Below are 144,179 nucleotides of genomic sequence, written 5' to 3'. Positions count from 1 at the left end.
GCACATCCAGACACAGCCCACTGCAACAGCTCTGAACCCTGAGAAGGTTTTCTCTTCCCTAAATCGTGTCCATTGTGTGGGCATGGAGCCCATCTACGTCAGAGTATGTGTCAGCGCGCGCGCATGCGCGCGCGCACACACACACACACACACACACACACACACACACACACACACACACACACACGAGAGCTGTGATTTATTCTTCTGGATACATAAAATCAAACACACATCACTGATAACGACTTCACACTTCACCACCATGGGCACAAGAGGGCAGCAGCTTCCCACTTGAGTGCTCCATTACCTACTCCTCATGCCAGAGTACACTCCCTCTTGTGTTTCTGAGTGGCTGTCAGTCAAAGGAACATCAGCCCTTTGATCAAACTGACTTGCTAGTGCGGTTCAGGCTGCGTGTGTCTGTGAACATTGGCAGGTCGAGGTAGAGTGAAGGATAGACAGTGGGGTGAGTCACTGAGGGTTTGGATGTTGGTTATGTAAACAGAAACAGAAGGAGAGGGGCAGACTGAGACAGAGAGGTGAAGGCATGTATGAGTCCCATTCCACTATTGGACCTTTCCCTGGGGAAGGGGAAGTTTTTTGGGGAAACCTGATTCAATGCACACACACACACACACACACACACACACACACACACACACACACACACAAAATACAATTACCTAAATTTTTTTTTACCTACACTGCAGACATGCTGTTTTGCTTGTAGACTGCGAGAGCTCTAGAGATTATATGCCCAGCGTGAGCTGGAGGTCTTGTGAGGCCGAAGCTGTGAAATCTGGGAGTGCAATCATTTTTTCATTGTTTGCAACAACTGTGTACAGTAGCACAACCAGACTGTCTTTTCAGATTTCTAAAGCAGTCTTTTATGTATGGTGTTTATGGTTAGTCTTTTATTTCTTCATGTTTTTTTTTAAAATTTTAATAGTTTTTAAGATTCAAAAGAAAACCTTTTCAGTAAACAAGCGGATGGTTAAAGAAGGATACAAGCTATTTAAGTAATTGGTGAAATAGCTCGGTTTGCTGTTCCGGGACATGCTGACCCCTGAATATGCATTTGTTAGGAGGCATGAAGTGGAGAAAGAAGTAGCAAGAATCAGCACAGAATAGAACAGGCAGGGACAAAAGATATAACGCTGCTTCCAGTCACAGAGGTCCAGATACCTGTCAGTGACTGATAACCACCTGGGTGTGTTCTTTGCATCCATCTAGTCAATGTGTGAAACTAGTTAGCAACAGGTATATGGTGCTGCACCAAAATGTCCTTGGGATTGCTTTGGTCACAGATTGCAGTAGTTGCCAGTAATTTTTCCTGAAGATCCTGGCTTGTCTGCAAACACTTGCTAACTACTCAGTAAAGACATAATGACACTGTGATGCAAACTGGAAATGGAGACAGTTTTTATTCTGAAGACAAATGTTTTTGGGTTTTGGGTTGTGTCACAGTCTGAGAGCACTTCACTCTCTGGTTTCTAGAGTATTTAAAAGTAGAATGGGAGGCAGAGCCTTCAGTTTTCAGGCTCCTCTTCTGTGGAACCAGCTGCTAATTTGGATTTGGGAGACAGACACTATCTCTACTTTCAACATTAGCCTTAAAACTTTCCTTTTTGCTAAAGCATATAGTTCTGGCTGGACCAGGTGACCCTGAATCCTCCCTTAGTTATGCTGCAATAGGTATATGTTGCTGGGGGATTCCCATGATGCATCTTCAGTCACTTTTCTCACTCAGTATTTCTTAATACACTCTCTCTGCACTGAATCACACTTGTTATTAATCTCTGGCTCTGTTCCCCAGCATGTCTTTTGTCTTGTCTTCCTTCTCTCACCCCAACCGCTTACGGCAGATGGCCGCCCCTCCCTGAGCCTGGTTCTGCTGGAGGTTTCTTCCTGTTAAAAAGGAGTTTTTCCTTTCCAACGTTGCCAAAGTGCCTGTCTCATAGGGGGTCATATAATTGTAGCAATCTGCTAACGGTCAAAGCAATCACCATTAGGTTTTTGGTGCAGCAAGCTCGTGACCGATTTTGTTCAGGGACAGCCTTTAACCTTCAGTAATCACTCACCACCCAAGCAACTCGGGTTGCCAGGGGCTTACCAGCTGATCTCTAGGCCTGTGTGACTGAAGCTTAAGTCTGTCATGGTCCTGGGTCGGTGACCCAGTGTTTTGAGTTTCTTGTGTCTCTGAGTTTTTGTATTATGCTCTTAGTTCTTTGTTGCCCCAGTTTATTCTATAGTCTAGTGTCTTAGTTTGGCCTTCTTGTATTCTGTTTAGTTCTCTGAGTATTTAGTAGCTGCCCTCTGTGTCTCTTTGTTGTTGTTCTCTGTGTTTCTTAGTTGCTCTGTCTCCCCTAGTCTAGTTTGCGCCTGTGCTACTTCCTGTTTTACTTTGAAGGTCCGTGTCTCATGTGAGTGTATCCTACTTTGCTTCCTTGTCTCGTCAGTCCTGATTTCTCCCAGCTGCGCCTTCCTTCTGTGTCTCATTCCCCTCGTTACTTCCCAGTGTATTTAAACCCTGTGTTTCTCTGAGTTAGTGTCGTGTTGTCCCTCATGCTGTGTGTTTCTCCCTGTGTGTGTGTTTTGTTAGATTCTTCTCAGATTAGGTTTTGTAGACGTTCTTTGTTCAGCAATTAAAGCTGCCATTTTAAGTTCAATCCTGTTTGTAGTCCGTTTGCGTTTGGGTCCGATTCCTGCCTGCACACAGCCGAAACATGACAAAGTCAGAAGCAGCTGCTTTACAGTTGCAAAAGTGAAGTTTTGCAACTGTGAGTGGACTAAGCCCTCTTTTGTTAAAATCTAACACAATTAAAATTCACACAATTTTTACATGTGTGAAAAATTGATGTTGGTCAGATAAGAGATTTTATGTAGTCTGTAGTCTTAAACGCTTCCTAAGAGACACAGAAAAACACTAAAGTAATTTACAAATAAACAGAATTTCCAACTTGGGAATTGTCCGGCCTTTTTACAGCTGAAAGGGATGCAGGCAGTCAGTGTACTGAATTGTGAAAACGCTTTAAAGTAATGATTAAAATACAGCTCACACAGCTTGTTTCATTAGAAGTAGCTGCGGAACTGTGGAAAGTACTAATAATAACCTTGGTTGAAGACAAATGTCATTAATGTATTTTATAGATTCAGTGACATCCATGAGCACCAAAAACCATCAGATCAAATCAGAACACAAATCCACAAACTGATAGTAAGGGGAGAGGAAAGAAATAGAGAAAAACTGTTAGAAAAATGAGCACTGAGAAGTGATAAATCAGATGAAATGTCAAAGGGGAGGGAAGGAAGGAAAAAGGAGCAAAAGACTGGATAGAGAAGGACGGATGGATGAATGGAAAAAGGTGACGTAGAAGAAAAAAATAGGGGTAAAAATTAAAATGAATGATGTGCACTCTCCAGTCAGAAGTGCAGCTGGCAGCAGAGTGGTGTCGTCAAGCCAGCGTAACAAACTGACTGATGTTGGCACTAATACAACTCAACAGAAAGCCAGCCGCTGAAGGAGAGACAGGGATGGGCAAGTACATTTGACTTTTTCCCTTCTTTATAAAATCCATCCACAATCTGCCCCTCAAATAACCCCGTCTCCAAAACATCCAACCGCTGCTCTTTGCTGTTTTATCAAATATGTTTTGGAGGAATCATCGTCCTGATCATACTCACTGGTGGCATTGGAAGGATTCAGGTTATAATGTGTTTGATTTTTATGGCATTAAAGAAGTCGCACGGAGGTCTTAGTTGCAACAAACAACTCAGTTTTGCTAATCCAAAAATCTGTGCTGGTGTAAATTAATATCTTATGTCCTTCTTTTATCTGCAACATGAATGCAGCGAGGATCAAGAAGAGCTTTGGCTGTGGTATGTCTGTAGCTTTCATACATGACGATCAACTATCATAGCATACTCCAACGAGCGATAAAACTCAAGATGTTGTGTAATCGATAAAAACTTGTTACATATTGCTCTTTTTCACTTAGCCCTAGTTTGAATTTTAAACAAACTGGATTTTTTTACATGTGAATGTTGCACACATATTCTATCTTGAATTTTAAGCTTGTTTTCTCAGTGCTGAATTGCTTCTCTAAATTACATTTAAAAGTGAATGAACAAAAGGAAATTGAGCTAGAGACCAGTCAGCTACTCCTTGGCAACCACCAGTCATCATGGAATAGCATGTATTCCCTGACTGGTTGTGAGAAGATGCTGGCTGTCACTGTGAAACTGATTGCTCAAGCTTCATTCATTGTGTTCAATGTTCTGGGACTTCCTGGTGCTTCCAAGCACATATGAAGAACTCATAATGTAGAGAGAGCAACAGCAAGAGCCAACACAGAGCAGAACCGGCTGGGATGAAAGACACTTCTTAAAGCCTCAATGACACAGACGTAGAGATCTGTCAGTGACCTCCTGGCATCCTACAATCAACCAACCTCAGCTCAGCAGCCAGACCCTGAACTTCAGCAGGAGCAGTCAGGTTTGTAGTCAGGCTTTCATATTGTATGTGTTTCCTCATTACGATAGAGATTCGTTATAGTATGTGGGACTGCAGCCTATAGGTTTATATTGTTTCAGGTAATTTGATAGAATACAGCAAGAATAATCTAATGAGTAGTGTAATGAATTTCTTTTTCTGGCAAATAATTAAGTAATGTACTGCATTACTTTTAAGAATAGCCAGTAATGTGATATTTAATACATTTCTTATGTAACAACTGCAAAACTGGCCAAGAGGTGCTCCAAAAAAGTTGTGTCATTGCCTTGGTTGCTAGCAGGTTTCCACAGTCCTTCCTCATTTGTGTGCACATGGCAAATTATCTACAAACTAATCATTAAGCAGGTGGCGTATCTGTGAAAGGTGAGGATGCCAAACCGTTGATTTTCAAAGTACAAGTTACGCCTTAGCGCTGCAGCTATCACATTTCAAAAGGCTTTTACATTGAAAGTGAATGTTGTCCATTTCCAGGAGAAGCAACTTCCAAGTGATTGGACCAATGGCAAGAAGGTTTTTAGTGCAGCATCCTCTTTGTGACCAATTTTCATCCAGTTACAACCAGCAACCTCCAGCAACCATTTGCCAATGGTGAATACACGTTTTCCCTAGCGACTGCAGAGTGCCAGGAGTCTCTAGGCCTGTGTGACCGAGGCCTCAGCTACATCGAAATGCAGGCAGATTATTAGTATGCTCCTGAAAGAAGAGTGTTCCGCCTGAGCACACCATCTCACACACACACACACACATACACGAAATGATTTATGAGTATGTGTTTGTGGTGTTGGGGTGACAGATTTTGGCATGGTGTTGCAGCTTTGGCGTGAGGGCACTGCAAATAGCTGCCACTAAGGAAAAGGCAGAGAAGAGAAATAAGAAGAAATCTAGGAGGAGAGAGACGGGGCTGGAAACATCTCTGTGCTTAATTATACTTTAATTTTGGTGCTTTGAGCTTCACTGTTAAATCACTTGGATTAGCTCTCCCATTTGTTGTCATTTCCTTTTAAACACAAACTCACTAGAAAAATCACAGAATCTGGCAAAGCTAAGTATTGGCAAATGACAAATGGATACAAACACCGTAGCCATGGTTACATGGCTACAGAGAGACTTATCTGTTCTAAACTGATGCTTCACATAATCAAGATAATCTAAGTTAAAGTTGTCTATGGAGATAAAACTCATTGCATTATTAACGTACCCTATGTTGATTTATAGGTGATAGACGTTTCACTGTATCCGATTTTGGGACAAGTCTCTCGTGTTATCCTCGAACGGTCTGCTGTCTTTACACAGCAGCAGGCAGATGATTTTAATTAGCCATAATTAATGTCACCTACAGAAAATGCAGCACCACAGGTATCTGGTTACAGAATTGCTAAAAATATTATTTTCATGTTGAGATGTGCTGCTGCAATGAACTTTCCTGGGCTGAATGCCTGTTTGATTAATCGATTAAACGACTGCTTCTTAAGAGATAAACAAACATGATATTCCTACATGGAATTAAAACAAACAGAGTTGTGTGTGTAAAGGATGTTTTTCAAAGATATAATAATCTGTATAAGTAAGTTTCTAGACTTTGTTTTCAAAGTTAACAAAACAGCAGAAATGGACTGAAAAGGTTATACAATGCTATAAGTCTAATGTTGAGGTCTTTTCTAATAATTAGTTTACATATTCATCTAAATGTTTTCTTTCCTATTTATTGATTAATGCATGTGAACCAAACAACAGTGCGGATACTTTTGCTTAGATGTCTGCTTTTTATGATGGTCAAAGCAAAAACTCACTCCTTATCAAACACTGATCATGATCATGATAGCCAGAAATCCTGTCTCCTATACTAATGAGGAACACTACAGACTACTCTTCGTCACGTCCCTCTCATCCTGTTGGAAGGACCAACAAGGAGTGCTTGAAGATGTAGAAATTCTGAATAACAACAGTTTTCTGATTAATAGACAGAGAGCTAATCAGAGCAAATTATGATTGTTCTGAGTAATGATTATTGGTGTAGTGGTTAAAACTCTGGATTCCTGTGACCTGAATTCCAATTCACTGTCGCATATCCATCAGCTATGAAAAGGAAACACTCGTGATATGTGGTCTGATCTTCACCTAGGTCACAGTTGTAGACTAAAAACTCACAAACTGCCTGCTGAGTAATCATTCATTGTGTACCGTTTCTCATGAAACAGTAATAAACTGTAATTCAAATTTCTTTCTACACATAATCTTAACTCTAAATGTCCCACATCTTTATAATCTCCATCTTGGTCGGTTCTGATTTTGGAAGTCCATGTCTCAGTGCCTTTGTGCCGAAAGCAGTCATTTTGGGGGTCATCATAGTGGATGTATCCTCCTCCATCTCACCCTATATCTAGCACCCTTTTCTGTCACACTGATCTTCTGCATGTCCTTGTCCGTGGTTCCTCTTTTTCTCCTGCTTGAAAGCTGTATATTCATCCAGGATATACACTATCAATATGGTGGCCCTGAGAGGCCAAATGGACTGCAACTTAAGAAAACACCAGCAATAAGAAAAACCCTGCAAAAGCACACAAAACACAACGGAAATAAGAAAAAATACATTTTTTTAAATTCCAAAAATAAAAGCTTATCTGATGTTTTAGTTTTTCTTGATAGGTCAGAATATACAACTGTCAACTCTTCCTTTGGGCCCTGCCCTTGTGTCTTTTTGCCTTGTGTTTTCAAACCACAGACATTCTCAACAAGCCGTGACCTTAAACAATGTCAGAGCCTAAAAAACATGTACAGTAACTGAGTGCTAGTGACAGCAAACAGTAAGAGGGGTCTGGCCAGGGCAGTGTCTCAGCTGACGTTCAAAGCTGGCTTTGGAGAAAAAACAATCCTTTATTATGCTGGAAAAATTTAATTAAACTAGCATATCATGAAATATAATGGATAATTAGCTAAACTTAGCCATATGAATAACTTTAAGGCCTCATGATTTGTCTTTACCCTCTGTTTTGTTGACCCACTAAGTTTTTCCTTAGTCACCATAATATAGGTCAGGATTTAGCTCATTTAGCTCATCAATGTCCACTAAACATTTGATAAAATTGCAAATTAAGACCAAAAAATACAAATATGTGGCATATATATAAACCTTACATGGGTAAAATAGCTTGGTTGGTAAAATTGGTTAGATGTATTACTTATCAATAATTATAATAACTATCCATAGAGATCAAAAGTGTATCAGGCTCTAAATGTGGTTTTTAACATTGTAAAGCTGGACATTTTAACATGGGAGTCTATTGGGACTGACCCCTACAGTTTTTGCCTGAATGTTGAATTCATCTTTCAGCCCCTTGGGATCAATAGGCTTTTGGGGCCAGGCCCAAGTGACTATTCCAGGAATTGCAGTTTCTGCTCTGTGTGTGTGACACAGCTGTAGACTGACACAGCTGTGTTAAAATTCAACCATGTCTGTTTCTATTCAGAGCTCACATCTATTTTTCTGTCTATTTCTCTGGTTCTCTTGCTGTTGCTGGTTTTTATTCAGTTGAGGAGTGTCATTTGAATGACTTTATCTTTTTTTGGCAACACATGGAACTCGGTATTGTGCCAATAATGAACTCACTTAACTGAACTGATGCCAAAGACAGCGAGCCAGCAGACAGGTGATGCACCAGAAGCAGTAAACATGCTCTCAGTCACAATTAGAGGGGAGTAATGGCAGAGGATAGACGAGATGATACAGCTGTTGCATTACTTGCCATTTGGGTGTGATCAGCTAGTAGACGTGCGCTACCTCTGAGACTGGCATTAAAAGAGATGGAGTGACAGACACACAGCACCAGAGGGTAACAAAATCTATCCTGCCCATCGGCAATCTTTCCATCCACAGATCTACTGCGTGACAGGGTAAGTGGGGCTTTAACCTGTCATGTCTAATAAAAATCAGCTTCGCCCCCTCAGGCTTCGCTGACACACCTGGTCTGATCTGCAACTGGGTCAGCAGCTGTCTGCCTGCCCATCGTTCTGCCTGTTTGTCTGTCAAAAAAACAAAAAAAAACAAAAAGGCAGAATAAGACCCTGTCTGTCACCGCTCTCTGCCTCTATTACAGATCTCAGTACTTGGTTGGCTCAAGGACATGTGATGGAAAAAGGAAACTTTTGCCTTATGGGTGGTAAGAAGGTCAGGTCAGGTAATGATTAGAGTAACTGCTTTGAATTATTATCTGCCATGTGGTACTGCGAGTAAAGATCTTTGTAATTTTGCTACTTGTATGATCTTTGGTTTGTGTTATATTTTTAGCTCTTCCTTTGTCCTGGCGATCATGGGTATTTGGTGTTTTCACTTCACTCCCTTGTTCCTTTTCCCATCCGTGTAATTATCTTGATTGAGCTCACTTGTGCCTTGTTACTCCTGTCGTTCCTCAGACGTTTTTAGGTGTCTTTCCCCATGTTTCCCTCGTATTGAGATTAATTTCATGTTACAGCTGGGCAGTACTTTTTGTTACCTCTAAATTCTCATTAAAGATCTTTTTTTCTGATTTGAGTGTCATCCTTTCACCAATCCATAAACACGTTCTAACCATTGTGACGAAAGAGTCTGCACTCGCTTTCATTTCACTGATTGCTTCTTCTCTGAAGGTGTTACTCAGTCAAATCAGCTGCTGCAGGATTTGATTGCAAGTAAAACCTGCAGACTCTTTTTTTTTTTGCCAGTGACTGCAAGTGAGAGATACGGCACAAGTAGCAAAATTGTAGTGCCAAAGTGCCAGATTTAGCGTAACCCTGAAAATCATATAACTGGTTTCTATTTCTATTTTAAAAGGATGAATAAAATAAACATAAACCTCTTAATTTATTTCTAGAAAGAAATGCAAAAATTAATATGCACAACTTTGTAAAGAATATGAAATAAACATTTAGATGTTTTGGTACATGGTCAGGCTATACTGGGACAGACAAGATATTCTTCATATCTTGCTTAAGACTTTCCTTTCAAACTGTAGACATTTTTATATAAACAGTAAAAACAATCCCCTCAGCTTGTATGTTGGACTAAGAGCTATGTGTCCATCTGGTAACAGATGTTTACATTCTTTCTTGTTGGCCGAATGACCATTTAATGCATTCCCAGGTTTACTAGTCTTCTCTATCCTTAGTGTAAAATATCTCAATTCTAAGGTTTTACACGTCTTTTTTATTATAGTATTGTCAGTGCTAATCGCATTAATAGAATCATGTGTTTTAAAATGAAAAGTGTAAATACAACCTCATGATTACTTCAAGTTATTGCTGCTAAAGGTGGTTTCTACAATCTGCTGAGACGTGAGGTGTACTCAGTATTTCCACATCCTGCTTTTGCATTTGATTAAGTTCCCAATAAATAAACAATGATAATATCCAGTCCTTATACCTGACCAGAAATCTTTGGTTGTTTCTTTGTTTGTTTAGTCATTTAACACTGACACATGAATCATTCAAGCATTAAATAGCCTCCTAGCCCAAAGGATGATTTGGTGTTGTGGCAGACATGACAGACAATTTAGGAAAGAACACATTTTAAACTGTATCGTTAGGAAGTTTGTTTTTAGCAGTCTGTTGCAAAAACAGATAGTTTGTTCACATTTCTTTAGTTGAGTCTACAACAACTACCAAAGATCAGACAGTCTGACAGGCATGAATAGTATTTTTTCACCAACAAGATGATTTCCAAAGTGCTGGCGTAGCTCACCATGGTGGCAGCATACATCATTAGAAATTTGAGGAATCTGGACAAGTGGACAACAAAAGAAGTGGGAGGTCTGAAAGAAACTACCTACATGTCCTTAAGAAATGGGAAGACAGATCCACTAAAGACCTGACACAGGACCTTTATTGATGTCTCTGACCATTCAGTTGATCACTGTTCATTGAAGCCTGATTTTTAATGGTATCAGTGGAAGGAAAACGTCAAGAAGCCTTTTTTTAAGGAAGAGAAAAAGGAAGAAAAGGCTAATGTATTCCAAATTACACAAGAGCTGGACTAAAAATCGGTGGCAACAAGTCTTATGGAGTGATGAATCCTAATGTGGAATTTCTGGTTCAAATCTTAGTCGACGTGTACAGTGGAGGTCAGGAGAGAGGTACAACAGTGAGTGTTTACAGATCAGCTTCATTTTCACTATGACAGTGATCTCAACTAAACCATATCTGGACTGAAAAACACACAGTGGAAAACTATCAGTCATGGACTGAACTCCCCATAGCCAAGACACGAATATCATTGAACTACTGTGGGATCATTTTGACAGAGAACAGCACAGAAGGTAGCCAACATCAAAAGAAGCACGAAGAACTGAAGATTACTTAAAGAAATTACAAGAAAACTTGTCTAATTGAGCTCAGACTGTGTTAAAGAATAAAGGTGGTCCTATTAAGGTCAAGGTCAAAGGTCAAATTTATTTATATAGCACATATCAAACAGCCGATGCTGCACGAAGTGCTTAACAATATAGAAATGGCATTAAAAGCAACAATGTAATACAATAATAACAATATAGAACAATAATAGGCCAATAAAAGAATTAAAACAATAACTAAAACTATTTAAAATAAGACCAAACCAGATGAATATTGACGTTCAAACTCATTAGAATTGTGCAAACTGTTGTTGCCTTGCATGTTGTTTCCATCTATGATTGCACATATTTCAATAAATCGCTGGAACTATTTCCAATTTTCCCAGCAAAATATAAAGAAATGAGGAAAGAATCAGGACTGATACACAATATCGTGTGTTGTTGTTCATCTGAGCTCATATTTACCCAATTTTATGACCTATTAATGACCTGATGATTTTTTATTATGTCCAGATATATGAAACCTTAGAACTGAAAGAGATTGAAGGATTGTATGAATGCTAATCTCATGGTGAAAAACTAATTAAAGTGCCTCACCACCCAGAAGTTATTAACCACACACATAATTATAAATAATTATAGAACTGGGACCTTCATAAGACAGATCCTCAATATGATTAATGCAGTCAGCACTGAGAATAGTAAATATGTATTCTGGATTTTCCATCTCTCTAGATAACATGTGCAGAGTTCTGTGTTAGGCAGGTAATAGATAAGCTGTGTTTTTCACGTGCAGGTGTGCAGAATATTAAAAAAATGTCTCTATGGAAAGCAGGATGAGGGTGGCAGGAAGGCATGGAAAGACATGAACAGAGGGAAACCATACTAATGTTGACTGAAGCTGATTAACTGATTCCACACCTCAGTTACCATCAGTGTTATTAGCTACATTATGTTTTAAGCTTTACATTTGTTCCCGGAAACAGGACATAAAACACTGGGCTCTTAAATTAATGCTTTAGTCAGTCAACATAATAAATTATGGCATATTAACTTACGGTTTGACAGCGTGAACAGCAGGATACTCGGATAGAATACTCTAATTATGGCTGAAACATTAGTGCCAAATGCAAAAAACAAGGTGTATTTTCAATCAAAAGTCAAAGGTCTTAACCTTTGGACACTAAAAAAGTAAATAATATAAGTCCCAAAAAGCAATTTTAGTTACTATTCTTAAAATGTTCTTTTTAACAGAACCCGCAGCTCTGAGTTCAGTGTTGTCATATTTGAGTTTGTAATTCAGTGAAACACAGGCCAGCCAAGACTGATGGGTAAAGTGGTTTTTAAAGCTTGTCACACCAGAATGACAGAAAAAATGATTATTTTTAGACACATAAGAAAATTACTTATATATGGAAAAATATAGTGTAATTGTTTTCCCAGGAGGAACCCTGAGAAAAGTTCAAGATTAACTTAAACGAAGAAAAATGTCCTCCCAGTTCACAACCTATTTTGATCTCAGAACACAAGCTTTACTCACTCCCATTGTTTCCTCCTGGCCTGTGGTGTGTTGTGCAGCTTGTGCGCCTGGTGTGCCAAGATAACATCCCGGTGATCCACCAGTCCTCCCCTCCGCCGAATCAGTGGAACTGTGGGATCATTGTTGCTGGTAACGAGGGACATGGAGTCCCGGCTGGAGAGACGCCCGTAGCTGTCACCTCCACCACTGAAGGGCACTTCGCTGTAATGCTCCACCTGAACGTCATACACAGTATGATAGTATGTGGGGTTGGGGCCCACGCTGCTCCCGCTGATTGGTGGCGGGTGGCAGCGTAGTGGCCGGTGAAGGCCCTGAGAGGAAGAGGAACAGGATGAAGTCTGAGGCCACAACCCCGAACCGCCATGGTCCTGATAGAGGGGGGACAGCATGGAGCTGGAGGAAAAGGGTCGAAAGAAAAGGAAAAGAGAGACAGAAGAGAGACATTCAATAATCAAAAGAACCTTCACTATAAAGCTGCAACAGTCAACCCAGAAAATTGAATGCAATATATTTATTCCATCATTTTTCATTGTTCAAAGAAAAATTCAAATCTTTCCAAAAATGCCAAATTAGAGGAGAAACTCCATTGATCAGAAAATCTTGTATGGGCAAGCCTGACCCTGGTGCTGTCACAAACTACAGACAACAAATGCAGTGGAGGGGAGTGGAGGAGAAATGCACAGTGCATCTGAGGAGATCTCGTCCCACAGCAGCTGGAGTCCACAGCAGCATAACTAAGGCATGGCTCAGGGCCACTTGATCCAGCCTTACCTGTAACCTGCATCAAAAAGGGAAGCCAAATTTAAAACCAGAAATGTGTCTGTGTCCCAAACCCAACTGCTGGTTCCAATTGAGGACCCCAATACCTTGAAGGCTTTATCCTCCCATTCACTCTAGTAAATACAAGTAGACCTTCAGTCTGAACTCTACTGGGACAGGATGTTGCTATGAGATTAAAGAGATGAGGGAGAAGATATGAAAGGTCCTTAGAGTTCAAGATTTTACATATAAATAGAAGAATTTATGTGTGTTGTGGAGCCAACAAAGAGAAGCTAATGTGGGAGAAATATGGTCTTTATTGTCACTGATGGTAATCTAGTTACTCTGTTTTTAGGGTAACCTGATAATAAGGCAGTCCATCTTAAAAGTAACAAGCAATGAACTTTGTGGAGGTTAAAAAAATCTATTATATATATTATATATCTATAAGGTACATAAGCAATAGCAGAACAATAAACAATAAATGAAACAATATCAAAACAAATGATTTTTTGATTATTTAAGGAAACAAACATAATTACCACTAATTATCACGCACTACATTCCTGACCTGCACTGAGTTCAGTAAGAGTACGAGATTAAGAGATTGCTCAAAACAAAGAGTCTCAAGAGAATTATGATGTCTGTGAATGTAGGCATCTGGCACTATGAGAATATACTGTGAACACTTAAAAAGGAGTAGTAAAAGCTGATTAACAGCATTGCTAAGTAACTGTTTCACTTTCAACAAATACGTGTGATTTGCAGCTATTACGTGATTTGAATATCACAGGAAACTGTTTGGGGTTTTTGTTTTGCTACTTTTCAAAACCAATAATTAGACAAGCAAAAGCACTTCATGCAGAGACTGGCCAGCTGTGTGGAGGCGTGAAAGTAGGCAGTATACTACTTGTCATTATCACTGTCACTTACCATGAACAAAACTGATTGCAAAATCATGAACCCTTCAAGGACAAAAAAACGTCCGCTGTTTGTACCTGCTATGCAATTCACTGTGCAGAGAGAACAAAGACGCACACACAATCGACTACTGGGATATGATCACTTTCTTTTTTTAAATCTTGCTTTTCATGTAGCCATTCAAAATGGGTAGAAACTTGTATTTCTTGGTCAGACAACATGTCACATGTCCAGGCATTTTTCAAACAAAGGCTAAATTTGATAGAATTAATAGAAAACAGAAGAACTAGCAGTTGTGGCCTTTTTAAATATTGCTTGTGGTACAGCCTTCTTATCTTCAGAGCCATAAAAAGAATTAATTAAGAAAGCAACATCAAAATCAAACATTGAATATTTCTTGATATCTTTTTCTAAGTCAAGTTAGTTCTTCTTTAGCTGACTCTACGAGCTGTAACAAAGCTCTACAATCATTCTTTAAATCATGATAAACAATCTGCTGCTCTGCTGCAGGCTCCACCGAATACATTTGCAGCTGCTTTTTTTGTAACTGTGCTCATCAGCTTACATTAGTCCTGAACCCAGAGGTGTAAGGGAACAGTTAAGAGGGTACAGCTCTAACAGCAAAAATGAGGAAAACAATTTCAGAGGTTTGAGAAAAGAACACTTGGGTTGGAGAGTACTTTGCACAACAACTATGAAGCATGAGGGCAACAACAGAGTAGAACGCAGTCAGTAATTTAGAAACAGAACGTTTTTATTTAATGACAAATACAAAAGTTGTATTGTTTAGTCTGCGGACAGCAGTTACGACACCTACATTAAGGCCCAATAGCAATTAGCAGGTTGTAAAGATGAGCTGGGCACCTAATGATGACGTCTGTATCCCAAAGTATTCTAGAGTCAAATGTGAGGACATCTGCCTATCAGCTACGGCTTGACCCAAACTTGGTCATACGTTAAGACAATGATCCCGAACACATTAGCAAATCTACAACAGAATGGCTGAAAAAACATGCAGGTGTTGTTCAACTTGACTGAAAAACTGTGCAAGGACCTTGCACAGTTTTATAAATGAGTATAAATGAGCCAAAGCTCCTTTGCAATGAACTGAGAGTCTGACAAAGTGACACAGAAAAGGATTGTGTGAAGTTATTGCTGCTAGGTGGTTTTGCAAGATGCTGAATCATTACATGTACTTAATTTTTGACAGTACTGCAAAAAGTCCTGGGACTCCACATTTTCAGATGACTGTTTGTGATTGGACTTCATTTCTGTGTTCCAGTGTGCTTGGCAAAACTGCAACTGGCTTTGGTTTTGCAGCTCTGTTCTTCACACTCTAGTGCTTGTTTCTAATATTAAGGTTCAGCCAGGGGGAAGTAAAATAATGTTTGTTACCCTCAGCAAAGAAGAAAGGAAAAAGGAAAAAAAGTGAGGAAAAAATGAAGAATACAAATCTACAGAGTTAGAGGAGAGCATTAATAAAGCAGGTGATCAATAAAAGTGCAGAGGCCAAACCAAAAGTGAGAGGGATGAAGGGATGGGGAGCAATAAGGGTGGGTGAGCGGTTTAAGCAGAAACTCTCTTAATGCAACGCCTGCAATGGCGCTAATTTGGCATTTTCATTTTTTACTACACAGTTGCAAAAAAGAGAAAAAAATCCCCCTGTTTTTGTGTTTATGTGAGTCTATAACTGTGTGGATAATGGAAACAGCGTTTTCCCTTACCCATTACCTGCTGACAGTGCATTACGCATTATTTCTCCCTGACATGGTGTAAAGCGAAAACTAATTCACAGAGACAGCAACACACACACACAGATTTACGTTCACACGCTGCAGGTACAAAGATGAGACATACTGCAATGGTAAGGAGTTTGTTTGGTGATTGAGGACGGGTGTGTTTCTCTCTCTCTCTCTGTGTGTGTGTGTGTGTGTGTGTGTGTGTGTGTGTGTGTGTGTGTGTGTGTGTGTGTGTGTGTGTATGCTGCAGGGCTTGAATAACACAGGTCTAGTAATATTAGGGGCAGCAGCAGAGAACACACAAAACTGAGGACCATGCACATACCACAGAGCAAGGGCAACCTAGAACTAACAAGGACACTGAGGATTCACAAAGACATGAGGTACAAGAAGCCATTATAGAGGGAGACAGAGAGGGTGATGGACAGGTAAAGAAGGGGGAAGATGAGAAACAAAGTGTGTGTGTGTGTGTGTGTGTTGGGGGGAGGGGGGCAAAAAAGGACAGAAAACAGTGTGACAGAAGCGAAAACAGGAAACCAGAAGTCACCCAAAGGCACTGTGGTGACTGTGGTGGAGAGTGCGCTTTAATGAAAGGTACAGAGGCAGCAAAACAGAGTGGGGAGTGGGAGAGATTAGTGGACATGACAGACGAGTGGAGGAATGACTAATTGCTGAGAGGGAAAGACAGAGCCATGCAGATGAAGCAAAACTCTTTCTCACTTTCACTCGCCGTGTCCCTCTCTTCCTCCCTCAGGGATTGACAAGCAAAGAGTCGGAAGGTTTTGCATTTCTGGTCTTAGCGGGGAACTACTCCAACTCTCCATACTGTACATATCTAGTACAGAGGGCCAGTCTACACTGCCTAACAGTTACAAGCCGTTTACCCACATGGGAAAAATAACATTGCTAAAGGACTTCTAGAAGGAGCTGGAAGCTACAACCGCACTCAACTGATGTGATCTTTTACAGATAGCCTTTAATGTGGTAAAGATGTGGTAAAAATCAAAGAAGTGCAGGTCTTATACTCTAAAGCTACAATCCTGGCACTTAACTCCGAATCAGACTGGGGACCAGTTATCTAAGATTAGGCATTTTTCTGCAAAACGGACCTCCTTTTTCTTTAGGCAAAAGGCATCTTTGGTTGATTGTGGTAATTTGGGCAACCTTTTCTACCATTTGAGTGAATTTCAGTGAAAGCTTAGGCTGGATTGCAAGAAATCAGCTCCCACTCTCACCTGAGTATAATAACCAGGTCTAACAATAGCCTCGAATCTCACAATCAGCACAATGACAAGCGAGGACCTCCAGATCAAATGTCATTTGAGAGTATTATAACTACCTTCTTTCACTGTGCAGATTAATTATCACTTATGCATAAAAAACAAAACAAAACATGGAGATTTGAAATATGTCTGATAAATGTGACTTCTATAAAGTAAACACCATCTTTTCTATTACATGGTTTGTTGCAGTCTGAGCAAAGCCTCCTCATGTGACAGTCCACTGTCGTGTGAACACGCACAGTGACTTTTCTGAATGCCTAATAAATTAAATAATGAAGCTGTTCAGTTTCTCAGAAATGAAACGGTTCGTTTGGATGAAGGTATTCAGCTAGCTGTTATCACACAGCTAACTGAATACGTTCATCCATCCTGCTCACTGCTGATATGCTGACGTTAGAACTTTAGTTTCCAACAAAAAGCAACAGTCAAATGAGCAGCAAGACTTATCTCACTCAATTAAACATGACTCACCCTGCAAACAACTTGTTTACGTGGTTTAATTCAAAGTCAGCTGTCATGTTTTTCAGTATTTTGTCTCCTCCTTTAGGGAGCGAAAGTATTACTGATTAGAACACAGTTTGCTTTGCCTTGCCACGTAAGCAGGCACAAAGCTCCTGCAGAAACTGAGTAAAACTTAAAGAGGCATAGATTTGGTGGATTTGAGAAGAATAGAGGAGAAAACAATGCCTCAGAGTCTTGGGAAAGCTGTTTACCTGAATCTCAGGACTGTCTCTGGCTCTGGAAAGGCAAAGTACAGCATTTGTGTGAATACTTTACATCTGGTTTAAATCTATAAACATGGTGCAGATTTTCAACCAGATTTATATCCACATTTTTAGAGACTTAGATGAAGAACAGTTTATCTAGTGTGTAAAGTGATATTTACAACATGGGGGTGTTTATTTCACAACAGGACCAATGTCTATTCATTCTACTCTTATTCACTTCAGGGTTGCAGGAGCCTATCCAGTCTTTTATAATGTAGGGGGGGAGGTGAGGTGCATCCAACCAATTCACACCTACAGCCAAACAGAAAGGCCACAGCCTGGATTTGAACCCTTCTTGCTTTGAGCTAAAAGTGCAAACTATAGAACCACCATGCTTTTATATTATCATTGTACATAAAACAGATAATCTCTGCATGGGATGCATTCAGTCTACTGACATTAGTGAGTGTCAGTAACAGTGCATGTATATATTTATATTACACACCCTCCATAGAAACTTAAAAAAAAAACATGACGTCAGAGCAGCTAAATAAACCCCAAGTGATTAATTATTGCAAAATTAAATTGTCCCACCACAGGAAATTAAATAACAGCAAGAAGGTAGAGTCACATTGAATTGAAAGGCCATTCAGTTTAACAAAGGCTAGGGCAGGGCAATAATTTAATATCATCATTTATCATATGCCCATAAAAATGTATGACAAAATTCTTATTTGGTTAACAACATTTGTCAGTCATAAATAGACCAGAAAGCCCCATTGTTCAGTCCATCACTCATTCAGTGGGGATAAAAGTGATGCAACTTGCCATTTAGCAGCCTAACACAGCTTACAGAGCCTGACTGCTGCTGACCTGCTTCTGCTCCCCCATCAAAAAAACAAAAAACAAAACAAAAAACTGACCTCTGAGGTCACAGCTTCCTGACTGTTGCATCCATTAAGGCGCAGGTGAATGCTAACACGCCCGACTCTTCCTCCTCTCGCATCAGCTATATGAGGCTATTACAAATCGGAAACTGAGCATACACATTCAGTTCCTTTAACTAAGATTAATTACCCGAATGGTGACTCTGACTGTAGCCTTGCTGAGTCTGCGTTAAAACAAAACACCACAAAACAAAAAATTAGAATCATTAATACTGACATGTTGGTTATTTGGGAAAGAAACTTAAAAAACAAAAGGAACTGTGTTCTCAACTTAGCTAACTATGTGTTTCAGAGGAAGAACGGACACGTTACCCAACAACAAACACACACCGTCATCTCAGAGCATTACAAATATCATTTATCTCTCCCCAGTGTTTGCATTTCAAACCCATTAAGTTGTTTTGTTTATTCTATCAAAATTTCTCTTGCTAGAAAAGTCTGACAAAGATATCTCGAAGACAGTGAAGACGTACATCAAACCAGCATTGTAGTAACATTTGTGATGTTGGTTCAACTTTTATTTTGAAATTCTTTTTAACCATGATTCAATGTCAAGAAAAGGTACTACTACTGATATATGAATTGTGGCAATTGCATCTGTATGTGAGCCTCTGCAGAGGTAACGGTCGCCATGCATGCAATATGGTTATAATAGTGTACCAAGACAAAACAAAACAATTCACTGTGAAATAGCATTTTAGTCAACTGAAATAAAAAGAAAAAAAGTCATGAAAATGCAAACAAACAACTCTGGTGTGCAATAAAATTCTGTCTTCTCAGCTGCAGAAATCTCCCAGGTGGAAACGCAGAGAAGTAAAAGCGCCGAGCTGAATGAAGTTTGGCTATTTCTTTTTGGTCGCTGGACTGTTAAAGAGTCAGTGTACATTCACAGAGCATGCGTCTCTTATCCAGACACCTGGATAACAGAAGGGGGTGGGGGTTTGCCTAAGTGCCAAACACACCGGGCATACAAAAATGACATTAGCAATATTCTATGGTAGTTATACAAGGAAACAAATATCTTTCATCAACTGTGTTTTATTTAGAAACCAAATCCTATGATGCCCCCATTTTTTTGGATTGAATACATCACACTGACTTGCATGCCAATCAGCCCACCAGCATGGCGCTACAGAAAACAAAAGCTTAGATGGAATCATTTGGCTAGAGAAAGCTCAATTAAGTTGTAAACTGTCCCAGTGAGTCACCACACTAGTTCTGGACATGAATAAAACCCCCTGGCAACGTGCTGAGAGCCATTATTCTGGTGGTGGAGGTTTTAGTTCAGCTTATAAATTTGAATAGTTGAATTCATATAAAGACAAACAGAAAATACATTAAAGTAAATATTTTTTTTAATCAAAATACAGATATGGAATATGGTTGCTTTTCACAACTGCTCCTCTGAAACCTGCCCATATTTACTTTGGGTTTAATTTCAGCTGTCATACGAACTACTACATAAGATCCAGAGCATAGTATCTTGTTTGCTTTCCTGAAACCCAGCACACCCATGACAACAGCATTTTATTTACGTCATACTATTATTAAGAGGACCTACCTGGAAGGGAGAACATGCAGACAAATTAAATCCCAAACAATCACTGGGCATTTTGCATTGAATTGTGAGCATTATGGAGATAATTGTGAACCTGTACTTGTATGGTAATACAGCTTACAGATAAGCGTGACATTGTCAAACAAATAACACATGCAATCAACCCTTTCTAGCTGTTAGTCAAATCTTATTCAGCCACTAACAGACCTCTAGGATCAGGTGTTTTCTTTGATAATTAAGTGTAGTGTCACAGTGAGATCTAAAGACCTCTTCAAGGCTTTCAAGAAAAAAAGGTTGTGGATGCATAAACATGCATTATTTGAAATTAATAATTTAAACCAGTGTCCACCAATTTCAGCAAAAGATGTCTCTAAGAATCCTTGAACACTTTAGTGCATAAGTGAGCAAAGTTGCCCTGCAACAGGGATACACTACCAGTCAAACACTTGGACACACCTTCTTATATTATGGTTTTCTTTATCATGACTATTTACATTGTAGATTCTTACAGAAGCATCAAAACTACGAATGAGCACATATGTTCCCATATGGAAAAGATATATATAAATCTTATAAAGTTTGTATCTGTCTTGTGTGAAACTTGTATGAAAAGCATACAAGAGTGAAAACAGATATAAGAAAAATTATATAATGAAACTTGTATGTTTTGGATACTTACTAAAACAATATATGAAAGTAATGAGAAAGTGGCCACTTTCATGAGTAAATCATATAAGTTTTTACTATTTCTTTTCCATATGGGTAATTATGTAGTAAACAAAAAAGTGGGAAATAAAACACGTTTTATATTTTAGATTCTTTTAAATAGCTTTGATTACTGCTTTGCACACTTTTGGCATTCTCTCAATATGTGCTGGTCGGCACCTGAAATGGTTTTCCAACGGTCCATCTCATCCCAAACCATCTCCACTGGGTTTAGGTCAGGTGACGGTGGAGGCCAGGCCATCTGGTGCAGCACTCCATCACTCTCCTTGTTATTCAAGTAGCCCTTACACAGCCTGGATGTGGCTGCAGGATGCTGTGGTAGCCATGCTGGTTCAGTGTGCCTTCAATTTTGAATAAATCCCCAACAGTGTCACCAGCAAAGCACCCCCACAGCATCACACCTCCTCTGCCATGCTTCACAGTGAGAACCATGCATGTAGAGACCATCCATTCACCTTTTCTGCATCGCACAAAGACACGGCAGGTGGACCAGAGATCTCAAATTTGGGCTCATCAGACCAAAGCACAGATTTCCACTGGTCTAATGTCCACTCTTTGTGTTTCATGGCCCAAACAAATCTCTTCTGTTTGTTGCGTTTCCTTAGTCATGGTTTCTTAGCAGCTGTTTGACCATAAAGGCCTGATTCACACAGTCTACTCTGAACAGTTGATGTAGAGATGAGTCTGCTACTGGAACTCTGTGTGGCATTTATCTGACCTTTAACCTCATTAAGAAGGCGAGAAATTCCACAAGTGAACAAGCGCACTTGTGACGTGAAAACAATTTCAGGTGACGACATCATGAAGCTCAGTGAGAGAAGGCCAAGGGTTTGCAGCGCTGTCAACAACGCAGAGGGTGGCTACTTTCAGGAATCTAAACTATAAGAGATATTTAGAGTTATTTATCAATATTTTGTTTGCTGCATAATTCCAAATATCTTTCTTCATATATTTGATGTCTTCAGAATGTATCTACAATGTAGAAAATTATAAAAATAAAGAAAAAACATGAATGAGAAGGTGTGTCCAAACTTTTGACTGGTGTGTATGTCAGAAAAAGTCTGCTGTCCACCCCAAAAAACCTGTTTGACAATTAACATACAAGCAAAGATCAAGCCTTTTGGAACAATGTTCTCCGGACAAACAAGGACAGTAGACATGTTTGAGCACAAAAAGAAAAAAAATGCATCCATCCATTTCTCATCCATTGAGAACATTTACTTGAAAGAGGGGTTGAAACCATTGTCAAACTAATATCAGGGTTGTTTCTACTCAAGTTGTTTCTCCTAAATACTTGTCCAATACTTCCCGCTAAAGCAAATATGAGGTCAATATGTGTGCACTTACACCATATAAATAAAAGTACTGGGCTACCTACATCACATCTACAGTAGCTGCTCAGACATAGAAACTGAAGCTCCAGTTCAACAACACTGTAACTTCACATGGTCTGCAACCTCATGGCAGAGTTGCAGTGGTCCTTAAACACATCCACTTTGCAATAATACCACTTTCTAAGAAATTTAATGAGCTGACTTGCCTCAACAGTGGCATCCTGCAGACTGCAAAGGTTTTACACACCTTTGGCAATGGGATGAAAACAACTGAATTCAAAGATTAAGCATTTCCCCAATTCTTGTATCCATATAATGTACTTTTACCACTGTAGACGACTACAGCCATGGAATCTTTTGTTCATCATCCATACGAACTGTTTTGAAGCGGATGAGATGTTTATTGGTTGAAATACGTATGACCTTTCTATCTGGTTTGGGAACAGCACCAAGCAGGACAGACAAGATCTGCAAAGGGTGGTGCGCTCAGCCGAACGCATCATTCAATCAGAGCTCCCTGACCTGCTGTCCATCTACACCAAGCGGTGCAAGTCCAAAGCCAGGAAGATTATGATGGATCTCTCCCATCCCAACAATGGACTCTTCTCACTGTTGAGGTCTGGGAAGCGCTTCTGCTCCCTTAAGGCCAAAACAGAGAGAATGAGGAGGAGCTTCTTCCCCCAGGCTATTCGGGGCCTGAACCAGGTGTAGGACTGGACTCTCCCAAACACGTCACTATAAGGCTGGACTCTCACACACGTCACCACACGCACCACCACACATTTCCTATAATCCTATAATCCTATAATTTATAATCCTTATCTTTATAATCTCTTCTGCTATTTGCACATTCTTTACTGTAAATTCCTAAGTTAATTTGTAAATTTTTGTAGTAAACTGTAAATTGTAAATATTGTAAAACTTTTCTTCTGTCATTTAATGGTCAGGCATTGTACAGCTACAAGCATTTCACCCCCGTGTCATACTGTGTATGGTTGTGTGTGTGTGACAAATAAAATTTGAATTTGAATTTGAATTTGAATTTGAATACACCAGTTCATATTTTGTACATTCTTGTTTATCTTCGTTTACTGCATAAACTGCATATTCATTATGTGGTGTGTTACCAATGTTGCCTTTTCTGCCTGGCCAGCTTCTGTTTATTGTTACTTTAATTTGACAGCAACAGACTCTAACATCACCCCAGTTTTGTCTAATGGTAATAAAGCAATAAAGCTCCATTCAGTTAAATAAAACTGACAGACAGACAGATGGAAAACACTGAGATGGACTGATAGCTAAAGAGACAGAGGGTCAAGCAGACATGACCCAGAAGCAACAGGCAGGTGTGCAGGTGTGGCATTAGATCTGGTAAACAAGAATGCAAAAATCACACATTCACACATCTGTCAGAATCCATTTCATTACTACAAAAACAACTTCCATATCTGTGAGCGCTGAGAAGCCCTGCTCTGTGTGAATGTTCAATAACACTTAAATCTGATTATGTTACTCTGATGTAAAGTTTGAGCCAACACATGCCAAAATAGTAAGGAAAAGCAGAGAAGAGGGACTATGTTTGGCTACAGTAGTACTTTGGAGTGATCCGAAAGTAGAGATTTTACATAACTCACTCAAGCGGAAGCAGATTTGACTCAGTATGTTCAATAATAGCCTGGAAAGAAAAAGTCAATGTCTATCATGAGCTCGACTCCTTTAGATAGAGGACTGAGGAATCTGTAGGTTGTAATTTTTTTCTTCAGCATCAGTAAGTGAGCTGTTTGTTCTCCGTATATTGCTGCGAAAGGCTTCCAGCCCCTTCTGGTGCTTTGTTTGTGTGAAATCTTGAAATAATAATAATAATGGATTGCATTTATATAGCACTTTTTGGGGCCCTCAAAGCGCTGTACAATTCCACACACTGGTGGAGGCAGCTACAGTTGTAGCCACTGCTGCCCTGGGGCAGACTGACAGAAGTGAGGCTGCCATATTGCGCCATCGGCCCCTCTGGCTATCACCAGTAGGCGGTAGGTGAAGTGTCTTGCCCAAGGACACAACGACCGAGACTGTCCGAGCCGGAGTTTTTCCTTCCCACTGTCGCCAAAGTGCTTGCTCATAGGGGGTCATATGATTGTTGGGTTTTTCTCTGTATGTATTATTGTGGGGTCTACCTTACAATATAAAGCACCTTGAGGCGAATGTTGTTGTGATTTGGCGCTGTATAAATAAAACTGAATTAAATTGAATTGACTTGAATTAGTGTTTACTCTGTCATGAGCAGCTTACCCATAAAACAGGCTTTATTAAGTACGATCCATGGAACTCAGAAGCAATGAAAAATGCAAGGGTGTCAGCCACAGCGGACTGTAAATAAACTGCTTTCCCTCCTCTGTGTGTCTTTTATCAACAGTGAGTGAGCAAAAGGCAAACAGTTATTATTGCAGTGAGATGAAGATGCTCCCGGGCCGGTGCAGCTCTCCTCGCTGCCCTCCTTTGAGCCTTGTCTGCCAATCACTTGTCATATCTCATGTGGGACTCTGACAGACATCTGCAGGTTGGATTTTAGCCAAAAGTGGTGGAGTGATTGTGAGGAGAGAAAAAAAAACATGGAATCTTTCACACCTATATCTTTTTATGATTTGAAAATTATCTTAGTACATTTTGATATTATTACCCTTATGCTTAAAAATTTGCTCAGTAGTCTTTAAAAGCTGGTCCTGATTTCTTTTAACTCACACTGCAGTGTCTCACACAGAATCTAAACAAAGGGAAGCATTGTTCTGTGTGAAGGATATATTCAATCTTAGTTTTTTAATACTATATGAAGCTTTATTTGGAAAATATTACTGACATAATTTGAATCTAATTTTAGATGCTGTCATTTCACCAAATTACTTATGTGTAAGGAGATATGCTTGACATATAGAAGTCAATAAATCAAAAAATACACGCAGAAACCTTCCAAAGGCTGAACTGTCACTTAATAATTTACATGAAATTTTAACACTGTAGGCTATTAATCACTCAGCCCACATTTTCAGCAATTACTATTCATTGTTCAGTTAAATGAAACATTCTCCAATTAAAACATGGAACAGAAACAAACTCGTCCAAACAGGGCAGATTTTATACTATTCTAATTAATTTATGCTAATTAATATTCTAGATTTCGGTATAATTGAAATATGTCAACTTTCATTTAAGATGTTTTTTTGTTCTGGCAAGTGATGCGTGAACTTAATCACACGCATCATTTACTCGATGTTTAAAGTGACCTGATTTTCCCGGAATCAAAATGTTTTGTTAATGTCCACCCTGAGTTAATGCAGCTGTTCAGCGCGAGTGTAAAGCGGCTGACCTACCTGTCAGGTGCTCTGCTCTCCAGGGAATACTAAACCTGCGGACTTCTGGGACTCCAGACCCTCCCACCGGGTGTCCGGTGGTCCCGACCTGTTCACCTCTCGGGCGGAGGCGGCTGGAAACCAGTCGGCGGTGCTGGGAGCGGTGGACCGGGGGAAAAGAAGCAGTAACGTATCCACCAACGGAGGGGAGGAAAACTCCATGTTCACATCCAGAACATCCCGACTAAAGTGACGTCCGCCGGGCAGTGAAAGTCAGTGCAACGCGCACTAAAGAGCCCAGATGCGATAATGTTGTTTGAGGACGAACAGTCACCAGGGAAACTGGAGAGCTATGGAGGATATGTTTTTCCAGTCAGTTGTGGTCTGCTCTTCTTAAAAGGACGTTTCGGTCAGTGGGTTGATGCTCCTCATCCACTACTCCCCCCCCTTCTCTCTCTCTGTCCTCTCTCCTACTATTCAGATCGACTTCATTTATAGGTTGTAGTGTTTTGACGCACTGAGCATGGCTATAATAGCCTGTGATCTGTAAGTACAGACACTTTATTTGTCTTGCATGATCTTCAAATCTGATTGACTTTTACTTATTTTTTTATTTTAATTTGTCTATTTAAATTAAATTACTTTTTTATTGTATTTTTTTCTAACCAGGACTGTCGTTGTGTAATTTGATGTTATAAATTCTTTCATTTTCTTCATCCACACTCTTCAGACTATCCCCTTGATGCTCTGATCGAGGTGTTTATGTAATTCCCCCATCAGCTTTTTCTCATATTTGCTTTGCTGAGAGTCGAAGCAGATAGAGTATCTGTGCACAGGGCTGTACATGGTTAAAACCTATGAGGAACTGGCTTTATTTCATTTTATGATTGTTTATGATTATAGGCTATAAAGATACAAATTTCAGATATATGAAAACTATTATTTGCCATGTTAGATTATTTCACCTCTGTCTCTATTTTTATGTTTTATGGTCCATTCCCCAGTGTGTCTCCTTAAAATAGAGACAACGGAGATCACAAAGGAGATCATTTTCAGGCAGATTTATAGGTTAAAGCTACAGGACCTATGTTGACTTAGTTTCTCTTTTTTTAGAATTCGGTGTCAAACTGTGCTGCACATGGAAAACCCGTGCCATTGCACCGGTAACACTGTGCAGCCTACCATTTGAGTTTTCTGTGCATGCTTGCCCCCCGAGTCTTGGCATTATTCCATGCACAAAGAGTGAGTGCGTGACAGGCTGGTGACGCAGAATACCAACTCAGCATCTTCTCACCCACTGTGCTGGTGTTCCCATCTAACAGCCATAAATGCAGTTTAACCTCATTTGAGGACGCAGAAAGCTGCCAGAGTAACAGAGACTCGGTGGGGTTTCAATGAGCTTTACACGCGTTAACACACATGCACTTTAATGCCTGATCACAGCTCACATGGGCTGTGGTACAGAGACTGCTGCACTATAGAATCTGCAAAGGATGCGATCTAATACAGTAAATAAATATATACCGGGCAAATAGGGACACAGTCTGACAGCCAGGGGTAAAACTCCAGGTTGGAATGTTAGAATTACCCTTACAATAAAAATTTTAGTCTTTGATGGCTTCATAGTACTTAACTTTATCACCCCATGTTATCACTGTAATCATATCATTCAACATATGAAAATAATGACCAATTTTAAATGTAGCCCCTCATTACGTGTCATTAAGAGAGTGTGCACTGTTCAAACTTCATAATCTTTCTTATTTATTGGTTTATATACAGTCGTAAACTGTTGATAAATTTTAACCATTATCCCATTTGAAAATCAAGTCTTTAACCTTGTTAACATGTCAGTATTATCTTTTATGTGCTGGAAGACGTATCAGTGACGTATGGAGTCTATGTCTTGGCTCAGCATGGCACGTTGGAACTGCAGCATGCAAATGACGGGCTCAAAAACCACATTCAGTTGGGACTTGTCAACATGCAGCAGCAGCACATAATTAACTGGCTCATACTGTAGTCAAACATAAGACACTTTACCATCTCTTGCCTGCTGCATTTTGCTGTCACTCACAGCAAGTGCAGAAAAACTGCACTTGCTGTGCAGTTTCAAAAATGATCACATTTTTTGCTTAGCTGTAACAGCTGCATCCATGCGTTGTTCAGCATATTCCAGGTAGTGCTAATATTTCAACAAAATTCACAAAAATTTTCTCTTCACTCTATTTGTTTTACCAGCAACCTCTCTGTGTTCAGGACAAATTAAGCACTGGGTTTTCTTCAGCTGATTAAGGAAATACTTACTTTGGCAGAGCGGACTGGTTCCACATCTCCCTATAATCGTTAAAATTTGCCCTTCAGTAACAGAGAAAAGAAATGCAGGCAAAGTATATTCAAGTAATAACTTCAGAGCTGTTTATAATTTTGGAAGTCATCCAATCTTTTCCCTGCAATTTACTTCACATTCTTCATTCTTGAAAGCAAACAGTTATTGGAAATGACCTGCTTTATGACACAGGTTTCTAAGGTGGAATGCAGGATTAGCCCATGTCTTCCTGTGTTTGTCAGGGGAATAGCTGCTTAACTAAGCAGAAGAAAGGGTAATGTACTGACTCACTGATATAAAAGCAGTCCAGCAGGACATGCAGAAATTTTAATATCATCAACACGTCATTTTATGGACTATGTTTTATCCTTATGATAATAATAGTGAGACAATTTTTTTTGCAGTGGTAAAAAAAAAATCAGGGTAGGCCATCTTCCACTTTTTGTGCATCATTAAAAAATATAGTGATTATTCTGTTATTTGATCTTTAAATCATTTTAGGGAAAATGCCAAATATTTAACTATTTCATGTATAAAGTTACTGTGAATTTAATAACACTCACCTAAACTTGTGTTATTATTTCATCAGAGATTTATTCATTTGTGATGCCACTGTGCCCTCTAGTGTTAGACACACACCTGTCCAGCAGTCTTTTTACAGTCCTCGGATCAGATGAGGCAGAGCAAAACAGTGAGATTAGATTTAATTACAGTTGCCTCCAGCCAGTCATCCAATGAACTTAAGATCTCCATTCAGTTAAGTGTGGCAGTTTTCAATATCCAAATTATGCAGCCCATTGATCGGGCGCTGACGATAACTGCTAACTCAGCCAAATTCAATATCCTCCCCATGGATCACAAACAACTGGAGCAGATGGAAAGGAAAAACTACAAAACTGGCTTCTTTAAGGGCTTCAAAAACAATTCAGTTAGCAGTTTGACTCAGGACAGAATCAGGGGAAAATCCAATGGATTCTGCTGTAAATGTGGCAGCAAGCCAAGCAGCTCAAGTGCCCACTTGGCATGGCTGTGGTGGAACCAGGCCTGGGGGGACATGAGTTATAAGCCACTAAATCAGTCTCACATCCAGCTGACTCTCCAGCTTCTTGTCTGTCATCAGCACACAAAGTGTAGGTGTCTGCATGAGTTGTGCTCAGTGCCCTTGCTGAATGAGACACTGGAGAAGCAAAGACTAAAGGGTGAGTGTGTGTTTGTGTGGCGGCGATTACTGCTCCTCAACAAAGAAGGAAAAGTGTACAATCAGAAACGGAAAACTTTGAAGTATACTCTGAGGTAATGTAAAAGATCTTTATAAGCTGTGGACTGTTTTAACTAGTGCATCTAAACTGTGGAGAGTAGAGTTAATGTAGGAGATTTGTGGATCACCAGAGGAAGAAAACTGAGTTGAACAAGAAGCACACAGATGGTGCAAACCTCGACCAAGGCAGCTCACTCTCAGGGCAGCATTTAAGTATAAGTATCTTTACTCTTTTAAAACCTTATTTAACAAGTTTATAGTGCAGTAAATGATGTTTACTTCAAATATACAATCATTATGTAGCAGTGGGTAATGGATAAAAGGTATTGATTTGTAAAGAAGTGGACATGAATAACTTGAGCTTATTATTTAATGGTACTTAAGTATATTTCTAACTAACTAGGAAATACTTTTTTAAAGATGTAACACATTTTGGGGTGAACTTGAAAGAAAGGCAGATGTGAAATGTAAAAGTGAGATCAGAAGTCAAATCTGACATGATATTTAGATGCAAACTGTAATGTGATATTTAGAATCTCCATATATCATTCCGTATATGCATAAATGTTGTCAGTACAAACAATGTCAGTAAGAAACATAGTGTTAAACAGCTCTATATAGCATTATTATCAGTTTGAGATTCAGATAAATCTACGGACATAGATGGAGAGGTCAAAGGTCAGTTGTGACATGATATTTTAAATCTTTATATGGTACTTTTATATGTTGACACACCACACAAGAATCTACATTCTGAATTATAAGGCTGTTTGTCCATTTTTGACCAATAAATCATCAAAATCTTAATGAATTGTTAACATGACCTGACTCCACAGCCCTACAAAGCTTGATCAGAATTCCTTCAAAAGATTTCAAGCTATGATATTTACAGATAGAATGACATGGAAGCAAATGCTGTCAAGAACATAACCAAGGTAACAAACGAACACATATATATTCTCCTGCATATATATGCAGGAGAATACCTTTGGGTTGTCTGCCTTATTAATAGTAATGTGATAGGTCTTGAGAGGCTCGGGGGAGTTTTTTTCCAGTTTATGAAGGACTGATTAGAATTTTATGGTCCAATAGTTCAAAAATCAAGATCACTTTCACCACCTTCAGAAAATATATTTTTGGCAATAATTTAAAAAATGAATGCAGCCTTAATACCATTACCACATTTTTTGGTAATTGTTCAACACCATACCTCATAAAGAGAATTGTGAGCATACTTCTTTGGTCACACACGTCTGTACGTGTATATTACATAAGACTTGGGTGCAAATGCATTTGCTGGTGGGAGGAATATAACTGTTCCATGAATTCCAGTTTTTAATATAATTGTATGAGTGCTAAAATGTAGTAATCTACCTTACTATTTTCAGTTTCATTTTTATTTGTCCTATGTAAGTTAACATTGGGTCAACATTATAATGAAATGTGTATGACAAGACAAAACAAGTCACTCAGCATCTAAAAATGTCACCAGATAAATAGCAATGTAAGTTTAAAAACCATGAAAAAAGCATAGAAAAATAAAATTTTAAAAAGTCCTTATGTGTTGGGTGACTATGATACTTGATAATGCTGTGGGCCTCACGCTCACTCGGCTGGAGATAAATGCCCGTAATGGCTACATCACTTGCCAGTGATGTTGTCTGCCACCTGCACCACTCTGCAGTGATTTCTGACTGTTGGCAAATCAACTCCCATACCAACCTGTCACACAGGCCTTCAACAGGCTCTCGATAGTGCTCCTGTAGAAGGTTGAGGAAATATTGGGGGTTCATACCAAACTTCCTAAGCCTCCTTAGAAAGTTTAAACAACGACATGCTTTTCTGACCACAGTGTCTGTAAAGGTTCCAGGAGAGACCCCTGGTAGTGTTCATGTCAAGGAACTTGAAGTTGCTGACCCTTTCAACCTTAACACCTCTGATGTTTGGAAGCAATTTCAGAGCAATGATGGTGATGAATGCAGAGCTGTAATCAGTGAAGAGCATTCTTATATACGTATTCCCCTTGTTCAGATGGGTGAGCACAGTGTATATTGCCAACACGATGGCATGGTTGATGGGTCTGTTTTTTTGGTAAGGCAAATTGAAGAGGGTCCAACATGTCAGGGATGGAAGAGCAGACATGTTCTTCGTGTTGTCTGGTGCAGGATGGTAGTCCTTAAGACATGAATCCACCGGTTTCTTGGAGACAGGAGTGATGGTGGATTCCTTGAAGTATCTGGGGACCAACAACAGCTTAAGGATGGGTTTTAGAACTTATTGATGATGGTTAGACTTTTGGTTAAGAGGGCTGAGAGTTCAGAAAGGCATGCAAACAAACACTTGTGTACCTGACAAGTTTAAAGCAGATGCGGTTAGCAGTTGTGGAAAGGGTGAGAGACATGCAGATCCAAGAATGTTGACTCTGTTCAGACAGATTTAGTTTTGGGTGAAGCGTTTGTATCTCCCACTGGAAACTCTACATCCAAACGTACAGAATTAACTTTCTGGGATTTGCATACCTGGTTAATTAAGCACGCATCAAAACACTGACATACAGTAACATCCAAGTATTCGCAGGAGGATTCAGTAGGACTTAGTGTAATTCACTATGATGGTGAAGCTTTGTGGAATAAACCAAACTGTAAATAGGGGAGAGATTAACTTGATAGGAGGTGTCAAAGTCTGTTATTTATTTTGTGACCTGTCAAATGTACCCGAGCGTCACAAAAATGAGATGTTAAAATATTTATTTAAGGCCAAGTAAACAATTTAAATGTCATATAAGCAAATCCTTAACACTTTTCCTCCAGAGTAATAAAAGCCAGCAGATCCTTTTAAAACCGTACAACTTTATTGACAACATCAGTTCATGAACAAGCAAAAGACTTAGAAAAGGTTATAAACAGAAAAAACAGAGAAACCAAGATATTTACCAACCCAAGATATAACAGAAGTCCAAGATATTTTATCTTTCTATCTTGACGTAGAGCTGTCCTTGCTGTCTACCTCTCCTGCTCGTCTGTTTTCTCTCTATTACATTATGCTCTTCTTCGTCTCTGTTTATGCTCATAGATGGCCGGGGGATTCAGTCAGATGTGCCGTCACCCACTCCTGCATCCACAATTAACTTCTGCTCTCTCCTGAGATTGGCCCTTGGTTACCATGGCGGTGACATTGGCTGTGGGTTCTGGAGGTAGGACATCACAACTGCTGAGATGGACAGCCTGAAGACAGCACAGAAAATGGGCTCAAACCATCATGAAAACTGTGAAATTTGGGTTTTTAAAGGCATGTTAAAATTTTGCTTTGTAGCACCTTTTTCTGCAAAGGGGAGCTCTTTAAAATGACTCATTGTTACACTGCTTACAAAACAAAAACACACTCCTTGTTGCTTTTAATTGTATTATTTTGCTGAATACTTTGGGTATTATGAAATACTGCAGTTGAGCACAGCTAAGAGTAGAATTTGTGCCTGAACCTTTTGAAGCTTCTATGGCATAAATTCACCCACAAACGTGGGACCATTTTCATCTGATAACCTCAATGTCATATTTGCTCTCCACTGTCCATTTATCCTGCATAGCCACTTTCCGTTGTTTAATAACACAAGGATACCAGTGTCCTAAATTTGGCCTTGAACCAGCTTCTACACACACAAGGCTGGTGCCTTTAACTCGTCGTCCGACATTATTTGCCGAGCCAAACATTTTGCATTACTAATCTTTGAGTGCATTAGGTTCATTTTTAATACGACGTCATTCAGACAATGGACAAGGTTTTCCTCATTGCAAATCTGTCTGTGAAGCCTGGACAGGTGCCCTACTGTAGTGCTCTTTATAGGCGAACATACCACCTAGAGGGGTCTGTGACGGCTGCACTTACAGCCACACAGTGGTAATACCCACCATGTTAGTGTAGAGGCTTATTAGTAACATTGCATTCACATTTCTTTCTTTAAATATAGGAATTAATTTACAGGACAATAAATAACTGGTTTTGGTTTAGAGTTAATTCACATATCCACATAACACTGCATTCTAAAATAAGTGCGCACATTTTAGTTTACACTGTTATGTATGATTAATTTTTTGTTTTCTGAGTTACCTTAGTTGCAGCTGTTCCAGTCCCTTGATTAAGGAGCCAAGAGGTGGAAAAGGGGCGGAGCGAGCTTTAAAGGAAGACTACAAATTGGTTCACGCCATAACTCAGGACCAGGGGGGGGATTGGAGTTCATTATGTTTGGTTTTGTTAGGTTTTGTGTGTTTTTACCCCTTCTCCTGTTTTTGTGGGCTGATCAGCCACTATTTAAGTTTCCCCTTTGTCTCGTTAAGTTAGGTCAGTTTGTTTGAGTTATCAGTTGTGTTGTCAACTTTGAGTAGAGTTTTGTTATTTTGACCTCTTTTATGGGCCCAAGATTTTGATTCTTTTTGCATGAGTTAACCAATTACGTTTTTTGGGTTAAATAAAAAAAATCATTTTTTTGGACTTTAACCTGTGGCTAAGTTTCCTTCACTGCTCAGTCCATCACAGGTCACACATTTAAAAGCTTTTGGACATTAAAGCTGGCTTGTCTGGACTTGCAGTTGCAGCAAGACAATAGGTCTAAACTCCAATTTCAAAAATGCAAAATCCTCTCCTATAATCTAAACATTTGTTCATTTTACTTGCCATTATAACTAAGAACTAACAAAAATAGTTTAAGTTTGTTCCAGTTCGAGCCAAAAAATTTTACTTTTATATCAAATGCCTTCAACATCGATAAATATTAAACAATCTACGAAGGACTGCCACACATGCATTGCGTAGTGTGTTTATAGTGCATCCACAGATGGGATGGTACACTCACATGAAGCTGCTCATCATCTGTTTGGTGTCTTCTGAGCTTCGGGAGTTTGCAAAGCTGATGAACGAGCAGTAGACTGCAATCCATGCGCACCACTTAAGCTGAAACACAAACACATGAGTCAGCTTTAGACTGTCTTTATGTTCTGACGAGCTTATTAGCTTTTTCACCTTTTTAAAAAAAAAAAAAAAAGGTGAAAAAGTTGCAAGGCTGAAATCTGCTAAAGAAATAGAGGGGCATCTAACAGCACAGCTCCTAAATTGCTCTTAACTGGTACATGAAGTACATGAGGAACAATTATGTGGTCTGGAAGTGCTCGTATCACAGAAAGCATACAGAGATGCTTAACACAGCATAACCCGTGTGGGGGTTATGCTGTGTTGAGCATCTGTTATCCCATTTGGACAGAGGTCCAAATAGGATAACAGCATTCCAGGAAAAATCTAGTCTGAAGCCAAGGGTGGTCCTGAAATCTGTTTTCAAACAAGCCTCTAAATCACTAAATCCTTAGTTACAGTATTGAGTAGAGAATGGAACAGAAAGAACATGAATCACATGGGCTCAAAATAAGACCACAGGTTTTATATACTGAGGAGCTGGAAGAGAGTAAAGTGTGTTTAATGCCTGCTCCAACTGATTCAGAAAGCTGCATTCTCACACAGGGATCCTTTGAGTAATGTGTACAAAAGTTCAGAGCTTAAGTGCAAATGTGAAAACAGCAAGAGAGTACATTTTTAGGTGTTGCCACTGTTTGTACACCATCTTTAAAAACACCAAATGCAATAATTCCCAGCATTTGCCTAAAATTTAAGATGCTCTTTCTAAAATTTTTGACTTGAATCAAAAATGAGTAAAAATGACCCGTTGGTGATTGAAAGAAAGTCAGTTATAAAAATGTTCTCCTTGGACCTTGAATGAATGACTTCAGCTCTATCGTCTTTTTTCCCCCCCACTCATCGTGTCCTTTGTGGTCACGTCAATAGCTGCTGTTCATCCTTTCATCTAAAAAGGCAGGTTTACTTTTAATCTTCTAAATGGAATGAATGGGACTAAGGTCTATCCTTCCTGGGCAACACATGTTTATGTGGACACACAAACATGCAGAGAACAAAGGAGATGGAAGTCAGAGTTTTGGTGTGAGGAGGGCTGTGTGTGTGTGTAGGTCACCTTGAGCATAAGTCCACACATGCTGAAGATCATGCCGAGCAGGTTCATGTAGTCAGGCGTGGGGTCCTCCAGTGTCGGGTTGGTCTCTGTGCTGGGAGGTTTGTACCTGTCACAACACAAACGTATTTTAACCAAAGACAACTAAAAGGGAAACTTACTGTTTCTTGGTCACTGTTAAAATCTCTGGTCTTAAGTTTATATAAATAAACACACATTTTACAAGTTATTGCCTAATTTATTGGTACTGGTTGTTTTTGATTTGCAGCTGTTAACATTTTCCCTACAACAACCTCTTAGTTAACCATTGTACATCTTTATGAAAACTGCTACTGACTGACAGCTAACTCAAAAGAGACCCATTGACAATCACAATGGTAAATAACGGTTAAACCAAAATGGGAACAGGTTGGGTTAGTCACGACGATTTTGTGTCATGGAAAAAATTAAACAACCAAGAGCAGTATATATTAAGTCCTACAGCTAATTCGCCCAGTTAATCCTTTCAGGCTTCACTCATTATAAATGATATAGGTTAGCTAGCTGTTAGCTCTATTCTATAACGTAGAAACTTGTTTACTGATTTAAACGCCCACCTTAAGATTTTATTTTGCCTCCTCGGGTCTGCCATATTGTTGGATGACATAGTATGTTTCAAGGTGTTCCTACTGTAAGCAAATGAAAATAAGTTTAAACACCGAAAACCGACAGACAGCTGACCAGCCACTTCAGGAAAAGCGTCGACAGAGAGAGTCGTTTCCGGTGTATTTAACAATAAAAGCTTAACCCAATCCATAGGCCAATATCAAAGCGGTAAATGCTATTTGAGCTTTTATTTTGACGGGAATAAGTGTTCCCATGATGCATTGCGTGTCTGTGCTACAAACATGGAAGAAATGATTTAAAGGAGCCGGTTGTAGCTACAAACTGAGCAGAAACGTTGCTTTTAATCAAGAATGCAAACATGACACGTCCCTGAAACTGTGTCTTAGTAAAAGTAAGTGAGCGAAATAAGTTACATAGAAGTAAATAAAATTGACTGCTTTTAGTCAAGAGGTCTTTTAAGTCATTCATGGAATAAGGAGAAATTAACAAAATGTATCCGTGATGTAACTTAAATAGTTTAAATACTTCTGTTGGTATGTAGTGCTTTTGTGAAAGCTAATAAAAAAACCTGTCCTTTCTGTATGAATATCATATACTCCGTAATATCATACTCGTAACCAGCTTAAATTTTTGTAGCCGTGTAAACCTCTTGTCTTAAATCTACAGCACACTACTACTTTCAGAAGAATTTAACAGTTTGGGATCGCCACAGCATGTCCTTCATATCATCAGTTTGTCTTCTCTGTGGTCTTCGTCTTTTCCCTCACACGTGGCACCTCCACATCCTTTGTTCAATACTATGGTCTAAACCACCTCAGCTTTGGCTCTTTGACTTTGTCTCCAAACTGCTCGACCTGAGCTGTCTCTCTGATCTAATCTAATTCTAATCTCCCCCAGTGTTGCAGTGCCACTACTACTCTTTGCATCATCACCATAACACCCGCCTCTCTCCCATTCATACACATGTATTCTGTCTTGCTTCTGACTTTCATTTTAGAAGGAGATGTTAATGTGGGTAGCTAAAATGTTTGTGTGTATGTGTGTGTTTTAAACAGAGGTTAAGTGATGGCATTTCCTCAGCCCAGACCTCAGGCTCCTCAAATTCCTCAACATCTTCTCAGGACCATAGACTGTCAGCAAGGAGCTGTCAGGGCTGTTCGCTTCAACAGTAAGAAAAAGCCCCACCAAAATTATCTGTTCAGTCTGTTCAGCTGCTGGCTGAACAGACTGAACAGACTCAATTGCTAAATCTGGTTGTAATGTATATATGCATAATAAAATATTACAAGTTCAGGTCAACTCAATAAAATATGTTCTTTATTTCATTAGTTCAAAGTATGTAAGCTCTATTCCTCAGTTCTGAGTTATCCACTTATATCAGCTTGTCTCTGTGCCATGTCTTTTAAGTTGATGGGAACTACCTGCTGTCTTGTGGCAGTGACAAGTCTTTAAAACTGTGGAGTACGAGCCGAGGCACCTTGTTGAAGACGTACAGTGGTCATGGATATGAGGTTTTGGATGCAGATGGGTGAGAGAATTACCATTGGGTTGTCCACAGGGTTTTAGTCTCAGGAATATAGGATCAGAAGTAATATAAATGAATGACCTTTTCTCGTTGGCTCTTTGCACAGGTCCTATGACAACAGCCAGATTTGCTCATGTAGCTCAGATAAGACGGTGATTCTGTGGGACGTTGCCACTGGCCAGGTCACACGCAAACTCAGGGGTCATGCCGGGGTGGGTCCTTCTCTTTTTAGCTCTGTTTCACTTTGGGCATCGTGGTATTTCATTTGAAAAACATCTGCATGTTTTCATGGCGGCTGCACTGTTGTTTGTGCCTGTGTACTTGTTTTATGTAATATTTACTGTATGTCTCCTTTTCAAATTTTCCTTTGCAGAAAGTTAACTGCGTGCAGTTTAATGAGGAGGCAACAGTCATATTGTCTGGTGAGTCATAATGACATTAAATTATTTATGGAATGTGGATGTTTTAACCGGTGTCTGCTTTATGTCAAAGTCAGTTATCTGTAAATTCTCAAAGTTTCCATGCTTTAATGGAACTCTTTTTAGTATTTCTCGTATTTGCCTAGCAAATGTGTAAACTATTACATTTGTATTTACTGCATTTCATTTTTATGTATTCTCGTCATTCAGGGTCCATAGACGGGACGGTTCGGTGCTGGGACACCAGATCCAGAAGATATGAGCCAATCCAGGTTCTAGACGAAGCTCGGGACGGCATCAGCAGCCTCAAGGTGGCACAACACGAGCTGCTCACCGGGTCAGCACTTCAGACATAGTTGAAAAAAAAAAACAACCTGCATGTTAAAAGTTTCACAATTTAAAAACAGAGATTTGATTCGTTTATTCAACTGTTTTGTTCATTTTTGCTATGGCAGCTTATAATAATAATGATCTTGTGTTTTAGGTCGGTGGACGGCAGAGTGAGGCGCTACGACCTGAGAATGGGACAGCTACATGTTGACTTCATCAGCAGTTAGTAATCTAACTCTAAAGTTTAATCTCAGCAGATATTACTGTTTTAAACTGATTTTTGTAGCAAAACAGTTTCACTGAAAATATAAAACCACTGAAGTGTTTTTATCCTTGCGTTCCAGGTCCTATTACCTGTGTGTGTTTCAGTCAAGATGGTCAGTGCACCCTGAGCTCCAGCTTGGATTCAACACTCAGACTTCTAGACAAGAGCACCGGTGAAATGCTGGGAGAGTGAGTGCTGATTGTTTTCACTTAGAGTGTGATGTGCTGCCACTATGGCTTCATAAAGTAAAAGCAATACAAGAAGTATTGTTTTTTTGTTACCTTTTTGTTACTAACTGAAATCTGAAAACTTGTTCCCTGACAAGCTGACTGGTTGCAATATTTTCTTTGCAACAAGTTTCGCTCAGCAGCAGCCAGGAACCACCCATCAGCTTGTCAGAGAACATACATTTGTCCCTCGCGACCGTTGGTTGTGCTCTTGAATAATGTCCGAATGACATCACTCGAGATACCTCAACATTTAACATAACCTCAGGTCCAAATGACATAAAATGAAATTTAGAAATTTACCACAGAGCGCAGTTAAATTATAGTGAATCATTACAAGATTCTAAATGGTACGGTTTACTGATGTAAATACGTTTTTTAACTCGTGTTTTTATCATATACTTGTTTTTATAGGTATACCGGACACAAGATGAAGGGCTACAAATTGGATTGCTGCCTGTCCAGTAAAGACACGCACGTCCTGAGCTGCTCAGAGGACGGACACGTTTACTGTTGGGACCTGGTGGAGGTAACTATGAATTTGATTTTCAAAGGGTACTTAAAGGGCCTCTGCAGAAAACAACTGTTATTAAATGAAGTGAACAACATCTGTATTCTGTCAGTCACTTTTGCATCAATGTGGTTTTACATCTGTAATCATTTGTTAGTATCACAGTTAGGTGTAGTAACCAGGGAAGATAATCAAGTAGCATTTCCAGACACATGTATCATTTTATAAATGATATCTTAAGCAGGCAAGATCCAGAGTGTAAACTAGCTTTGCTACACAAATCTAGTGATGGTTAGCTTATAGCATTAGCTGATGAATTGAATTTCAAAATAGCCCGCTAAGTTACCAGATCAGCTCTGTGAGTTTAAAGGCTCAAAAACAATATTTTTTTAGCTGGTATACTAACTTTTTACTGGAAAAAGACTGCGTAGAGGTGGATTTAATATGCACAACTAGCCTTGCTAATCCTGACTGTGCATTTCCACTGATGGTTAAGTTCCCACTTGGTCATTCAAGTGTCTTATTTTAGCCTTACTGCTAATGCAGATATATTTTGGGATTATAAATTTAGCAGCAGGCTGGCTAATCTCAGCTAATTTGCTAATCTGATTGCCACCAAAATGTTGCCCACTTTTGGAAATGAGAGCACAGGGATGGATTGAAGCACTGAAGTACTGAATAAGAAACACATCTTTTGGATTTTCACAGAAAATGATGGCAACCAATGGTCTGAAAATGTCGTCTTCAGAAACGTCTAATACATGAAAAACATTGCATGTCTTGTTCAAATAATAGGTGAAATGCAAGAGTTAGTCAGAACCACAGTGGGTGGAAATAGAGCGTTCTCAGTGCAAACCCCCAGCAGATCATTATCATGTAGAACCTGTGTGATTTTTTGTGACAAAATAATGAATAGTGGAGGTTATTTGTCAAACCCACACAAAAATTCTTTACTAAAAGCATACAGTCTAGCATCCAAACTAACATTTTTGCTTGTTTTACTTTCAGGGGTCTTTGTCGTTGAAGCTGCCGGTGGGGAAAGCAGTTGTCCAGTCCCTGTCCTTCCACCCTACAGAGACCCGTCTCCTCACAGCTATGGAGGGGCGTGTCCAAGTGTGGGGCGCAGAGCAAGAGGAGATGGAGGAGGATGTGATAGCCACGTAGAGGGTGAAAACAAGAACCTGCTGTCTGTACATACAGTCTATCTTACGGACCTTAGAGAAGCGCACAAACCTGTTCCTCCCACAGCCAGATGTTGTGCCTGGAAACACTGGATTTGGTGCTGGAGTTATCACTATAGTGTTTGTTATGTGAGTCTTACCAGGAGAACCTGTTCTCTGGCATACTAATCAAATGGGATTAGGTGTGCACCCAGTGATAATGGACATGCCTGAGAAACCAAGCTTTTTATCAGAGCTAAATAGAAATGTTCCTCCATTTAATTTTATTTCTGTGTTCCACTCAAAAATAAATAAAGTGAAAAAGGTTCAGCTTGAATAAAATCTTAAAAAGAAACTGTTTAATTCTTAAAAAGTTCCAAGTATTAGAGTTGTTTTTGTTTGAAGCTGAGTTACATCAGTAAACTAAATTCTTAATTTGTAATCAGTCTGACGAGAAGACAAGTGAATCCTTAACAAACCAGCCAACTCATATAGAGGCAAAAAGTAAAGAAAGAAAAATACTTGGCTTTGGTTCACAGACATAAACATTGTGATTGTGAATCCACTTCAAATCCACAAGTTAAACAGACAAGCTTGCAAAATGAGTGATTTTTGTATTTGTGCCATTCTTTTTTATATATATAAAATCCTTCAATAATAAACATTGTGTAAATTACACAAACGCATTTACTGCATGTGTCTTTTTCAACTAAGAAAACTCCCATAAATACAGATGTGGTCAGCAAGAGTTTATTTTTATCAGAGATTGTGGACATCGTAGATTTGCAATGTAATTTGTAATTGTAAAATAAATATAATGAGAATGACAAAAAAGTATCAAATAAATAAATAACTTATCTTACATACATACATTTTATCTTACATACAAAAAACTGTCCACTGCAATCCGCAGTGATTGTCGAACCACTGGGCGTGTCTACGCAGCTTTGTACATGTCAGTTCTGTTATTCAACCCCAACATCGCACCAAAGAGTTTAAATAAATACATATGAGTGTATTTACAAAATGGTCACGTTGTTGTTGAAGAATTGCGTTGACACGTAAGCTTAGTTTACCCTTTTAGATCAGAAAATATTTACAACAAAAATCAGTTAGCAATAATAAAATAGTAAAGCTTTCATTAAAAGACAAAAAACGATCAATGCACTTTTGAACAGATAACTTCTAATGCCCCATAAACACATATTATTAGCGGACATGCCATTAAAACTGAGTCAATGAGAACAGCAACTGCAATCAAACATTTAAGTAGTTTTGATATTTTCACCCAGAAGTCATAAAGAAAACAGCTTATTTTCAGCTTATTGAGTTTCTCATTTCATAAGAACTGATTTCCGCTTCATTAACTGCACACCACGAAAGAACAAAAGTTCATTCATTTACAGAGATTACAAGAGAAGGTTCGCCAAGTTCATGTCCCCCTTTTACAGTACCCGTTTACTCTCAGCCATCTAGCCCACGCAGCTGCAGCCGGCAGCTGACAGCTTTTCCACCTTGTGCCATCGGTGCGAGTTATCAAGAAAGGCCACGTCCTCGTGGTGGGTGGGCCTGCAGCACGGTGCATTGTGCCACAGCTCCCCGAGCACTGGGCTGGGGAGAAGTCCAGTGAGCAGCAGGTTGGTGAGGGTGAGGTCGTGGTTGGAGCGCACACGGGGACACGTGCCGCTGCAATACTTGAATAAAATAGTCTCATCTGAGTCGTAGCCCAGCCCCAGGTCCCGAACCTGCAGCAGGATGGAGTGGAGGCCGCACTGGGAGTCCAGAGCTGAGCGGCGTGATCGAACTGGGATCGGTACGATGGGATTCAAAGATGGTCCGACTCCAGAAGCTTCCATGTGGCTGTTTTCCACAGCTGAATAACTGCTCCTTTTGTCCTCATCTGGAGAAATGTGTGCAGATGCTGTCTGTCGTTTCAGATCTGGAAAAGACAAAGTCATTTATACAACTGATAAACCCACTTACAACTATATTTACTTTCATTTTCACATTCTCAAAGCGAAAAGTCATCGGTTCCAACCGTCACTTGAGTCTTCACTTACCAATCAGCGATCTCAGCAAGTGGCCTTGTCCCCTCTCGACGCAGAAAAGAATCACCACAAACTTCAACAGGGACCTCATCTCTATGTTCTGGTCTTCGTTTTTCGCTGTCGATCAAAGTGGGGTGGGTTTGTATGTCTGCGAGTGATGCCTAAGATGCAGACGAGTCGCGACCTCCAATATATAGCCCCAGGAGATAAGGGGGGGTGAAGGGATGAGGCAAGGAGGTGTAGCGGGGAGACAGACACTAACCCATTACTTGCCAACAGACTATCCTACTCACCTGAGCCTGACAGGGAGCGTAGGAGGGCAGGCGGGCGCTTGACCCAGAATTTGTCCTGTTGGGATTATCTAATTGATGTAAATCACTGGTTTATTGTTGAGATTCTCCCAGATGTTTTTCCAGAGGATGCTGGCCCCTAGCAATATGGATTCCCAAAGGCTCAGGGCTTCTTAAAAGCTCCTCAGTGGTGGACAGTGATGTCACTTTGGTAATGCTGAGAGGTATGTGCGACTGTGTGAATCAGTAGATATGCAGACAAGCAAATAGTCAAACATTCATAGATAGTAATTTATCCAAACATAAATACAGGGAATAACCAATGGAGGAAATGCATGAGAAGTGTTACGGGCTGAGAAATAAAAAAGACCTACTGAGTCATTGTGGAATGTCTCATATTTGGGCCCTCTTATGTTCTGCTTCTTGATTAAATGCAAGAGACGTGAAAATGTGAAACACATTAAGAATAACAAGAGGAGGCTATAATTAGAACATAACAGGGCTGCTTCAACAGACATTCCACATTGGGTGACTTCTCTTGAGCTGGTCTGTAAATTGAGGGATTTCACCAGCAATGTGTGGCTGACAAGTGGAATATGTAGAATGTGGATTATGTAACAGTTATAGGGCCCAAACAGGCAGTGCTATTGGAATTTCACGTTTTCATCAAAGTTCGTATTTGGGGGCAGTTTCTGCCAGCCGCATGCAGGGCGAACGCCCGATTGGTCCTTATTTAGCAAATGATCTTTATCATTCTGAAGATATGCAATCAGCTCAAATTCATTTGTAAGTTACCAAACTTTGTGCATTTATTTTGGCCTTTCTCTGTGCTTCCCACTAAAGATATTCTGCTTGGGACATCCATTATTAGAGATGGACTGAGGTGATGTGGAAAGCCTGTGCTCTAACGCTTCAAAATTCCTTTCGGAAAGTATATATATCATATTCTCTGGGCTAAAGCAAATTTAGCGAATTTAATGAACCCTAAAAAAATGTATCTAAATACAATGATTATTTACATACAGTACAGTATATAGGAGTATGTTTAGATGTGCCACTTTGAAGTTGCCTTGTTCAGTCCTGCATTTTTGAGTCCTCATTATCTCAAAAATCCAGCACTGAAAAACAAATAGTAAATAAACTGGTTCTTATACAGCACTTTTTACTCTACCTGAGGACTCAAAGCACTTTATACATCTTGCCTCATTTACACCCACTCATACAAGCACCTTCTGCTATGCTTTTAAGTGCTTTCTATCTATTATTCATAGACTTTGATACTCGAATGGATGCATTGGAGATAACTTGGGGATTGGATATGTTGTAGTTTCACTGCAAACCTAGTATCCGTGACATAGAGTAACAGAGACAGGCGTTGTTAATTTGGATGTTTTCTCCTAATTCTGCAAATTTTTTGACTAAACTTTGAAGGGTCATATCACCTTTTGGGATAAGTGGCTGGTCTAAACAGCAACATCTTATAAAAAGGTCTCCTTTTTATGACACAAGGCTCATATTGTATCCAAATTGTTTTCTAATATGAACATGGTCATATTTTATACACTTGGTAAATGTTTAATATGAGATTAAGAGAGTTAATGCCATGAAAATCCCAAATGAATGACAACATTATATTCAAAATATTGAACATGCACTACGGAAGTTGTGAGCATTCAGAAATGCTCTGAAAAATATAAGGCGAAGAAAAAGGCCTGTAAGTTTTCATTGCACGGCAGTAAAAATGTGCACAGACCCAATGCACTAAAGTTATTGTGAGCAGGTCAGGAGGAAACATTTTAAGTGCTTTTACACAGAATTAGCAGACGAGGAGTTTACATAATGTCCTTGTGTTTCGATTTTATTACTTCCCGCAGGACAGTCTGTACTCTCTGTTTTTATGTGAGCGTTTAAATGTTTAAAAACGGAATTAAACCAAATCTAGTTTAAATGTGGCGACTTCTACCTATAGAGAAATTAAACGAGAAGAAGACAAAATGATTAGTGGTAAACTTGTAACAGTCAGTTCAGGAGGAGCAAAAAATATGATATTATTTTATATTATATATTATTACATTTGCCTGAGTCTTCGATGAATAGACAAGGCTTTTACCATTAAAGAGCTTATTTAAAAATATACTCATTTTTCATTCAATCGAGAAATTTACTCAGGCTTCAAAGCCTGATCCTTGAAAGAATTATTGAAATTCCTGGCAATAATTTTTGTGGGCCATTATTAGTTCAAGACTTACGGATGAGTCTTCAGTAATTCATATCAACAGTGGTATAATAGATGAGAACTGGTGCTGTTTAATGCAGTAATAAATACACTTAAAATCTCTTTGGACACACTCATTTTGTCCAAAGGATTGAAGCCAGACCTCTAATATTAAGAAGACTCAGTAAAACTAATGTTCTTTCTGGTGATTGCTGTGTTGTAATTCTTGCTATCAGCACAGCACGATTTGCACGTCTTATCTTTTGTAATTCTTTAGCTCTTATTCTTTATGTGTTTTGGTATGTGGAATTTAAATTTAAACATGAAAATGTCTGCAAAGTTCAGAAACTGGATTTGGGCATTAAAATGAATTCCTGATCTGGAGAAGAGAGTGTATGACCAACAATCACTGAACTGATGTGGATAAATCAACAGGCTCGCTCACATCTGACACCAGGAGTCTTATTTGTACGCAGACCCTCTCCCCCTCATTATGACCATATTTGTCACACGTGGTAAGTGATGTTCCACTTTTTAGTTACATAATAACACTTGCTGCTTCCATCTTCTGATGAAAACCATTGAATGCGATTGAAAAACAAACAATTTCTTTTAAAACCAAAGGTGAAAGGTTAAATCTTTCTCATATGACTAAATTGCCATATGGATTCAGGACTTGGAACAGGACCAGTCAAGTAGAGAAAAACACCACAATACCACAGCTAGACACCACTTAAATGTGTCCAGCCATTCTTGCTTATCTTTTTTGGTCTTATTGTAAATGTATATGTAGCCTGGACAAAACTTTCAGTTGGCTGTCCTCAGAATATTAAGACCTTTATTACAGAAAGCTTCCATTTCCCAGCTATTTGCATAGAAAACCAGAAAACAAAAGGGCAAAGGACCCAACACATTCCTTCCACTTCTTAAAGAGACAGGAAGAGACAGGGAAAGGGGAGAAGGTGGTGGGAGAAATACAGTGGAGCAAGAGCAATCCTTTTGGATTACAGGGTGACGAGCCCGTCTGGAATTCCACTGTTGTCAAAAGACAGGAATGGAAAGAACGTGGCATCAGTTTCTGTAAATGAACAAAAACAGAAAAGATAGAAATCTGATGCTATTTATCAGACATCATCAAGCACACTGACTGATATTGTTCTAAAGTTAGAAACCCAGCATTTAAAGCAGTATCAAAACCTGTATGTCAAAATAAAACAAAGTAGGTTGATATCACTGTAAGTACTGTGCTTTTTTATATATATATATATATAATTTTGTGGATCCAATTGCTGATGTTTACACATGGTTTCTAATTTAGAAAAATTTCAAAAGAAATGAGTCAATGTCTCTAGCTGTTTTTAATGCACCACAGAGAACCAATGGCCTGATGTAGAGCAGAGGTGCTTGAAACATCTCTTTCTTATTTGGTTGAATAAAACGGAGCCCTGCACTGTGCAAACTGTTACGCCCCACTTAAAAACGAAGGCAAACCTTGAATAGTTTTTTCTTTTTTGTTTGCTTGTTTTCATCCCACTGCAAACACCTCTTGCCATTAAGGTCTTTTTCTACTTTGTAGGCAGGCTCTATGGAGTCCTGGAAAACTGAGTACACTTACTGCTTACATAGGAAATAAGATGGTAAGTCATGTGCTGATAATCACATTTACTCGATTAAATGATCTTCAGCAGTGTTAGCAGTTTTTGTCCGTTTGCTGTCCTGGAGCATTCAGGTGTGTTCTAACACAATGCCACAATATTCTCAGGAGTGGACGCCCCAGCAAATTCACCCCAAGATGTGCAATATCCGAAGAAACTGCAAAATAAACCCCAAGAGCTTCATCTCAGTTCATGAAGGTTCATGAGAGTACAATTAGAACAAGACTGAACAAGTATGCCTTATTCAGACAAATCCTTTTTAAAATGAATATGTCAGCATAGCTTTGTTTTGGAGAGTTTCATCTGAACTAACTAAAAGACTTCTTGAACAATGTCCTTTGGACAGACGAGGCCAAAATGAAGATGTCTGGAGATAATGCACATTCCCACGTTTGGTGAAAACCAAACACAACAGATCAGCACAAACACCTCATACAAACTGTCAGCACAGTGGCATGGTCAGTTGGGTTTATTTTGCAGACACAGGACCTGGGAACCTTGCACTCATCGAGTCAACCATGAACTCCTCTGTATGCCAGAGTATTGTAGAATCAAATGTAAGGCCATCTGTATGACAGGTAAAACTTGGTCAAGTTGTCATTGTCCTGCATGCAGCATGACAACAATCCTAAACACAGGAAATCTACAATCTACATCTTTCCAATAAGCCATGGCCACTGGTCATGTACTGGTGGCCTCTTCAAATCCAAAAACAATGCTTGCCTGTATTTTTCTATTTTCTTTAGACTGGCCTAATTTTGCAGAGGCCACATTACAGCTTCTTTGACTTCTAGGTTTTTAATAAACTGTCTGGTTCCTGGCCTACTTTTACATTTGCAAAGCATTGTAAATCCTTAAAGTGAAAATCACTGCCCTCCATAACACTTTGCCTCTGCATTCCTACATGCTGAGCACCTTGTTTTTTGTATCTTGTGAAGCACATGCATACAATCAAAGATATATTTCCTTTAGAGTGTACTGCTTCCTTAGTGTCTGTCCATTCAACAATGAGGAAAATTATCCTACCTGGGTAAGGAGAGGCATTAAACATTTGATTGTGATACTCCTACCTCCTTCACTAAGCAAGTGCAGTGGACCTAAAGTCTTCTTCCTGTCATATATTCTACATTTTCTCCTAATGACACTTGAAATTGCTGTTACCTGTTAATTTTATATGCAAGTCGGCTTTTAGAAAAACTAGAACAAGTCAAATTGTGAGAAATTGTCTCAGTATGTGGGAAAATGTTGTACAGTCCAACACGAAGAAAGACACCTCATTGCCCTACAATACACTCCATGCTGTAGCAAGTTAAAGGATGGACTCAGAGATGCTTTTATGTGGTTATTAGTTTTTTAGCCTAAACCAATTGTTAGTACCAAAGCGAGTTTAGTCACCAAGGTTTTTTAAAATTGTAACACTTCTTAAATTATACAAATTATACTTTTTTTGTGCTTTTTGTATCAACTGACTGAATATACTCACATAGTGTGCTTCTAATATATAATTATCCACAATCTAACTACATTTTCAAGTATCAGTGAAGTGTTGAGTTACAAATACAAGTTTGTATAGCAGTTACCTTTAAACCAGTGCCATCAGCCTATAATCATGTTCAGACAGAAACTGGGATAACTGTGGCCTTGCAAAAACTGATTTGATGAAGTGAAAAGTTCACCATCATACATGTAATGGGGAAAGTTTTTTAATACACAGTGTGCAGTGTAGGTTTCAAAACCTACAAACACAACAACCCCTGCCCCCAAAACAGAGAAACTAATGTTCATCAAAGAAAAAGAGTGTGATTCAATTTCAAAGTAAGAGCGTGTGTATTATATTGCATCTGTGTGTTGATGACTGCAGAGCTATCACAGGGTTTTGCAGTTGTGTCATCCAAGAAGAATTAGTTCTACATGATGAATTTGGCTTTTATCACTCTAATAGTCATGTAGGAAGCTCTTAAAATAGGAACTGATAACAGGACATGTTACACTCATATTTTTAGTATTTATTTATTTATTGTCATTGTCAAGAACAATGAAATTGCGTTTGGGGCTTCCATACAACCCAAAAAAAAGAAGAAAATAATAAATACCCCTTAAAACCCAAGTGTACATATTTAACCCAGTGTGACTCCAATGCAATAAGACAATCCTTAGCAATAATGTTCGTAGAAATTCAGACAAAGACCTGAGAAACATGACAAAATACAACAATGCAACCCATTCAATATTATTGTACTGTGAGATATGATATCAGATATGATAGTTATCTGTTTAAGAAAGAGGGGGGGGGGGCAGGAGGGGGAAGAGAATAAAGATATGATGCACCAATGCAGACCAGTTCATTGCTATTAAGAAGTTGGATATGGTTATTGTCCGTGAGAGGGGGGCAGAGAGTTCAGGAGCCTCACAGCCTGTGGATACAGGCTGTTGGCCAGTCTGGATGTTCTGGCCTGTATAGACCTGTACCTTCTCCCTGAGGGCAGCAGATGGAAAAGGTGGCGCGCAGGGTGATGTTGGTCCCGCAGGATACTGTGCACCCTCCTCAGACAGCGAGTGGGGAAGATATTACTGATCTCTGGCAGACTTGTTCCAATAATTCTGCCAGCTTCTTTCACCACCCGCTGGAGTGCTTGCTGATCGGCCTTGGTGCAGCTGGGGAACCACACTAGAAATCCATACGTCAGAACGCTGCTGATGGCACAGTTGTAGAAGTTCAACATCAGAGATCTGGGAATGTGTGCGCTCCGCAGTCTCCTCAGATAGTAGAGGCGCTGTTGGGCCTTCCGTACAACTGAGGTGATATGGTTGCCCCAGGACAGGTCCTCGGTCACAGTTACCCCCAAGAATTCTATGAATACTAATTGGCTGCAGTCTCTGGTGCATTCCTGGAGGAGCTGGTCAGACAGTCAGTCCATATAGGGCTCGTCTGAGCTGAGCGGGTCAGGAATGAAGGGAGCAGCCTTCCTGTAACTGGAAATATTCAGAGAGGATTTAGCCTTGGAATGTCAAACTTGCACGGAGCTTCTCCTATTCATGCCGTAAATCTGTTGGTCCAAGCGGAGACGCTCTATCGTTTGTCATCAAGGCACAAGAATGCACAGGGCTTCATTCCAGCTAATCTGAGCAGCAGGTGATTTCACACACACACACACACACACACACACACACACACACACACACACACACACACACACACCTCCTGTGATTGAGGCTGTGCAAGGTTGTTGGCATCAGCTGAAAACTCCTAGACCATGATGACACAGTGACATTTCACCTGTACGTGATAAGACAGGCAGGCAGTTCCATTATCATTGGCATTAATCTGCTCTTAGATTTTGGAACCTGGCTGCAGATATCTGCTCCTGTCCAAACACTCATCCAGTTTTCCCAAACGTGATGAATGGGGTGAGATAAAGTTCATACTGAACACAGGGTGTAGGATACTGCTGTTTTTCAACATTTTCAGGGTGTCTATTAGTAGCCAAAAGTTCAACTGAAGACCCCTTTGAATACCAACATACCAAAGTTGTCCATATTATTATGCTGTTGTCTGAGTCTGACTCTAAAACACCTTAAAAATACAGAGACCGACTTCAGAGATTTTCTCAATTTATTGTTAATCTCGCTTCTTCTGTTTCTGCAGACTGACATTCAGGTCGGTGAGCAAGATCTTCATCATCCTCAAGGCCTTTTCTGTGGCACTTTACCATCTTTAAGCTGGTTTTTAGACTTTGAAGTTAGAGAATGTAATCGGTTTTCACATAGAAAAAAAAGCTGGAACTGTAGAGCACCAAAGTTGCATCACGATGCAAAGCCTTTTAAACAAATTAGTACTCAAGGCTTTTTATTATTAGATGTAATTAATATATTTTTAAGACTTCTGGGATACCTGCACACAACTGAAACTTAGAAACACTTCTAAAGCAAAACGGAATATAATTCATTTATTGTATTTTATAGACAGGTGTGTCCAGATGTTTTTATTGTTATGTTTAGCCATGTAGTGTCAGGGTGAAAGTTTCGTTTTCATTCCTAAACTCTTTAAAGACTGGGATGTGAACAAAAATGCTAAACAGCAAGACATTATTTCCAAATAAATACCACTGTTATCATCACTGTGAAAAATTTAGTGTTTTAGATTATGCTGCAGTTCACAGGGTGAAATTCAAGTACATATTTAAGCACTTTCAAGGTCCCTTTTCAAGCTTTTTTCCAGCACCCCCCCCCCCCTTCAAAAAAGTGCATGTTTCAATTCGCATCACTTCTGTAAGACCATGTGAAAATTAAAACAAATCATCCCAGGTGAACTTAAATACCTTTGATCCCCTTTTGTTAAGACAGAAAAACACACCACACAAAAATACTGCAAAAGGACGGGCGCCTTATATACATAGTGTATAAACTCAAAATGCACATTTCACTTAAAAATTAAGATGTGAACAAATCAACTTGTTAGATATTCTTCTCCTGTTGAAAACCCCCCCAAAGAGAAATAAATAAGTCTTCTCATCAGATATTGATGAGAAATTCTTTCCTGTGTGACAGAAAATAGGAGACAGATGTTTGTTTGTTTTTAAAGTTAATTCCCAATAAAACTGTTTTATTGCTAACTACATTGCTGTCTGTATTATTGCTGAAGTCCTAAATGATCACCTTTAAAGTGTTTGTGCTAATAACATCATGTACAGTCAGACAGGCATGGAGAACAGCACTGACTGGGAGGCTTTGAACACATCACATAGTTCAATTCAACATATAAGACTTTAAGAATGCACAAGCTTAAACTTAAAATCTATTGAATTTATCATCTGTCATATTATTATGTAGAATTCTAATGTATTTTGTTCATCTCCCTTAAACAAACAGGCAGCCTTAAAGTATGAAATATTCATATACAAACACACATAAATGTGTGAACTGTCTGAGCGGCTGATAGTGCCCCACAGGCCTCAGTGTGAGCTTGAAGACATTTATAATGTTTAAGTAGTTTAATGTGTCGGTGCTGACGATAAACAGTTTGAATGAAACTTTGGTAGCACAGAAACAAGTGACTATTCTTTGTGACCATATGGATCGGTCCCTCATATTACCATTATTTCACCCAAAGGCACCAAGTTAATACTCAAAAAAGCTGCAATACACACAAATATAAAAAGTACTTGGTGACAACTTTGCTTTTAGCGTCTAACCCTCTGGGGTCCAGGGAATAATTGGCCGTTTCTGACTACTTTTGGCCTCTATGTTTCACCTTTAAAAACTGTTTATCTTGCCAATCTGTTATTTACTCATTTTGACATACTGTAAATATGTAAATATTGTGCATAAAACATGAGTAGAAAGTGATATTTTTGACTGTAAAAACCACAAGCATGTTTAACGAATCATTTTCATAACTTGAAATGCAAATAGAAACTGTACATTTTTTAAAAATGTGCACAAGTTTTGCAAACAACAAAGTTATATGGTACTATTTACCTAAAAATGCAGCCAAGGCTCAGACGTTTTTTATATAACCATTTAAAACTATTTACAGAACAATCAGGTGTTCTACATCAAAGAAGAAGGCACACAAATTATTTATGCAACTCCAAAAAATAGTCTGTGTCCACTATAACACAGATGAGAACAGCACAGGGATAAACCTGCAGGTCTGACAGCAGGTGTGTCACTCAGCGTTTACACTGCAATCTGCCTTTGGTGGCTTTAAGGCAGCAACTGTGACGTTCACTAGTAGAACTGACACACAAAACAAAACGACGACTACACTACACACTAACCACACAAGACAACACACTAAAAGAGACTCCAAACACGGTAAACGTCACAAATCTCTCAGGTTTCAAAACTCTTGCTCTCTCTCTCTCTCGCCGGTCACTCCTAAAACTTCCCCCTCTTCCCAAACAACCAGATGCCACATGTTGCCATATCATTTTTGATTGGTCAACACGGCACATTTTTCCACCACATCTGAAATTCAAGCACTTTTCAAACCTTGAAAAGACAACATTGAAATTCAAGCATTTTCAAGGATTTCAAGCACCCGTACGAACCCTGAGTTCAAAGGATTTGAAGACTGTTTTATTATTAGTCTTAAGACTTGAATTACCAACAGATAAATGTCAACACCGAGCTCTGCATTTTAGTTGTACTGAACTCCTGGACAGGTTATATTATGACCCACTTATTTAAATGAACATATAAGAGCACTCAAGAAAAACAAATACATTCCACAGGTTTTATTGAAATACTGTCATTATGTAGTAACAAAACACCCATCACATTTTTTCAAGTTTTATACAGTAAAAAAAAATATTTTCTTAAATACAAACACCAAACATAAATAACTGAATGGCTCTGGGGAAAAACAAAACAGTGTAATGTTTTTCTACAATGAAACACTGCAGCGGACATAACCCAGAGGACAGACAACCAGGATCACGTTCCACTTCTTCATTCTGAATTCCCTTTCCGAAAGACTGTAAATTATAATGAATCAACCAATGACCAGTGTTCAACACCAAGACTCCCAACAACCATGTCACAAATAATATATATTATAAATGCTCTGTTAAAAGTGCCTGCTGTCCACACAAAACTGGGGTGCTCCTCTTCATTTGACGCTACACTGATAATGGTGTAGCCAGGGTGTTTGTAAGTCCCTGCCTGTCCACAGCAGGGCTGCACAGCAAGGATGCGTCCTGTAGGAGAGACACCAGCTCAAAAGGGCCAGGCTGGTCAGCTTTCTCTTGTGAAGACTGTCTATGCGCTGCATGTTCGGGTTGCATTTTGTAGACCACTCTCTTTGTTTCACAGTAACCGCTTAACCTCGAAGCAAGAGATCTTTTGGCTCTTGGCTTCTTCAGCTTCTTCCTCTGTGGGTCGTGGACGACGCTGTGACGCTGGAGGCTCTGGTTCATGGCGAACGTCTTCCCACAGCCGGCATGGGTGCAGACGAAGGGTCGGTGCTCCTCGTGGAAGGAGCTGATGTGGCTCTGCAGGTTGAAGGCAGTGGTGAACGACCTGTCACAGGTATCCCTGGGACATTTGAGGACCACTCTCATTTCAGAGTGGATGTGCTGATGCTGCTGCAGAAACCAGGTGTCCCTGAACACTCGGCTACACTGCTCACACTTCAGGGTGACTCTATGCTGCTCCTTCCTGTGCTTCAGGTACTCGGTCCAGGTCTTCCCCGTGAAGACACAGCTCTCCTCTTTGCAGGGGTACCCTCTGTGGACCTTCTCGTGACGCTTCAGTTTGCTGGGGAAGCTGAATCGCATCTGGCAGCCTTCATAAGTGCACTGATAAGGGGGCAGCTGAGTGTGCTGCTCACACATGTGAGATTTGAGCTGTTTGTTCTTCTTGAACTCGAGGCCGCAGCCCTCAAACCTGCAGACGTATTTCCTCGGCTCCAGGCAGTGGATGCGGCCGATGTGTCGGGCCCGGTTTGCGTTGGTGGTGAAGGCCTCCGCGCAGCCGTCCACGGTGCACCGGAAAGGCTTCTCTCCGCTGTGACTGAGCTCGTGCCTCGCTAGGTGGTACTTACTACAGAACGCCTTACTGCAGCCGTCGCGCTCGCACGAGTAAGGCTTCACCCCCGTGTGCTTACACAAGTGAGCGTCCAGTTTCCACTGTTTGTTGTAGGCAGCCGAGCAGCCGCTAAACGAACAGATATAACGTTTGTATGAGTCCACTTTCGCTTCCATTTCTGCGGCATTGACAGGCGAATTGTTTTTAGCTCGCTCAAAAACACGTTTTTTCTCCCGATACCGGCGCTTCCCAGAGGGCTTTTCGACGTGACGCCACTTCCGATGCCAGGAAATTACGTCTTCATTACCCATCAACCCTCTGATGTTGTTGTTGTGCAGCAGCAGTACAAACGGCAGTTCCAAGGTTGTTTGTGAGTATACCTTAGATTTTCGTCCACGAGTAATCACAGCTGTTGGATCTTTCAAATGTCACTGCAGTGATTTTTTATTTATGGATGTTTTTGTGTTCACGTTCTTCTCATTCACGCTAGTAGCAGGCGCTAACATTAAGTAGCAAGCTAGCTTTGCTAAGGCTACGTAGCCTTCGGCCAGCTTGCGATAGCTCATCCTCTCCAGCAATTTGTCAAAATACCCTTTGATATAGTGTTTAATGTACACGACACTAGTGTAACAGAAATGCTTTCAGTGTTCACGTGCTCTTTAACAAACTAATTTCGACGTTTTGCGCTTCGAAGACAGTTGGTTTCTTTTGTTATACATCCGAATCAGAGCTTCATTTTGTCTTTAGCTGTTTGTTAAAAGATTACTGGGCTATTTGTTTCAACGTGCTTTCAGATGAAATCAGTTTCACCAGCTTTTGAAATATTAGGTAGCGAGGTGCGGTGTTTTATGCTGTCTGTGGTTTAGAAGAAACTACGATAACATATGCAAAGCTATGTGTTCCTTGCGAAATCAGTATGTTTCCTAACTTACAGGATACTTTTCAAATATTCTTAAAAATAATTAAGGAGGGCGCTTAAATTGCTACAATGAAAGGTACATTAACCTTACTGTTACAGTGTGGTGTCAATGACTGACCTTCTTTTTTTGTCAGGTGAAAAGGAGTGAGTTCACTCCTGGGGCAGCGTTCCAGTTGTCACAATGGTAAGCTTTAATTCAGCTGTTTCCAGGGATGCACACAATTGGAAATACTAGCTAAAGAATAATAGTTTGTATTCTTTATTAATAAAGTCTTCTGCATTGTTTTCTTGACAGGGTGAAAGAAAGGGAACAAACAAGTATTATCCTCCAGATTTTGATCCGGCCAAGGTATGTTAGATCACACAAACTTTATGGGTGTCAGTTGTTTTAATTTTACTTTTTTGCACGGCTTACATTTTTATCATTCGTTATCTTTAGCATGGATCCCTCAACGGCTACCATAAGACCCACGCCCTGCGTGAGAGAGCCCGGAAACTGTCCCAGGGCATCCTCATTATCAGGTTAGTGCACACTTGTAGAGTAGTAATGAACTGAGGCCGGAGATGGGAAATTATTACATTTTCAGTCTTGTATGAGTTACCGTCCACAAAAATATTTGTACATTCAAATGACAGACGCCACAGTATAGCTGTGGCTTCATGAATGATATTCTACCACCACCATCACCATATGATTAAAAATAAGAAAAATGATACATGTACGTGTATATGTGTATTATATAGTTATTAGAGTTTTGTGTGTTTTTGATTAGTATTCATTTTTGTTTGGCTTTTTCTCCAGCTTTAGCTTTTTTCTGTCTAGAATTGTATGGATTTAATTTTATTGTTTTATAATAACTTATTATCATTTTTGTGTTAAATTACAGAAAATAGCCAAATGGTGAATCTATTAAAATAAAGCGTTTCCTTTTAATGGCAGAAACATTGAACAGAACCTGGAGCTTTTGTATATAAGGGTTTTTCTTTAAAACTCACCCAAATTACATGTTTTAATGATCTATTTTGGTTCCATCAAGGTTTGAGATGCCTTACAACATCTGGTGTGATGGCTGCAAAAATCACATTGGCATGGGTAAGTTTGGAATGAATGAATGATAAGATTGTATCATTTTTTTTGAGGTACAATCAGTCCTGCTTTTCATTTCCACAACACTGATGTGTTGTTTGCACAGGGGTTCGGTACAACGCGGAGAAGAAGAAAGTGGGGAACTATTACACCACGCCAATTTACAGGTAAACGGGGGATCAGGTCAGCTGTTAAAAGAAAAAGCTTTTGCTGTTGTGCAAACTTTAAATCAGAACTATAAACGTGTGTGTTTGTATGCTGCACTTTACAGTATCACAGTAAAATTCATCTTGAAGCTGTCCTCGAATTAAAATCTTGTTTCCTTAACCAGATTTCGGATGAAGTGCCATCTCTGTGTGAACTACATTGAGATGCAGACAGACCCAGCCACTTGTGACTATGTCATAGTAAGCGGGGCTCGCAGGAAGGAGGAGCGCTGGGACATGGCTGAGAATGAACAGATTCTCACTACAGGTAACACAGTTGTGGCTTTTACAAACAAATAAATGGTTTGGTCAGTGCTCTTACCTGCACTGTGTGTAAATATTATGCACAAAATAATCATTTTTCTGTGTTGGACAGAATCATATAGACAGCACATATCACATCAAAAGACATCTCCACAAATGGTTGTTTGAATACTTGATGTAATCTGATGTCATTTTTACAAAAAAAGTGCTTGTTTGTTGCTACTCGATACAATGTAACTTTCCTTGTTCCTCTTTGGACAGAGCGGGCAGAGAAGGAGAAGCTGGAGACGGATGCCATGTACAAACTGGACCACGGTGGGAAAGACAAGGAGAAGCTAAAAAAGGCTCTGCCGTCTCTGTCAGAGATCCAGGACTATCAGGCCGGGAAGAAGGATGACTTCCAGCTCAACAGCACCCTCCGTAGGAAATTCAGAGTAAGATATTGACATCCTTTTGGCCATTGCAGTAATACTACTTTTCTCATTTGCTTAGACATTCAGAAGTAACATTTTCTAAATGTTTCACTCAGGCCTAAAATTAAGGTCGGTGGCTGGAATGACACCCTTTGCTTGCAGAAAACATTAAGACATTATAAAATAAAGTACACCATTGTAAATTATTATTATATTTTCACTCAGTCATTACACATTTCAAAAGAAAAATACAACACATGCCAGTAAAACTTTAATGTCTGCTGTGTTAATTTATAATGCATAGAATATAGCATGTTTCAAATGAAAAGCTAAATCTTGTTGCCCCCTACAGCGGCACTTTTCATATTTTCTTTTGTGTGTTTTCAAAAAAATCAAGCATTTTCTTCATTTATTTTAGTCACGTGTCTGTGAACTGATATTCACATTAAAGACCTAAACTACTGCTAGTGAAAATAAAATATGCATGTAACTGCATTTTCCTCAACACTCTCTGTAATAGTCTTTTACTCATCCTTTTACATACCTTTGTGTTATCACGGGCCTAGACGTCTGTCAGCGACCCCACCAGGCAGCCTCTGGACATCAGGACCAAAATGTTCGTTCTCTGGCTGGTTGCTGTGGGTTTCTGGCTGTCACTGTAAAGTTGTCCAGAAAGCGGGTGCTGTACAAACTTTAGTGCTCATAGTTTGTAGGATTGCCCACTGTCCCACAGAACTTTAAAATTGACAGTTTTCATTGTTAAAACAAAATTTGTGCCCCACTGCTGAAGCCAGCATGTTTCAAAGGACACAACTTTTACTGTAAAGGTAAACAAGCTTCATTTCCAGTTTGCATGACACTTTGGGGTGTTTTACTACTGCTAGTTGGCGAATGCTTATACATAAGTCTGCGCCTTTCCTATAAACCATGGCTGACTGTGGCAATCTGCTACTGACTGAAGTAATCACAGACAGGTTTTCAGTGCAACAGCTTACACTTGTTTGAAGTGTACGGTGTTGCACAGACCAACAGGAGTCAACCTATAGTACTCTCAGCTGGTCAGGGAATACACATTCCTGTATTTGGTGGTTGCCAGGCAGCTACTACCTAGTCTCTAGGCCTGTGTGACTGGATTTTGTTTTCAAATTTTCCTTCAAGCTCTGGATTTTAATGACAAAATTAAAAGTTTCATACAATGTCTTCCTTGTCGTGTTGCTTGGCTGTATAGGAAGAGAAGAAAGTTCTGGCTGATCAGGAGGAGAAGGATAATGCGGTGAGGATGAGAACCAACTTATCCATCCCACTGTTACCAGAGAAGGAGGAGGATAAGAAACTGGCAGCACTACTTACCTACCAGGCACCTGACTGTAAGCAACATATTTTGTCACAAGTATATAAATTTAAAGAGCGTATAGTGAATTATTTACCGTCTCACTTTGAAAATGTCTGAAATCCTTTACAATTTCTGCATCATTTTCTCCTCATTTCCGATTAGCATATGAGGACAAACAGCAGAGCAAAAGGAAGGAGATCGCCTCTCGTTCATGGTTTAACTCTGCGTCAACACCACCAGGTGGTGCTGCAGGCAGCCTGCTCCATAAGCTTGGACTCCAAGGGAAAGAAATAGCTGTGGCCAAAGCCCTGGGTTCCTCACACAGTCCTTTAATCCGCAAACGGACATCACAGTCTGGAAACAAGACTGAACAGTGTGCCACCATCACCCGCAGAAAGTCACACCATGATGTCAGCACAAGCGATGGGGACATTTCATTGGCCACACCCACAGTGGAAACCCCATGTATAGTATCGGAACAAATGGTTCAGAATGAGACAAATGGTGATGGTTTCAAGGAAGTACATATCAGACCTACAGAGGAAGCAGACAAAAAACTGACAAATGGAAAGGTGGAGGACCAGAGTAAATGCTCAGGAGGAGTCACATCTCTGGTGGCAGACTACAGTGACTCGGATTCAGAGTCTGGACAGTGAGACTGAATGATAAATGGGACACTTTGTGTTTTCAGTGAAGAGTCACAAGAAAAATGGAGATAAAAACAAACTGTAGATATTTGTCACAGCTGCAGACGTCTAACATATGCTTCTTTTATCTGCTGAAGTAATAGTGCTGCATTCATCTTTAAGATCTGTGTGGCCTGCAGATTACAGTGTCATGTGTGAATGTGTTGGAAAAAATGTTTAGAACTTGACCCAGCATATGGTATTTGGTTATCTAATCTACATCCCTCAGATTCCCAAACATGTGTCCCAGTAATAAAACAGCCAAAAAGCTTGTAAAATTAAATGTCAACTGCTTCATCTAGTATTGCTGCATTTTTGTTTAAATTTTAGTTCAGTATGTTGGCTCAAAGTGTTGAAATTATCCATCCACAGTAGAATAACTTGTACCAGATGCAAAGTTCATTTTTATCACAGGCCTGAGGGGTTTACTGCAAAGGAGCTTCAACACAGCCGGTCCTTTTACTTCGGCTGGCTTTACAAATCCCAGCTGAAGATAATCACAGTCACAAGTGTGGTTACCAGCCAGGTTTTCTGATTCAGACTTTGTGTGCACTCACACAAAAAGGGGCACAAAATGATCTCTATGAGCGCTGCCTACTCCAATCGTTGATGTTATCAGATGATGATGAAACAGGGATTACAAATGAATAAAGAATATAAGAAACAGAACACTGTTGCAATAACATAGGAAATGAATACTGCAGAAAATCATTGCTCTTAGGATTTAACCTGCAAAGTGGAAAGTAATTATTTGTAGATCATTATTTTATCGCTAATTCTCAGTATTGGAGTTTATTTTTAAAGTGACAGCTGCACATTGGCGCTCTGAAGCTTTAAAGTGGATACATTTCAACATTAAAGGTTAATGTAGGCGCTGTGGTGAAATCCCTGTAGTTTATTGCCAGATTGAAAAGCAATTAATTTTATTGATTTATCTTTGGTGATAAACACCCAGATCAGTTTGCTGCTCTAGTAGCTGCAATTACAGCAGTGTAAAAAAACCCCTTAGCAGCAGATTCAAAGTATATGTCAATGAGGTGTGAGACCATATGTAGACTTGGGAGGTTGTTAAATACTTTCATGAAATAAAGAAACTTAAAAAAAAAGCTTGAGTAATTGTCAGCATATGCATGCCATGTCTGAAAGCGTTGGTGTATGAGTGAGCATGTGCCAACACCAAAAACCAAAATGCTTTGTTAACCAAGCAGCACCCATTAGGAAAAGAAAGGAGGTCCTGGCAGGGCTTCTTTATAGAGCGTCTTAGCCTGACCTGCTCATTTCCATAAAACAGTTCCTACAAACCTGGACAACTACAGGGAGTGCAGAATTATTAGGCAAGTTGTATTTTTGAGGAATAATTCTATTATTGAACAACAACCATGTTCTCAATGAACCCAAAAAACTCATTAATATCAAAGCTGAATGTTTTTGGAAGTAGTTTTTAGTTTTAGCTATTTTAGGGGGATATCTGTGTGTGCAGGTGACTATTACTGTGCATAATTATTAGGCAACTTAACAAAAAACAAATATATACCCATTTCAATTATTTATTTTTACCAGTGAAACCAATATAACATCTCCACATTCACAAATATACATTTCTGACATTCAAAAACAAAACAAAAACAAATCAGCGACCAATATAGCCACCTTTCTTTGCAAGGACACTCAAAAGCCTGCCATCCATGGATTCTGTCAGTGTTTTGATCTGTTCACCATCAACATTGCGTGCAGCAGCAACCACAGCCTCCCAGACACTGTTCAGAGAGGTGTACTGTTTTCCCTCCTTGTAAATCTCACATTTGATGATGGACCACAGGTTCTCAATGGGGTTCAGATCAGGTGAACAAGGAGGCCATGTCATTAGTTTTTCTTCTTTTATACCCTTTCTTGCCAGCCACGCTGTGGAGTACTTGGACGCGTGTGATGGAGCATTGTCCTGCATGAAAATCATGTTTTTCTTGAAGGATGCAGACTTCTTCCTGTACCACTGCTTGAAGAAGGTGTCTTCCAGAAACTGGCAGTAGGACTGGGAGTTGAGCTTGACTCCATCCTCAACCCGAAAAGGCCCCACAAGCTCATCTTTGATGATACCAGCCCAAACCAGTACTCCACCTCCACCTTGCTGGCGTCTGAGTCGGACTGGAGCTCTCTGCCCTTTACCAATCCAGCCACGGGCCCATCCATCTGGTCCATCAAGACTCACTCTCATTTCATCAGTCCATAAAACCTTAGAAAAACCAGTCTTGAGATATTTCTTGGCCCAGTCTTGACGTTTCAGCTTGTGTGTCTTGTTCAGTGGTGGTCGTCTTTCAGCCTTTCTTACCTTGGCCATGTCTCTGAGTATTGCACACCTTGTGCTTTTGGGCACTCCAGTGATGTTGCAGCTCTGAAATATGGCCAAACTGGTGGCAAGTGGCATCTTGGCAGCTGCACGCTTGACTTTTCTCAGTTCATGGGCAGTTATTTTGCTCCTTGGTTTTTTCCACACGCTTCTTGCGACCCTGTTGACTATTTTGAATGAAACGCTTGATTGTTCGATGATCATACTTCAGAAGCTTTGCAATTTTGAGACTGCTGCATCCCTCTGCAAGATATCTCACTATTTTTGACTTTTCTGAGCCTGTCAAGTCCTTCTTTTGACCCATTTTGCCAAAGGAAAGGATGTTGCCTAATAATTATGCACACCTGATATAGGGTGTTGATGTCATTAGACCACACCCCTTCTCATTACAGAGATGCACATCACACTAATATGCTTAATTGGTAGTAGGCTTTCGAGCCTATACAGCTTGGAGTAAGACAACATGCATGGAGAGGATGATGTGGACAAAATACTCATTTGCCTAATAATTCTGCACTCCCTGTATTGACATTATAAATAAACCTAACACATGTAACATATGCATTTTACAGATTTTTTATTCATAATCAATCTCACTGCCAAGCATGTTGATATATGCTCAAACCGCTTCCATCTCCAGACTCAGCTGTCTTGGATCCTAGCAGAGGAAGGAATACTGAAGAGGAACTAGTACAAAGCATATTAATGATACAGCTGTGACAAATGCCTGAGGGACACGGGACAAAGCATCTGCCATGACATTATCTTTGATATGCTGAATGTCCAAATTGTCAGACTGAAAGAAAGCCCACCAGATGAGCCTGTGATTTGGGTTCTTCATTGAGTTTAAACCTGATAGGAGTTGATATGTGACATCTGCATGCAGCTTAAATGGGTGATCCCAATGGGGCCAAAATCTGAAACTGGGTCAGGTCCACCCACCAGTTGCTTGAAAAAAACAGACACAGATAACAAGAAAGCCAAGCCAGTGCTGTGTCAGTCACAAATAATACAACAACTTTACACATTTTCTTCATTACCACATGACTGCTGCGTGCACATTCAGTTGACAATGAAATGCACGGTTTGTGCTACTGCAACTTCCAGCTGAGCTTCATTCGTCATGTTAGTAAGTAAAATAAGTGAACTAAAAACAAAATGACCCTTTGCCCTGGTTAAGACCTCCCCATCATTCTTTGCCAAACAAGTCTATAGTTTGTTTTATTGATCAGCAGCTACATCCCTCCCCTTTCTATTGACTACAGTAGTTTTTGGGTCTCTCAAATTAGGTGACTGACTGGTAGCCATAGTCCACAGAAACTCCAAGACAATCGTTATGGTTCGACTGAAGCTACACAACATTTTATTCCTTGTACTTTTCTGCAACTCAAATGGACAATTTGACCATTCTAGGAGGTAAGAGGCTTTACTTACTCAGTACCTGCTGTGTGTTGGACATTACATCTTTGAGGTTTTGTATAATAATCGTGCTGTGATCTTTACAGGCATCCATGGAGGGACAGGTATGTATGTGTGTGCACAAACATGCTTACACAGGAGGTCTGTGAGCAAGAATCATATAGTACAGACAAGGTTAAGCCTCTGGTAGCTTCAGTTATTGTTTTTGAATCTCATCCCCAGATTTGTACCAATTGACCGATACTGGCATCTTCATGAGTAAGTAACCTTTGATGGATTCGGCCTAACAGAAAGCAAAATATGCATAAACTAAAAAAAGGAATAAGTTAAGAAATTAAGATGTGTTGATTCACTGTTTTTCTTTAACATGTATTTTAAAATATCAATTCATATTTATTACCCTCAATCTTTGGATATTTGCTCTCATTTCCTTATCAAACATATTCTCATCATGGTTTTGTGTGGCCTTTTCTGCTATAATGATTGAGAATTTCTTATGTCCCTTTTAAAAATATCATTAAGGCATGCTGTTTCTTATTCATTTGTTTTTTACATTTGTTATTGCAACTTGCATGTCATTATCCCCTCTCCGTTTTAATTGTAACCCTGTTAAGCCAGTCTGAAATAATTGCCAAAAATTTGCATTGTTTGAAAAGAGTTTATTGAACCTGGTGACATTTAAAGAAGAAGAAGAAATGAAATACTGTATATCAGTTTAAATTTGTATCATATTTGCTGCATGTGGCATATGTTTTGTGCAGTTTATTTATAACATGGTTTCTGCAGATGAGCACATGTGCTGACACACACACACACACATCCCATACACAATTGTAACTGATTTGCAATATTACCAAGTACAGTTTTTCCTACTATGACAAAGAATTTTATTCTATTTTGTAGAGCACTTTATTCTATTGTATAAAGTATTTTATTCTTGTTGTATAGTGTGTTATTCTATTTTTTCTTATCCTATTCTATTGTGCTTTTCTTAACTTTTACTGATCTTAAACTTGTACTTTCTGCCGTGACCAAACAATTTCCCACCTGTGGGACTAATAAAGGTTTATCTTATCTTATCTTATCTTATCTTATCTTATCTTATCTTATCTTATCTTATTTCTTAAAATGAATTTTGTACAATTCATTTTTAATTAGGTTTTTTATTTAAGAAAAAAATCCCGCTGCTGATGCAGACGTCTCAAAATCTCACAAAATCTCATGCAACAAATATGGTACTTGGTATTACATAAGTAAATGTTCCCACACTGAAGATGAATAGAAAAATGCAGTGTCATGAGCCGTACATTGTTATATGTGCAAAATATGTTTTATCCGAGTCTCAGTTAGCAGCACTATGTGATGACTGAAATTAATACGTTTCCTCTTCATTTGTAGGAAAGAAAAACCACAGAAAACAATTAATCCTTCACCAAGGTACAGATGCTCACCAAATGCCTTCTCTTAATACATCAGTCAAACCAAATTGTATATTATGTTTACCAAAGTGTGTTCTATCTTTATTTGTTTTTTTTATTTTTTTATTTTATTACTCTGTTAGATATTCATATTTCATGCTTTGGCTTGTCGGTTCAAAATGAAATTGGTTTTTTGCTAGAATTGTTCACCAGAGTAACATAGGAGTGCTGAAATTGTATAACAGTGGTGCTGCAGTAGCCACAATAAAGACTGAACCACTGGTGACAGTAGTATTACTGAAATCCATGTTTTGTTGCTCTCCTCCAGGTTCGTTCTGCTGGCTCCAGATGTGCTGAGGACAGACAGCGATGAGAACATCTACTTACAGGCTGATAGTGTGTCTGACCCCATTGCTGTCTCCATCGTGATCCAGAACTTCAACGAGGCTGTCACGTTATTACAGGACTCAGTCACACTAAATCAGGCAAATGGATTCAGCACCCTCAAGCCTATACAGGTGACTCAGCAAGCTCATATTTAAGGTTACCCATTCAACTCAAACAGAGGATACGTGCACAAGTGTCATTTATCGGAAGCTACTAACCTACATCTGAAAAATGTGTGAACTATTTGTGATATGATGTTCACTAAATAGCCTCAAACAGTTACAAAAGGAGAAGTGCAAAATCTTAGATGTTGATTGTTTTTTCTTAAAATAAAAAGAAGTCATTCTCATTGTTGCATGCAGCCGCCTTCGCTCATATTTATTTATTGTTAGCTCATCCAGTCAAAGCACCAGTGAGCTAATGTGATGGTAAGACGTTGCCCCTCCTAAAATTCCCAAGAATTTGTCCCCCTGAGAGTCAGTTTGTTGTGGAACGAGATTAATTTGTACAGCTTGTCTTGGATATGAATGTTTGTGAACTTCCTTGACTTCTCAGTTAATTTAGGTTCTCACTACCTTGTGCCGTACAGGCAACCAGTGCCAACATAACTGTCTTTCTGTACTTCACACATTGTAGTAACCTGTCAACTGTAATGGATCCTGAGCAAAATCATCTTTGACATTCTGGTTGACAGAATGTAATCCAAACTGTTTCAAATTGAAATAAATGCTAAAGTCAAAGTGAATGAAAGAAATTAGAAATAAAATACTGATAAAATTCACTGACTGAGAGCAGCTTTTGAGAGTAACTGTCTTCTATATCACAATCACATCTCATCGCAGCTTTCCTCTGATTTACTGAATCGCGAAGAAAAGAAGAAGAAATTGGTGAATTTGAAAGTGACCTTTGGAGGTTTCCACGTTGAGAAGAGGCTATTGATGGTAACCTTTCACTCTGGGTACATCTTTATCCAGACAGACAAACCCATCTACAACCCAGGAGATACCGGTGAGAACAGAAGATATTCATTAAAACTTCAAAGAAAACTTCAAAATAAAGATGCGAACAATTAAAACAACTATAACATGACTAGACGAGATAGTTTTCAGGTTGAATCTTAAATAGCGTATTTGTTAAGGACTATTTTGAGATGATAGTGATAGTGGTTGCTAAAACGTTTCCAGTAGCAAAGATCATAAATAATAATTTTGTTTGACTGATTTAAAAGAAATGTCCACTTTCTTTTCCTTTCGTCTCCAGTTCGACTTCGAGCCTTTGTGTCTTCTCCAACCTTTAGGGCCTTCAACAACTCCATCGAAATAGATATTGAGGTGAACAAACCATTGATTGCAAATATAAAAATTTTTTTTGTGAATGCTGAAATATAAAATGGTTGTGCCAAAAGATGTTAAAACCATCCATGTGACAGTACAAGAGGGATTGTCCTGTAGCTACATAACTTGGTAGCTTTTGTAGAAACTGGATTCTGGCAGTATTTTGGTGATAACCCTGTCATGTACTGAATGTATCAGCTCAAATGCTGACGTAGTTTCTGTGTTATAGAATCCAGATGGTGTGGTGGTTAAACAGGTCTCCAGGACCAGGGCTGTTGATGGGATCTTTTCAGAAACATTTCCACTCTCTGAATACGTCAAGTAAGTATCGACTCATTTGGTAACTATTTCGTTATATTACAAGCTGTGTGAAAGTTTAACACAGATGTTTGATAGATTCTTGGCTTCTAAGTCGTCTTATCAAATTTTTAGGAAGTCATCATTCCAGTATGATTTTATCTCATGCACATGGTTACTTTAGGCCACCACCTGCACCAGTTTAGATTTTAGAGTATCTTACAAATGCTGACTGGGTGGCACACAGAGTACCTGTTTGCTGCTTAATATGTGCAGCGAGTCAGCAAGACGAACAACATGGCAGAATGTTAGAATCTCAGTTAGGAAAGAGAAGAACAAAAGCAAAGACATTTTATTTGACCTTTACATTGTTGGGATGAACAGTGCGTTGGGTGTTGAGCAACATTTATGTCTTATAGTGAAGGAACATGGATTATTAAAGCAAGGTTTGACCACTGGGAGGAGAACACTTTCACCTCTCAGTTTCAGGTGAAGAAATATGGTAGGTGGAGTTATTATGCTAATCAAATGAATAATATCTTTCCCTGTGTTTTCTGAATGTCACATTCATTGTAATGTTTCTTTTTTAGTGCTTCCTGCCTTCAATGTTACCTTAACACCCAAGAAGACCTTCCTTAGCTTGGATGACAGTGAACTGGTAGTAGAAATCTCAGCCAGGTTTGTTTATTACACTTAAACACACCAACAAACTCTCTTACTTGTGACATCCTTTGGTCATATTTAGTCTCTAACTAAATCCTAGCCTTTCAATGCTATTGAAACCTGTTTATTTGTCTGACTTGTTGAAGCCCCGTGTCCCCACTCGTTCCCTTCGGACAGCTGAGCAGTTGTTGCTTTCGGTCCCAAAGTCACGGCTGAAACTTAGAGGAGACCAAGCGTTGTCTGTCGCAGCGCCGATGCTTTGGAATAACCTTCCTCTCCATATTAGACAGGCTTCATCAGTTCCAGTTTTTAAGTCCTTATTAAAAACCTATTTTTATTCCCTGGCTTTTAACTCTGTGGATAACTGACATTTTTATTAATTTTATTGCTATGTCTGGTTTCTGCTTTCTATTATTATATTTATATTTGTATTGTACAGCATTTTGGTCTACCAGGTGTGTTTTAAAGTGCTATATAAATAAATGATGATGATAATGATGAAATGTTATTTCCATCACAATGAATTTTAGGTTATTTTATTTAATCTTGGGCTGAGTTGAGTATAAACTCTTCTAAACTCTTCCTTAGAAATGATGTCCTACCCTGTAAACAGACTCTAGAATTTAAAAATACAAATGTAATGACATTCTTAGCCATAAGAACATTCATGGTCATCATTTTCTGGACTTTGTATTTTCTCTGAAGCAGCACGTTGGGGCTTCAAAATACATATTTAAGGCTCATCTGCAATGCCTTAGTTTTTCTGACCCAGACGTTACGTCCATGTTTTTTACTGTCTGTCCAAGAGGTCATTAGAGCAACTGCATTTTCTGTGTTGGCTTCATTTGGCTTGGGAACTGTTAGATAGGTATTATAAACACACCATTGACTGGTGGATAACTGTTTTGAGGACTGTGTTTCAGGTACCTGTATGGAGAGCCAGTCCAGGGGACAGCTTATGTTGTGTTTGGAGTCAAGCTCAATAAAGAAATGATAAGATTACCTTCAGTGAAGCAGGTGTCAGATGTAAGTTTACTCTAAACGTTTACATTACTATGGCTGTAGATTTTGGCCTCTGTATTTCAGATCTATGTCAAAATTAATGTGCTTATTTGCTTCCTTTTACTTATCTATTATTTTTGTTTAGCTCTGGTGTTAAACAACCATACTGGGACAGTAAAAAAAAAAAAAGGTGACAAAAAGAGACACTGTTAGCAGCTACTTCTGTTAATAACACTTAGGCCTTAGTCACACAGGCCTGCAGCATCATATCTGGCAACCACCTGTTGCAAGGATAACATATCTATGCTTTAATCAGGTGTGAGTGGTTGGTGGCATTCACTGTGAAATCAGTTGTTAAAGCCCCAGTAACATGGGCCTGGAGACCAGCCAGTGACCCCTGGGCCTGCTATTTGAAAAATCTCTGTGTGACTGCTTTGGTTGCTTGCAGGTCATGTGAAAGACAATAGCTCACCTGCAAAAACCTACTCACCTAGCAGTAGTGAAACTCTGAACAGAGTAATGCTAACTGGAAGACACAACTTCTGCTCTCAAGATAGCATTCTCTGTCTTTGGTTTGTGTTGCACTTTTACAAGTTTTACTACGACTCAGAAAGCAAATGGGAAGTATTTGCAGACAACTCAGTGCGGTCACATACTGGTCACTAGGGCTGGGTGACTCAGACCATACCGGCTTATTCCATAAACCGCAATGCTTAAGTCATTTTTATCTATATGCAAAATAGTTGCAAGTAGTTTTAAAAAGGAAGTTGATGAGAGCCATGGGACTCAAACATACGGTGTGAGTGCAGCTGGAGAACAAAAATAGTAATTTATAAGAACTTAAAAAAGTTCTTATAACCCCCCCCAAACAAACAAAGAAACCACCAAAGTCTTTGCTTCAACTAAATTTCAAATATTTCTTTGATGTATGAAGTTTGCGTACTCTGTGTACAGACAATAGCTTGCTGATGAAGCATCCTTGCCAAATGTCTTCATAAAGCATAGTGGCTGTAAAGAGGTGCTTGAGCCAAGAGTTTATATTAATAATTTTACATACTGGGTAGGCTAAATGGCCTTTATAGCTGCTAAATGTGTTGTCATGACTGTTTCTCTTCATGCAGCTTGATGGTGGAACTGTTACACTGAGCATGGAGGAGATCAAAAGTGCTTACCCCAACATTCGATCTTTGATCGGGAACTCTGTGTATGTCAAGGCCTCTGTGCTCACCAAGACAGGTAAACATGAAGTGTGAGCCAGAATTTCAGACAAACTAAAGAAAGTCAACATTTTGAACCACAAATAAATAAAACAATAAATAAAAAAAATAAAATAAAATAAGCACATTTAAAATCCTGCAAATCTAACACAACGATAAAATGTGCTGTAAATGAGCAGATTAATTTCGTGTGCTTTCTAATGCAACTAACTCAGAATTTTGGACATGGTGTTAAGTTGGCTTTGTAACTGCTTTATCTACTCACATTAGTTGATGATCAGCTTGTCAACTTTGCCTTGCTCCTTTTCTGATAGCCTAGTAAGATCAAACTCTCCGGTGTGTTGTAATTAACCACTGCTCGCCAGGATCAATAATGTCTGCTGTGAAACTCCAAACTGACGCAACTTACGCTCTGAATTGTATCAACATGCCCTTTAGCATTCTGGATAAACCAAAGTAATCAAAACCTTTGACTCTCTTTAGTATCATATTATTTGGAAATGTAGGTCATGTTGCTGCTGCTGGGGGGAAACAGTTAAAATGCTGAAAAGCAAAATCCTGTTTATCTGCTGCAGTACTAACTAACAGCTCAAGCAACAATAACTGAAAATGGACATGAAATGGTTCACCTTTAGTGCACCTCCACACTGCACAGAACTCTTTTCTCCAAGAACCTTTTGATTCTGTGTTCCACCATGCATCTATCCTTTCTCTTTTACTAATTCTTATCAGGGGCGTAGGGGGGCTAGAACCAGCTATCATAGAGTGAGAGGTGGGGTACACCCTGGACATGTCACTAGTCTGATGCAGGCTAGATTCTCTGTTCACAACATTAATTACGTCAGTGGTTATTTATATATATATATTTTTTGGATTGTTTGATGATCATTACAGGAAGTGATCTGGTTGAGGCCGAGAAGTCTGGCATTAAAATTGTGGAATCTCCCTACGTCTTATTGTTCCAAAACATACCAAAGTACTTCAAGCCAGGCCTGCCTTTTGACTTCACAGTAAGGGTCATTCTCTGCATTTTCATTCTATTTGAATTAATTATTGAAGTTCAAATAAATATTGTAGTGAGCATCTAAAAAGATAGAGCAATCTTTTCCAGATTCAGGTGAGCCACCATGATGGTTCCATGGCTCGTAACGTCCTGGTTAAGCTGAACTTGCTGGACACCCCATTATTCGTGCCCTCCGGAACCACCAGAGCTGCCATCAACATGCCCAAGAATGATCAACCACAAACCATCATTGTTAGTATGACTGTTCTACCTCACTGATTCTACCTGTGTGTGTGATCTTTTTTTTTTTTTTAAAGTCATGAAGGCTAATAAGTTAGTTACATTTCTAGCTACAGGTATTGGTCTTAGTTTAATACTTTTTTCTTTTCTACTTGTTTGTTCCTCTTTTGCAGGCTGAAACAGCACAGGATGGCTTGAGACCAGAGCAGCAGGCAAAGCAGCAGTTCACTGTTTATTCCTACAGCACCCATGACCATGAAAAGAACTACCTGCATGTCTCCACAGGAACTACCACAGTGTCTTTAGGAGAAAGACTGTCCGTGAAGCTCACAGTCAGTCCTGCAGATGAGTCGTTCAGAGGATTCATCAAATTTATCACCTACCTGGTGAGCTGACATGTTCTAATACACGTGAACATAAAAAAGAATGTGGGACAATCAGCTGTCCACAAAAATAAAAAATAAAACACACAGTCAAAGATAAAGCAAATACAAATATCTATCTATCTATCTATCTATCTATCTATCTATCAAGAAAAAATATATCACTACAGCCGTCTTCTTCCGCTTTCAAGCATGAATGGCAAGGTCGTACTTTGATGAAGCCATTCCAAAACCTCTTTTTTTTGAGTCTTTGGGGGTGGACTTCATCTGTTTCATATTATAGTCCTTTTGCAAAACCCAAGTGCTCGTGAGCTTCAGGAAATAAACTGATGGTCAGACATTTTCCTTCAGGAAAGTCTTGTATAATTCATGGCTCCATCAAGTCATCCAGGTCCTGAAGCAGCAAAGCAGGCCCAGACCATCACACTACCACCATGACTGTTTGATGCTGTGCTAGCTTTATACCAGATGCAACAGCACTCACATTTTGTCTTGTGAATCCAAATGTGAGATGAACCTTTGTGTTCTTTTTGGTCAGCAGTAGTTTTCTCATTTGAACTGTCCCATGGATGCCATTATCGCTCAGTGTGTTTCTTATTGATGAATCAACACTGAATATGACTGAAGTAAGTGAGACCTGCAGTTCTTTATATGTTGTTCTAGCTTTGTTTGTAACCTCACAGATGAGCCGTTGATGCTGAGTTGTTGAGGCCAACCACTCCTGGGAAGGTTCTTTACTGTTTCAAGTTTTATCCATTTACGGATAATGGCTCTCATTGTGGTTCACTGGAGTCGTAATGCCTTAGAAATGGTTTTGTAACCCTATTCAAACTGATAGAGGCAATAAAAAAGTGTGATAAATATGCAAAAATCTAAGAAATTTACAACAGGACAATCTGTCGGATGATGAGTGTAATCAGGATGCACTTGAGCTCAATTCTAAATGGCATGGCGAAGGCTGGAATTACCTTTGTATACGTTTTATATATATATATTTTCATCTTTTAATAATAGAGTGTTGTGTTTAGAAGTTTAAGGTGAAAAATAAATGTAATCCATTTTAAAATAACACGACAAAATAAAAGTGAAAAGTGAAGCACTTTGAATACTTCCTCGATACACTAAATATGTGTGTGTGTGTGTGTGTGTGTGTGTGTGTGATTCTCAGATTCTCAGTAAAGGAAAAATCATACAAGCCGGGCGCATGGATATAACTGGTCAGCTGGTCACCAGCATCGGGCTGATGGTAACACCAGACATGATGCCATCGTTTCGTATTGTGGCGTATTACACTATTCCCTGGATGGACACAGAGGAGGTGGTGTCCGACTCCCTCTGGATAGATGTGGTGGATTCCTGTCTTGGAGGAGGGGTGAGTCCTCAGCTCTCTCACTCACTCAGAAGGTACAGTGTTTACCAGCTGGAGGGTTGGTGGTTAAACCCTGCCACCTTCAGTCTGCGTGTCAGAGTATCCTTGGGCGTGACACTGAACCCCCAGTTACTCCGGGTGTGTTCATTAACCATTATTAAACTAGTCTTAAATTATGATTTTATTGCATTCTTAAATGTTTCTGATAACAAGAAAACCAACAAACAAAAGTTTTTTTTTTCTTTTCTTTAGTCTTTTATGGTTCTGTTTGTGTGTTTTTGGGTTTTTTTGCTTTCATTCTCTGCTATAGCTCACAGTGGGGCCAGTGGACGGCGCACCCAGAGACTACCTTCCTGGGAAGATGTTTCGCTTTAAGATAAGAGGTGACCCGGGGGCAAAGGTCAGCCTGGTGGCCGTGGACAACGCTGTGTATCTTCTCAGCAGGGACAGACTTACGCAAAAGAAGGTGTGCTTTTTTGGATTTGGAAAATTTCTGTTTTATAATATTGATAATAGACTGAAAAAGACAATTGCAATGCAGAAGTCCTTTCACCTTTTGTTAATGGAACCCTCTGCTCAGATTTGGGATGTGGTCGAGCACGGTGATATTGGTTGCACACGAGGGGGAGGCCGAGATGCCAATGGGGTATTTCAAGATGCAGGACTGCTTTTCTCCTCCAGCCGTGGCTTTCAAACCCCAAATAGGAAAGGTATCTATCAGCATGGAGCATCTGTGGAAAGTTTAAACTTTTTAGTCCCTCTTTACCTTTATAGCAGCTGAAGACCATGTTTCTGCCGCAAATCAGACCTTTCTACATCTACTAAGGCCATTTCTTCTACAATCTGCTCATCACTTGGGCCATCATGGTGTATATTACAGTGCTGTCTATTACAGTGCTGTCTATTACAGTGCTGTATATTACAGTGCTTTCTATTAGGCATGGGTTTAGCTAAAAGTTAGTATACTAAAACTGACTTAAAACTAAGATTTATACAAATCCGGTCCCATAAAAACTTGGACATTTAGCTAAATGTACATAAAAATTCAGTGCAATGATTTGGAAATCACATAAACCCATATTTTATTCACAATGAAAAATGCAAATCATTGCATTTTTATGTTTATTTTAAACAATGTCACAGTTGTTTTGAAATTAGGGTATAACTGGCAAGTAGTTTCAGTTTTTTACATTAAGTGTAGCAGGCATCCGTTTATATTTAAGCCAATCTGTCCCCTTATATGTCTTGATGAATTGAATTAAACCCATACAAAGCAGTAAACCTCAGTGCAGTTGCGCATCTTATTCTTCTCCCTGTGTTACACCACCATGCCAGATGTCTCAACACTTCACAAATCCCACCTTAAACCCTGATTATGTATACAAAGATTAATAGTGTTATTCTACTCTTCTTCCCCCAGCCATGCAGTGTCCAGGCAATGCCAGAAGGCGGCGCTCTGCTGAACTGCTGCGACGTAAAGCACAGCTGGGTGAGTGCTGTCTGTTTTTTTAGTCAGCTGAGATTAGCTCGTATAAATTGTGCCTGCAGTTTAACTCTGCTTTCTATGCTTTTCCACCTTGTAACATTAGTGTGAAATTTATGGCATCAAATAAATAATTAAGTTAAGAGAAGGTGAATTTCATTAAATGTTATGGTTAAACAGCAGATGCAGGGCAACATTATCAACAATTTTATTATACGCACTTTTAGACATTTAGAATTTGGCATTTCATTAACATAGAAATGGCAAAATACAGAGTATCATACAACTGGTGCTGACCCTGCTGCTTACCTCTCTTCCACCCCTCTGCCTCCAGAGAGTCACTACAAGGAGAAGCTGCAGTATCGTTGCTGTAAAGATGGCCTTCGGGAGATCCCGATGCCGTACTCTTGCACACGACGCTCCCTCTACATCACTGAGGGATGGGAGTGCATCCGGGCGTTCCGCTATTGCTGCGCCACATTGAGGGACCAGCCGTTTAATACAGAGATTCCTACGACACCATCACCCACTACAACACCTGTTCCCACCACCACTGCTGCTCACATTATTATGCCACATCGGAGAATACATCTCTCGCAAGAGAACTTCAGTAATTTCTATACTTCTTTCTCATCAATTTGGCATTCATATCTTTGATTTTAGCTTGATATGTCAAAGCTTTTTACATTTAATTTAAAATTTAGCAGTATAACAATAAAATAGTTAATCAAAAATAGTTCATATTATTATTTAAAGACATTTCTAGATTTGGCACAAATCTAAAACTTTGGGTCCTCTCAAATCAGTTTAAGGACATTGACCTCTGCTAGCTTACTGGGAGCTGCTTCTTAGGAAAACAGTCTGCTTGACATTTACTGTTTTCCTGTGGAGCGCCAGTTGCGGCATTTTGTCCTCTTTTACTCACAGCACTGAAACTCTCTGATCAGGGCAGAAGGCATCTCCTGCTCCATCTACTGAGATCGCCAATAGATTTTTGGAGTTTAAGAGCACCTCATGTTCTACAGAAACATTTTATTTATTATGTAAAAAAAAGAAACAAAAAAACATTTCACTAATTTCTCCAATAATAACTATGGATGTAGTCAACACCAGTAAAAGCTAAACGCTTATACTTTAATCACATCTTGATTGTTTGATTAACAATCTGCTGGGTGTTGTCTAAAACACTATGTGCATAACTGTGTGAATATATTCAAATATTACAGACTGGAGATATCCTTCACCTGGACAACCTGGACTACAAGGACGACCTGGACAACCTGGACTACAAGGACAACCTGGACTACCAGGACGACCTGAAACTGAAGTATTGCGTTCATTTCCCGGCCAGCCTGGACCAATTGGGCGTGAAGTGTACCTTGAGAATTATGCGAGGAAAGCAGAGGACGAATATGATGTGCTTAGTTCAATTGCAAAAGAGATCATCGAGGAAGGCGAAGAGGAAGAAGAGTATACAGATGAGGCTGACGTATATCTGCGTTCCAAGTTCTATGAGTCTTGGATGTGGATGGATGTTAACCTGCCCAATCAGGCAGATAGAGACAGCAGAGACGGGTGAGTAAATGATTAGACCAGAGGTTACATCTAATGAAGACAAGTCTGATTGGTTAGTTAGTAACTTGGTTGTTTCAGCTGCAAAGCGGGACATGCAATTAAACCACTGTTGAGTACTTGAGTCATAAACAATGTTGGTCAAATTACTTGAAAATAGTGTGCAGCAGACGTTAATGTTTTTGCCACTTTTTACGGAATCAAACTAAAAGTAATGTCAGTACCTCCAAGCTTTAAACGCTGCATGTTGATCTACACACGTCTGTTGCTGCCACAGTTGTTGCACGTACTCATGTCATTGTCATGAGACATACTTGTTATGATATTTTGATACCACGGTTAGCATTTACAGAAGATTGTTTTATACAGAAAAGAGTTGCTCAATAAGGCCCATCTACTAGTTGTTTTTCTCTTTCTCTGTGACCCAAGAATTAATGTGTAGGACTCACAAGCTGGTACCCCAAGGTCGAAAACACCACAGAGATGAGACCACTTCCTTACTCCCATCCTCCCTTTTTCTTTATCTCCTGGAAAAGGCTCGTTAAAGGCTAGGTGGTTTGTTTCAGAATTCACTGATGAAAGAACTCTGTATTCTATGTCTAGGAGTGTATTTTGCTGGGATGATCATAAATTGTAGCTGAGCTGATAAACTACACACAGGATACTTCTTTGCTCACAAGGCAGGAAGACGTTTCCTTATTTGGTCTGTACCGGTTTGAACTGGGAAAGCTGACACACGAACCTTTTTTTCATCTATATAAACTGCTGTGTATCAAATAAACCTTTGAGTCGATTGGGAAGGCAACCTAAAGCAGTCTCTGTTTTCTTGTTCTCCCAAGCTGCTCCCGAGCTCGTACTAACACGCTGAATGGCATACCTGAGTGTTACTTTAAATAATTAGGAATCTTAGAAGGAAAGGACAAAACTCTGCTTATCGCTCACGCCACGGAGGAAACCCGGGATGGCAATTTCCTTCAATTTTGGTGTCAGAAGTGGGATGTTGCTTGACATATACTGCTTGTTGTGTTTTAATAGGTGTACGTGATAAAGTGTACAGTCAATAAATCCTATATCATTCTCACTTTTAGACCATAATGTCATATTCTGGTATTCAGCTGGCAATGTAACTGCAGAAATAGTACAGTGGATAGGGTAGGTTAGATCTATGTGTCGACATATTTCGTAACCTATGTCTGAGTTATGTAACAAAATCACTGTTTGACCTTCACTTGTGTGAGCAGTTATCATGTTGTTGAACAGTGTGAGAGAAACAAAAGTGTGGCTCCCAGTCATGGGATTACCTGTTAGTGGCGTCTGTACACGTTTTTTTGGCACAGTGTGTGACATAGAGTACCGGACAAAAAGGATGTTGAGTTCATTCTCTGCTGAGGGTCCAGCTGACACAGAGGATGTTCCTTCTCCATCATGTCGGTACATAGGGCAGAGAAAACATAAGCTGTTATCAGTGTCAGCAAACATTTCACCCTTTGTGTTAAATTAAATACACAAATTCATTTTTGCTCTGGGTGTCTGCGGCTGCTGGAAAACTGAGCTAAATTTGCACCTCTAGCTTGTCCAACAGTGCATAAAGCGTTTCATGAATACTAGGATAGATTCATCAGGCTTCTGTTTACACATAGTTACTGTATTTAAGTCACTTTTGTCTCTGGACATTGTTAGCAGGAATTTCTTTAGATTCTTAAAGAAATCGGCGACTTTGTCATTATTTACCCTCCTTTTGTCCATAGCGGTAACATTTGATGCATCACGTCGCGGCATTCTATCATATATTTTCTACAGGACTTTTTAAGCAGACTACTTTTCTTATCACAAATGATATTCAACATTTCTACTGACCTGTTTTCTGGCGATAATCGTTCGGGATAAGGCTCCGAAAAGAAATTAGAATGCATTGAACTTCTTAAGTTGTAAACAAAGTCAGTCACATAAGCACTCCCGCATGTTCTGGATACGTGATCATGGACGTCTTCACCGATTCGCGGACGTAGGTTACACGTAACCGGAAATGGGAGTTATACTGAGCCGTTATTTGAGACTTTATTTTGTATTTTATTAATTTTTGGTTTTACAGGTACTTTAGATTTTTTATCGGACCTGTCTGTGGTCTTTGAATTATTCTGACCCATGTTCAGTGATTTCCAGAGGGGTTTACACGCTAGGAGGATTTATGTTAGTATTTTCGCTGCGGCACAGCTGAGGTCACTTTAAATTTATTGCTAGCAATTTTTGTTTGGGTGAGCAACTCTCACTTAGCGAGCAACTTCTCGCTTAACGAGCAACTTCTCGTAAAACAACAGGCAACTTCCTGTGTCTTTCTGCTTTTAATTTACTGCTTTTAACCCTTGTATGGTAATCGGGTCTGTGAGACCCGTTCAACTTCTCCCTGTGTCACTCTTTGGTGAGCAACTTCTCACTTAACGAGAAGTATTTAAGACAACAGGCAACTTCCTGTGTCACTCTTTGGTGAGCAACTTCTCACTTAACGAGAAGTATTTAAGACAACAGGCAACTTCCTGTGTCACTCTTTCTGAGTGAGCAACTTAAACAAAATTAAAATATTCAAGACAACAGGCAACTTCCTGTGTCCACCAACACCACACAAGGGTTAATTTACTTTATTCGGGGACTGAGGAAGTCAGTCAGTGTATCTCTCTGGATCACTAAGTGAAACTTCGTCAGCATATCCCGTTTTTTTATGGATCGATCACTGAGAGAGGTATAATAGGTCTCTATATAAATATGAAAGACGCATATTTACCTTCTGTCAGTAATCCCACTTCTGACACCAAAATTGAAGGAAATTGCCATCCCGGGTTTCCTCCGTGGCGTGAGCGATAAGCAGAGTTTTGTCCTTTCCTTCTAAGATTCCTAATTATTTAAAGTAACACTCAGGTATGCCATTCAGCGTGTTAGTACGAGCTCGGGAGCAGCTTGGGAGAACAAGAAAACAGAGACTGCTTTAGGTTGCCTTCCCAATCGACTCAAAGGTTTATTTGATACACAGCAGTTTATATAGATGAAAAAAAGGTTCGTGTGTCAGCTTTCCCAGTTCAAACCGGTACAGACCAAATAAGGAAACGTCTTCCTGCCTTGTGAGCAAAGAAGTATCCTGTGTGTAGTTTATCAGCTCAGCTACAATTTATGATCATCCCAGCAAAATACACTCCTAGACATAGAATACAGAGTTCTTTCATCAGTGAATTCTGAAACAAACCACCTAGCCTTTAACGAGCCTTTTCCAGGAGATAAAGAAAAAGGGAGGATGGGAGTAAGGAAGTGGTCTCATCTCTGTGGTGTTTTCGACCTTGGGGTACCAGCTTGTGAGTCCTACACATTAATTCTTGGGTCACAGAGAAAGAGAAAAACAACTAGTAGATGGGCCTTATTGAGCAACTCTTTTCTGTATAAAACAATCTTCTGTAAATGCTAACCGTGGTATCAAAATATCATAACAATACTCACAAACACAATGACGTTTTAGTAACCATAACGCAGCGTGCTTACCGGAAAGTAATAGGAATCTAATTACTTTTTTGCAATAGTAATCCCTTACTTTACTTGTTCTTTGAAAAAAGCAACGTGTTACTTGTAATGTGTTACTGCCCATCTCTGTTCATTAATACTTTTAACTTTCCACTAGTCCGATATTTAAAGCATCGTCATATACTGCCTTTCTCTCCTACACTTACTTCTCACCCCTTCATCATGGACACTGGTAACAGCTTTTTCTTTAGTGATAAACCACCTGAATGAAATCTTAAAAATCAAGCACAGAGACAAACACAGATCAGTATCAGCTCTAGGCAAATCCACAGTTACCGCATCACAATAATGCAAATATCCGCCCTTAGTGTAGCCTTTGTGATTGTTCCCACTTGCATGTAATTCATATTAAACCAAATTTATCACAGTGTGAAAGCATGGTGGAGGAAACAGGTAAACTGAAAGTATTAGTTACAGATGCTTTAATATCATGTGGGCTCCAGTGGGAAAAAACTGAACTCAAGTTCAGTGGGTTGATTTGACTGCGGTGTACACTCTACTAGCAGTGTGTAACTCGGTTTGTAAAATATCATGATTCATCGTCACTGATAAAAATATACAGTAAACCAGCGTTTCTGTGGGTTAGCAGGAACACAGTATTTTATATCCATTGACCTTTAAAGACTTTTATTGCACCTCACAATATAAAGGTCCTTGAGGCGAATACTGTTGTGTTTTGGTGTGATACAGTAAATCAAATCGAACTGAACTAATAGACTTTTAAACACGTGTTGCTGCAACACTTAAATGTCCGCAGTATTTGAAAAGTTTACAAGACTTGGCTTGAAATGCTGTCCTTCTGTCAACATCCACAGATTAATGGACTAATTAGGATCATCGCTCACTGATTTCTCTCAATCTGTCTGTCTGATAAAAGAAAAAAACATTTTTTTAAGCGAGCGGGATCGTGCTGTTCGGTCAGTGATAACAGCAGAACAAACAGTTCTAAGTGCAGAAAACATGAACACAACATCATTCTGTGTTTCACCATCGTGACCATCGGTGTGTGTGCGTACACTCACAATGTAGCAACACAAATTCCTGCACTGTATCTGTGTCGTGCTTGCTCTGTGAAAACCATCTGCTAGTGTCTAGAACCAAGTTAATGTTTTATAGATTGTTTGCTGAAACTTCAGAAACCTTCACTGCAGTTTAATAGAGATAAAAGAGAGTGAGAAGTGTCATTTTTTAAACTGCACATTATTATGCCATAATCATAACTCGTACTACAGTAAACTGGTAGTTAATGAATTGTTATTGGCTAGTTATGTTTCAGCTAACAATGATAACTAATATACACAGGTGATTAGTAATATCTAATTCATGTTAATTTATTAGTCAGTGCTTTATTTTTTATATACAGCATGTTTGGTGTCATAGGTGGTAAGTTCATAAATAAATTTAAGTCTAATGACATTAGTGGAAAGTAAAATTCAGTGTACTCCATTATTCATTAGTTAATCATTACCAAATGTTATTCTTCTGAAATAAAGACTTCATGATAGATCAGACTCAAACTAATGGGATGGAGTTAGTGATTAAACACTGATTTGTTGTTTGTTAACAGCAAAAAACAAACAAACAAAAAAGAAAAACTTTACTTAAAATTAAATGTTCTGTGTATTAACTGTAAAAGGTTTATTTTTTTAAAATCTTACTTTAAATATATATTTAGACATCTATACTGTACACATTTTCTGTTGAGTATGCAAAATTTCTACATAGTATAATATAGTATAGCAATTGTCTACTTGTAGTTTTGAGCTTGGATCTATTGTAAGATAAAAAAAAATAAATAACATGGATCTTATCAACAGGCTGGCCTCGCTGACAATGGGGGACCCCTTACCTGATAGCATCACAGAATGGGGGCTTCTGGCTGTCAGTGCATCACCCCACACAGGTGAGATGACAGCGAACTGGGAATCAAAGTGCTTAACTGGTTAGGGACTCAGTTTTTGGAAATTGATGCAGTCTGGCTTTAATGGGAAACACGTTTAAACTTCCAGATAAAAAACGGTTATTTTGTGTAATCCCAAAAAAGGATGTTATCTAAAAATTATCATTATGTTTGATTATGGATATACTGTTACAACACTTTTTTTGTAATAGTGGTAATAATACACAATATTTATATAGTGTATTTCAAAACACATTGACATAATACTTTACAAAGTGAGATAGACATAGTGAGAGAGACAGGAGAGATCTGGAGAGGAGAGATGATAAAATATTATAAAAAAAAACAACATAAAACAAGAGTCAGTGAGAAATGTATACAAATGTTAACTTAAGAGTGTTTTGGAAGATACTGTGATCAGATTTCCTCTATGAGGTTGTTCCAGACAGTGTGTATTTTATTGGCTCAATCAAGTGTATAAGGAGTTACAGTAGTTTAATCAGGAGGAAATGACAGCAAGTTTTACACTACCATGTAAGATTAAAGCATGATTTGTAGGGATGTCTTATATTAATAAGAAATATCGTGTCCTGGCAACAATCAAAAATTAACCCAATTCTTAAATTAACCATTTTAAAAAAATACGTTTTGCTTTTCTATGTTTAACTAAAAGTTAAGGACAACGTTTTTCACATTCTGTCAACCACCAATTTCTCAGAGCAAAAGAAAATAATATACTTTCACACTTGGCAACAGAGTGAATGTGCTCTACCTCCATCACCTCCAGGTGAAAACAAACAGTGGCAAACAATGCTCCACGATTAAAAGTTTCCAAACTATCCTGTTTTCTATCATCAACCCGAATGATAGAGAAATTGTCAGAATCCTAATCCCTCACAGACGTTTTTCACCATCTTGTGAATCTGCAGGTTTCTGTGTTGCGGAGCCCTACAACTTCAGAGCGTGGAAACGTTTCTTTGTGGAGCTGAAGCTGCCATATTCAGTGGCGAGACACGAACAGGTTGAAATAAAAGCTGTGGTCCATAACTACGGCTCTGAGGAACTACATGTAAGATTATTGACTTACTTTTACTCTTTCTCATAAATTACCAGCTTCTTCTTCTGTAACGGCTGATCGCTTTCTGCTCAGGTCAGGGTGGTGCTCATGAAGACTGAAGGCATATGCAGCATTGCTTTCAAGGACAGACACACACAGGAAGTGACAGTGCCAGCTGGCTCTTCGATAGCTGTGCCCTACACCATTGTACCGCTGGTGGTGGGAAAACATCCCTTGGAGGTGATGGTGCTCGGGAGAGACATGACGGGAGGAGACCGTATCCAGAAGCTTTTACGGGTAGTGGTAAGTGACTGTGTGATGAAACTGGCATTTTCTGTGTGCTTAGAAGATAATTAATAAGTAACACATATCTTCTTGAATCAAAACCTTTTTTCCTGATACAAACAGCTCGATGGAGTGCAGAAGACTGAAGTTTGGAGTGTGGTGTTGAACCCATCCGCTGAGGGGGGTAAGTAGATGAGTAAGCAGTGAGGTATGATAATGTGTCATTCCCTATTTTATGACCACAGTTCCCAAAAGGTTGTGACAAATATGTAAAATGTAAATAATAACAGAATGTAATGACTTGAAAATCTCATAGATGCATATTCACAATAGAGTTATAATAAGAACATCGAATGTTTAAAATGACACACTTTAGTACTTCATGGAAAATTAGCTCATTTTGAATTTAATGGCAGAAGCACAGTTCAAAAAAAGTGGGAAAAGTATGTGGTACTAAACAAAACAGCTGGAGGAACAGCTGGAGACTAACTGGGTTTATTGGTAGCAGCTCAGTAACATGAATAGTTCTAAAACGAACAGATTAGGAGGGCGGAGGCTCACCGAGTTCACAAACTGAGTCTAAAAATTGCAGAAAAATTTTGCTCTAGTATCCCTCATTTATTTATCATCAGTTATCATACATAACATCATCTAAAAAAAGAATCTCTCTGCGTGCAAGGGGGCAGGGTTGAAAAATTGGGTGCCCTTGATCTTTAGACTCTCAGACAGCACTGCAGTAATAACTGGCATGTGATCAGTCCCCGAACTCACTGTCTGTGAATACATTTAGCTATCCACACATACTAGTTCCTGCCTCATCTTCTCTGTGCCAAACCTCATTCAAAAGAGACTCGATTTCTATAACTGCTTTGATTCTGATTCACAAGGTCCCGATTTGATTTGACTCAGACAGTCAGAAATGTTATAATTCTGATCATTTATCAGGACATATCCATGTTTTTATAATTAGCCTATGTATAAAAACAAAGCTGACACTAGCTGTTTGGTGGTTGTTGAAATAGTTTTGGGAGCGATTTCTAAAACTAAAATCGATTTGAATCAGGAAAATCGATTCTTTAAACCCACAACTACTTTTAACCACACGTGAAACAAAAAATCCAACACCCAGGACACCCGTTGAACAGCTAGGGTCTGGGATAGACTGAAAAACTCTCCAAAGAGAGGTGCCATCGTTTGGCATTGGGGTTGTTGGTCAGGCCATGTGGATCCCAGCATTGCAGACTGTTATTTCGGATGTAGAACGGGAAAACATTCCTCTCCCAAAAGTTCAGCAACTGGTCTCCTCAGTTACCAGACTTTTACAGACTGTAGTTAAAAGAAGAGGGGATGCTACATAGCGATAAATACAGCCCTGTCCTGTATTGTGTTGCAGCCATCAAATTCAAAATGAAATAACAATTTTCTTAAAATGGTGCATTTTCACATTTGATATTTTCTATTATGAATAAAATGTGGTTTTGTGACATTTGCAAATCTTTGCATTCTGTTTTTATTTAGATTTTATGGAACTGGGTCTAAAGTTTACCAAAGTTATGAGGTTTCACATTTATATCTGCTCCCTTTGAGTTTCTTCATTTTTAATTCGGTGTCAATATGTTTGCATCCAAAACAGGAACGCAGACAGTCCGTGTTGGAAAGATTGAACTGGAGTCAGTAGTGCCAAACTCTCAACCTGAGTCATTGATCAATGTCAGAGGTCAGTAACTGTCAGAGTGGTGAGAAGGATCAAAAATGAAACCAAGAAGGAGGCTTGTTCATGAAACTTCTTTTTCCCTACTAGGCAGCGTGTTAGCAGACAGTATTGAGAACTCCATCAACGAGGACTCTCTGGGATCTCTGATCAGGATGCCTGGTGGCTGTGTGGAGCAGAACCTAGCCTCCATTACTCTGCCCCTCATTGCCACCCTCTACTTAGACCGAACTGACAACTGGGAGAGCGTAGGCGTGCAGCGCAGAGCAGAGGCTCTCCAGTACATCAAGAGAGGTGAGACGAAAGCAAAAAGCGAAGAACAAAAAAGAAGGAAAGGGGGATTTACTGTTTTTATTATTTTCTATGGCTTAATTCTACAATAAAAGCTGAGGTTTGCAAAAGAAATCTAAAACCAGTTTGCAAAAAACTTTCTAAGCACAAAAGGCTGGAATATGAACACCTAGTTATTGTCTATGTCTTTGTGGTTAAAACAGGAAATTCTTTTGTGTTTTCAGGCTATGACAATCAGCTGGCATACAGAAGGCGTGACGGCTCTTACCCGCCCTACAGGAGGGAAGGAGCGAGTACCTGGTACTGACGAATCCTTACATTCTTAGAGCTTTCAAGTATTTCAGTTTTGACAACACTAAAATATTATTTTTATTAGTCTTTGCGGTAGTGATTTTCCAACTTACATGTGTCACATAACAAAAACAATACATGTTTATTTCAGTTTTACTGTGCTAAACTGTACAGAAGTGAGTCAGTGAGGAAAATCAGTTTGAGATTCATAAATAGATAAAATTTATTCTGTTAGATAAATCATATATATGACATAGATTGTGATTGACAGGATCACAGCATATGTGGTAAAGGTGTTCTCCATGGCTCACTCCATCATGGGCATTGAGAAGCAACAAGTGTGCGACCCTCTGGTCTACCTGGTGATGAACAAACTCAGAGAAAATAAAGGAATGTATGTAGAGGACAACCCAGTTTACAGCACTACCATGACGGTGAGAAACACATGCACGTATACAGCCACACACTCACACTGTGAGGTTGGTAATCTATGTGGTTTCCACTCAAAGAGAGAAAAGTTTTCATTTCCTGGTCCTTGTATTGTTTCTCTTGTAAACTACACGTCTTCACGAGCATAACCTCTCAGCCTGAACACACGACTGAAAATCAGATGTGAAAAAGGACAAATTTATTCAGTGCAGCCACAGAAATGTAGAATTTATGGAGTGCGACAGAATAAATAAAAACTTTAATTGCAATAAATGTGTGTGGTGGGGCGTGGTTTGCGGTGCCTTGCGGACGCACCTGCACGGCATCCGCAATCACGCCGGCCGTGTTAAAACACGGGGACTCAGGGGTTGGTGTGTGTGTGATGTGGCGTGAATAAGGCACGGCGGGACCACGGAGCAACGTTCAGAGCCAACTTTATTTAATTCACGCCACACCACACACACCAACCCCTGAGTCCCCGTGTTTTAACACGGCCGGCGTGATTGCGGATGCCGTGCAGGTGCGTCCGCAAGGCACCGCAAACCACGCCCCACCACATACCCCCATCGCCCGATTGAGGCCGGGGAGCAATCTGGCCGAACCTACTCCCCCCCCCGCGAACTGGGGCGAGACTCGGCCCAAAACATCGGCGCCCCAGCCCAAGCGACGGGGAAGCGTCCATTCTGGTGGCCGCCCGCGCATCCAGCGGCAACGGCGAAGCTGGTCCGGAGGTCGGCCGCGTAGCAAACGGACACGGCCCCACAGGCATGGCTGTGAGCTCCTGTACACAGGCGGCTGGGCAGACGTCAGGCGCGCAGAATCGACTGGTGGCAGCGAGGCTGGACTAGCCAGCCCGCCGACCCCCGGCTTAGCGGGGCTATCCCGCTCCTCTGCCTCCAACTCCGGCTGCGCAGGCTGCTCTGGAGCAGGGACCTCCGTCTCCTCGCACGGCTGCTCCGCCTCCGCCACTCCCGTTTGGAGCGGCTCCCCGCACTGCGCCTCCGCCTCCAGCAGGCACAGCCCCTCGTCCACCTCTGGGTGGAGCGACTCCTCTTCCTCCGGCAGGTGTAGCCCCTCGCCCGCCTCGTCCTCCGCCTCCGATTGGAGCGGCTCCTCCACCGCTCCCGGCAGGAGCAGCCCTTCACCCGGCTGCTCCTCCTCCTCCGGCAGGCTCGGACCCCCGCGTGACTCGTCCACCACCTCCGGCTGCCGAGGTGCCCCACACGGCTCCTCCACCGCTTCACTGTCCTCGGGACACACTTGTGGGGGTGGCGCCCAGGCCCAGAGCAGCGCCACCAGCTCCCCAATCCTTTCCAGGTGGCGCTCGGACCGGTCCTGCAGCTCTTCCTGCTGGCGACGCACCTCCGCCGCCTGCTCCCGCTGGGCGGCCGCCATTTCGGCCACCCTCCGGGCCAGCTCCTCCATTCCCTGACTCCGATACGGACCCGCCGTGCTGCCTCCTGGGTTTCGGCACCAATGTGGCGTGAATAAGGCACGGCGGGACCACGGAGCAACGTTCAGAGCCAACTTTATTTAATTCACGTCACACCACACACACACCAACCCCTGAGTCCCAGTGTTTTAACACGGCCGGCGTGATTGCGGATGCCGTGCAGGTGCGTCCGCACGGCACCGCAAACCACGCCCCACCACAATGTGTAATAACAAAATAAGCTGTTTCATTATGATAGCTATTACAGCTAAGTTTATCAAATTTAAACCATTCAGACAAACTGTAACTTGGAAAATAAACATCAGTCTATTGATCCGTCCATCCGTCCGTCTGTCTTGTGGGCAGTCGTCTAAGCAGAGAAGCCCAGACGTTCTTTCTTTCAGTCATGACCCAGAGCTCATGACCAGATGGCACAACAGGTTAGATATCCATCCTCCCACAGTGCTCCCTACATGATCCCCTAAGAGACACGGTTGATGCCTTCTCCAAGAAGATGTAGACTGGTTGGGCAGAATCCCTTATCCTTTACAGATTAAAGAGCTGTTCTTGTGATCCATAACCCAGGCAAAAACTATATTGTTCCCTCTGAATCTGAGATTCAACCACAGCGTGGACTCTCCTATGGAGAACTGGGAGTCAATCCACCAACCTTCTGATTGGTAGATGGCCTGTTGTACCATCGCTTACACCTGTAAATGTGAGTGTTAATTGTTGTCTGAATCTGTACTGTCGGTAGGATATATGGGCTCAGATTGTGGTCATAAATATTTTGTACTTGTAAATCAGGATTTGTATGTGTAAAAAGAATTTGTGTGTGCGTAAAAAACATTTGTGTGTGGACTTAGCCAAAAAATACGTGTGAAACTCTGCACTCAAGTTTCAAGTTACAAGTACAAATTTTGACCCTATTTTTCTTCCTTTCATCTGATTGGCCAATGTCAAAGTCAAATATCAACTTTATTTGTCGATTCTGCCACATGTACAGGACATACAGAGAATAGAAATTGCGTTACTCTCAATCCCTAGATAAATAGCAAATGAACATTTAAATATATTTAAATATAAAAGTGATTAAAAATGCAAGTAAAATAATTAAAAAGTAAAAATTTAAATAAATACAATTTTACATATAACAAGAAAGCTATACAATATACAATATAATGGGTAAGTGACATTGAGTGTAAACCAGGCAGAGTAGTGCAAATAGGCAAATAGTGCAAATGGAGATTTAGTAATGTACGGTAAGAGAAAGTGTAACAACAAAGTCTTATGAGGTAATGGCAGTCCAATGCTCCACAAAGTGACTGGTAACTGGTGCAGGCCAGTGAGTGAGTCAGAGAGTGTGTGTGTTTGTGTGTGTGTGACAGAGTTCAGTGAGACCGTGGAGGAGAGAGGGGAGAGGGGGCAGAATCGGGAGGGAGTTAAGCTTCCTGACAGCCTGATGGATGAAGCTGTCCTTCAGCCTGCTGGTCCTGGCCTGGAGACTCCGCAGTCTCCTCCCCAACGGCAGCAGCTTGAAGAAGCTTTGCATTGGGTGCGTGGGATCAGCCGCTATGCAAAGGGCTTTTTTAGTGAGACGGGTGCTGTAAATGTCCTGGAGGGAGGGGAGAGAGACACCATGTCATGTCAATCACAAATTTAACAATCCAATCGGAGAACAGATGGGTTTGGCTATTGGAGGGGTGCTTTATAGAGCTGCTTTATGGTCCTTTCACATTGTACAAAATATTTATGACCACAATTTGAGCCCATAAGGATAGATGGATAAAATACAAATATGAAGTAAAAACTACACCTTTCAAAATGATTGCTTTATTATTCAATCACAACTTCCAAGACTAACAAAATCAAATCAATAAACTGAAAAGAAAGAGATTATTATGAAAGTAGAATATAAATACAACAAAAAGGCCCAGTCTTTATAATCCTTTTGTCTGCTGATGAACAACAGAAAAAGCACGCTGTCATGTAGCATGCCACTATTTTCTGATGACATATTTTCTTTCTTTAACTTTAAGCATTTGTACATTTTTAAAATCTAACAAACAACTTTATTTAACTCATTTAAAATAGTTTCCATTATTTTAGACACTTTATTCAGTGATTAAAATTCTAAATAATCAAATACTTGAATTATTCCGATGGTTTTACAGTTTTTTACAGACGCTAGGACACATTTCTCAATACTTAGGTCACTTTTGCAAAACACTTCACACAATCCTCCTAACTGACCGTCAGCTTGGCAAAGCAGTTCATTTCACATTCAAAATGCACTACAACTACCAAAACACTTCATTCAGGTCTCAAATAAACTCATTCTTCCAGAACACTAGCAAAGGTTGACAGCCGACAAACACACTTTGTCACCCACAAAACAATGACCTAAAAAACACTAACAACATGTAGCATTACACAGTGTTTACTTGTGTAAAACAAGGACACATCTCTGTTTATAATTTCAATATATGTTACTGGAATGAATCAGACATCATGCAGAATTCGTTAATATTTGTTTATGTATTTTTTATTTTTTTGCACTAAGTAATCCCAAAATACAAGAATTTGTATACACACCATCCACTGATACACATACAATAGTAATGCTAATCTACTCGGTCTTCTCCATTTGGCCACAGGTTCTCATCCACATCACATCTTATGTCATCTAGGGCAACACACCTAGGAAAGAATCTTCTGGCATGCCAGAATTGAAGGAGTTGAAAAATTGAAGGAGTAACACCTGTGTAGATGTTCATCTACAATGAGAACAAGCTGTGGCTGGTTAAACTGCATTTTTAGATTTAAAATATGTTTCAATAAAATATTGTTGTTGAATTTTGCTGTCTTTTCAAGTTTTGCATTGTGTTATTGTTTTGGCCATAAGTTTAACAGTTTTGAAAACAGTATGTAAGCACATGCAAAATGTCCTGTCCGTACAAAGCTTTTTGGCAGTTGTTGTGTCTGAGTGAGAAGATGATTCATTAAATTTGAGAGATGTAGTCATTGAATGCATTTTGTGCCAAAACAATGATAACTGGTCCTCAGTTTAGCCCACATAGACTTCTGTTGTGCTCACTGTGTGAGGAGTTTTGCAAACGTGACCTAAGTATTGAGAAATGTGTCCTAGCGTCTGTAAAAAACTGTAATACAAAATTACAAGGCATGGGAGAAAGAGATGATGAAGGTCTCAAATACTGAATAACCCCTTAAAAAGTTTCTAGTTCAGAAGGTAGAGCAGGTCCCGTACTAACTGAATGGTTGTTGGTGGACTGTTCCAGTCTGCATGCAATTTGCACAGTATCCTTCGGAAAGATACTGAGTTCCTCTGATGCGTTCATCGGATCATCACTGTTAGATTATATCATCGACAAATATTAGATAGAAGTTCTTTGGGTAATGTTGTCTAAGCTCCTTGAGTGCTCAGTAGGAAAGAAAAGTGCTATAAAGGAACCAGGAAATTTACTTTAGGTGCTTTCTGCCCAAAATCTTTGATAACTGCGATAAAGCCCTTCTCCCTCTCATCGCCTCTAGGGCGGTCTCCGTGGCGATGACCCAGAGATAACACTTACCGCCTTTGTCCACATCGCACTAGCTGAGGCCAAGCAGGCAGGGATCACCTGCGTCATTCCTGGTTTGGAGATGGAGGTAAGTTACAAGCAGCAATGTCTCTTTAACACTTGTTGTAATTGTAATTATACTAACCCATCATCTACCCACTCATGTGGTATAGAATGCCATGGGTAAGACGACACAGTACTTGACCAATGCACTGACTAGAAATGGGAGGAGACCGTACACCGTGGCCATCACCTCTTATGCTCTGGCTCTTGTGGGGGCACCTCACAATGTTCATCAACCGTTACTCGAAGCTGCAGCCCGAGGTATCCTCAATCAGAATGATTATAGTTCTGTTTTTTAATTTGATTTGTTTTGTTTTCTTGTTTTCATTTGAGTTACCAGAGTAAATGTACCTTAAGCAACTAAAACTTGCTTAAAGTCCTGGTTTATCATCATGCAAAGCATCAGTAAAACAAAAAGCCTGGTTCTGCTGGAGGTTTCTGCCTGTTAAAAGGGAGTTTTCCTTCCCACTGTCGCCAAATCACTCCTAGGGAGTCATCTGGCTGTTTTCTGTGTATTATTATAAGGTATTCACCTGAAAATAAAACACACCTTAAAGGAACTGTTGTGGTTTAGTGCTACATAAATAAAATACAATATAATTGAATTTAACTCATTTCTGTCTACTAGCAGGATTCTGTTTACTTGCTATATCGTTGATATTGTCATATAACACTATTTTTCAATCACGTAAAAGTTTGTACTGATGTTATGGCAGACAGTATGGTATGACATAGCCCTAATCACTGCACTTTTGCTGTACGGACTAAAGCTGTGTGCTCTTAAAGCCGGCATTCAAATAGTATCGAAAAGCCACTGAGGATAAGTGTAAAACATCCCTCTAATTCTGTCGCTGCTGCAGGTGGCAGCCACTGGCCTGACAGGGAAAACCACTTCTTCACCTTGGAGGCGACCGGCTATGCCCTGCTGGCTCTTATTAAGTTGGGTCACATGGAGGAAGCAGCAGCAGCCTTTAAATGGCTGAACAGCCAGCGAAGAAGAGGAGGCGGCTTTGGCTCTACTCAGGTCAGTTAAAGGATATTTAGATTTATTTCACTTGTTGATATTATATTTCATGCCAGATTTAATTGTCAGAAGGCTGCCAGTTAGGTTTTTTCGTTCTCTACTCTTCCAGTCCACCATGGTGGTGCTTCAGGCATTGTCAGAGTATATGATCAAGAGACCTCCTGATGACCTCAGTCTGAATGTAGACATCAGGATCACTGGACGCAGAGACATCCGCTACCATTTTGACCCAAGGACAGCCTATGGCGCTCGCTCATCCAAGGTGAGAGACATTAAAAGAAATATAAACAGAATCCAGGCTTGTAGCGGAGTTTCGTAACTTTGAACTGTGATGATTTGGGATTTAAGAACATCACTGAGTGTAATAACATCATTATCCAATATTTTTCTTCTTCTGCGGTGCTTTTGTTGCACAGTTGCCTGCTAACCTTGATTTGGAAGTCAGAGCTCAAGGAAACGGACAGGGAATACTTGAGGTATAAATGCACTGAATGATTATTAATAAAACTCATTAGAGATAATTAAATTAAATAGTAGGACAGTACCTATATTTGGCTGTACAATCGTTTTTGACTGATCGATTTCTCTTCCTGAAATTTGACCCAAGGTTGTGACCCATTATAACCAGCTGCATGAGGTGGATGAGAAAATGCCCTGCCAGCACTTTGAGCTCAGTGTTGCTGTTGAAGAGTCCCAGGGTAACTCCATTTATATGTCTCAAATACAGCAGATAAAATAAGTGTTGAATGTGTCACCAATTTAACTAAATGTATCTCTAAAGGTGCAATTGACATCTACACATGCAAAGAAATCAAATGATGTTACGCGTTATAATGCGAAATGACACAGGGGAAAAATACTGAACAAAAAGTGGAGGTACTAAAAGGCACCAGCTGAAATCTGTTAGTAATTAGGAACTAATCATGCCACTTATTGCAAATTAATATCAGCTGGTTCAGTCCTGGCTGATGGTCTATAAAAAGGTGTCTCGTTACCAAGGTGTCACACAAGAAACATCTCATGATGGGTTAAAACAATATGAGGCTGTCACAACCTTATTGTTGGAAAACATACTGATGGCATTGGTCACAGAAGAGTTTCTAAACTACTGAAGAATGCAGTCACCACTTCACAACAAACCGGCCAGGACCAGATCTTCCCTGCAAGATTTCAGACAGAGGAGTGAAAAGTATTCAGAAGAGTTGTCTAAAAGCCAAGGAGGACTTACAGAGACCTACAGAAAAAAGAAAATCGGTCAACCACCATGGCCTGCATGAACACTCACCATGCAACACTCAATTTCTGAAGAAAAAGCATGTTGAATTCAAAGTTGCTGAACAGCATTTAGACAAGCCTGTGATATACTGGGAGACTATAGTGTGGTCAAAACTGACCTTTGACACCATAATACACACAATGTTACGAGGTCAAAGGGCACTGCATATTTTCAGAGGAAAAAGAAAGCACCAAAAGCACCATACCAACAATGAAGCTTGGAATTGGGAACATCATGGTGTGGGCTGTTTTTCTGCATACGGCACTGGCACACTTCATGTAATTTCAGGAAGGATGAATGGAAATCGAACACAGACATATTCTAGGTCTGACCAGCTGTCTCAGCTGTGGGCAAAAGATGACAACTAATACAATTCTGACATAATTTATTAGTACAATGATCAAAAAAATGAAGAGATACACAGTCCAGCGCCCCGCTTGCTAAAGGTATAAAACACACCAGTTGAAGGCGCGAGCCTGCGATGGCACAAGTCAGTTGCACTTTACATGCCAACTACTTAACTGGGATTAGTAGTTGTCCTTCAAGACCCACCCTGTAAGTAGAAGGCTGGTAATTACTCCAACCTCAGCAACCCAACTCTGCCTTTAGGCTGTGGCATATAGTAGGTCCTGGCCTGCACAGAGACACACAATATCACCCCATCTTCATTATACAATTCACAGAGCAGCACACTATCCACCATCAACATATTTAAATCAAGTCATCTTAGTTCTGGCCATATAACATACCTCAGAGACAAAATATCACAGCAGTGTTTGTAGTGTGGGCCTTCAATTAATCCAACCCCATCACAGCCATTGGCTCACAGCAAATGTGACACATAAAATCACACGAAACCAGTGCCAACTTCACACAACAAACAATGAGATGAATTATACAGCTAACATTAGACCAATATGTTACAGAAACATGTACTATAACACTGTTGATAAAAATCTGCAGCCCTCCACCAGGATTATGATGATGAAACGAGGGTGGATGTTTCAGCAAGGCAATCGTCCCAAACACAGCCAAGGAAACTCTCAGCTGGTTTCTCAGCCAATCACCTGACCTGAATCCAGCTGAGAAATCTACTGAACGAGTTCAGAGAAGGAGCCCACAGAGACCTCAGGATTTGAAGACTGTTTGTGTGGAAAAATGAAACAAATCACACCTGACCACTGCATGTGACTAGCGTGTCCATTCGGGAGGCGTCTTGAAGCTCTCATCACCAACAAAGAATTTTGTTTGAGGCATTAAATACATGTCAGTTGGTGTGTTGGGATGTTACTGACATGTGGCGATAATTTCATGTCAATGAAAGGGTCAAACAATGATGAAACACATTTCAGCACGTTTCATTTCCTTGATATTTTGAAATAAGATAAAACAGGACTTAGTTCAAAAGATACAAATTTAACTTTTCTTAAATAACTGTAAACTACAAGCCTGCCGTAACACAAACATGTTATTTGTTTAATGTTTTAATGGAATCTGGAGTGTATGTTATATATGTCATTACTGGTACAGAAAGAATTCAAATTGTACAGTAGCTTTTAGGTGGGAAAAGAGAGCTGTTACTGGAGAATCAGCTTTAAACAGTCAGTCATCAACAGATCGAGGTTTCACATAAAAACAAAGAAGGAAACTCCTCTCAGGCTGGTGTGTGGTCAGAGTTTGATTTTAAGGTGTACGTGGGCTGGAGAAGATTTTTGAAAATCTCTCTATTCTTAATTTTGGGAATGGCTGAAATACCATTTAAAATACTGATGTATGTACATTAATACAAACATCATAGGCCCCAAGGAGGACCATTTATGTGGCTTTTTAAAAAATAATTTTAAAACTTTCTACTTTCTTCGGTCGTTGCTGTGCTTTTTTTGGAAGTCGAATTTCCCAGAGGAACCCACCCGAGGGATTAATAAAGTTCTATCTTATCTTATCTTATATGAAAGATCCCCAGTTCAAGACCTGGAGGGGACACAAACCCTACCTTGGGAGGTAAAAGCCAGTGTGCTAGTAAATGGGAGGTTTCAATCATGAACGGCATGTAGTGTGAAATCAAACATCTGATTTTTTTTTTTTTAAAAACAGTAGAAAAGACAGCAACTGCAATATGACAAACATATACATAAAAAAACTATCAATACATATACACACCAAGTATCTTCAGCAAGCTTTATGGATTACATATTTAATAACACTTTTCCTCCATCTCATAACAGAAAAGCCTCCAGCAGATGTAGAAAAGTCCTATCAGATCACCATCAAAGTGAGGTAAGATACAATTACTTGCTAAATTTTAGAGAATAAGAAAAAAAAGTGTATTTTTATATCTTTTACTTCATACAAAGTGTAGCAAACAGCAAAAACAGTCAACTTTTTAATATGGGACGACCACATTTTTAAACAAAAACTGCCAAATGTGAGTCTGTCTGACCGTAATAAATTTTCTTTGAACATTTGGTCCACTGAATGTGAGTTATTGATCCAGCGATTCAGAACAGCTGCTCACATTTCTCATGAGGTTAATCAGATCATTTGGGTCCTTTCAGATTTAGATTTCATATCCTTTGCCAGTGCTTTCTGCTTTTCTTTCGCAGGGCTTTAGGACCCAGAGACGTCAGGATGGTGGTTCTTGACATCAGTTTGCCCACTGGCTTCACCCCAGAAAACTCAGACCTGGAGATGGTAATCAGCCTCTAGGCCAGTGCTTCAAAAATCTGAAACAAAGCTTTCATGGCTAAGAAATGATCCAAGTTTAGTTTTAGCTTTCTTACACAGAGTAAACCTGAATTTATTTTACATCTATTTTATTTTGTTTTATTCAAACTTTTTTCTGTGCGTGTTGTGAAAAAGTTAAGCTGCAAGCTCAGTTTTCTTTACTGTAATTTATCAGTATCACACCAAAAAGCACACCTCAGCTCACTTGTTTGACCCCTGCATCACCTAAGGCTGTAATGGGTTTAACATATTTCGGTAATAAATACAGCATTGCATTGTGAATTTACACTTTAAATACAATTCTATAGAATGTTTTCTACACGGCAGCATTTTATTTCTGTTTAAATTGAACTAATAAATTCTGAACATGTTTGTCTCTAGTTGTCCAACTCAGTGGATCATTACATCAACAACTTCCAGATAGTAGATAACCTGAGTGACAGGGGATCCCTGATCATCCACCTGTTTAAGGTAACTGTGCTGTAGACCACTGTCTCATTTATTGGATTACAGGAAGAAAGAGTATGAGGAGTTAAAATCTGTCCAGTTTAAGTCAGTTTTATGTACCATTTTTAAGAAGTATGTCTTATAACATTCCCCCTGCTCTGCATTGTTTCTCTTTGTAGGTTTCTCACAAAGAGCCTGAGATCCTAATATTCAGACTCCAGCAGACCTTCAAAGTTGGCCTCCTGCAGCCATCCTCAGTGACTGTTTACGAGTATTACAACCCAGGTTGGGAAATACAGCTGTAGACATAAAAATCAGAGATTCTGCGATACAGTATTATAAGAAATACTTATAAAAGGAACGGCAGTTTAGCTCACTGGGATGAGCAGGTGACCATATGTTGCATGGCTGAGAGCAGCCAACCAAGTGGCCAAGTTGTACTGCATCCTTATATTTCGCATAAAACCAAGATAAATAAATAATAATAATAATAACATTAAAGCTTTTAGATTTCTCCCCTCTCACTTTGTCACAGACCGCCGCTGCAGTCGTACTTACACCCCCCGTGAGAACAAGGAGCAGCTCAGCCAGATCTGCAGAAACAACGTCTGCCGCTGCACACAGGGTAAAGTATGGGATTTGCAACAATGCATTAAAGGATGCGTGTATTTTTTTTCCACCTCTGCACATTTGACCTCCCGTGGTTTCAAAACCTCCAGGTGACTGCTGCATCTCCAAAGTGGACAGTGAAAACTTCCCCAGCAAAGAAAGAGAGACGTTTGCCTGCAAGAGCTTACACCATGGTACATGTGCTTTTACACTCCGGCGCCTTTAACATGCATGCCTGCACACTGGAGGCTTACACTTTTGCATGTTCATTGGCTGACTGCCATTCAAATGATTTAAAAATATTCAGATGTACGTTGTCAAAACTGCCGCTAGATGAAGAGATTAAGATTTTAATATTTATAGAAATAAAAGAAGCCACATTAAATGCCCTTATTCAAGCAGTAACAATGACATAAGCCCTGCAGCGAATCAGCTTTTAGAGTAGGAACAAATAATATGTTGTTTGAGTAATAAATGGAAGCATAATGTGAGCATTCACAGAAACTGTAATATTTAAAACATTGTAAAGAAAGTTTAGCTGATGGCACTATTGCTCTCCTGCTTTATTTTTCTCTCATTTACCATGTGGACCATGAATCGCTCATATAGCAACTCCCCAGGGCATCATACAGAATTTCAGTTTAGTATCTTACTGGAAAAGGGTGGGAAACTGTCACCTCCCCCTTTTGTTAGTAATGCTATTATTATTTTGTCGTGGAAACAGTTAGAATCAGAATCAGAATCAGAATGGGTTTATTGCCAGATGTTGAGGTTTACAACATTAGGAATTTGCTGCGGTGCTTCAGTGCAAACAATAAGAATTAAAGTGCTATGTAGAAAGAAAGATATGTGCATGAGATATACATGAGATATATACATGAGAATAAGAATTAAGAGTGCTACGTAGAAGGATATATACATGAGTGCAGGTGGTGATCAGTGCCAGACATGAGATGATGCAGTGACACAGCGTAGGGTCATGTGTGAGTGGCGGGGACAGTCATGTGGTTATTGTTCATGTGTCCAACAGCAGAGGGGAAGAAACTGTTCTTGTGGCGAGAGGTTCTGGTGCGAATGGACCGGAGCCTCCTGCCTGAGGGGAGCAGGTCAAACAGACTGTGTCCAGGGTGAGAAGGGTCAGCTGAGATCCGGGCTGCACGCCGCAATGTCCTGGAGGTGTACAGGTCCTGCAGAGATGGGAGTCTGCAGCCAATCACCTTCTCAGCAGAGCGCACAACACGCTGCAGTCTCTGTTTGTCCCTGATAGTGGCTCCAGCGTACCACACGGTGATGGAGGAGGTGAGGATGGACTCGATGATTGCAGTGTAGAATTGCATCATCGTCCGTGTTGGCAGGTTGAATTTCTTCAGCTGCCTCAGGAAGTACATCCTCTGCTGGGCTTTCTTGATGACGGAGGTGATGGTGGGCTCCCACTTCAGGTCCTGGGTGATGGTGGTACCCAGGAAGCGGAATGAGTCCACAGAGGTGATGGGGGTGTCAGTCAGGATGATGGGGGGGAGTGGGGCTGTGTGCTTCCTGAAGTCCACAATAATCTCCACTGTCTTCTGGGCATTCAGCACCAGGTTGTTGTGGCTGCACCAGGACACCAGACGTTCAACCTCCCTCCTGTAGGCAGACTCATCCCCGTCAGAGATGAGCCCAATGACGGTGGTGTCATCTGCGAACTTGATTAGCTTGACAGACTGGTGGGTGGAGGTGCAGCAGTTGGTGTACATGGAGAAGAGCAGAGGAGAAAGAACACAGCCCTGAGGGGAGCCGGTGCTGATGGTCCGGGAGTCCGAGACATTCTTCCCCAGCCTCACGTGCTGCTTCCTGTCCGTCAGGAAGTCAGTGATCCACCGGCAGATGGGATCAGGTACATTCATCTGGGAAAGCTTGCCTCGGAGATGGTCTGGAAGGATGGTGTTGAAGGCAGAGCTGAAGTCCACAAACAGGATCCTGGCGTAGGTTCCTGGGGAGTCCAGATGCTGCAGGATGAAGTGTAGGGCCATGTTGATGGCGTCGTCTACAGACCTGTTGGCTCTATATGCAAACTGCAGGGGGTCCAGGAGGGGGGCCGTGAGGGTCTTGAGATGGGAGAGAACTAGGCGCTCAAATGACTTCATGACCACAGATGTCAGAGCCACGGGTCTGTAGTCATTTAGTCCAGTGATCCTAGGTTTCTTGGGGACAGGGATTATGGTAGAGGACTTGAAGCAGGCAGGCACATGACATGCCTGCAGTGAGGAGTTGAAGATGCCAGAAAACACTGGGGCCAGCTCGTTTGCACAGTGTCTGAGGGTGGCAGGAGAATATACTATTAATATATGGAAACAGTGCCTCACCCATTTAAGAGTCCGATTAATTTTACAGTAATTTGCTCATGATGCTCAGGTTTGGTTGCTACTGTGTTTTAGTTTTCCAGGTGAAGGTGCTGAATGTCATCCAGAGTTACTACGACAAATATGAGATGGAGATCACACAAGTTATCAAACTGGGTGAGTCCTAGTAGTGACTGGCTTTCACCTCTCAGTCTTTTCAGTGTGAGCAATGGAGGAATGATGTGGTCCAGTTAACTTTTTCATTATTTGGTGACCCCATTTATGAAGTGCTGCTTGTGCATTCTTGTAACTCAAAGACAAATGAAGGCTTATTATATTTGTTCTTCTCCCACTCAGGTCTGGAGGGTGGAGTTGGAGCGGGTCAGACGAGGATCTTCATGTCTCACGGAGGTTGCAGAGATGGACTAGACTTGAAGCAGGGCTCCCAATACCTCATCATTGGCCCCAAGGACGACCAGTGGAATGTTGATACTGAAACCAACAAGTGAGCAGAACAGGAAAAATAAATGCTTACAAATAATTTTGTGTTGATTCAAATACGGAACTATGACAGGACAAGTTTACTATGAGACACTTGGGTGCTCTTACTTGTTAACTTGCCATCTGTCTTTCTTTCTTTTTTCATTTTGTGTGTCAGGTTCATCTACGTGTTGGGGAAGGACACCTGGGTGGAGCGCTGGCCTTCACCCGCAGAGTGCTCCAGCCATCCCAGCCTGCAAGCTAAATGCAGGAGTCTAAGCGACACTGCCAACGAACTGTCGGTCAACGCCTGCAGGCTGTAGAGGTGTCAGGGCAGCTGTCGCACACAATTTTGTGGCAAAAAAAAAAAAGGAAATCATTTTGTATGCTCAACTTACTGTGTACTCCTGATAAATTCTTTCAATCTATATTTAGTTTTCTCTGTGAAAAGGGAAGTGAGAGTCTTGCCAGTTACCATAACTTTGAACAAGAATGAAGAAGTATAAACCGCAGAGAGAGATGTGTAATTATTCTTTGTTTTGAATATTTGTCACACTTACATGTTTGAGATCAACTTAATTTTTATGCTGGACAAAGAAAATACACGTAATTATAAAATGCATTTTTTTAAATTATCTTTTTATTAAGGGGTAAAAGGCTATTCAAACCTACCTGACCCTATTTGAAAACCCCATAAACTGTTTTTCACATTACTGTGGAGGAATTCTTTTGCTTACCCTTCTTTGCAGAATTGTTTAATTTAGCCACACTGGAAGTTTTTACGATCATGAATGGCCAATAAGTCCAATCCAAAGCATATTAATTGGCTTTAGGTCTGGACTTTCATTATGCCATCACTTTCTGGTCTGCTGTGGGTCATTGCTACATGACCAAACTTAGCTTGTGTTTTCAGGCACAAAATGATGGCTGGATTTTCTGGTAGAAAGCTGAAGCAGCAGAGCAGCCCAGACCGTCACACTAACACCACCATGTTTGACTGTTTTTATGATGTTGATTTATAACATGCTTTTAATTTGACACCAGATGTAACAGGATTCAAACCTTCCAAAAAGTTTAACTTTTGTCTCGTCAGTCCACACAATATTTTCCCTGGAGTCAGATGTTTTGTGGCAAATGTGAGACAAGTTATTGTGGCAGTGGTTTTCTTATTGGATCTCTGCCATGGATGCCATTTTTGTTCAGTCTCGTTCTTATTGTTGAACCACGAAATCTGACCATAACAGAGGAAAATTCAATTCAATTCAATTCAATTTTATTTATATAGCGCCAAATCACAACAAAAGTCGCCTCAAGGTGCTTCATAGATACAGAGAAAAACCCAACAATCATATGACCCCCTATGAGCAAGCACTTTGGCGACAGTGGGAAGGAAAAACTCCCTTTTAACAGGAAGAAATCTCCGGCAGAACCAGGCTCAGGGAGGGGCGGGGCCATCTGCTGCGAAGAAAGACAGGATAAAGACATGTTGTGGAAGAGAGACAGAGGTTAATAACAGATATGATTGAATGCAGAGAGGTCTGTTAATACATAGTGAGTGAGAAAGGTGACTGGAAAGGAAAAACTCAATGCATCATGGGAATCCCCGGCAGCCTACGTCTATTGCAGCATAACTAAGGGAGGATTCAGGGTCACCTGGTCCAGCCCTAACTATATGCTTTAGCAAAAAGGAAAGTTTTAAGCCTAATCTTGAAAGTAGAGATAGTGTCTCTCTCCCGAATCCAAACTGGAAGCTGGTTCCACAGAAGAGGGGCCTGAAAACTGAAGGCTCTCCCTCCCATTCTACTTTTAAATACTCTAGGAACAACAAGTAGGCCTGCAGAGCGAGAGTGAAGTGCTCTAATAGGGTGATATGGTACTACAAGGTCATTAAGATAAGATGGGGCCTGATTATTTAAGACCTTGTATGTGAGGAGCACGATTTTGAATTCAATTCTGGATTTAACAGGAAGCCAATGAAGGGAAGCCAAAACAGGAGAAATATGCTCTCTCTTTCTAGTCCCTGTCAGGACTCTTGCTGCAGCATTTTGGATTAGCTGAAGGCTTTTCAGTGAGTTTTTAGGACATCCTGATAATAATGATTTGCAGTCGTCCAGCCTGGAAGTAATAAATGCATGAACTAGTTTTTCAGTGTCACTCTGAGACAGGATATTTCTAATTTTAGAGATGTTGCGCAAATGGAAGACCGCAGTCTTACATATTTGTTTAATATGTGCGTTGAAGGACATGTCCTGGTCAAAAATGATGTCTGGAGTTCTTCAGATGTTTCTCTGGGTTCTTTCATGATCTCCTGGATGAGTAGTCAGTGCACTCATGAAGTCATTTTAGCCTGCAACTCCTGGGAAGTTTCACCACTCTTCCCAGTTTCCTCTGTGTGTAGATAATGGTTTTCTCTGTGGTTCACTTGAGTCCCAAAGCCCTAGGCTTTGTAAAGCTTAACAAACCGATAGATATGAATGATTGTATTTTAAATCTGTCCTTGAATTTCTTTAGATGGTTTCTGACCTTCTTTGATCTTGTAGCCTACTTCACTTTGTCTGACAGATTCTATTTATATGATTTCTTGATTCAGTGCTCTTCTTGTTGGCTCTGACTTGGTAGATAACCGCATGAATGATGTTATTTTCACCTCTAAAGTTGTCTCGCTGTTTAACACAGATTAAGATCAATTTATCTTAAAGGACAAGCAAGTGCAGTGTAATGAAGGTGTGTGTGTGTGTGTGTGTGTGTGTGTGTGTGTGTGTGTGTGAATAAGACTTAAAATGTAAAAAGTCCTTTGAGAGATCAAAGTTGAGTACTGGTCCAACTTTTCTTTTTCAACGGTGGAATGTTTGTACGGCAAACATCTTTAATGACATAGAAAATAAACACATGAGAAACGAGTGGACCAGCTTGAATTATTACTTTCTCTGCATTTGACCCAGTCACTCAGTGGAGCCGTGGGCAGCCAATAAGCAGTGTGTAGGGATGGTACCTTGCTCAGGTGTACCTCAGGGTAGCCGCTCAGTGGATTCGAACCCCCAACTTTCCGATCACAGGGACGACCATTCTACCTACTGAGCTATCCCTGCCCTAATGCTGGTGGTTTGAGAAAAGGAATCAAAGTCAGTGGAGACAAGACAAAATACATGTATAAATGAGAGGGAGACGGGTGGAAAGGTGAACGTGCAAGAATCACAAAAGCAATAGTGAAGGTGGATGAATATGAACACCTGGGGTCAGCCATGAAATGAACACTGCACAATAGAGATGAAGAAGTGAGTGCAGGCCGGGTGGAGTAATTTGTGACAGATGAATAACAACAAGAGTGAAAGGGAAGATTAACAAGATAGTAATGAGACATGCTTGATGTGTGACTTAGAAACATGTCATGTTCGTTGTGGTGAAAGAAGAAAAGTGATGCATGCAGAGCAACAGGAAGTGATTTGTAACTTGTTTGTGCAATTTTCAATAAGACCACAGACATGATAACATGCACAGGCCTGCAGTAAAACCAGCGACTGTAGAAAACTCTCCACCGACGCTTATTTTAATACTTTTATCTTCATAATACAAGAACTAAATCCACTGTGGGATGTACCTGATTGCATTTTTATTTGTATTTGTGATTGCTGTCAGGAGCCATCACATCATGTGAACACACACACACACACACACACACACACACACACACACACACACACACACACACACACACACACACACACACACACAGATATATATAAACAGTTTGAATGAAATATTTGATTAAACATAATCTGTAATGATACATGAACGAGGCAGTAATGCACAGACACACACCTGCTCAGCAGTCATCATAGAACGGGGCTGGTTCATTTTTGTAATCTACATTAAACCAGCTGTGAATAACAAGGCTAAGTGCTCTTCAGTGTAAATATGGATGGACTGACGGGACACTAAGAGGACAAGAACAATACATCCACTCTCTGCTGCTGTCAGACTTACAGCTGCTTTCTCGGTGATTTTAGTGACAATACAAGAAGTTAAAAGTAAACCGTGAACAAATGATTAATCACTTCAAACACTCAAAGAGATTAAGATGTTGCTAAATCCTTCCTCTTTACCTCTCTGCAGAATAAACAACGTGCCAGTAAAAGGCAACTTGGTAAGAGATGCAAGCTTCATAACATTTCTTTTCCTGCCCTTTTTGTACAGGAAACGTCTTGTTAGATTTGTATTTACATAGTTTCACAACTAGAAAAAATGAATCTGTGACTCTATACTTGGCCCTATGCCCTTTAACAATGTGCTGCATTACTAATAGGTGTACTGAAATCTATCTGTTATTCATTTGCATAACACATGGGTTTGACATTAGACTTCCCCCGACTTCTTATTTATCTACTGTTCCATCTACTTGAACAGGTGTGGTTCCAAACCTTTAGTCAAATCCAGGAAGTGGTCACGTACTGGTGATCATGCAGCAGAACAATGAACAAAAGAAAAAGAAAGAAAAAAAAACCTAAGTCACAGACACAAAAACAACCTCTAGACATGGAAGATAAGAAATGAAAAATGACGACAAATTAAGAAACAGGGTGGCAAGGAAGTACTGGGGTAAGTGATGATCTGATGGAGCTGAGTATTCAGCAACAAACTATTCAGTACGCTCAACAACAATGACAGAAAACTAACATCCATCCATCCTCTTACCCTTATCAGGGTCACAAGGGGACTAAAACCTATACCAGCTACCATAGGCCGAGAGGCAGGGTACACCCTGAACAGGTCACCAGCAGGGCTAATACAGAGAGATAAACAACCATTCACACCTAGGAGCAATTTCAAATCACCATAACCCCGCTTACTGCATGTGTTTAGTAAGTAAAAAGTAAGTAAAACTTTATTTATATAGCACCTTTCAAGATAAAAATCACAAAGTGCTTCACAGAAGCTAAAACCTAAAAATAAAAATCAACTAAAAGCAAGTTTAAAAAGATGGGTTTTTTAGCTGTGTGGTTGTTTATCTCTCTGTATTAGCCCTGCTGGTGACCTGTTCAGGGTGTACCCTGCCTCTCGGCCTATGGTTTAGACTGTAGGAGGAAGCCAGAGTACACAGTGCTAACCACTGCACCACCATATACAAAATACAAAAGCTAACAGATGAAGTAAAAACTAACATGAGCACACAAAGGCACATGGTTACAATATAATACAAGAAATAACACAAGAAATGCTTTGAAACAGAAATATCTGACACAAAAACATGAACTCGGGAACTCAGATGTAAAGATTATTCTATTTGTAAAGCATGTTATAAACAATCAGTGTGAAAAGAATGCATTTAAAACAACATTCAAAACCACCATCAGAGTTAACAACAGGAAACAGAAGAGTTCTTTTAAATAATGATGGTTTTACTTTAAGCAAATTACAATTAAACAACTGAGAGCAGGAATGATGCAGACAAAATATAAAACAGACAGAACTAAAGTGAATCGTGGAAAATGTGTAAAATATTATTCTGTACTACTATGGAGTGGAAACAGGACGCATGTTCTTTTCCAATAACTCGGTGCTCTTTAACTCAGCATACTGATGTATTACAACAACAATAATATTAATAATATTAATAAATACAAGCTTACCATGTATTAGCTATTACATACAGTGCTGCAGTGCAAAAACATTTCCTATGTCTCATGAAACTAAAAGAAATATACATTTTAGTCAAGTATACATGACTTCCAACAAACGTATGAGATGAATTTTTTGCCTGATGGTGGATCAGAAGGTGGACATGAAGGTTTGCACTAAATCTTGGCAATAGACAGCAACAGATAACCTGCATATTTGTACCAAACTTTAAGAACCTGAAAAATCTTGAATGGACTTGTTGTTTTTTCCAGTGTTGAACAAGTAGTTTCAAAGAAAATGACAAAATATCCTCTACTCCCCAAACATCTGGACACTCTTTTGAAGAAATATCAGTTGAAGTTAAAACTAGAGGTGTAGTACAAAACTTCAGATGAAATCAGACAATCAAGTCCACAGCAGTTACCCTCAGGGGACAATGAACGCCTGACCAAAATTATATTGTAGAATCATATCTACTGTCCAGTAGCTCTATTAGGAACTGACAATTAAAGAATGGTCCACAGTTCGGCTTCCTTTTGCTTTTATCAGATTTTCTTGACTGTGCTGTACAATTCAGACGGATCCTCCTCACTGTCCTGGTGTACAGTTCTGGAGAAAAAAAAATAGGATGGATGAAGGAGGCGTGCTGTAATATGTGTGCCCAAGTTCATGTTTCTAGTGTATAAAGCAGCAGGCCAGGTCGGTCAGAGAATCACTAAAGTCCACAGCGGTTACCCTCAGGCTATGAAGTCAGTTGGATGAAATGTTTTTCCCACTGTAAATGTTACGTTCTTGGATTTCCTTACATGGATGCATGCATCTATACAACTGAAATTCTTAGTGCTGGTTACCTCAGGGCAGGACTGAAGTTGACTGCAGCGTACTCTACATGCTCATCCTCCTCTTTCACCTTTTGTCTGCGGGATCCAGCTGATCGGATGTTGTAATAAATGGGATCAGTCTGGTTCGTTGAGAATCGGACACTAGCATAGTTAAGCTCTTCATCTTCCTCTGAGTGACTGGGTGGAGACTGAAAAAACACAGAGTTCAGAAACCTGTTGAACTTTGGCTGATTTCCTTCATTTGCTCTACTTACAGTCATTTTACTTATTTATGTTTATAAATATTCATGTTATAGAGATTGACCAACTTAGGGATAAATAAGCATACTCATACTCATATTTAAAGTAAGATAAGTAACGTTGCCCAGAGCTCCCCCTCAACAACCCTGACTCTCAGTATAAAGTTCTTTTGCAGTTCAGATCTGGTTTTCAGTCTTACCTCTGTCTTCCCTGTGTGCTGACTTGGAGATGTGCAGGAAACCTGTTCAAGAAAATGTTCAAGGAAATGTTATGGAGCCAGCTAGATTAGACATCCAGAGATTCCAAGCTAGTTTTAAATCAGTGTGCGTCTATGGCCACAGACAGCAGGGGGTCTGATACCACTGGGTGGTTTATCAGTTGTGATGTCACCTGAATGGACATTATTAATGTCTCAGTTGCTCATGACATTTTTAGCAGAAAACTCTGATTTACAGAGAATATTGTGAGAACTACAGCCACATTTGAGTTTATCAAAAACATTGTTAAGGATGAGTCTAATTGGGGTGGCTCAACTCTTTTCTTCTGCAGGTGTTTTGGAATTTTAAACTTCACTTTGACTGTTCAAATTGAATTTTAACCAGAATGCAGTTTCACAGGATTTCACACTCAGTTATTAAATGCTCACCTTGTTGTTGTTGTCCCGTCTGTTTCCAGGCACAGGAAATAATGCTGAGGGCTTCTTTTTTCTAGGTCAGGGGGAGGAATGAAAAACTTAATTAAAAGTAAGCAATCTGAGCACCAACAAAGGTGATTTTTAATGTGCAGCAGATACTCACGCAAGCAGGAAAAAGACCAAGAGGCATATAATAACTAGGAAAACCACAAGAGTTATTCCAGTGACAGCTAGTTTTGCCGCCTTCGGGAAATCTGTGATTTAAAAACAAATATAAAAAATAAAAACATGTATTTATATGCAGCCAGATTACGGATTACAGACAATAATCCTTGCTTTGTTTTCTCTTCTATATAAATGTTGCTGGTTTTTAAGTTGTAATTGATGGACTGCTTGATTTGTTTGTTTGTTTTGTGAGCATTATTGTTATCTCACCATATTAATAGATTTGTATAAGTTAAACTCCGAGTGATTGTGAATAGTTTGCTATTATTTTTTAGTGTGTCCATGCACTGATTATAAACAATGCCATGAGCTGCTCATTACTACCACACACATTATTGTATATAGTGGGTTATGACATCTATGAGCAAATGAGTAAGTGAAATAAAAAATGTACCTTCCCTGACAGTCAGCTGTAAGGTGACATTATGACGTCCTCTGCTGTTGTGGGCCACACAGTAATAACTCCCACTGTGCTCAGGTCTGATGTTGCTGATGGTGAAGTTGTGTCCTGATGCTTTAGGTGAGTCTTCATCCTCCTTGTACCAGGTGTAGTTAGCTGCTGGGTTAGCATCACTGCTACAGGTCAGAGTCACTGAACTGCCCTCCACTATCTCAGCAGAGGGACTCACTGACACAGAGGGAAGCTTTGGAGCATCTGTTAATATATAAGAGTTTAATGTAAATTATCAGTGTCTTACACACACACTGTTAATGAAAAAACTAAGTTACATACGTAAAAGAGTACATTGATGTGTTATATTTATTAAAAGACATTCACAGAACAAAAAAAAATCCTAAATAACCTTTAGTCCAAAAAAGTGTGACAAAATTGTGTAAAATATAAATAAAATACAAATACAATATATTGTTTTGCAAATCATCAGAACACAGAAAACATACCACATGTTAAACTAAAACAATGTACTTAAAAAATATATTTATTTTACTCACATTTCACATCAATAGTTCTGCTTTCAGATTTATTTTGTCCCAGGTCATTATCAGCTGTACAGTAATACTTTCCAGAGTCAGAGGGCAGGATGGAGCTGAAAACATGTTGTTTTTGGTACCTGAGAGGGTTGATGACATCCTCCTTGTACCAGGTGTAGTTAGCTGCTGGGTTAGCATCACTGCTACAGGTCAGATTCACTGAACTGCCCTCCACTATCTCAGCAGAGGGACTCACTGACACAGAGGGAAGCTTTGGAGCATCTGTTAATATATAAGAGTTTAATGTAAATTATCAGTGTCTTACACACACACTGTTAATGAAAAAACTAAGTTACATACGTAAAAGAGTACATTGATGTGTTATATTTATTAAAAGACATTCACAGAACAAAAAAAAATCCTAAATAACCTTTAGTCCAAAAAAGTGTGACAAAATTGTGTAAAATATAAATAAAATACAAATACAATATATTGTTTTGCAAATCATCAGAACACAGAAAACATACCACATGTTAAACTAAGACAATGTACTTAAAAATATATATTTATTTTACTCACATTTCACATCAATGTTTCTGCTTTCAGATCTCTTTTGTCCCAGGTCATTATCAGCTGTACAGTAATACTTTCCAGAGTCAGAGGGCAGGATGGAGCTGAAAACATGTTGTTTTTGGTACCTGAGAGGGTTGATGACATCCTCCTTGTACCAGGTGTAGTTAGCTGCTGGGTTAGCATCACTGCTACAGGTCAGATTCACTGAACTGCCCTCCACTATCTCAGCAGAGGGACTCACTGACACAGAGGGAAGCTTTGGAGCATCTGGAGGAGGAAACATACAATATGTAATTACAATATATACAATATATAGTTAGAACCAAATTTTCAAATATTAATAGCTTATATTCTAAAAGGAAAACATTGTAAACTTCCCAAAACGAAACAAATCAGCTTTATTGAGGAGTAAAGGAGTAAGAGAAGTGAACTCACACACTGTTAGAATGGAAAAGCTCTTATCCTTTCACAGCACAGTTAAAACTGTCTGCAGGTTTTTCTTCAGCTAAAAACTTGTTTGATTTCAATATTAGAGGAATCTCAATGAAACCGCTTTGCTTTGAAGAATTGCTTTGTGTGTAATGAGAAGCTGCAGTTGATGTTCTCAGTTGGATAAAGCAGTCTGTTATTTAAAGAAATGTCTCAAATATTTGTATGAACACACTTTTGAAAGTGGAAATGATCGGATCAAACTATATATCACTATTTACTGAGATTTCGATGTAGACATTTGTAACGGTTCTTACATGTGTTCATATACAGTGGCTTGCAAAAGTATTCGGCCCCCTTGAACTTTCCCACATTTTGTCACATTATAGCCACAAACATGGATCAATTTTATTGGAATTCCACATGAAAGACCAACACAAAGTGGTGTACACGTGAGAAGTGGAACGAAAATCATACATGATTCCAAACGTTTTTTACAAGGAAATAACTGCAAAGTGGGGTGTGCGTAATTATTCAGCCCCCTTTGGTCTGAGTGCAGCAACAGAGGTTGTCTAAGAGAATACTGGGAGCAACAACATCATGAAGGGATAAAGTTACTGAGAAATTTAAAGCAGGCTTAGGCTACAAAAAGATTTCCCAAGCCTTGAACATCCCACGGAGCACTGTTCAAGCGATCATTCAGAAATGGAAGGAGTATGGCAAAATTGTAAACCTACCAAGACAAGGCCGTCCACCTAAACTTGCAGGCCGAACAAGGAGAACGCTGATCAGAAATGCAGCCAAGAGGCCCATGGTGACTCTGGACGAGCTGCAGAGATCTACAGCTCAGGTGGGGGAATCTGTCCATAGGACAACTATTAGTCGTGCATTGCACAAAGTTGGCCTTTATGGAAGAGTGGCAAGAAGAAAGCCATTGTTAACAGAAAACCATAAGAAGTCCCGTTTGCAGTTTGGCACAAGCCATGTGGGGGACACAGCAAACATGTGGAAGAAGGTGCTCTGGTCAGATGACACCAAAATGGAACTTTTTGGCCAAAATGCAAAATGCTATGTGTGGCGGAAAACTAACACTGCACATCACTCTGAACACACCATCCCCACTGTCAAATATGGTGGTGGCAGCATCATGCTCTGGGGGTGCTTCTCTTCAGCAGGGACAGGGAAGCTGGTCAGAGTTGATGGGAAGATGGATGGAGCCAAACACAGGGCAACCTTGGAAGAAAACCTCTTCGAATCTGCAAAAGACTTGAGACTGAGGCGGAGGTTCACCTTCCAGCAGGACAACGACCCTAAACATAAAGCCAGGGCAACAATGGAGTGGGTTAAAACAAAACATATCCATGTGTTAGAATGGCCCAGTCAAAGTCCAGATCTAAATCCAATCAAGAATCTGTGGCAAGATCTGAAAACTGCTGTTCACAAACGCTGTCCATCTAATCTGACTGAGCTGGAGCTGTTTTGCAAAGAAGAATGGGCAAGGATTTCAGTCTCTAGATGTGTAAAGCTGGTAGAGACAAACCCTAAAAGACTGGCAGCTGTAATTGCAGCAAAAGGTGGTTCTACAAAGTATTGACTCAGGGGGCTGAATAATTACGCACACCCCACTTTGCAATTATTTATTTGTAAAAAATGTTTGGAATCATGTATGATTTTCGTTCCACTTCTCACGTGTACACCACTTTGTTGGTCTTTCACGTGGAATTCCAATAAAATTGATTCATGTTTGTGGCTGTAATGTGACAAAATGTGGGAAAGTTCAAGGGGGCCGAATACTTTTGCAAGCCACTGTATCTTAGATTATAAAACATATCCTGCCATTTGTCCTCCAATTTTCAAAAGCATAAAGCTGACTAATTTCTGCATTAGGCTGGATGGAATACCCAGCATTCATACCCTACACACTTTTTTTTTATTAGTGATATGACCAACTAGAAATATTGCTGCCCTTGCTAGTCACCTTAAACTCTAGTCTGTGGTCTTCTTATTGTATTAATATATAATGGCAGTTACTTGTTCAAAGATGAAGAGCCCACTGGCCAGTAACCTGGGCTGCACTCTTGACCGATGACTGAGCATCCAAAAAGAAGGAAGGATGTAAAGGAGAACCAGGAAAGGAAGCAAATGACAGCCCACTGGCAAAGGCAGTCTCATTCGGCATAAAGGAGTGGATGCTAGCTTGGAAGAAACCAACTTCTGTCTGTGCTGCTAAGGTTAGCCAAACTCTGCAAACTAATAAGCATATTTTGAATTCAGTGACAGCAGCACATTTTCAAAAGATCTGGAGCAGAGACACTTTTACCTTTTTGAGGGTCTGAATATCACAGGCATCCAATATTCATCTCAGTCAATGCAACTTATGCACACAGATTTCTCTAGATTCGCTCAATATTTGATGGTATCATGTAATGTAGTTTGTCAGATATCCAGAGTCTTAAAACATAAAATCGTGGACGATAATTTTGTAAAATTCCCACAATTTGTAGTCACAGGTTTTTACAGATTGAAGAACCTTTGCCCGTCTTTATTTCTGAGAAACTGCGTCTCTCGGATTTTATTTTTATACCCAAACATGTTGCGAGACTGTTACCAGTTAACTTGATGCAACATGTTCCTCCAGATGTTTTTAGTAACTCTTAGTTTTCCAGCCTTTTGTTGGCCCCATCCAAATTTTTGGACTTGTGTTACTGTCATGAAACTCAGAATGAACAAATACTTTACTTGTACTCTTTAAATCGTACATTTTCTCAGCTGATATTTTTTTATGTTCTATTATGAATAGAAAACATGTAAAATTTGTTTATGACATTTTCTAATCATGGAATTCTGTTTTTTTTTTCTATTTGAATGCATAAAAATAGTTCAGCTCACACACTCAACCATTGAAAATAAAAAGAATAACAGTATTTCTAAAAACTGCAAACATGGTCTTCGTGATATGTAATTCAAGTTTTTCCATATTCCTGCAGCAGTCTCACAGCTCTTCAAAAAGTCTTTACAGCTTATAAATGTATTTTACTCACATTTCACATCAATAGTTCTGCTTTCAGATCTCTTTTGTCCCAGGTCATTATCAGCTGTACAGTAATACTTTCCAGAGTCAGAGGGCAGGATGGAGTAGAAAAAATGTTGGTTTTGGTAAATGAGAGGGTTGATGACATCCTCCTTGTACCAGGTGTAACTAGCTGCTGGGTTAGCATCACTGCTACAGGTCAGAGTCACTGAACTGCCCTCCACTATCTCAGCAGAGGGACTCACTGACACAGAGGGAAGCTTTGGAGCATCTGGAGGAGGAAACATAAGAATGACGACATGGTCGTAAAAAAACAAATTAAAAAAATTTATATTCTAAAAAGAAAACATTGTAAACCCCCTAAAAGAAAGGATTTTGACTAAAGTAGCATACAAACACATTCCCGTAAATAAAGAAAAATTTAATATAATTCCTTTAATAAAACAAAAAGTAGTGAACTCACACACTGTTGGAGAAGGGAATTGCTCATATCCTTTCACAGCACAGTAAAGACTGTCTACAGTATCAAATGTGTTCAGCTGTAAATATTGTTCGTCTGATGAAAGTTTGTGTCCATTCCTGTACCAGATGTAGGAAGATTGATCAGGTAGCTGACAGTTGTTGTCACAACAACTGTCAGCTACCATGTCACATGTCAGCTCTTTCCAGTTAGAATAAGAGTTTACTGTTGATCTCCTCACATGTACCTGGAGCTGTGGACCTGGGAGCAAACAACAGATATTATATTAAAACAAACTCTCAACATACTGCAAAGCTTATAAATGTTTAAAGTTACTTCCACTGAAAATTATTTTACCTGTGACTGTCAAAGTGACTCCAGGTACACCAGAATATTTCCCTCTTGGATCGTTTGTTATGAATCTGAACTTGTACTCGGCTGAGTCGCTCTCTCTCAGGTCTGTGATTCTCAGAGTGCAGTCGTTGTCTTCATACTGAACACGATCTCTGTACTCTGACTCTGTTTTCAGGTCCACAGGTTCCTTATTTTCGTCTCTGATGAACCAGAATTTTTTGTCAACTCTTATTCCATTTATAGTCGATGGGTATGTGAAGGTGCAGCGTATCTCCACTGTGGATCCTTTTACAGCACAGATCTGAGTAGAAGTGTAAGTCACTCCCCAGCCATACTGACCCAGAACGACTGTAACACAGAGCACATCATAACAAAAAATAAAGTTAGATTAACAAAAATTAAACAGACTCATTTGGATTAGTATTTTTCTGTAGGCTACATTTTCAGCTTCATGTCATGGAAAACAAAGTTTGCAGGTTTTTATTTTCAGCTAAAGATTCATCTGATCTTCACATTAGACGGCAGGAACTGAGTGAGAGCAGCTGCTTTGTAGACCGAGTGTAATGAGAACCTGCAGTTACTGTTGTCATTTGGACAGATAATTAGACTCTCACTTAATGTTAGAATAAAACAAACTATAATGAAAAATGATTTGCTGATGATAAAGGTAAATGTGTAGAAGTTACAGGCTGCTAGAGTTGACTGCATTGACCCACTGTTGCTCTGTGCACAAGGTAAGATGAGCTTGAAATTAATTTAAACATATTTCAGCCATCGTATGAGAGTGAAGGCAGCATGGAGATGGTTAGCACTGATGATGGAGACAGGAGAGGACATGGGAGAGGAGAAGCACGTGTAACAGTAACAAACACATAAGAGTAGAAACCTTTGTTGGAATTATTGCTCATGTAGTTTAATGTATTTCAGTCTAAAATCTTCAAAATCAGAAAAAGAAACAAAAAAAATAAAGCACAACTAAATTTTGAATAATTGTATAAACTTGTATAAAAGTAAGTTATCGTTGGGTTGAAAGCCTTGTTACTTTTTGTTTTGTTATATATTCTGTTGTGTTTAATGATCATTATTTTCTGACCTTGATGGACGATTTCATTTTTAACCAATCGGATTTGTTGTCCCGCCTTTAGCTGTTTCCTGTCTGTTTACACTGGTAAAGCTGCTTAGCGCTACACCCGCTAAAGGTGTACCTACAATGCTAAAGGAATGTTGTTGCTATTCAGGCTGGATAGCGGCTGAAGCCTGAGGTCTGTTCGGTCAGCTGCTACATCTGGAAACCTGTTTTTTGTGAATACACGGTGCTTTGCATTGGTAAGTTTTTTTTAAAATTGGATATCAAGAAACAGAGTCCACAGAGAACTTCCACAGACCTTCTGGAAATCAACAGAAGAATGATGATCTTCCATTGCGATGGATGGTGAGGCACAGCTCATATGGAACTGAATCTTGCAGTCCGATTGTGGCAGAACAAAATGTGCAAAACATACGTTGATTGTTGGACTGGTTTCACACCAGTAAAGTGCCCAGATCACCCAACAGGCCTGAACTGGACAACACTGACATTGAAAAGACCCAGGTCTGAATTCATTTTACTTTATTATATTTTTTTGGTATTCGTGCACGCACGCTGTATTCGCTACTGTTGTTGGTTGTAATTCAATTCAATTCAATTCAATTTTATTTATATAGTGCCAAATCACAACAAAAGTCGCCTCAAGGCGCTTGTAATACAGTTTACAATATTTTAATACAATGAGATGCAGTTTCAACATCTTGTGGTTGTGTTTTCCTTGTGGTTACCCATCCTCTTGGCTCCTATCATTCCTTAAGTTTCTAAAATTGGCCATCTTTTGTTATTTTTCTTACATACTGGTTACACGGGCAGAGTGGCGACGAATGGAACCACAAAGAAGAAGAAAGAAATAAAAATCGAGGCAACCATGGTCCTAAAGTACTCTTTTTATTACATTTATGGCTCTTTTAATGGGACATTAACTGGAGGGACAACTGTGCCACTGTCCATGAAAGAGCTGAGGAGAGCCCAAGGGTCACCCCGCAGCCGTGGAGCAAAAGCCAGAGGGGGTTGCAGTGACATGCCCGTCACTGCAATGATATAGATTCTTACACAGTCAGTATCAGAGTTTTTGTTATGAAAGGGTACATTTTAGATAATCAATTATTAACTCAGAAACACTCCAAAACAGAAAGGCACTAATCACTACTGTAGTACTCTAAGCACTACTGAAGAGCAGTGGTTAGACCCAAAATAGGCCTAATGGAGTATTTTGTTAGTTTAGTCAAATTGAGTTCTAGCACACACTTAAAACATCCACTGTTGACCAAAATGAAGCACAATAAACAGAAATAAAATGGAAAACATAGGAGAACAGGACAGGATTTTAAAAAGAAAGTAAAATAATAAATAAATAAAACAGATAAAAGTAGTTGGACCTCATTCTGATTTAAAGGGTAAAGAATAAAAAGTAAAAATGTAGTCTATGGAATTAACAATTTCTTACACAAGTAACTTCTAGGATAAATTACACCCAATGACACTTATATAACGAGAGACACACTGACACATAGAGACACTTCAGCAGAACCACAAAGAAGGACACAAACACAGACACAGAGACATGTTCTCATATGGGGACGTTACATGTTGGCTTTTCTGTGTAACGAGCTAAAAAATTCCATTTCACAGATAAAGTTTTGTTAAACGTTAAATGACTCATTCATTTTACAGAGCAGCTAGAAGTGGCTGTAGTGTCACTATCACTTAGTCAATGGCAGCCATGACTTTACAATTTGGTCTTTATGTAGACAAAGAAAAAAGGAAAGAGGTGAAGTGAGACTGCTAGTCTGGGTTTTGTCAGCATGAAAACAAAAAGAGGAACAAACAGTTCACACTGATAAACGTCAGCCATGTTCATCCTGAGGAAATCCACTTAAACACAACAAATACATTCTGTGAATCTAAGACGACAGATGATTTATAATAATTAGACTAAATTATTGGGTCTTTCACCCAAACATCATTAGTGTCCAGATTTATGGCACTGGAATAAAACGCAGATAAAATGATTAGACTGGAAAACTCTGAACTGCTGAGTGTTAACAGTGCAAAGAAAAACATTCAAGAATGGAGACAGAAGGCTGGAGCTGCAGAGCTGTAAGGACAGACGATGTTTCACACAGCATCATTTTACAGATGGAAGAAAAATACATTCACCTGAAAACAAATCAGTGTCTGAATTATATTTTCTGTCACATTTGGTTACTCAAAGTAGAATTACTCACAGCAGACCAACCTGTCACAGTGAGGAGAACAAATCCACTGACTGCTGTTATTACACTCATAGCTGCTCCTCTCATTGCTCTGTGTGAGCCGTTAAAATGCAAGTAGATAACTGACAGTCCTTTCTGTAAAGCAGAAGTCGACTCATCCCAGTTTTTAAGATACAGAAGTGAAGTGTTAAAAAATGACACCCTCTCATCTTCCTCCTTATTTGCATACATGGTTAACCAGATGCAAGTGGATAAAACTTCAAGACAGCAAAGCTGCAGTTTTACCAGCAGTGACAGCGTGTCTGATATTCTTTACAACGTCTTAGTCATCCAGGAGATGCTCTCTGTGGCAGGAAGCCTTTTTCAATCTGTGAACAAATTTTTTTGATGTGATACAAGTGTGTGAGATGGACTCACAACACTTTACAGAATTAGAGCTGAGCTCAAAATGAGGTCAGAGTTAAAAATGAGCGTGGTCTGAACCACGAGTGCTGAGAAAAGCACACATGAACTGTGAAAGCTAATTCCTGGTTATCTTCTTTGCATATTCATTATAGTTTAAATGTGTGTGTAGGTGCCCGTATGATCTGCTGACTAAACACAGTGTACATAATAACCTTGATAGCATAGAGTAGACAATAGAGCTCTGCCCGTCTCTTGATATTGGCAGAAGAAGCATGACGAGACAGGTTCAACTTTTTATTGCAGACAAATTCAACAAATGCACATTTGCAGATTATCAAGTTACACAGAGGGTTGCTCTGTGTGTGTTACATACTACACATATTACACTTGTGGTTGGCAGAGTTGGTTTATTGTGGTGCTTTTCAGTGTTTCTGCAGCATCTTGCACAGCAACAGTTGTTACAGCACAATTCATCAGCAGAAACTCAGAAAGGTAGATTTATTTTTGCCATTGAAATGGGTAGAAAGTTTACTTTTAGCAGTGTCAACATTAAACTGTGCCTCAGACCCAAGGGCGTAGATTTGGCATGGATGGAAGGGATGTGTCCCCACCAACATCCAGCGATTATTAATTTGATCTCCTCGAGTAAAGAAAAACAAACCTGATAGAAAAAAAAAAAAAAAAAAAAAAAAAAAGCGATCTGTCAACGTCTCATTCACCCAGCGGTGCAGAAAGAGTTAAATTACGTTCTCTACTGGAGTCCTACCTCATGTGACAAATATGGCCAATGTGATTGGCTGTGCCTTTCAGGGAGCTCTGTTTAGTTTTAGCAGCGGCAAGCAAGCCTGCGCTGCAAGGAGGAGAGGAGGGTTAATTTTTGAGACAAAATATCATGAGGTAGTCATGATTTTGCAAATATTCCACCTTGTAGTGCAGGTTGCACAAATTGTTTTAAAAATGCACTCACCCTACAAACATTACTGATGTTGCAAGGAGACGAGGAGGATGGCAGCAACAAGGAAGAACCTGGATATAAAAAAGTATTTTTCAAAGAAACCTGTAAGTCACTTAAAGCCAAGTTCACTCATAAAATGTGTCCGTCACAATAACGTTACAGGCTATGCTAGGCTTTGGCCCGCATCAGTCTAAAATTGTATGTAACCATGAATAACGTGTTTTGTAAACTAACTGCACAACATGCAGGACTATTAGTTAGCTCAGTCTCAGAGTAGCATTTCTAATTTTGTTTGAAAATGTCAGAGAAAACGGCAGCCTCGAGCAAGCCAGGATATTAGTTTACAGAGGCTGTTAAAATTGTATGTCTAACGTTAAAATGTTGGTGACACAATAATTTCATCCTAATGGCACTGACATATTCATAGGGTTAATTTTTGAGACAAAATATCATGAGGTAGTCATGATTTTGCAAATATTCCACCTTGTAGTGCAGTTTGCACAAATTGTTTTAAAAAATGCACTCACCCTACAAACATTACTGATGAGTCAAGATCTGCACAAAGTGACAGAAACACTGAAGCAGCTCCACATTTTATTCTTATTGTCATGTAGCTCTGCCATGTTGTAGCTCGGACAGAGGTGAAGAGGCGAGGTCACAGGTGACTGACTGATGATTTGGTGCTATAGATTAACTAGTATTTATTATCATAACAATTGTTAGGCTGTTGATGTAAATTGATTCATTAGTGTATATTTGACAAAGAATCTGAATTGACATGTCTCACTTTTTATATGGCACGAATCAATGTGTTATTTTATCAGGTGGCAATATGTCCTAGTGCAGTCAGAGGGGAGGAGCCAGGGCCAAAGGTGAGGCACATCAAGCACAGAATAATAATTTTAATCTGAGGATAAAACGCATGTACTGAGGCTGAAAGAAGCTTCAGTGATCTCAGAAAACTAAAAAGATGGCAAAGGTTAACAATGACTCAAATGAGATTAAACAATGCTGCTGTATGTCCACCAGGAGAGACTGGACAGTATAGATGTAAAACCAATATGCCAGCAGTTCATCTCAGTTAACGAGAGGAGAAGGCATGTGTTTGGCTCCTTCACATAGTGGACATTGAGTTGTTGTGTGGGACACCAGTAGCTGTAACAGTAGTTCATGTTTAGAATAAAAAATCTCAGCTCACTGATTTGATCGGGGCAATAGTGCCTAAAATGTTGCATAATTTTGCTGAGAGATCTTTTACTTTGTGGTAATCTTAGATGAGTAGTTTTATGGACATTCAGTATTCCCTTAGTGCTAATGTATCAGAGATGTTGGTGTACTATAACTGAAGTAATGTTGTTAAGTCCTTAAAGCCATATTCTTTTATTGTCATGACTGTATTTGAAGCCATTTTATTTTTGTGTGATACCTGATTTATATGGAATGTGGAAGTAAACTAAAGCCTTAAAATAGTTTAGTCAGTCATTTGTTTAATAGTAATTTAACGTTATATAATTCACATATAAAACTATGAATTGTAATTTTAAATGGTTTAAAAGCATGCAGAATAGCACATGTAGGCACGTATATTTCTCCTTTTTTTTTTTTTTTTAAATCAAGAAGCAAAGACACAAAAAAAAAAAAAAAAAAAAAAAAAGAAACAGGGCAGGGTTCGGTGGTTGAATCATCCGTCCCCACCAATGCCAAAACCAAATCTACACCCTTGCTCAGACCATTTAGGAGCTGTAGGTATCAAAATAGTGCAAAAATGGTTCAACATGAACACAGTGAGGTTTGTCCATTCTGTGTAAACTGTAAGCTGAACTGCAAAAAGTATTTTCAGCCTCACAAAGAGAAATAAATAAAATGATAAGCACTAAAATAATATAGCTAGATAAATAAAATATGATGGTAGATTAAGTGGTAGGAAGATGTAGGTAACGCCAGACTGCAGATGAGCTGCATATGTGTTTAGAAGTAATTTGTTTTTATAGAGGGCTAGCAAAACAACCGTTTGAGGGCGTTGCCATATTGGAATCCCGACTAACCAGAACGCCGTTTACTCGAGTGAGACATTCCCAGGTTCATGGTCCGATTTCCGAGGTAAGTCGAACGCAGCACACGAAGTAACGAATAACGACCCTATCTAAATCCCAGTAACGATAAATGTGTTCCTGATTTTGGCATAATAACTAGTTACCGTGCTCGTTACCACAATAATAACGTAGTTACTATAACGGGTTCCTTAACAACGCGTTAGTCACTACACTGACTGTTTATAAGGTTGGGGAAACCTGCAGTCAGCTGAGACTGAAGAAGTCACTTGGATGAGCGACGAAACATTTCTCCCAGTGAAAACGCTTCGTCCAGATCAGAATCAGCCTTCTGGGATAAAGTTGTTTCCATGTTCACAGATTATATGTAGTTGCCACAAATACATGTTGTTTCCATTTCAACCTTCTTAAAAGTAATGTTGAGTCTATAGAAACGTTTGGTCACAATAAATAAATGAATAAATAAAAAGAGAAAAATCCATAACCCAGAATTTGGACCTGCGGCGTCCAGGAAATTACTGATTTTTCATAAAAACCTACAATTGTATCATTTTGCAAAATCCATCACCAGCAGTTGTCCCGGGGCAGCCACTGACAGCAGCAGCAGACCTGACCCTGGCCTCCAAAACCTGAGACATTTGTGCCTGTGACTTTTGCGACTGTCTGAGTTCTGTATATAGTGTGTACAGTTTGGTTTTGCTCTCAACTCTGATTTTAAGCCTGATTTTAAAGACTTAATTCAACTTTCCTACATTTGCCTTTTAAAACGGTGAATGTAAATGTCGACACACAGTACCTGACACAGAGAGAACGACGACAACAAATCCTCTCACTGCTGTATTTAATCTCATAGCTGCTCCTCTCATCTGTCTGTGTGACTTCAGAGACAATGAAACATGTCAGCAGGTAAATAATGTATCCAGGAATCAGACCCATCAAAGAACAGTTCTACTTACAAATGTGAAGGACGTTGTCTAAAGATTTCTTTTGCTGTGGTCTGCAGGCAGATAAAGGAAGTGTTTAAATGTACCAGCTTCCTTCCTGTTCACAGTAGGACAAATGCAAGTAAACACAAAAGTTAAAACTACTATTAATCCACTTTGATTATCTTCACTCGTTCAGTGAAATAATAAAGATAATGTTGTTCTCAGTGTGACCAAGTGGTCGGCGGGGTTAGATAAAAGGAAATAATAAAATGACAACGCCACCTAGGGGAATTTCACCCCCAGGAAATATATTTAAACAAAATAGATAAAAGGAATAAAAGGAGGCCGCACAGATTCAAGGATGCACACTGAGGAAGGTTGGCTCCAATATTAAAAAAGTTTTATTTATAGTAAAAATAAATAAAATATTAAAAACCAAGATGTAGCATCATTGTTGACAGTGTCCTAAAGTGAAAATAAAACAATCATGGAACTTGGACTTACCAGCAGCTGTGGAACCAAAAGAAAATCACAAAAAGAAAAATCACTGCAGCCCACCCAGTGCTGTACAAAAGAAAGTGTGAAAACGACCCACCACCTGAGGTCCCAGGGCCACTGGCACGTCCTCCGTTCACTGAAATAAAACACAGAAAAATATGTTAAAAGAATAAAAGGACACTGAGCGTCAGGCTCGCTACAGATCATAAAAAACTAAAACACACTTTAATAAAAGAAATCTCACTCTCACACACACACACACACACACACACACACACACACACACACACACACACACACACACACACACACGTCAAACTACCACTCGTGCTGGTAGTAGTTATTCTCAATCGCAAGTCGGTCTGGCTCCCCACCGGCTGAGACCGGCAACCAAGGCGATTTAAAGTCCCAGCACGACACTCGGGCAGAGCGTCGCTTCAGCCCGATCACAGAAGCGTGGGTACGAGCAACAGTCCAGAATAAAATAGAATAAAACCAGGTGAACCAGAAAAAGGTAAGCCTACTTAATAAAAACAAGATAAGACAAGCTAAAAACAAGACAAGACGAGACAAGACAGCAGGCTCCACCGAGGAGGAGTCCTCACAACAGCGGCTGGGAAGGCGTTTCACTCTTCCGATTTAGGTTGGGCGATTTGCCACGGAGAGGGGAATACAGCAGTCAAACCCCCAGGACCGGAGGCGCTATACTCTCACTGGTAACACGAGCACCTCTCTCCGCAACGTCGGAATAGAACAAACTGCCACGCTGTAGCTGTCATGTGATCTGCTCTTGCTGATCAGTCCGTCGCAGTGTGCCAGCATTTACTGCTGCTTTGTGCCGAATGCACGGGAGGAATGATCCAACAAAAACACCGGCTTAGCTTTATACAGGCTAACGCCACCCTGCAATCAATATGCAGGTGGGTTCCCAATTAACCTAGTTGCCCAGCGAAGAGAACGAGCGCAGGAGAGAGAGAGAGAGAGAGAAAGAAAGTCGAGTAGCCCATCTGGCTACATCAGCATGTGCTTTTTTCTCGAACTTAATCTTTTGATCATTGGAGCTGTTTTACTGAGATACCTTTCTGCTGTGCTCTCCAAGTACAAGAAAGAAATCCAACTATTATAAAATACCAGCTTCCTTCCTGTTCACAGCACTAATATGCAAATGAGCCAACTAGTGTCACTAATTTTGTATTTCTTGGTGTGAGAACAAGAGCAGTTTCTTGTTATAAGCAGATGGACAGGAAATGAGTTCAGCTTTGATATATTTGTGTTATGGTCCTGTCCATAATCTGTTTTGGTGGCTGTTTTTGTCTGTGTCTTTAAGTCTTTGCAGGCCCCAGATTGGATGAGCTGACGGCTGCCGATTGGTCCGCTGATCATGTGGTCGCATTCAAAATCCATCACCAGCAGTTGTGATGGATTTTGGATGAGCGACGAAACATTTCTCCCAGTGAAAACGCTTCGTCCAGATCAGAATCAGCCTTCTGGGATAAAGTTGTTTCCATGTTCACAGATTATATGTAGTTGCCACAAATACATGTTGTTTCCATTTCAACCTACTTAAAAGTAATGTTGAGTCTATAGAAACGTTTGGTCACAATAAATAAATGAATAAATAAAAAGAGAAAAATCCATAACCCAGAATTTGGACCTGCGGCGTCCAGGAAATTACTGATTTTTCATAAAAACCTACAATTGTATCATTTTGCAAAATCCATCACCAGCAGTTGTCCCGGGGCAGCCACTGACAGCAGCAGCAGACCTGACCCTGGCCTCCAAAACCTGAGACATTTGTGCCTGTGACTTTTGCGACTGTCTGAGTTCTGTATATAGTGTGTACATTAGTCTTCATTGTAAATAGCACATTGTAAATAGCACTGGAACAGAAGGGGTGAGCTGCCTTATTGTTTTCCCTTGCACTGTTTTCTCCTGTTTATTTCAGTTAGGGAGTTAGGTGTAGTGCTTGTCTTTTGTTTGATGTTTGATTTCACAGTTAGATAGCGCCTCCTCCTGACTTAGCTTGTTTTGTTTGTTATTTTGGCCTTTGTTCACCCCGGAGCTTCATTTTGCAGTGTAGAGAAATAAACCACCATTCACTAAGAAATTGGTTTTCCCTCTGTGTATGGTTTTGGGGACCAGGGCGGGGCAATCTTTTCAAACTTATGTTGCGTTCCTGTACCCCTAGACTGGGGCGTAACATAAAGTGGGGGCTCGTCCGCTCTTTTCTTTTGCCATTCTTTTTGCTCATTGTGTTTTGTGGGTTGTCTGCAGTTTTTGGTTGGCAGTTTTCTTGTAGTGTTGGGGGTGATCTAGTCACAATGACTTTTGACGTGGATGGTTTTGCACTGCAACCCATCATGGATAAGTTGGATCGATGCACAAAGGCAGATTTGTTGTTGGTGGCAGAATTGTTTAATGTTAGTGTGCCTTTACATGCTAAAAAGGCAGAAATTAAGCAGTGCCTGACAGCACAGCTGGTGGATAAGGGGGTATTTGCAAAGTCGAAACCTCGGCCGGTTGAGGCGACTGGAGGTTTGGTGGTGGATGCGGGAGCAGAAGCTGCTGCAACCATTCCACAAGCTGCCAGTGGACGGATGACGCCAGGGGCGGAGGCTCCTGCTGCCATTCAGATCCCAAACGTTAGCCCAGCCAGACATTTAACAGGATTGGTTAAATGTCTTTTAATCATGGCTTTTAAGGTTTGGTGGAAACGCTCAAGCGCACCCTGTGATTCGGGGTGATATGCACTGGATTTTTGATGCTTGATGGATAGCGATTTTAAGACCTGAGCGAAAATCTTGGACATGAAGTTAGACCCTTGGTCCATTTGAACTGATTTAGGCAAACCGAAAGTGGAGAAAAAGTTTACTAATGCTCTGACAATGGCTTTGACTTTGATAGTGCGTAACGGAATAGCCTCGGGGAAGCGTGTGGCGGTGCACATCAAAGTCAAGATGTACTGATGTCCTGACTTTGTTTTTGGAAGTGGACCTACACAATCGATGATTATGTGCTCAAATGGTCCCCCTAAAGCCGGGATTGGATGCAATGGAGCGGGAGGAATAACCTGGTTGGGTTTTCCACTGACCTGGCAAACGTGGCAAAAACGGCAATACTTGGTCACTTTAGACTTCAAACCTGGCCAGAAAAAGTGACGCAGAATACGATGGTAAGTTTTCCTAATTCCTAAATGTCCAGAGAAACTGTCATGTGCGAGGCTGAGTACTTGGGGTCGGAATTTTTGCGGTACAACCACTTGTTGAAATACATTCCAGCCAAGATCACTAGATGAGGGAGGATGCCATTTGCGCATTAACACATCATTTTCAATGCTGTAGACACGGGGATTCTGATCACTGGAATTTGCGGCGAGTAAACATTTGGCCAAAGTCGGGTCACTCTGTTGCGCATGAATAAAATCTGTTTTGTTTACCTCAAAAGACAGGTCAGGTGTAGCGGGTAGCATTTCATCAGACACACATTTTTCAGCTTTTTCCACAGGCAGTTGAGCAGTCTCAGGAACAGCTTCAGAACATAGAAAAAAGTCAGACAACTCAACATCACTATATTTGCGCTTGTGGGCGCGTGTGACAATACAGGCAGGAAAAACAGAGGGCAGACTGTCAGCAGCAGGCTCAGAAACAAAAACAAAATCATCGACAGGGTTTTCAATTACTTCAGGGATCGGGAAAACTTTTCCATTGGCTAGATCATTCCCCAGAATCATAGTAACCCCCTGCACGGGCAAGCGAGCTCGCACCCCAACTGTTACCGGGCCCGAAACGAGAGGTGACTGTAGGAAGACTCTATGCAGCGGCGCTCGTAACACACTCATTTTCACTCCCCACACGAGAGCATCAGCACCACAAAACGAGTTACTTGAAAAAGGCAACGCGCTTTTCCACTGGGCAGCCCCAGTGTCGCGCAAAATTACAATCGGCACGCGATCCCCCTCTATTCCAGTCAGTGAGGCGAACCCTTGTGAAATGAAAGGTCGGTAACTGCTGTCAAGACTGTCATTTCCTGGTTCATCCCTGACGGGATTAGGAGTAGAAACCGACTGAACAAAACCGGAGCGACGGACAATTGGCAATGAGATGGCCAGTATCATGGCAATAAAAGCATTCTTGGACAGTCATGGGAACCTGATCAGGGCGCGTTTGACGCTTAGGAGAAACCCTCAAACTCCTTGCAGGTTTAGACAACGGGGCCCATTCACGGCGCATAGCTGAAAACGTGACGCGATGGGTCAACACAAACTCATCTGCTAGAATAACAGCTTTAGACAACGAATCCACCTTTTGCTCATTGATATATACAACAACATTCTCTGGAAGACACGTTTTGAATTCTTCCAGCAGGACCAATTCTCTTAGCTGAGCAAAGTCCTTCACTTACAATGTGCTCTTTTTCAGCAAGAAGTTTCCTACTTGCTGGAAAATGGGCTAGCTGTCCCTAGTTCGAGTGCCTGGAGTTCCCCATGCCTTCTTGTGCCGAAGGAAGACCCCACGTTTTTGTACTGATTTTCGAAAAGTGAACAGTGTGACCAAACCCGACTCCTACCCTCTTCCCCGCATGGAAGATTGTGTTGATAGGGTTGGCTCCACAAAGTTTGTCACCAAACTGGATTTATTAAAGGGTTATTGGCAAGTTCCCCTCACTCCGCGTGCATCTGAAATTTCTGCTTTCGTCACTCCTGATCACTTCCTCCAATCCACCGTCATGCCTTTTGGCCTTCGAAATGCCCCTGCCACATTCCAACACCTTATGCACATTGTCTTAGGTGGTGTCACAAACTGTGAAGTGTACTTGGACGACATTGTAGCCTATTCACAGACTTGGTCAGAACACCTTGAAACACTCACGGAGATTTTTGAAAGATTAAAAGAGGCATCCCTTACCCTAAATCTTGCCAAATGTGACTTTGGTAAGGCCACTGTGACTTATCTAGGGAAGCAGGTGGGTCAGGGACAGGTGCGCCCCCTTTTGGCTAAAATCCAGGCTGTCCTAGATTTCCCTGTGCCTCGCACTAGACGTGAACTTCGCCGGTTCCTTGGAATGGCCGGCTATTATCGTGGCTTCTGTAAGAATTTTGCAGATGTAGTTGCACCTCTCACCAGTCTCACAAGTGTGTCAAAACCATTCGTATGGTCCCCCACATGCCAGAATGCTTTTGAGTCTCTCAAAGCTCTCCTCTGCAGCACACCAGTACTTGCCGCCAGGCCCGGCCCTAACCAATCTGGCGCCCTAGGCAAGATTTTAGGTGGCGCCCCCCTACATCGGCAGTGTAGTGTATGTACTCACAAGAAACCGAATAGCTTTTTCTTTGACCTTTTTTTTTTACTTAAAGAAAGCAAATTCACAATCAGAATAATTAACAAGATAAAAAAATATATGAATAAATAAATGAATACAAAAAATAAAAAATGAATATATGAAATACAATAAATTTTACATACATACATACAATAAAACGTGTCAACAAGTTGGATAAAATAAATTAAAAATACAATATAAATAAGGCAACAGGAACACCACTTGATGCTGCTGCAAAACTGGTGGGTTGTGCTGCTGAGGTGGAGGCAACAGGAAGACCGCTTGATGCTGCTGCATCATGGCTGGGTTGTGCTGCTGATGCTGCATCACTGGTGGGTTGTGCTGCTGAAGTGGAGGCAGCAGCGGTAGATGTGGTAGATGGCCCAGGGGTGGGATTTAGAAACTTCAACAGTGCATCTGAAGAGAGGAGTATGTGACACCACTGAGTATTAAAGTCTAATAATAAAAACATATGATTCCAGGAATAAAATGAAATGATATAATATAAATGAAAAACCAAAGAGATATATGTATGATCATAACTGATATGCAAATTAGATTAGATTCAATTTATTGTCATCATTACAGTGAAATGCTGAATAGCAGAATGCAAAGTAACAGTATAATATCATATGAGAATGTTATGTTATGATTATCTTTGACCGAATCACAGCAGTGCTCATATTAAAAAACAGCATTCCCTCTCATGTGATATTGCTTAATTAACATTAATGATGTGCACTTTAACAACTAGGCTTACAACTATAATATATACAGGGGTGGAAAAGTGACTATTACCTGCAGGGTAAACGTTAGCTAACCAGAAGGCAATAACAATGTAAACAAAAAACACCTGCTTAAAAGATGAATACAAATGAGGAATGGTGGGAAAGGTGGGAGTACTGTAATTACCTAACGTTACATTATTATTTTCCATAACAATTTAGCCCCCTCCACAATATTAACTGACGTTAAAACAGTTAACTAGCTATTTATTGATTAGCAATTAGCGAATCATGTAACATTAGCTTAATGCTAAAAATTTAGGTTACTATCACATTCAGACAAATAATTTCATGTAGGCTAACGTTACCGACCTCTGTCTTTTTCTCGTTTCTCCTCCTCTTCTTCTCTCTTTTTTCTTCCCTGGGCACCTGACAGTTTTGGCCGCTTTGACATCTTGTGTTGATTTTTTTGTTGTGGTGACGTCCAAAAGGAACCATGATACGGGAAGGGAGGGGGCGCACCGTGCGGGGAGGGGGGGGCGTAATGTTGTAACAAATAATATTTCTATTAAATAAGCTTTACTTTGCATTTTAATTATCGTGGGATTATTTTTTGTATTTAGAAATAATAGTACCAACTTTTTTTCTTTTTTTTTTTTTCCCCAAACATTTGTGGCACTGGCGTGGCGCCCCCTGATGGCCGGCGCCCTTAGCATTTGCCTATACGGCCTATGCCACGGGCCGGCCCTGCTTGCCGCTCCTGCTTTCACACATCCGTTTAAACTCAAGGTGGATGCCAGCGCCGATGGTGCAGGTGCGGTGCTGTTGCAGGAGGATAGGCAGGGTGTTGATCACCCAAATGGTTACTTTTCAAAAAAATTCAACTCCCACCAACAGAAATACAGTACCATTGAAAAGGAAGCTCTTTCTCTGTTGCTTGCTCTACAGCATTTCGAGGTCTATGTCGGTTCTAGTTCAGCACCTGTCATTGTTTACACCGATTACAACCCCCTCATGTTTTTGACTAGGATGCAAAATTCTAACCAAAGGCTTATGAGATGGTCCCTCTTAGTGCAGGATTTCAATCTGGAGATCCATCACAAAAAAGGGACAGAGAATGTAATGGCAGATGCGCTGTCGCGTGGTTTTCTGAACTCCTGAGTGCCAAACATCTATAGGGGAGATGTTTGGTCTTGGGAAGGGGGGTGTTATGGCCCTGTCCATAATCTGTTTTGGTGGCTGTTTTTGTCTGTGTCTTTAAGTAATAATTTGATACCCATTTAATGTCTTCATATGTTTATGAATGTGTTTCCAGCTGCAGGATTTCAAACGTGTCTGTGAAAGAATGTTCCAGCATTGTGCCGTGATATATTTCCACCTCACTTTGATGTTTTCTTGGAAATAAGAGTAATAAATGAGAACCGTGCAAGTCCAGGGAGTTTTGTTGTTGTTGCTTACTGTATGTCGAGCATCTGTTTCGTACGGCTTGCATTTTATTGACATAAAAACTGTGTACAGTGTAGCTGATAAAACGGGTTCGCAGCCACAAGGTTTTTTATCTCACATTTAATTCATTCAATCAAAGCTCATATTCCATAATTTCATAAGTCCAGTCGTGAAATTTCCCAACTACTAAATATTCCACAGTCAGCTGTTTGTGGAATTATAACAAACTGCAAGTGATTGGAAACAACAACAACTCAGCCATGAAGTGGTAGGAAATGTAAAATCATCATATCAGGAAAATTCAGACAACGGATGAGTTTTGGGATGGACTCTTCCTGCTCCAATATAACTGTGCACCAGCACAAAACTAGGTTCAAAAAGATATGGATGAGTGGGTTTGCTGTGGAAGTAGAAAATGAAATTAGACTTCTCATCCAAGATCAGAGTCTGACCTCACAAACTCCCATAAACACTCCTAAACCTTGTGAAAAGTCCCCAGAGGAGTTAAAGCTGTTCTACAAATGGTGGGCTGACATCACAACAAACCTTGTGGATTAAGAATGGGATTTCACTCAAATACATGTGTATGTGAAGGCAGAAGAGTGAATACTTTTGGCCATATAGTGTATTTTTGAGTTCATAGAAGAGAGAGTGAGCTTTTACTTGGACATGGTGAGGAGGCATATGAGGAGGGTCACTGGGAGGGTGGGAATGCCAGTGGAAGCTGCAGGGGAGTATTCTGATGATTGATTGCAAAGGAATCACCCAATCCGAGAGGACAGGAACGGGAGGTGAGCAGGTGAGCTGGATTTCCATTTCTGGATTCCACCCAGAGAAGGATTATATTTAACTGAATTTTGGGTTCACAAACTGGGCCTGTTTTCTTCTTAAAGTCTGACGTTTTACATTGTTGATCTATCACCATGGATCATCTTAAAAGCATATCCCTTTGTAGTTTTTCAAACTGTTTCTTACATAGGGGCCATAAAAAGCCCAGATTAGCACACAGAGAAAGATGAGCTGTATGATCAGCTGACAGGTGGACTATTTCTAACTACAGTACCGTATTTCTTATTTTAACAGTCTGCCACACTGATGCAGCTCTTTTACTTACATACAAAGCAAAATACAATTCAGCTAATTTAGCTTTAATTTGAACCAATAAACCCCAAAACAAGTGGAATCAGTGAACTAGTGCCCCTTTCACTGCAGGTGACACAAAAAAACACTTTAACACCACTGATACTGTACTGATCTGAATCACAATCATTCTGGATGTTTTTACTCTTGTACACATCGTTCAGTGTGCTGCTAAAATGGTTGAATTAATATTTTTATAGGAGTTTGGGCCGACACACTGGATTTCTCTGAAGAAACAGAAATTAATTAAACTTAACATTCGACCACTAAAAATAGATTTTCTGTTCAGGAATGCAACTAAATATAATTTGGCCTCTTAACCAAAAAAAAAAAAATCCTTTATTTACCCCCTTTATTTGTAAAACAGTAAAAATGAAGCTTCATGGGCAACAACAATAATTGTATTTTATCATTGATATTATCATTTTCATTAAAGAATTTGTGCATACTGGTGGATTAACCTTTACAGGACCGTAGAAAATGATTTTGGTAATTACCAATACTGTAAATTTAGGTCAGTTGTGGCGTAACCTTAAACTGGGTGATGGTCTTTGTTACAGAATGTATTTTATTTTTGTATTAAATTCGTGTGAACAATGACAGAGTAAAACACATACTGGTTGCTGAGTATTACACGGTCAGTGTGAACTAAAACTAAAAGTACATATGCTCGTAATGTGATGAATGATGATGAAGTTAACAGCGATGCAGGTGGATGCTTCTCTGGTGTCCTGGATTGTTGATTACCTGACAGGGAGACCACAATATGTGCGTCTTCCACAGTGTGTGTCTGACAAGGTAATTAGCAACACAAGGGCACCACAAGGGACCATCCTCTGTCCTTTCCCTGTACACCTCAGACTTCAGCCACTGCACAGAGACCTGCCATCTTCAGAAGTTTTCTGATGACTCTGCAGTGGTTGGATGATGAGAAAGAGTACCGGGCTGTGGTCAACTCCTTTGTCACGTGGTGTGAGCAGAATCATCTTCAGCTCAACGTGGCAAAGACCAATGAACTGATCGTGGACTTTAGGAAGACCAGGAAACATTTGACCCCTGTTTCAATCCAGGGCAGGGGTCAGCAACCTTTAAGACCCAAAGAGCCATTTGGACCCGGTTTCCATGCATGCAAAAGAAAACACTGGGAGCCACAAATACTTTTTGACATCTAAAATGAAGATAACACTGTATATACTGTTTGTTTGGTTTTTTTACCTTTATGCTTTGTGTGAACAACTAAGGTGTGTTGTTTATGAAATCCATGAAGTGCTACAGAGAAAATTACATTTTATTCATGTAATTAACACATTTTGAACTAACAAAAGGAAAGACACCCAGCTGAACTAAAATGATCCATGTAGCAAACAAAAACTGTTGTGAGCCGCAACCCTTATATCTCCTTTGGGCTTTTGGAGCCTTGATCTGACTTTTAAAAAAATAAAAAAGCACTATGTGCTGAAAAATGAAAAATAGATATTTGCAAAATTCTGCCTAAATATGTATTTTACCTGGTTAATGTGTGTGGCGGGGCGTGGTGTGCAGCGCCGCTGCAGAGGAGGCGGACGCACCTGAGCGGCACCCGCATTCACGCCTCGCCGCCTTGACGCCTGTGCCATCTATGCTGTTGTTAGTATGTGTCGGGCTGTGAGCTAAAAAGCTACAGCCAGCTTTATGCGTACAGCAACCATGTGTGAAAAGCGTGTTCATGCAGTAGTACAATGGGACTTCTGCTCCCGAACCTCTTGCACAGCGCCTGCAAATCGTGGCTGTACGAAGTCACTTTCATCTTTACGCAGGCAGCTTTACATCTGTGAAGCGTGAGTGGTGTTTGTTTTAAACAAGAAAAAAATCAGTTGCACTAACGCAGCGCGCTTACAAGAAAGTAACAGTATAATTACCTGTTTTGCAATAGTAATCCCTGTAATGATAACAGCAAATCCTTATTTGCCTAGTATCATGTTTTATGTTGTTAATACTCCTAGACTGTAGGGGGAGCTAGAGAGCCAGAGGGAGTTACCTCTGACTAGACCGTGATGGCGAAGCTTTGTTTACATGTGAACCGCAGTTCGATAAAATACCTTCTCTTCAAGTAATGGTGTCATTCTTAAGAACCCACAACAACATAAAGAAACAATACAATCCCTTACATTACTCGTTACTTGAAAAAAGTAATCGGATTACAGTAACGCGTTACCTGGGGTACATCATCTATAAAAACGTCTTGCAGCCTGCAACCTGTCTGCTCAGATGCAAGCATTTCACTGCATGCTGTACTCAGAAAGAAATTTGAAACAAACAAACAAAAAAGCCAAACTTGCAAACAGTTGTGCCAAAATCTATTTTGACATACTGTCAGGCTGAGTTAGTAAATCAATCCAGATGTTAGTGTAAACAAGTAGAGAAAACGCCTTTTCTTATTTCTTTCTTTCTGCTTTTTTTTTGTACAAATGCATTCTCACTCTTTTATTTTGAAAAAACAATTATTTTGAAAAGAGGAAATGTGATTTTCTCTCTAAAGTTAGAGAGAGGATCACATTTGGTGTTGATAATTTCATTTGTTTAGAAGCAATATTAGTCCCACCTTCCACGCATAGGACCACCATCACGCATTAGCTAGGTCTTTCACATTTTGAAAGCAAATGAGCTGAACTATCCATCGTTTTGGTGAGTTTTAATGCAGAAAAAAGTGTTATAAACCAGTGTTTGCACTGTTCAAAAGCTGATTTGAAAACTTTAATGTGTTAAGTTAACGGAGCACCTTGCTGTGTTCCCGCCCATAGCTTATCTTGGTGAGTTGAGACCACGTGCTTGCTAAAGAAGTATGCTAGTCTCTTGCTAAATTTGGCATCTTGCTAACGATAATTCACGAGTGTGTTTTTATGGTAGACGGCCTGTATTTGTATAGCGCTTTACTTAGTCCCTCTGGACCCCAAAGCGCTTTACACTACATTCAGTGATCCACCCATTCACACACTGGTGATGGCACGTCACATTGTAGCTGCACTGACAGAGGCGAGGCTGCCAGTGTTCTAGATTAACTGGATTTGGTTTAACTGGTTTTGTTGTTGTGATTTGGTGCTATATTATAGATATATGATAATAATAAAACTGATTTGAATTCAGTAGTTTATTGAAATTAGCCTTCACATTTTCTTCTGTTAATAACTGTTGAAGATGTAATATCTTCTTTTTCTGTTTTTCTTTCTTTGTGGGGGAAGCAGACGCCAAGCCTGACCAAAAGCACATCGTGGATAAACCACAACACCAATATGAAGATTTTTCTTGCTACAAACTCTAGATAATCTCTCACATGAATTTTCTACAGTGATGTATTCTCAAGTCTCAAGCGAGTAAGCTGAATCTGAACCCTGTCTCCTCTCGTTACACTGAGTGACTCAGAAACCTGCTTCCCCGGCCTGACTCCCCTTTTCCCCCACACCACATCTGTATATAGTTTTTTATAGTTGTGTATATAGTTTTTTAGTTGGCGGTGGACCGGCGCCCATTGCGGTGGAAGATCTGGATATGTGTGGGATGAGGTATGAAGTTATTACACCGTCAGTTTCATTACCCTGGGCAGCAATGTTTGTTGGAAGTACTTATGTTTTTGTTTTGTTTTTTCTTTTAATGTATTTTTTTCAGGAGCAGCTGACGCAGGGCATTGTGCCTGTAAGCAATCCCCCCCTCCTCAGGGGGCAACACAACAAAGTAAACCCCATCCCTCACCCCCGCCCAGCCCCAACCCACAGCACAACTGATCAGGTAAACTGACTTCTCAACTGATCAGTTGTACTGTCTCTTGTCCCCCGGGGGGCAAGCACAGAGCTAGCCCCATCCCTCACCCCACCCCAGTCCAAACAAACTTTAGATAATCTCTCACATGGATTTTCATTTCTGCCCCCAACCCCACTATCCCACCTGGGGGGGGGGATCCCTCGCACCGGCCCAGCCCAACCCCACATCGACAGCCCAGAAGGACGAAGGAAAAGAAGGCAGCAGGTCCAGAGAGAATCTGCTGCAGGACTGTGCAGAACAGCTTTGTCAGGTGATCCTGTACATCTTACATATTTCTCTCATATTTCATCTTGTGTCAGTACCAAAGAATATTTCCTAATAGTCATAGTGTGTGTGTGTGTGTGTGTGTGTGTGTTCTTATATCTTATATATCAGAGAGTGAGTGTGTTTGGACTCGCCTTCTAATTTAATGGTTTTCTTCTTCATGACGATTTACATTGTAGATTGTATCTGAAAGAATCAAAACTTTGAATGAACACATATAGTATTATGTAGTAAACAAAGAAAGTGTGAAATAACTCAAATAATGTTTATTGTATAGTCTTCAAAATAGCCACCCTTTGCTTTGATCACTGCTTTGCACACTCTTGGCGTTCTCTCAATGAGCTTCATGAGGTCGTCACCTGAAATGGTTTTCCAACAGTCTTGAAGGAGTTCGCAGAGACGCTGACCACTTGTTGGCCCTTTTGCCTTCACTCTGCGTCCATTTCTTCCAAAATCGTCTGGATTGGGTTTAGGTCAGGTGACTGTAGAGGCCAGGCCATCTGACGCAGCACACCATCACTTTCCTTGGCCACACATAGGTGTGTTTGGGGTCATTGTGCTGTTGAAAAAGTTATGATGATCCAACTGCAGAGAGATCAAAGTTACTGTTTTTGTAGAATTGGAAAGTAAGCAATGTGCTTCCTTTGAGGTAGTACAGCACAAGTTGTGTGTACAGAAAGTGAGAACATTAAGCTTCTTCCTCATTACCACACTTGACCTTGAACTGTGTCAGTATTGACTCTTTCAATCCTCTCGCTTTGGTAGGTGAGAAGCCCAGAACTAAGGCTGCCAACATCCAGAGACTGGTGACTCCTCATGCGCTGCAGCGCAAGCGCCGCCGCATGGCTCTCAAGAGACAGTGCACCCAGAAGATCAAGGAGGAGGCCTCGGAGTACAAGCTGCTGGCCAAGAGGATGAAGGTATGTGTTAATCTAGGCCTTTATTCTTAACCAGCTGCTGAGAATCAAAGATCACACTAGTCTGCTTTTGTCGTGTAGCTGAACACTACATTTATTTCTAGTGGTTCAGATCAATGAAGATAATGTGACAAATACATTTCTGGCAGGTGTGATATTTCCACGAGTGTTGGAGCGGCTGTATTACATCAAGTGCATTGTGTCTAACAACATATTGTAATTAATTTCCTGACCTTAAATATACTTTTAAGTTGTGATTTAATCGTGAGTCACTTGAAATTTAAAGTACCGGACTGTGTTTTTCAGCAGTGTAGTTCTGAGTTGCCTTGCATGATATAGCTGTAATGGCATTCGGCCGATTATGGGTTGAAAACCTTCAAGGAGCACCTGATGGTGAAATGTTAAGGAGACAAAGTTGGACATGTGGGAGCTGTTTGACTGACACACATTTGTTCTTGTAGACAGGAGGCCAAGGAGAAGTGCCAGGAACAGATCGCCATGAGGCGCCGCCTTCATTCTCTGAGGGCGTCCACATCCAAGTCAGAGTCAGAAGTGAAACGGAATCAAATAAAGTCATGTTTTGCTGAAACAGTGTTGTGCAGTTGTCAGTTATTTTCTCTTCCACATACCCCATGAAGAGACGCATTAGATGATTTTTGTCAGCCCCTTGTGTGTCTACATGAATGTGTATGCAACGGAAACTTTTAGTTAGTGTTGGATAATCTAGAGATACAGCAACAGCCTCAGGTCAGTCGTTGCTATTATGGAGTACTGCAATAGTACTTTTATTTTTTTGATTCTTTGGTATGAGTGAATTCTGGTTCACACTCCGAGCCAGTTGGTGGCGGTAATGGACCACATCGTTGTTTGACAACTGGCAAAACACAGAAAAGGAGGAGGAGGTAACCAATGAGAGGAAATTGTACAAAAAATGGTAAATGGCCTGTATTTGTATAGCGCTTTACTAGTCCCTAAGGACCCCAAAGTGTTTTACACATTCAGTCATCCACCCATTCACACACTGGTGATGTCAAGCTACATCGTAGCCATCCTGGGGCGCACTGACAGAGGCGAGGCTGCCGGACACTGGCGCCACCGGGCCCTCTGACGACCACCAGTAGGCAGCGGGTGAAGTGTCTTGCCCAAGGACACAACGGCCGAGCCAGGGCTCGAACCGGCAACTTTCCAATTACAAGACAAACTGCCAACTCTTGAACCACGATTGCCCAAGACTAAGAGGGGCAGAGGTTTTAGTTGTAGGATCTGGTGTAGAAACCCACTCCCTAACAACACAAGGCTGACGAGACCAGTAATTTTGACCATGGCCTTGGATTGCAGGACAGAACTGTCTTCTGCTGCTAGTCTGCTGCTGCTGCCTTGGAGGAAAAATAAATCTGTGTACCCTATTTTAAGTGTGGGTGTGTTGGTTTTCCTGATGGTCACCATTAAAACTTGTTGCTTTCTTGCACGCAGGCAAGTGACCCACTTAATGTGTTAATGAGCAGTTAAGCAGGTGCACCTAAGTTACCTGATTTTGGTCATTAGGCGTTTTAAAAAGTATTACTGCCATTTGTGGCTTTTTCTGGTGGTAAATTGAATTTATTTGCCACAGACAGTGACTAAATCCAATTTACTCCTAACCCCACTGGCCCTGACGTGAACCTACTTTTAAACTACAGTTAATGGTTATTTTGTCCAAATACAGTAATTACACTGTGTACGAATTTTTTAAACCACAGCTCCATGGTCCCAAAGTCCAACAACCCTACTGGCAACTTTTAATTGGAAAAGGGAGGAGAAGTCAAATGTATTATTATTCACATATTACACAGACTGTGCTGACTGGACAGGCTCAGTGCAGTTCCTGGATTATTTTCAAGCATCATTAAAGTTACAGCATGTAAACTCTCACCATTCTTATCTGTCCTTATTAAAGTCCATAAGCTGAACTACGGTAGCTCTGCTAACTCTGGTAATTCTGACTGTAAATCTTTCCTTAATCTCTTTATTTGCTATTTCGACACATGAAGTTACAAAAATGTACTTTGGTAGACAAAAAGAAAACCTTTGTAGACTTTTTGGAGTAACTTTTCATAATGTGGAACTTTAGTCTTGAATTTTCAAAAGTGAACTTTTGGCTTCTAGTTATGTTGCCACTGGAAATATTTTGTCAACACTGAGAAGTCAAATCATTAATGGTGTGTGGTCAGCCACAGGTGATGGTGTGGCTGTCTTAGTTCTCTTTCTGTACCAGAACTTTAAAAAACTGACCAGGAAGAACGTAACTATAATACTGAACCTGAAGTATGATCCTCCCACCAACCAAGCGGCGCCACTGGTAGCTGTGGGTTCCCCACCTCCTGCTGAACTCAAACAACCAGTCCAGAGACAGACTCTGATGTAGCATCACTTTCATCGCTCACTCCTGAACTCCTGTGAACCATAATGAGTGTGGCCTCTCTAAACATCAGTGACTAAGAAAACTTTTCAGTTTGTTATCATTTGAGTTATTTATTAATGACTCACTTAACTCAGTTAATATGTTACAGGTCACTGTTTAAGGAAAGTCAGAGTAGGGTAGTTTCAACGGGTGGAGAGGCGTGTAACGCTCATCGTGCCAGTGCAGCTTATCCTACAGAAATGTTTCCAAAGCGAGGACGATGGCTTCATGTTTCAGCATGCTGTGGACATTCAGACCTGAGAGAGAAAATATGACAAATAAACTGAGTTTTAAAGAAGAGATTTGTTACATATAACACTTAAAACCCTGAGCTTTTTATGAACTGTTTAATCACGTCATACTGGGCTCTTTTTCTGCCACTTTTTTTATTCGTATAAAAGCCATTTCCGCTGTGTTGGGTGTAATATAGCCAAACTTGCCACCCGGTTTCGTTTTTGTAAAAAATTCAAAATTTCAGTCTGATTTTCTTACATCAGCCTAACACGGCTTAGCAGCAAAAATACTCACACTTGACACCCTAGGGACCGTTTTGTGCCCCATTGAAACCCATTATAAACGCTATTTTTCACGGCAAAAAAATTACGGTCAAATCGATCGTGATCGGTAATGCTTCCGTTTCCGTTTGCAGTAGTGGCCTTAGAGTTGTAATTTTTTTATTTGTCCACCGGGTGGCGCCCTTGCTCCACATTTGACCCCGGGCTGGAAAACAGCGGGCTGCTTAAACAGACCTGCGGGAAACGAAGCCTCATTTCCGGCGTGCAGCAGCGCCTTCGCCCGCCGATCGGGCGGGACCATTTTCAGCCCCTAGGACCGTTTGAGGGTGCATTTTTTTTTAATCAACAGGAAATGACGTATTTGTTGTGACGTGGTACCGGACGTGTGTGTTGGAAAAAGGGGTCCGACGCAACATGCCCCGGTGATCGTCGCGACTTATGCCGGGGAAAGACACTTCTTTCGGCTTAGAGGAGCAACATTGGCCGCCTGGAGACCATTTTCTGCTCCTGCAAAAAAAAAAAAAGGCGATCGAAATGAAGGTTGGTGCCAATCTTTAGTACATCTAAAGGCCTAATTATAATAACAATCAAATATTACTTCAAATGTTTTTTTTTTTTAATATTTCGTTTTGGGGGGCTAAAAAAACGGTGCGCTCATGTAATTAAACTGCGATTAAAAGGGTTAAAACCCCCGAAATATAATTAAAACTTTACATGACTATTTCAGGGAGAAGTAGTTTTAAAAGACTGGCTAATTTAAAGTGGAAAAAAATATGAATATATAATCTTTTTATAGCATTTTTCGGGCGTGGCAGAAAACGGTCCCCAGGGTGACGAACGTAAGTTTTTTAAAGTATGACGTGAGGGTTAAACTGTGCCAAAACCAACCCTTTGGTCTGATAAAGTATGTATTTTGTATTCACGCTTCTCTTATAAAGTAATTTGTGGCTGTCGTCAGTGAAAATTGCTCTCTAAATAAATATTATTTTATTTAAAGGAATTTGTGATATTGGCCAGGGTTTTCTCTTTGAAAACTCAGAAGGAGGTGACGAAGTCCAGCTGGCCACAGGATGTGGCATTAGGGCTCTAGGCCAGCCTGTTGATCACATCAGCAGCAGCATTTATGCTCTTTGACATCAGGTAAGCATATTGATATGCTACATGTTACACTTGAACATAAGTTAAAAGAGAGCCTCTGTTCCACAATTTGACTGTTATTGGATATCATTTTTAGCTTCCTGGCTTTTCATTACTTAACAATTTCTTTCCTGATTGTATTTTATTTATGTATTTTTATTTGACCTTTCTCAACTTTAGTGCCAAACATGCTGAAATCTTCAAAGAGTTTGTGCAGTTCACTGACTCAGAGACTCTGAAGATACTCCAATACTGTGCAACCAGGTGGCTCAGCTTGCTGACTTGCATAAAGCGGGTGCTCAACCAGTGGGATGCACTGCAGGCCAGTATGAGGATGTGGAGAAGCCTGGTTAGGTGAAGATGCTGGCAGAGCATTTAACCAGCAAGAAGACAAAGTTCTTCTTCCAGGTTCTGAAGCCACTGGCAGAGTTCAAGGTTATGTTTCAGCTCAGCCAGCCCAGCAAAAGATAAACTTTAATAATTGTGATAATAAATAAAGCTGTTCTCATAATTTTTCAAAACTGATAATCCGTCTTGTGTTTCTAGGCTGAAGGAGTGATGGTCCATAGGCTACCCAAGGAGGGAGATGACCGGCCTGGTGAGAAGATTGATGGGAAGATTTCTCACTGCCAGCCTTATTGCTGACGTCCCACTGAAGGACATCAAGTTCATGGATGCCAGCCTACAGTTGCCAGGCAAAGAACTCTTTCTTGCAGTAGCTGCACAAAGCCTCTTGGAGGACAACATGGATGAACTTTACTCTTCTGTCCCAATGATGATCCAGTAAGCATTATGATTATTGTGTTGTCCAAATAAGCTTACCTCCTAAGAGCTAACTGACTGATAATCCATCATACAATGCCTGTAATCATTGATCCGATCATGTGTCACAAAGCAGTGAGAGACTTCTTTGTATCTGTGACCACAAAGATGATGACTGCATCCCCCCTCGACAACATCATCCTCCAAAGCCTGACCGTGTTGGATCCAGCGTCACGGCATCAATTTTCTCCAAACTCAGGTACATCCCCTTTTTTAATTGATGGTGGTAGTTGTTTAATAATCAACTTCAGAAGTTACAGAGTATAATAATAGAGCAAGCAATTATATCTCCAGCTCACTTGTGCTTAATTTGCTCATTTTCATGTGCAGTCATAGAGCTAGGGAAAAGTCTGCTGCAGCTGCGGTTGGGCCTGGATAGACTTAGGGAAGAATTAGTGGAGTACCAGGTGCTTGGCAGGGAAGATCTTCTTCAGGAAGCAAGGATTGACAGGGTTTGGGCCATGCTAGGGAGAGATGGGAGATTCCAGACTCTGGTGCATTTGATGAAGGCACTATTGTGTGTGGCACACAGCAAGGCATCATCAGAGAGGGTGTTCAGCATGGTTAGAAAGATGGTGACACAGAATAGAACAAGGATGGACAATTCAACCCATAACTCACTTCTTCCAAGTAAATTAAATTTCACAGGTGCTGCCCACACCTGTGCTGCTTCAAGGGGTGTGCTTCTGGCTGCGAAGCATTGCAGCTTCAAATACAACCATGTGTAGAGGAGTGTTGATGTTATGGATATTGTTATAGTTAGGGACGAGTATCCCCAGTTCTGCTTATGTATATAACTGTATCAGTTGTTGTATAGGATGTTTCTGTTGAACCATCACTACCATCTGTTGCACAGGTACTGGACAGCTGTTTAATTTAACTTCTTTTGTCCGATAAATAAACACTGTAAAATTCAAGTGACTCACGGACCGGTAGGGGCTGGAGCGCTGGGTCAGGGTTAAGAGTAGAGTGCTTCATCACAGTGTTAAAATCAGATGCTGGAGAAGTTCATGGGGAAGTTTATTATACAATGATTTGATTTCAGTTCAGTACAGTTTTATTAATGCAGCACCATTTAACAACAACAGTCACTTCACAGTATTTTCTGTTAACCTGTTGTCTGCTGGGAACAAGGCTCACCGTATAACCACAGAGGTAGACTGCATCAAGGTCTAATGTTCATGTCTAAAAATATTCACTTGAAAAAAACCCTGTAAAGTAGCAGGGAGCTACAGAGAGTTTAAGGAGTCTAAAAGCAAAAATAAGCTCAGTGCAAAAAGTCGAGCAACACAACATGTACCATAAAAAGACAGAGTATTGCAGATAGATGTGAACTCTGTGGGAGGTGTAACCAGACAGACAAAGCGACTCACTGATCCAGTCACAGACTTATGACCTTCATGATCCAAGCAATTCAAATTCAGTCAAGTATGAGTGAAGCACCCCAAACACCTGATGCTTACCTATTTAACTGATTCCATTAAAGTGGAGATTGAATATCTTGTATATTTCCAATCTTTCTAAGCCCTCTTCTGTTCTGTGACTTCTCTCTTCCAGAGTGGGTTCCCCAGTGAATACTTTCACTTCTTCTTGAACTCAGTGGAAATGATGACTGTAGAATTAACCTCGCCTGTGGATGCTGTTATGTCCTGCAATCCAGATGAGAAGATGGTGTTGAACAAAGGCAGCTATGACTCCACCAGCTCCAGGTTCTCTAACCCAAGTTACTCTGAGCTTTGTAGCCTCCTCCTATCTCCTCACTGACTGCTGGGAATCTGAAGCCCTGTGCGGCTGACACGCCTTATGGCCCTGTTGGTACTTGGGGTGAAGGAATAAGCACAGAACAGGAACAACTGGTACACGTGTTATTGTTAGCTGTGCTCTTTTTATTCCAGCTGGTGAGGGATCCACAGCCTGTAGCAGCCTCACACACCTTTTATCACTGCCTCCTCCTCATGTCCTCGCAGGGCCTGTCTGCACACTGTTATATCATGAGTAATAATTGAAAAGAAGTCTATATACATAAAAAACGTGTGTGCGCACACACACAACTACATATGTGATATTTAGAGTCACGTTTAATTTAGATAAAGTAGTTTTTTAGCCTTAGACACAAACAGTGAAGGGCAGAAAGTGAGACCATTTTCACTAAGACAAGAATTCAAATGAACACTTATTTGTTTCTACTTTTGCAAGCTATAAAATTATGGCTCCTCTGACGAGACTCCTCTCTCCTGTCCCCAGGACAGTAAAAATCTTCATGAGTGAAGACGACATTGACTTTAGAGCTGGAATATAAAGTAGACCCCAATATTTCGCTTCACATAAACATCGTCATTTATTCCCTCTTACTGTGGCTGTTTTTCTTCCACCACGATAAAATCACACTTCATGCAGAGCTCTGTCTCTGAGGAAGAGTTTCCCATCTAAAAATCAGTTTTCTGCATTATTCTCTTGCTTATTACCCACCAGTCCAACGTTGTTTGCAGCACTGTCGGACGCTGTTTAATTGTATTTATAATGCACACACAAAGAAGTGTGTGTGTTCCTTACAGAGAGTTACTTACTGGCACTACTCCCTGTGCCAGCTGCTCCTGAAAAAATACATTAAAAAAAACATAAGTACTTCCAACAAACATTGCTGCCCAGGTCAATGAAACTAACGGTGTAATAACTTCATGCCTCATCCCACACATACCCGGATCCTCCACCGCAGCTGGTGGTGATCCCGCTCCCCCGGTGCGGGCTGCCTCTCCCAGCCCTTGCGATACTGGTGATATCTGCAGACATGAGAAAAACCAGTGAGCAAACATGTAACTATCACATCAATGTGAATCTGATGGGTGTGATCACTGCAGCCTGGATCCCTGAAATGAAAATTCATGTGAGAGATTATCTAAAGTTTGTAGAAAGAAAAATCTTCATATTGGTGTTGTGGTTTATTGCTGACTTACATGACAACCCTTTAGCCGGGCTTGTCTGCTTCCCCCACAAAGAAAGAAGGAAAAAAAAAGGAACTTCTTCAACCGTTATTCACAGAAGAAGAAGTGAGCTAGAGCTTGAGAAAAAATGTTAGTCATTTAAATAGTGTCTTACAAACACTGCAAGACGCAGAGGCCAACCTAAACATTTAAAGTTTAAAAACATTACCTAGTCAGAGTCGCTGTCATCAAGTGAAAGGTTAAAAGGCCTTTCCCAGAAGCGTCTGACTCCAAAAGAACCTGAGGATGTTGGAGGGCAACAGAACGTGTCATCACTTACCTTGCACCTGTTTGCACTTACCTCTTCAGTGCAGATGTCTTCTCTGCTTCTCTTTGCTGAGGGGGTGAGAGCTGAGGTTGAAGGAGAAGGTTCATGAGAAGAGGGGGAGGATGAGAAAAGGATATACTCACCATACTCACCTTCACTGACATGCTGGGTATCAGAGTCATCCAGGATCCTGATGACCTCAGGAAGGCCTCCTTCTGCGGGACGCTCAACCACGTAGTCGAGACGACCTGTGAGGAAACAAGTTTAAAATAACATTAAGAATGTAACAAACATCAAGTGCTAAAGGAACAGAGCTACATCTGTTAGTTTGAGCAGATGATGAGAGAAACGCATTTTAGGCTACATTTATGTCAGACTGAATGACACTTCTACTTGTTCACATCATTAAGTGAAGCATCCATTTTTAATAGAAGAGCTTCAAATCACTGCAGCGCGGATCCCTGAAATGAGAATTCATGTGAGAGGTTTTCTAAAGTTTGTAGCAAGAAAAAATCTTCATATTGGTGTTGTGGTTTATTGCGTGGTTATGAGTTCCACGATGACCCTTTAGTCGGGCTTGTCTGCTTCCCCCACAAAGAAAGAAAAACAGAAAAAGAAGATATTACATGTTCAACAGTTATTAACAGAAGATAATGTGAAGGCTAATTTCAATAAACTACTGAATTCAAATCAGTTTTATTATTATCATATAGCTATAATATAGCACCAAATCACAACAACCGTCCCCTGTTGTTATATAAACATATTTGTAAATCACCTTGTTGGTTCCAAAGTTCATCCTTTTAGTTAGGGGCATTTTTATTGATTGAATGATAAAGATCTTATTCATATGTGAGTGTCTTGATGACACAAATACTTTAAGAAAGGTCAGGTACAAGGACTGAATGGAAATGAGTGAACAAGCAGCCAAGTCCAGTAAAAAGCCTGGAGAACTATTTGTATGAGATGTCATGGCTGAAGGCCAAACCAGATAAACGGATTCAATTGCAAATACAAACAGAGGCATTGGTAAATGTGATTACAAAACTTTATTTACAAACAGAAATAACACAACTAAAACTATATAAACAAATAAAAAACTATATACATAGAGCCGCGCCAGGAATCACTGTCCCGGGAGTCACTGTAACGAGAGGAGACAGGGTTCAGATTCAGCTTACTCGCTTGAGACTTAAGAACACATCACTATACAAGATTCATGTGAGAGATTATCTAAAGTTTGTTGGAAGAAAAATCTTCATATTAGTGTTGTGGTTTATTGCTGAGTTCCACGATGTGCTTTTGGTCAGGCTTGGTGTCTGCTTCCCCCACAAAGAAAGAAAAACAGAAAAAGAAGATATTACATAATTAGCAAGCGAATAATGCAGAAAACAGAGATTGGAGATGGGGAAACTGTTCTCTGAGTCCACTGAGAGAGAGCTGTGCAGGAAGTGTGAGTTTATCGTGGTGGAAACAAAACAGCAAAGGTAAGAGGGAATTAATGACGATATTTATCAAATGTGAAGAGGTCGGAGAGTGATGAAACCTATCAGGAGCCTCTAGAATCATAATTCAGCATTATTGCAGGTGTGAGTCTCAAACAGAAGTGGCAGTCCTTTTAATTTTTGATCCACTACGTTTTGTAACTTGACCACCGGGTCGGCTTTCTCTACCGAGGGGGGGATCACTGCAGCGCGGATCCCTGAAATAAAAATTCATGTGAGAGATTATCTAAAGTTTGTAGAAAGAAAAATCTTCATATTGGTGTTGTGGTTTATTGCTGACTTACACGACGACCCTTTAATCGGGCTTGTCTGCTTCCCCCACAAAGAAAGGAAAAAAAAATAAAGATATTACTTCTTCAACAGTTATTAACAGAAGATAATGTGAAGGCCAATTTCAATAAAATGCTGAATTCAAATCAGTTTTATTATCATCATATAGCTGTAATATAGCACCAAATCACAACAACATTCCCCTGTTGTTATATAAACATATTTGTTATATAAACACAAATATATATATAAAGTATATATAGCTGTACATTTGCATATGGTTTGATGTGTTACTCTATAAAAGCAAACATGTAACAAATTGTAAGGAAGAGTTTATGATGGATAGGGCCTAAACTGGAAGAAAAAGTGTGTTATTAAATATTGAAAAGGGGGCAGGATTAAATAAGATTATGCTTCTTCCTACTGCTTTTTGAACATTTAAGTTATTTATAATTATTATTTTGTTTTCCTTATATTTTGTATTTTTTGACTCTTTTTTTTCTGTTGTTGTTTTACTATTTTAACATGTTCAAAGTAAATATACAATACCAGCTGTTCACTGTCTATAATAAAGACAGT

The 144,179-nt window shown here is 40.1% G+C and overlaps 7 protein-coding genes and 1 long non-coding RNA gene across 11 annotated transcripts; 4 read left to right on the top strand and 4 right to left on the bottom strand.

Moving 5' to 3' along the window:
• Positions 1-32,107: 32,107 nt before the first annotated feature.
• On the bottom strand, positions 32,108-36,050 carry wdr83os (WD repeat domain 83 opposite strand). The gene is made up of 4 exons (XM_085276048.1): positions 35,879-36,050; positions 35,286-35,391; positions 34,122-34,219; positions 32,108-32,499 (listed from the first exon to the last, which is right to left on the bottom strand). The coding sequence occupies exons 1-4, from the start codon at positions 35,926-35,928 to the stop codon at positions 32,433-32,435; spliced, it is 321 nt and encodes a 106-aa protein (XP_085132174.1). The 5' UTR covers positions 35,929-36,050; the 3' UTR covers positions 32,108-32,432.
• A 106-nt stretch (positions 36,051-36,156) lies between these two features.
• On the top strand, positions 36,157-41,143 carry wdr83 (WD repeat domain containing 83). The gene is made up of 10 exons (XM_085278567.1): positions 36,157-36,279; positions 36,944-37,056; positions 37,296-37,416; positions 37,520-37,625; positions 37,787-37,835; positions 38,043-38,169; positions 38,317-38,384; positions 38,507-38,615; positions 39,069-39,183; positions 40,174-41,143. The coding sequence occupies exons 2-10, from the start codon at positions 36,954-36,956 to the stop codon at positions 40,327-40,329; spliced, it is 954 nt and encodes a 317-aa protein (XP_085134693.1). The 5' UTR covers positions 36,157-36,279; positions 36,944-36,953; the 3' UTR covers positions 40,330-41,143.
• Positions 41,144-41,797: 654 nt separating this feature from the next.
• LOC146572017 (persephin) lies at positions 41,798-42,464 on the bottom strand. The gene is made up of 2 exons (XM_085278565.1): positions 42,386-42,464; positions 41,798-42,264 (listed from the first exon to the last, which is right to left on the bottom strand). The coding sequence occupies exons 1-2, from the start codon at positions 42,462-42,464 to the stop codon at positions 41,798-41,800; spliced, it is 546 nt and encodes a 181-aa protein (XP_085134691.1).
• Positions 42,465-52,757: 10,293 nt separating this feature from the next.
• Positions 52,758-54,378, bottom strand: LOC146572016 (transcription factor IIIA-like). The gene has a single exon (XM_085276045.1). It carries the CDS (start codon positions 54,372-54,374, stop codon positions 53,157-53,159), a length of 1,218 nt encoding a protein of 405 aa, XP_085132171.1. The 5' UTR covers positions 54,375-54,378; the 3' UTR covers positions 52,758-53,156.
• yju2b (YJU2 splicing factor homolog B) lies at positions 54,318-59,268 on the top strand. 2 transcript variants are annotated; one of them, XM_085276046.1, is made up of 10 exons: positions 54,318-54,433; positions 55,117-55,166; positions 55,278-55,331; positions 55,422-55,504; positions 56,020-56,075; positions 56,176-56,236; positions 56,401-56,543; positions 56,801-56,973; positions 58,181-58,319; positions 58,448-59,268. In XM_085276046.1, the coding sequence occupies exons 2-10, from the start codon at positions 55,164-55,166 to the stop codon at positions 58,939-58,941; spliced, it is 1,206 nt and encodes a 401-aa protein (XP_085132172.1). In that variant the 5' UTR covers positions 54,318-54,433; positions 55,117-55,163; the 3' UTR covers positions 58,942-59,268. The 2 variants fall into 2 exon arrangements, with proteins under 2 accessions (XP_085132172.1, XP_085132173.1); XM_085276047.1 differs by having other exon boundaries at positions 54,336-54,426.
• A 3,326-nt stretch (positions 59,269-62,594) lies between these two features.
• On the top strand, positions 62,595-101,484 carry LOC146572014 (venom factor-like). Its single transcript, XM_085276028.1, has 44 exons — positions 62,595-62,731; positions 62,821-62,838; positions 62,957-62,992; positions 64,133-64,171; positions 64,481-64,670; positions 65,382-65,547; positions 65,800-65,870; positions 66,103-66,194; positions 66,590-66,672; positions 66,761-66,848; positions 67,757-67,859; positions 68,957-69,071; positions 69,947-70,062; positions 70,164-70,307; positions 70,469-70,681; positions 71,847-72,050; positions 72,358-72,513; positions 72,628-72,757; positions 73,468-73,536; positions 73,865-74,140; positions 74,757-75,105; positions 80,484-80,569; positions 81,496-81,635; positions 81,717-81,926; positions 82,032-82,092; positions 83,542-83,625; positions 83,710-83,913; positions 84,135-84,210; positions 84,473-84,635; positions 89,615-89,728; positions 89,814-89,964; positions 90,564-90,727; positions 90,837-90,989; positions 91,144-91,203; positions 91,335-91,425; positions 94,229-94,280; positions 94,607-94,694; positions 95,109-95,198; positions 95,354-95,459; positions 95,710-95,799; positions 95,894-95,977; positions 98,201-98,281; positions 98,462-98,609; positions 98,763-101,484. Exons 1-44 carry the CDS (start codon positions 62,652-62,654, stop codon positions 98,905-98,907), a joined length of 5,379 nt encoding a protein of 1,792 aa, XP_085132154.1. The 5' UTR covers positions 62,595-62,651; the 3' UTR covers positions 98,908-101,484.
• Positions 101,485-103,660: 2,176 nt separating this feature from the next.
• Positions 103,661-120,692, bottom strand: LOC146572013 (B-cell receptor CD22-like). Of its 3 annotated transcripts, XM_085276031.1 has the most exons (14): positions 120,063-120,692; positions 119,589-119,673; positions 119,429-119,510; positions 111,922-112,266; positions 111,568-111,825; positions 111,115-111,375; positions 107,651-107,911; positions 107,093-107,353; positions 106,536-106,796; positions 106,080-106,170; positions 105,929-105,989; positions 105,482-105,523; positions 105,052-105,230; positions 103,661-104,809 (listed from the first exon to the last, which is right to left on the bottom strand). In XM_085276031.1, the coding sequence occupies exons 3-14, from the start codon at positions 119,496-119,498 to the stop codon at positions 104,746-104,748; spliced, it is 2,154 nt and encodes a 717-aa protein (XP_085132157.1). In that variant the 5' UTR covers positions 119,499-119,510; positions 119,589-119,673; positions 120,063-120,692; the 3' UTR covers positions 103,661-104,745. The 3 variants fall into 3 exon arrangements, with proteins under 3 accessions (XP_085132157.1, XP_085132155.1, XP_085132156.1); XM_085276029.1 differs by lacking the exons at positions 119,429-119,510; positions 119,589-119,673; positions 120,063-120,692 and adding exons at positions 115,245-116,287; positions 116,393-116,476 and having other exon boundaries at positions 103,663-104,809; XM_085276030.1 differs by lacking the exons at positions 119,429-119,510; positions 119,589-119,673; positions 120,063-120,692 and adding an exon at positions 115,245-118,323 and having other exon boundaries at positions 103,663-104,809.
• Positions 120,693-131,192: 10,500 nt separating this feature from the next.
• LOC146572012 (uncharacterized) lies at positions 131,193-134,226 on the top strand. Its single transcript, XR_014892649.1, has 5 exons — positions 131,193-131,350; positions 131,908-132,225; positions 132,329-132,731; positions 133,511-133,665; positions 134,124-134,226. It is a non-coding gene; the product is annotated as an uncharacterized LOC146572012 (long non-coding RNA).
• Positions 134,227-144,179: the final 9,953 nt, after the last annotated feature.

Source organism: Mchenga conophoros, linkage group LG6, assembly GCF_057382185.1.
Source record: "Mchenga conophoros isolate Kocher_MC1m ecotype Shallow Benthic linkage group LG6, M_conophoros_male_GT1.1, whole genome shotgun sequence".
NCBI classification, from domain to species: domain Eukaryota; kingdom Metazoa; phylum Chordata; class Actinopteri; order Cichliformes; family Cichlidae; genus Mchenga; species Mchenga conophoros.
The sequence above is the reverse complement of the archived record's forward strand: the minus strand, read 5'-3'. Positions and strand labels throughout refer to the sequence as shown.

Coding starts and splice junctions, on each gene's coding strand:
- wdr83os (XM_085276048.1), bottom strand. CDS start 35,928: ATGTCATCCAACAATATGGCAGACCCGAGGAGGCAAAATAAAATCTTA. Junction 35,392..35,878: donor AGGCAAAATAAAATCTTAAG/GTGGGCGTTTAA, acceptor GTGTTGTGACAG/GTACAAACCTCCCAGCACAG. Junction 34,220..35,285: donor TGTGTGGACTTATGCTCAAG/GTGACCTACACA, acceptor TTTGTGTTTCAG/CTTAAGTGGTGCGCATGGAT.
- LOC146572016 (XM_085276045.1), bottom strand. CDS start 54,374: ATGGGTAATGAAGACGTAATTTCCTGGCATCGGAAGTGGCGTCACGTC.
- LOC146572017 (XM_085278565.1), bottom strand. CDS start 42,464: ATGAGGTCCCTGTTGAAGTTTGTGGTGATTCTTTTCTGCGTCGAGAGG. Junction 42,265..42,385: donor CTTGCTGAGATCGCTGATTG/GTAAGTGAAGAC, acceptor TGTCTTTTCCAG/ATCTGAAACGACAGACAGCA.
- yju2b (XM_085276046.1), top strand. Junction 56,237..56,400: donor TACACCACGCCAATTTACAG/GTAAACGGGGGA, acceptor TTCCTTAACCAG/ATTTCGGATGAAGTGCCATC. Junction 58,320..58,447: donor TACCTACCAGGCACCTGACT/GTAAGCAACATA, acceptor ATTTCCGATTAG/CATATGAGGACAAACAGCAG.
- wdr83 (XM_085278567.1), top strand. CDS start 36,954: ATGGCATTTCCTCAGCCCAGACCTCAGGCTCCTCAAATTCCTCAACAT. Junction 37,626..37,786: donor AACTCAGGGGTCATGCCGGG/GTGGGTCCTTCT, acceptor TTTCCTTTGCAG/AAAGTTAACTGCGTGCAGTT. Junction 38,385..38,506: donor ACATGTTGACTTCATCAGCA/GTTAGTAATCTA, acceptor CTTGCGTTCCAG/GTCCTATTACCTGTGTGTGT.
- LOC146572014 (XM_085276028.1), top strand. CDS start 62,652: ATGGTTCGACTGAAGCTACACAACATTTTATTCCTTGTACTTTTCTGC. Junction 66,673..66,760: donor GTTTCAGGTGAAGAAATATG/GTAGGTGGAGTT, acceptor TTTCTTTTTTAG/TGCTTCCTGCCTTCAATGTT. Junction 72,051..72,357: donor ATTCCTGTCTTGGAGGAGGG/GTGAGTCCTCAG, acceptor TCTCTGCTATAG/CTCACAGTGGGGCCAGTGGA.
- LOC146572013 (XM_085276030.1), bottom strand. CDS start 115,452: ATGTATGCAAATAAGGAGGAAGATGAGAGGGTGTCATTTTTTAACACT. Junction 112,267..115,244: donor TGTTCTCCTCACTGTGACAG/GTTGGTCTGCTG, acceptor TCTGTGTTACAG/TCGTTCTGGGTCAGTATGGC. Junction 106,171..106,535: donor ACAGCTGACTGTCAGGGAAG/GTACATTTTTTA, acceptor TTTAAATCACAG/ATTTCCCGAAGGCGGCAAAA.